Below are 144179 nucleotides of genomic sequence, written 5' to 3'. Positions count from 1 at the left end.
TCTCCTCTTCCTTCATTTCTGAACTTTTCCGTATCAAAAACCAGCAGCGAAAATCGCTTAGCGTAAGTCTATAGTTCGAGAGTGTTTCGTAGATTTATAGTTCGGTAGGACGATTCATGGGTGAAGCGTGATCGTCTGCCATGTTTGTATCATGAGACTCAATATTCGTACAGTACCGTCTCACTAACGGAGCGAATATTTAGAGTTAAGGAAAGAGATTATATCTCGACTCCATGTTCATTTGCGAATACGATTTCTTATCGTTCTTGTATTCGCTCTTTACGATCGTTTATTTCCTTAACATATCGCTTTTATTATTTCGTTTATTCAGCCTGGTTATCCGGCTTCTACAAGAAGCACCAGTGGTCTAGTGGTAGAATAGTACGGTACAGACGCGGCCGGCTGGTGCATGAGCTGTGAAGAAAAATTGGTTCAGCGATGGTATATCTGATTTCCCGGATGAAATTGCCATTTACTTAGCTCTCTAAGCAAAAAAAGGGTATTACATTTTTTAAAACCTCAGGCTACTGAGCAAAAACGTGTAAAACTGTATAATGCTTATATAATAAAATCATATGTGAAACATTTTTTCAAGTTCCTTGTAATACGACCGAGTATTTATCTTATTATTATTACAAAAATCAACAGGTTCGTAGACTTTAAATTTTAAACAAAACTTAGATATATACTCCCTCCGTTTCATAATATAAGTAGTTTTAGATAAAAGCGCCAAGATTAAGAAAATTATTATGTTTTTAAAAAATATTTTATAATAAATAGGTTAGATATAATTTAACCAATAAAAAATAAATCTATTTAATTTGATTAGTCATACTGTATTCAATAAATATAAAAGTTATCTAAAAATACGAAAACTACTTATATTTTAAAACAAAAATATTTCTCTAAAACTACTTACAATATGAAACGGAGGGAGTATATTTTTTAATATCTATATATAACACCAAACTCATATTTTATGTTAGGTTACGTCATCACTTTTTATAGGAAAATAAAAATAGAATCGCTCGGTTGAGATTATTGCTGTTATTTAATCTAACGGATGGAATTTTAGTTTCATTAGAAGTCTGATGTCATCAATCATAATGCAAAGGGCATCTCTTTCGTTTCCTTTTTCTGAATCGTCATTTCTCAAAAGACACAACCTTTTAAAATAAAATATTTTGACAAATTTATATATTGTTTCTTTATGCCTTTCACTTCATCATCTATCTTCCAATCTTATTTTCCATTCAGACTTATCATCCTTTATTCATGTTTTCGGGGTCACTCTGTGGATTTTTTTCTTTATGGAATATTCTTATCCGATTTCACTACCAATAAATTTAATGGAGTACTTGTTTCTCTGTCGTTGATCTGCACGTGAATTTACCAATGCCCTTGATTTTTTTTTATATTCTCTTTTTTTTTGCTGATAACTTCCACTTTATTTTTGTCTCCCCAACCCACTGATTACTTAATTTATTGTTTGTGCGGCGTTACTCAATTTCAGACAATCTTTCTCAAAAACTCATAATACTCCTCTGGTAACGTTTTCCTACCATAATTACAGAGTAAGTATAGGATCCATGATTCAAAACCACTTATTTGTTTCTATGTATCTCCAAATAAAAAATGTACCTTTCTAGACTGAATCGCTGTCAAAATACCAGTGAATAGAAGTATACATATAACTCCCTAAAATTGTTTCATTTACTAAACGTTTCCAAATGAAGAGTTATTATTTTCGGTTCAGATAATTATGAATCTCCGAAGCTGATTGTCGTCGCTTGTCTGTTTAATTTCCTGAATTAGTTTTTAACCGAAAGGTAACTTTTACTACATTTGTTGGTTGTCCATGCATGTAAGATAGACATGTCGTTAAACGGCTTGCATAAACGTTTCCAAATGAAGAGTTATGATTTTCGGTTCAGATAATTATGAATCTCCAAAGCTGATTGTCGTCGCTTGTATTTTTAATTTCCTGAATTAGTTTTTAACCGAAAGGTAACTTTTACTACATTTGTTGGTTGTCCATGCATGTAAGATAGACATGTCGTTAAACGGATTGCATAGATTATAGATATGATTTGTCTAACGAGAGTAAATAGATTGTAGATTTAGGTCTGTTTCTTGTTACTCTAATAACAAAACACAGTGGATGTTTTTAGTCAAAAAAAACACTGTGGTTAAAATGTTCATTTCGTTTTCTGTTTGCGGCCGGACAAGAGGAGGAGATACATTGATCGATGTGTTTCCTTCTCACTGAACAATTACTGTCTCGACTCGCCTTGGGGACCAGATTCAATCGGGTAAGTCTACCTTTCTTTTCGCATCAACTGTACATGTAAGAAAATCAGTCACAGTGATATTTAATTAGGTAGAAGAATTTTGTTCTGGTGTAATGGATTCTCTCTTAAATTTTCAGTAAGTCGTTTGTTTTATCATCATAAATGCCAGTTTGGAAGATAAACTTCCAGGCATGGGAGGTCCCTTTTTGTTCGTCTGCATTCTCTTGACAATAGCGCTATCTTTTTTTCAAATCCTATGTTTTCTCTATTACTTCTTTTGTGTTATCTATTGTGATCTTTTGAACTTGAATGAACATGTTCACAAAAGTTGTTTAAACTCCAAGTCTACAGATAGGCTTTGGTGTGTGCATGAATATTTACGAGGCTATTTGAACTTGCAGGAGTCTTTGTTTGACAAGAATCTGATTGTCTGCAATCACACTTTTGGAAAGTACATGCCGAACCATCCTGACAGAAAACAACTTGCAGTCGGCAGCCGCCTTAATCGACCGTTCTTTTAAATCTGCCGATGTAGTCTCATGACACTAATTCAAAGATTACTATACCAAGCTTATTTTGATATGATGAAGTTATGATTATATTAACCTGTCCAAATTGTAATTTTAGGAGAAAGTTACATATATGAGATATACATAGGCATGTTGAAAACTTAATATTATTATTATTTTTTGCTATCGAGAGTTAAAAGTTAAAACTAACCGATAGGAAAAGAAAGACATGCAGATTTTAGAAGGAAACATAGAAAGCGCGAACAATTTAGATTGACTTCACTGCACAAAACAATTAAATCTATAGTAGCATTTATTTAGCATTAATGCTAAAACAATTTCAGCGTCCTCGTTACTTATTCTAATTGTATAAAATACCTTTTATACATCTTTCATAACCATATAATCTTAACAAAAAGCTTATACGAATATGACTTTCCATTAAAATTTATTTTATTGTGTTATACAAGATTTTGTATATTATTATACATTATATATTTTAAGCTTATACGAATATGACTTTTCATTACTCTTAACTCAAGTTATTTCAATTTGGAAACTTCTGAACTACTGATCATAATTTTTGAATATTTTCAAATAAAAATTTAGATAAACAATACTAACTAACACAGTGTGTTTAATTCCAAACAATTATAAACATTTTTTGAAAAATTAAGAAATTATAGTTGAATATGTAAAATAAATATTTTCTTGAAGATTTATGTGAATCACTACAACCATTTAAATAAATTACTGTAATATATATATAGATGAAGTTTTTTTTTGAACATCATATATTGATGAATATTTGTAACAATTTAAGTGTACCATCGCAAGTTTTTGTAACCAATGTAATATTTCGTGTCCAGTCATTGCATAGTTAGTAACTGATCACTGTTGGTAACCAACCATTGTAACCCAATTAACCATTGAAATCTTTGAAGTTTAACGTTTGGTTTATATATGAAAAAGTTGTGTGCATTGTCTCAACTCAATATTCCTGATAAAAATATTTATATATTTACTAGGGCCGGGCCCGCCCTTCGGGCGGGAAGTTTGAATAAAACAATTTCATATGATTTATATTTATTTATGAATAATTTATAATTATGATATAGATGATATCATATACAAACAACACAGATGAGAACTTTTAAGTTATAATATACTGGTTATGAGTTCGATTTTAGTGTCATATATTACTATGAGAGTAATATTCGCTATTATTTCAAAAATTTAGTTTAGCTATCCTCCATTATACTACCTTATAAAATAATTTACGTGAGTACGACCCAAACCCCCAAAGCATCCTTTTATTATTCGAGGCCTTTTGTTTTTTTTTCATGATGCATATATACACATGTGAATGTTGTACGGAAGAATAATGTATAAATTGGAGAAATCTTATTATTTGTTATTAAGCTTGATGCAAAAGTTTAATTTAAATAATGTTTCAATAAATTTGGCGGGTTTGTTTACGGTTTCTTTGTGCGTATGTAGTCAATAAATTCGTTCATCTTCTTAAAATAATAACAATCTTCGCATGCGCTGTCCATATCATGCTGGTGACATTCTGCTTCGGGCTCCATCCTGGCTGTATTTGCTAAATACCTTATCTTCAAAATAACTTTGATCGATCTAAGTGAAGTTTTAATCGTGGTCAAGCACTGTGGGGATCTATCCTGATTAGTTTTCCAAGATAGTTTATCGATGTACTCTTTACCCTCAGCAAAATCGCCTCTGCACAACATTAATATACCATAAATATATATACCGTTGTCATAGCCTCCATCTGCAGATTGACGAAGATGGGTGAGTCCTTTGATAGATTTGTGACACTGGAAATATTGAAGCAAGCCTTCAATATAGTGAGCTCTGGGATTGTCGTAATCCAAACATTCATTCTTTAATTGACTGTGCCTATATAGCATATCAAGTGGCGCTTCCAAAAAATATTCGAGGCCAAGGTTCTTGAAATAGTTTGCGGGGTCTGTGAACGGGGGGTTTCCTTCACAGCTACCGATACTCTCGTCGGAATCATAATCGTTTTCTGACATGACTGATACCAGTATTTGGGATTTTTATTCTCTAATATAATGAGAGATCAGGTTGTATTCGTATGATCCCGTGTATTAGATGTTAATATAATGTGTAAAATAAGTTTTTTTTTTGTATGAACATTTGTGTGTAATTGAGGTTACATAGAAGAATGTTTGTTTTAATTTACATTTCAGTTATAATGAGACATTACGTGACCTAAATTTAATACCTTTTATTAAGATTACGTTGTATTGTTGAACGGTTAAATGATGTTTTTTTTTGGCGTATATTCGTTTAATACAGTGTAAAAAAAAATTTAAATGCATTTAGATGTTTTTTTTTGAATCAGTTACGTGAATTCTGAATTCTAAGATTGTGCGGATGTGAAAACGATTAATTAATTTTTATTTTTTTGTTCATACATCCGAGTATTCCAAAACGGCTAAATTCCAATTGAATTGATGCGACTATGAAGATTTAATTTACGGTGTTGTATATAGTAAAAGATAACACATTTGTTTGTTTTTATCTTCGTTAAGTCATGTAACTCTCGATAAATGACTATATTACAGTTATAAGTATTAGATTTTATCATTTTTGTATTATTCCTAAAGAAGTGATAGTTTGTAATCGCAATTGGTGAATCTAAGTTACATTGAATACTTAACTTTTCTATAATATATTATCGCTAAGTTGCTTGATTATAATTTAGAAGCTTATAAGCTAATTATTAACTTATGAACACAAATTGTTTAGTTGGATTTGTATTAAATACATTTGAAGTTTGACCCGAATTGTTAATATTCGTTTTTTACGTATAACTAACACTTCCTTTTTTACGAATTGCCAATTCCTTTTTTAATTTGTTTTTTCTGTATATGAAATGTATTTATGTAAACTGATACGTAAATCTTAAATGAATTAAGATGGATGAACCTAATCTTTCGACTTTGGTGCATGTTTTAATATATTTTTTCATGGATAGGTCATCGACAACTCGTGCACCAAAAGGTAAACAAAAACAAAACATAGATGTCGCCTGACTGGAAATTAAGAAAGCAGTTTTCCGAAAAAATATCTGAATCAAAGCTCAAATGCATTTGATGTCCGAAAACCGATGTTATTGAAACGAAAGAGTTGCAGTAAGTCTTTTTAGGAAGTGAAAAAGATAGAAGCACGTGTCCAGTTCGATGATAATATTTGCGTCCCAGCCGCCCTGTAATATACGCTTTTGATTCACTGTGTATTCGTGAGGTAGTCGGAGCGAGCAATGCAAAACAATGGTGTAGTTAGTTTCTGAAAACGAAATCAATGCGATATTGTTTTTTTAAGTAAAATTTGTTAGTTCTAACCTGAGTCACTCGAACATCCCTGAAAATTTCCTTGTATACGATATTGGTAACTCCATCTTCACCGTCTTTGTCGGAAGTCTCGTCTAATATCTTCAGACCAGCTGGAGTTGTCACTCTGGACATAGCAACGTACAACTGTCCGTGAGTAAAAACAGGGCGAGGAAGGTATAAAGCAACTTGTCTTAAGCTCTGGCCTTGACTCTTGTTTATTGTCATGGCGTAACATAGCCTGATTGGGAACTGGCGTCGACGAAAGACGAAAGGATGAATCGTGTCGGTGGGACTCAGCTGTATCCTAGGAATCAAAACCTCTTCTCCAACATCCGTCCCAGTCATTATTTCGGCTGCAACAACCCTGTTACCTAGTCGCTTGACCATCATTCTTGTACCATTACACAAACCTTTATCCTGGTTAAGATTGCGTAGCATCATCACTGGAGCTCCAACTTTCAAACACAATCTGTGGTTGGGCAGGCCAGGAAACTCTAGAGAATTTAGATACTCTTGAGGGTAATGGCTGGTCCAGTCATCTTCCGGTGTGGCCTCTAATTCTATGGAATCAGAACTCAAATACTCTCTAGCCTGAGATGGGACCTTGGAGAGGAGATAAGTGTTTACCTCATGTACAGTATTATTTGTAGGGGTCAGAACAGCTCTCTCTTTAAGATACTCCTTGCTTCGATAGTTCTGGAGGAAGTTAGGATATGCAGCATCTGCCAATGCCTCATGGGGAGCGTTTGAGCTAGGTATCAAGAAGCCTTTGTCCACATAAATTTGATTACCTTCCTCATGCTTTGATCTATAAGAACCCAACGTGTCAGCTTCCCCATCTCCTACTTCCAATATCCATTTCGCAAAATCTTTATCTTCTTGTCTCAGACGCATGTTTATAGACAGTGTAAACACTCGTGCCATTTTCCATAGATAAGATTTGCTAATGGATGCGAGTACCGTGTCTGGTCTTTTTCCATGTGGGATTACAGGCAAGATCTGTCTAAAATCACCGCCGAGAAGAACCGTTTTGCCACCGAATGGCTTGGTCGCAGCCAACGGGTTATCATGAGACAACAAATCTCTAAGAGAACGGTCTAGTGTTTCAAACGCGTGTCTGTGTGCCATCGGAGCCTCATCCCATATTATTAGGTCCGCCTTAGATATCAACGCAGCTAGACTGGACCCTTTGTGAATCTCACACATTGAACGATCATCTAAGTTCAGTGGCAACTTAAACCTTGAGTGAGCGGTCCTCCCACCTGGAAGAAGAAGTGCAGCAATACCAGCAGTGGCAACTGGTATTACTATTTTGCTAGTCGACCTAAGCAGAGCGATAATTGTTCTGTATAGGTACGTCTTACCAGTCCCTCCTGCACCGTATACAAAGATCAATTGTCCAGAATGTTCTTTGACAGACTTCAAAACAGCATCATATACATTCCGCTGATCCTGATTCAATGCGCTAAACAACTGATTATGAGTCTCAGCCTCTTTCCTAACATCATAGATCAGTTCTTGCCGCAAATCTGGGTTGTCTATCTCTGATAAAATTGATTTATCTGGCTGAGGCATATCATCGTAGTCTGATAATGACTGATTATGTTCTTTCAAGTGCTTCTCCACTTCAAGTAGAGTATACTGCTTCAACTGCTCATCTTGTAAGTCAAGAGATGGGAACCGAAATTCTTTTCTTTTCAAGTAAAGTATGTCCTCAGCTAATAACCTCCAGGTATGATCCCATAACTTAAGTGGGTGTATAACCTGACAGTATACCAAGATAAGCACAAATAACTTTCTTAGCTGCCTACCAGTAGCCCATACGGATGGTTCTTCTATTGCTTCATGCCACTCCCTATCATCATCAAGTAACCCTCGTGCATAACACGCTTGCTTAAACTTTTCAAAAACCAGATCACCAACAGTATATAAATTATCATAACCTCTAGGACCCCTCACAACATTTAACAGAATCCTCAAGAAGTATGAATCACCAGATGCTGGACTGATATACACGACCCTGCCAATCGCTTCTCCTTGCTGCCTAGGCGTCCATTCTCTACTGGACGAATGGTAAACGAACCGTGAAGGAAACTCAACATATGTCAACTCTCTCGCTTCTTCATAGATGTTGCACGCCTCAAAAAATGCCGTCAGCATCGTCTTATCTGTATTTTCACGTAAGACCACTTCTGCTAAATCATCGTCCTCATCAAAGACCATCACATGCTGCCCTGGTAGATGTACTGGGAGTTTCACAATATTAGGCTGATTATAGTGAATGGGAAATGCAAACAGCCTCCATGAACCTTCGCAAGCTGAGATATAACGACACTCCAAGAACCGGTCGATCTCATTAAGCGTATCGGTTTTCTTCTTTTTACCCCCTTCGACATTGGCACTTGGATCATTCATCTCTAGAAGAGCAGTTGCTCGATCAACGCCTTTAGTGATATACTTGAACAGATATTTTATTGCGCTAGTTCTGCAGCACCACTCAACGTTTATATGTGCTTGATATTTCTTCAGCAGGCCAAGGTTATGAGGCACAACAAATCGATTGTCCACTTGTATGTCGTTCTTAACGACAAAAGACGTATCATCAGACCTCCTTCTATAAACGACAAACCCAGATTTATCAATTTTTGTATGCTCAGATAAAGGTTTAGGGAAGTTTTTTGTGCACTCTCCCTTGTCCATGCACGGTGACTTGGGGCGCATCCTGCCACACGGACCATGGATCATATGACGCTCAACCAGTTCAAATCCTTCTCTATCAACTTCCTTATCGGGAAACTCTGCTGAGATGTATTCGTCAATCATCGCGGCTGTAACGTCTTTTTTGATCCCTTTCAACCACAATAAGATATGGGCATGCGGCAAACCTCGCTTTTGAAATTCGATTGTGTAGACAGCTACAATGATATGAGAAATAACTATATTAAGGTCAAATAAAAAAATAAATTAATGAAACTTCTATGGAATTAGATATTAAACTGTTTTTAAATATTTCATATAACTTTAAGGAAAAAATTTTAAAAATATATTTTCGGCATGAGTTACTTATAAGTCAAAGACAACATATCAGAAAGTATAATTAGAAATTGAAACGTAGTTTAGTTATGACTGGACACCAAAAGTAATAATAATAATAATAGTTTTAAAGATATGTCTAATATCATTTTAATGATCATAATAATTTTAAATTGATTATATTTTAAGCTTAAATATAATAAATGTTGTAAAGATGGTATTATAAAAGTATGCATTTGTATTTATAATGTAACAATTAATATATCCTTTATATTTATCACATAAACTAAGACTTATTTTACGTGTGACTTTATTTTAATTCATATCGTATATATAAAACATCAGTCTACTTATATTAACGCTTGTGTACTCTTTTACATTAAAATATACTTGGTTTATTTTTTAAACAACTCTACATAATTGATTTAACTAATCACTATAATCAAGATTATATATTATGTGTGTTCAAATTAATTTTAACTTCGTAAAACATATGATGCAGATTATGATGTTTTTGTACAATTAATTTATTTAGATCGTATACATAAATTTGAGTCTACTACTTTTTAGCGTTTATATATTCTAATGAACTAAGAATTTATTCAGTTTATTGTCTAAACAACTTTTCTTAATTGATGTAAATAATCACTAAATATCATATTCTATAGTATGATGGTTCATCTCATTTGAATTTATACATATATTTCAATTATATAATTAAAACTAAAAAGTATGTAAATTTTCAAAATAAATTCTTATATGAAAACATAAAATTTATCATAAAATATCGTAGTAATATTTTAAAACATAAAATTTATCATAAAATTTAACACTGATAAGCGAAAACATATAATAATAGTTTAGTATATAGTAGTATTTTTTACCTGCGTCGGGTTTCGGGAAGTATACTCCCTTTTTAAAATCTGCCATCATCTCATCAAGCTTAAGTTTGAAAATCCGACACTCCAGATCAGGTCGATTATTAGCGGAATCACCCCCATATGCATCAAGATGATCGGTGAGCTCTACCCAATTTGGATTTGCGGTGACAGTGATAAACAGATGAGGATTCCCATACCAACGACAGATAGCCATGGCGTCTTGATATTTTTCAGACATATACCGAGGGCTAGCAGTGAAGGACGAAGGCAGGATGACTTTTTTTCCAAGCTGCGTTGCATCTGCATCGCCTATTTCAACTGCGTCGCATACGTTATTATATAGATCTGCTCTCAGTTTCTTCTGATTTAGACTAATAAACCGCAGCCTTTCCGTCTCGGTAGCTACGTACGCGTCAACAATATACTGATGGAACAGTTTTCCACCCTTAATTATTGTCATTCCTTCTGAAGGCCTAGTCTGGATTTGGTAAGCATAGAACTCACGCATTGTCATGTGTTCTCTTCTCACAGTGGATGCCTCTGGTCCACAGTATGGTAATCTCTCGTGGTAACCGGTATCCCCATAAGGAAATAACAATGGATATTGAAGACTCATCAGCAGTGGGTGAAGATCACTTATCCTCTGAAGTGCTGATGACTTCAGCTCAACCACTATATCTTTTCCTACTGACGTTGCAGATAAGTCCCCAACGATTAGTCCACCGATTTCATTCGCAGTAGGAAGATCATATTGACGACCTCGGTTTGGCTGTCTGACCAATGTGATACTGAATTCGATTGATCCAGTGGCTTTGTACCGGTCGCGTGCGTGTCTGAAAGTCCTCGCTAGATGATTGTGGATGTCTAGCATCTCAATCAAGCGGACGATGATACTATCGTCAAGTGCCAGTGAAGAAGGATCTTCCGTGATCGCCCTCTTTCTGTTTTGAAGCTCGTTCTCAGTGTCAAAGATATATAGCTGCAGATACACTGGATCGTTACCATCTTCGGGAAGCATAGAACCAATCCTATGGATGATCTGACCATGAACTCTGAAAGTAAATGGCCCAGGTGTCCCAGTGACGCTCTTATCAATTTTGGCACCCATAGATGTGAAAGAAAGTAAACTGTTAGCAACTCTGATGTGGGGCTTGAAACTTGGCGTATCTAAAAGCTCTAGCAATGGAGACGGTGGTTCCCGAACTGGTGGAAGTCTCACACGACCTCTCTGACAGCAAATACTGAAATGCTTGCTATCTTGGTTTGCCTGAGCTCGAGGTGCTTCCGCATCCCATAGCAACGCTTTACAGGATGGGCATGAGACCAATTTCCATTTGTCATATGTCTTGCGATCATTTTTACCTAGATATAACAAACGCATAATTGGTTAAGTACGAAAGTATAACCGGATCTGGGAACGGTCGTAACGTGCGAGTGACATACGTGGTCTTTTTGAACTGCCGGAAGTAGTTGCTGCTGTGTAATGTCCAATTCAGCTTATCAGTAAACAGAAATATATTTTTAAATAATATGAAAAACAGAATAAGACACTGATTCTTTTTTTTTTTTACCAGATGCTGATGAAGATCCAGCTGACTGTGCCCTTTTTTTCTCCTTACGAATCGCCATTCGTAGCTGTCTGGCACTTCGAGCAGAACCTGCAGTTGTTATTTTGTTGATTGGCTGATATCTTAAATTTATTATTAGATCGGGTAAAACAATGTGATGATACCTGTAGCCATAAGGCGGTCTTGATTTATAGTTGTCAGGGTGTCTGATTCGGACGTGTTACGATGGGAGAGGACCGGTATGCGAGTATCATATGAATGAGTGCTGCACGGAACAGATGATGCTGCAGGAGGCACTGTTTTAAACAACGAAATCAGTTAGATATATATATATATATATATATATATATATATATATATATATTTATATAAATATATATATATGTCTATATATACGTATACATACATTTACTCCGTACCTGTAAGAGTAATTGGTTTTTCCATTTTGCGTTTTTTCGTAGATTGCTTGCTAGCTAAGAAACATCACAATTCAGAGTTCCGGCATAGGAGACGAAGGACAATAATCTAATTATGACTACAAAAGGAGGACGACTAACCTCTTAATGACGAAGGGGTTGCTTTACTCGATCGGATGAGCATTCGTTCTTGCCGACGTAAGCGAGATTCGATCACTGAGTTACCATCTGTTGTAAAAGGTATGGTCATCACGGTTATAGTTCGTGATATTCTTGTATATTAACCAGGAAAAAATATTATTGGCAATTGATTACTCAAAAAAGATGTAAGATTAAGCATATTAACCAGAAGTTGAGATGGGCGGGTGTCCTAGAACGGTTGGTGTGTTCCCGTCAGTGCCCCGGCTCATTGCTGTGTTGCTACCTAACTCTCTGGATACAGAACATGGGTCTAGTCGAGGTTTTTTTTTAGTCATCTCTCAGAGAACGTCTCACAACGTTAAGGCTACTGCAATAAAAGGTTCTGATGCAATATGCCTTATCAGTATCTTTGAGGCTAAATCATACATATGGAAATACGAACAGTTAAAGTCGAATATTATTTTATTTCGGTATATATATTTAGCATCAGAAACAGCCAAAGTATATCATAACGGTCTTGGTTTGGAATACAATCGGTATTTAAGATTGTGCAATTCTCAATGAGCCTAAATTATTTCATTCATAATAAAAACGTGGATAAATAAAATTAAAAATGTGTAATAATAATTATAATTTTGTTAATCTGTAAGACGATATAATACGATGGGTTATTTTAAGCAGATAAGTGAATTTTATGTTGTAAAAACACTATTCGATAACATAATTAACAAAATTGAAGTCTGTTTTATTTTTTATTATTGGAATTGCAAGGGAAATTATTAATAGAAAACATGGGAATTACGAAACAAAAAGGAAATTGCATAATCAGAGGCGACATCGTATTACGATAGCTTTGACACTTCGCCTAAAATATTGTGTCCCGGCATGTAGGGCACCTTATATTCATTCGGATCCAGTCAATAATGCACTGGTGGTGATAGACATGGTTACAATGCAATGCATTTATAATCTCGCCGGTTTCAACCTTGTTCATGCATATATTGCACAATTCACCTTCTTCCGTTGCATAGGGTGCTCTCTTATTAGTCTGGAGATTGTCCGTAGCTACGTCAACGTCCAGTCGGTGGATTGAATGGGGGTTGAAATCCGTTAAATGTAGTACGATATGCACACTGGTCTCATCATAATTAGCGAGGGAAGAAACAGTATTGTATACGTACGTGGATGTCTGTTCCGTAATTCTTGAGGCAGAGTATATGCCCATGTCATGGTAAGTAAGCATATGTTGCATGACATCAACAGTTGTATCAGAAAGATACCTAAAAGGAGTAGTAGAGAATTCAAGGGGGATGGATATGTCGGTCTGATTTGTATTCCAACGATTTATATTGATGGTGAGATCCCTCCTTGCTTCCAAAGATCCTGGATACAGTTTGGATTCAAAAAAAAGAGCATAATCTTGTTGTGGTTCCATGACGACTGGGAGAGAGGTGTGTTAGTATATGTTCTATCTTGATGTATTTATGCTGTCAGGCAAATGGAGTTTCACAGGGAGCAATGTCGTTTTTTTTTTTATTAACATACAGATATTATGATGCAGGAGAGTTTTACGTTTGAAGCATTAAGTGTTTTGGTGAATGAGTAACACTGTAACGAAATGCAGTTATTTTTAAGAGTCCAATATTTAAAATATAATGTTATATCATAGATTAGTAACCGCAATATTATATTATTTTTAAAAATATCATTGATTATTATGTTTTGATTATAAAAATATATAACATGTTATATCTATAACACGATTATAAGTTAAAGCAATCCATTATAATGGGAAATAGATAGGTTGTCTGACTTAAACGTAGAGTTTCTAACAATGCAAAAAAAAAAAAAAAACAAAATAGTTTATCGAATACGTAAACGGGATAGATCATGCCTAACCACTATTCAAAACATAATACGCTTATTATATATATATTCATCAACTAAGTCTTTCGCGCCTTCTTGACGGCTGGCGAAGCTGGGTCGCTCAGCTCGGTTGCAGAAATCAACGATGCTTCACCACTGACCATATCATAGTCCACATCTGCATGAATCTGATGATTAACACACATGCTCCCGCCAATGCCCTCATCTCCTCCCTGATACATAAAGATTATCTAGACAATTAAAATATAGACAAAATAATGCAACATCTATTAAATATGTAAGACTTACATGGTCGACGAACTCTGGAAGCGGCAGACGTTCGTTCATATTGATAATACGTGTGACAGTAAAGCTTTGACGGCCTGCTGTAAAATCATACGTGGCTAACTTGACATGGAATCTGTAAGTCTTCCCTTGCATGTCTGTAACGAACGGAGGCATCTGGGAGTCCTCAGGGTTCACACCGTCCTTAGCCTATTAAGAATTATAATAAGTATTTTAGTAATTTCCATACTATTAAGTATAACATGAAAATATCTAAACTTACCGTAATTAGACCAGCTTCATATGCCTCGAGACCATGCAACTTTGCCATTGTGCCATCATAACAAACAAAAATACCCTCATCAGTGTCATCAGCGATTGCAAGCTCCACCCGATAGCTGTAAAATAAGCATAGATGGGTATAATAGTATCGTCTCATAAAGATAGAACGATTGTATGTAGTTAAATGATATATACCGTGGAACACCAACAGCATGGTAATTCTCGCAATGCATACACACGAAAACAGATTCGGTGCGCTTAAGCTTCCTGCCACATTTGACGCAAGCAATGTAACACCATCCTTTCTCTGAATCGAGCCGGAGAACCGTACCGGTGCACATATACTCAATATCCTATTCATCATATACCAGATTCATACTCAAAACTACACCAATTATAAATATGAAAATCATCAGGGATGTAAGTTTACATCGGAGACGGCAGCGGCGACAAAACTATTGAGTTCAGCCATTGTTACGGGCTCGACTTTTGCAACCTTTCTAATGAGTGGTGCTACCGGCGTGTGACCAGTGCATCTGTTGACCAAGCTATACACATACACATATACACAGTTCACATTCATGATAAGTATATGAAGACAAAATTACATCTAACAACCGTTAGACATACCGAGATAGACACGCCTGACCAGTACTGGTTTCTTTGTCAAAATAAATGTGAGTTCCTGATGTGGCATAGAGAAACAAATGGCCTGCATACATGCAGTTTATAAATATATTAAAAAACTCACTATTATTTATATAGGCATATATTTTAATGTTTGTTAATGATCTAATAGTCTCCAGTACCTCCAATCTTTCTTGGCTTGACGTTTGTGGCAACAACCACCTTTGGATCGACACGCATGGAATCAAGACGTCTGTGGAAGGCGATGGCCTGACAGTCGAACAGACTCAGTATCACAGAACCACCCCTACAATTAGCATAAGCGAGATGAGCGATTTATTCATATTGAATTACATGGGAATAGACATTTTTTAAACATATGAGAAAGGAGAATACTTATCCATCTTGATGGTGGCCATAACATGATTCTTTCCTTTTGGAGGATCATTCACAGTACTCTTCACAGCAGACAGCTCCGCTACAATGTCTGAGAAATAGTTAAATTAGTAATATTTTAGAATATAACGTAGGACCAAAACTAACACGGTTACCTGGGAGTTCAGTGCTTGCGTTAGCTAATCCGAGCAATTCAGCTTCATTTCTGAATCTGAACCCTTCCACCGGTAGTTCTAAACCCGTGACAGATAACATGTCGAAAGAAGTCAAATCATTGAACATAATCATCAAGGGGGAATCAGTAAGACGGAGGGTTGGAGCACACTCCGCCACAAAGAACCCAGAGACAGAGTATACTGCTCCGGCGATGAGCCTAGACCGGAATATTATAAGACGTTTAGCACTGATGGATGCAACCATAATAGTACCCTGAAAAATAATTTTAATACATGTCAGATTTGAAAATTTAAAACAAAGAAGAACAAATATAAACTCGTTGACCTAGAAGCTAATAATCAGGTTCAAACGAATATAACAGTGTTCATCTACTAACAGACATACCATAAAGATATACAGATTTTTTTTTTTTAACAAAAACAATCAGAATAAAAACACACTAATCAAAATATAAACATATCTACCGCAAAAATGAAACCAATCGATCATATATAGAGAAATAATAGGCTTACATTCAAATCCACTATGAGCATGCTAAGCCGCCGGAGTTCACCACCTTGCTTCATATTCTTGACCTCCCAGAAACGCAATAACCTACACTCAACAGTGGAGAAACATGGGCCGCATTTCAGATCTGATAAGTAAACCTTTGAGTTAGCCATAGCAAAAAGATTAAGCAAGTTGTTAAACGTTTGGAAGTGAGCGAAGAGAAATGAAGATGTAAACATACATATTTATACTGTTTAAGCTCAAAACGCATCTAATGAATATGAGCTGAGAGATTTATGACGATGTTTTAATGCGATAGTTTCGGATAATCACGATCCGATCGTCAGAAAGAAGGGGAAAGGTCATGATCACAATCAACAATCACAATGGATTCAATGTGGATTAACGGCTGATTGTATGGACCCTAAAAGACGCCTAATAATCGATACAGACGACTAATAATCAGATACACTGATCAGCAAAACGCAGCAGTCTGATACTGTAGAGGCTTTTTGTGCCGTGCGACTTTAGGGCCCACACCGCCGAGACAAATTGAAAGCTCATTCCAGGATTTGTCTTGACGAAACGAATATAGATAACACAATCTATAATTAACGATTATCCTTAAATTTATTTATACTTATAAAGTTCTAATATATCTTAATTTTCTCTCATCTTATTAAGTATAATGAATGCAAACTGAGTCATGAACATGATTATTTTTCAGAAATCTTAACGATAACTACATCTGACAAAAACTGGTTATATTATTATAAACTATTATTTTATTATATAGAATAAAGTTTACAAATTCCACTATCTTAGCCGATGGCCTGATCTCTATATATATTTGAGAATATGACATAGTATGCAGCTATAGGTTCAAGAATTCGTAAACCATATAAAGTTTCCGAAGTTCCAGGACTGAAATTTTTTATTTTATTTTATGGTAAGGCCCAATTCTAATATATTATTTACGAACACTTGTTCAATGCGAATAGTCGATTCATGACCACAAAAAAGTAAAAATCCAAATTTAAAATCATGCGACTAACCAATCTTCTCACCACAGACATAGTAATTAATGCAGGAGGTCAATATGCGACAACACTAAGTTTTAAAAAAAAAAGAAAAAAGAAAAACTTTCGTAAATACATGGAGAATAATAATTATATTAGCTTGTGGACAACAGACGTACACTCATGCACGTAACCAAAGGTTTGTAATACATAATATGATTATGGACGTCAGTTTATGCACACAATTTGAAGAACACTAAATATTTTCATACTCATATACATAATTATATTAGACCGTGGACTGTATACGTACACTCATACTAACGTACCAAAAGTTTTTGAAGTCCATAATAAAATTATGGACGTCCACTTACGTACATAATTAAATAAAACTCTAAATCTTTTAATAAAATAATCACTAATATTTATTAACTCATCTGAATCAAATAAAGCATCAACTTGTTCCTTTTTTAAACTTACGTCAACTCAATATAAAAAGCATCCATAACAACCATAAAGTAGAGAGTTTGAAAAAAAAAAAAAAAAAACAACGTGAATGTAGAAAATCCATAACATAGATAGAGTAGAGATGAGAATAAAGTAGAATGCAGAAACATTATTAAGCTGCAGAATATTGAGAGATGATTATCGAAGATCCATCTTAAGCAATACGCGCCCTCTTACGCACATTACCGACTGGCTCCTTTCCAGCCCTCTTTGATGACTCACAATTGCCCTTGCCGGAACCAGACTCCTCACGGTTGTTAGGCCCGTCTGGCGCATCATCATCATCATTGTCATCACCTTCCTGTTACATTCAAATTGTTATACGCTGCATATGCTAATGGCGAAATATCAAAATAAGTATTGCACTTACATCATCGACAAATTCTGGAGCTGGTGCACGTTCAACCTCATTGATGATACGCGACACGGTGAACGTCTGGTGGTTGACGGTGAAGTTGTAGGGCGTGACACGGACTTGGAAAGTGTAGGTCTTGCCTTCCATTCCTGCAACGAACGGAGGCATCACGGAATCCTCAGGGTTCACTCCTTCTTCAGCCTTGTCATTAAATGGAAGCATCGAGAGTGTCAACAACATTATATAATAACCACATAAGTAATCAAATTATATATTACCAGTAACTGGACCGCCTCACTTGCCCTGAGATTATGCAACTTAGTCATAACACCATCAAAGCAAACAAATGTCCCTTCCGCAGTATCATCAGTTACAACCATCTCAACGCGATAACTAAAAGAGAACAAATAAACCGAAGTGGAATCAGTGTGACGCAAGTGATCAAGAAGGCGACCAACTATCATATTATAACAAATCGATACATACCGTAAAGATCCGACAACATGAGGGTTATTACAGCGTGCACATTCGTAAGAAGTGGCAGTGCGTTGCAATTTCTTGCTGCACTTAGAACACGCAACATAGCACCACCCTTTGTCCGCTTCAACTCGAGAAACTCTCGCAGTGCATAAGAAATCTATTTCCTGCTGCTTAAACATCAACATTGCGTGCAGTCAAAAAACAATCTTTATATATAAACACACGAATGAGCTAATTGCATATACATAACTCATTACCTGAGGCGGATCTGTAGTGATAAAATGGTTAAGCTCTGCAATTGTCACAGGCTCAACCTTCGCATAAGACTTCAAGAGAGGTGCGGCAGACGGAAGACCAGTGTCTCTAGCCACCAATCTGAACAAAAGTTCCCGAAGTTAACATCACAAACTCTCAACGTCTGATTACATACTCAAAACAGACCAAGCTTACCGGTAAAATAAAGACTCTCCTGCATGTGTCTCCTTATCATAATAAATATGTGTTCCTGACGTCGCGTTGAGGAATAAACGACCTACACAAAATAGTAAAAAATTCTGAAAAAGGAATTACACATATTAATTTATACCACATACAAAATAAGCAACGAAGTACCTCCAACCATCTTCGGGTTGATGCTTGTGGCAACAATCACTTTAGGATCATCACGCATGCCTCCAAGCTTCTGGTGGAATAAAACGGCTTGAGCATCAAACAGACTAAGAGTGACAGACACATCACTGCACATATATAACAAAAGTTAGTGCAGCTAAAATGATTAAGCAAATATGAAAGTTGTTAAAGAAACAAATAAATTACTTTTCTAATTTGACGGTGACCATGACACGGTTCTTGTCCTCAGGAGGGTCAGACACGGTGCTCTTCACCGCCACGATTTCACCAATAATATCTACAGGTTCAATATTGAGATCAGAGAGCTCAGTGGCTTAATACATAAAGCACAAAACCCATACAGATAAATATACATATGTACGATACGATCACATCTGTACCTGGAAGCTGAGTGTTTGTATTGGCTAAACCAACCAACTCGGTCTGGTTACGGAACCGGAATCCCTCTGCCGGTATTGGCGAGACCGGATCAGATAACACGTCAAACTCGGTGGAATCGTTAAACCGGATCATCAAAGAAGAATCCGCAAGCTTGAAGTTCTGAGCACAGCAAGCCACGTCAAAGCCAGAGACAGAGTACATCGTCCCGGCGGCGAGCCTATCTCGGAACCTTGGAAGCCGATTCGCATTGATAGTAGCTTGGATCAAAGTCGACTGAAACAGAGAAGATTTAGAAATCAGAAAATGACATAAACAGATCTAAGGAGATCAGGAAGAATCAGACTTACATTCACGTCCATAAGTAGCATGTCGACCCACATCAGCTCGCCACCGCGTTTGACGTTCCTCGCCTCCCAGAACCGTAAGAGCCGGGCCTCGACGACGGAAGAGCATTTGCCGGACTTTAGGTCAGAGAAGAAGACTCTCGAAATAGACATAGCAAAAGGAATCAGAAAGTCTCAAGAGAAAGAAAGAGATGATGCGCTGGAGATCTATAGATCTTACCTATTTATACAGGTCCGCTCGGGATCAAAGGGCGCATCGAAGAGTCTGAGAGAAGGGTTGAATGAGCGAGGGATTGAATGCAATTGGAATAAAGACGACGACATAACTCCGGCCGTTTCATCGAAGAAGAAGGAATCGAAGACGTCACGCGTCGACGGCGCAGAAAATAGTTACGCGAGAGCAATGTGTCTTAGGGCTGGAGACGTCGTGACATCGTTTGGGATGTGAGTGTAAAAGGCCCAACAAAGAAAGATTGAGCGAGGCCCAGAATATAACGCGTTTGGTTTAATGAAACGCAACACTTCGTCGTCAGTGACACGTGTCGGCGAGAGAGGAGGCGAACGTGGATGGCCTAAGAAGAGATTAAACTGTCTTTTATATATAAAGATCTCTACATTAAACAACCAATTTGTGGTTAATTTTGTTACATACATCTCCTACATTCTCATTCTTCAGTTATTAAATTTTTTTATTTTAAACTTTTATATTCACTACTTAAATGAAACCAAAATTAAAAAGTAGAAAATAAAGATATATATATATATATATATATATTCTATTAATATTCAATAATTTATTTTTAGTAAAGAATTTAATGAACATGCTTTTGATTGTACCATTTCATATTAGAAAGTTGTATAGTTTTTAAAAGCTTAAACATTGGACTCTTTGATATTAGAAACTTTTAAGAAATTTATATAAGGTCCCTTTATCTTTTCCTTCACCATTTAAAAAAAAATAATTGTTCATTGGAGTATGTCATCATTTTAATAGAATAATCAATGGTGGTATAAGTGTTGAGGATTCATCCTGTAATCTTGGCTTAACTCAATAATCATCTCAAGCCTAAACGAATCTAATCAATCAAGAATCAAGCAAGAAAGAAATAAGAACACACGAGATTTTGTTTACCCGGTGTTCACCGCACTTCTCCCATGTGGAGAAGCCGCTATACATCACCGGGGAGAGAAACGGTTTCTCAGCCAATCCACTATAATCAATGTGATTACAGAGTACATCACCGGAGGTTCACTCGTCTTCTTCCTCTCTCGATTACACCTAATCCGAGTTACAAGATTGAGGAAGAAGATTAAGCTCTGAGCTTAGATAAACCGAGAATCACATCTCTCTCTATCTCACTCTCACCAACCCAATCGCTCTCACTCTCTCATCTCATCTTGAGCTCTCTCGCTCTCTTCTGATTCTGTTACGGACTCCCCGTTAAGGAAGAAGATGACGATGAGATACACAGAAGATAATGATTCTTTTTTTGCCCCAACTCACGTGCTCCTCACGTGTACGTTATTAGCTTCGGCAAAACCTTTCTTTGACTTAGAGACTTAGAAGATTGATGGCACAATTCTACAATCTCCACCTTGGCATCGATCTTCTTGATGTCTTATCTTCTCTTGAGCTTTTCTCCGGTGATTAAGCAAACCTGCTCAACTTCTGCAACTCCTTGCACCTTCCTGCAACCTCTGCATCTTCTTGCAATATCCTGAGAAATCACCTTCTCAGCTTCATACTCCTATGAATAAAACTTCATCCAGCTTTATCTCACTTCGAGCTTCACCACTCAGCTTCAACGCTTCCTGAAACTTGTTTCCTTCCAGCATCTTATCCAGTATCTATCTCGATATACCTGAAGACTCTCTTGCCGCTGCTCCTTAGAACCTTGTAAACCCAGCTCTAGCCTTGACAACTCCCAGTCTTCAATCACTTTTATCAGCATCAATGAACCACACACGTAATTCTGTTGTGATGTGAATCACAATACCATTCATGCGCCACTAACACACACACGTCTTCTTAAGTGCCTTTCTCAGCACTTCACAACCTTTTGTCATGCCAAACTTCTTCATTGATCTTCCTTTGGCACTTTCCATAACCTGGAAACTTGAGAAAACCACTCACCAGCAACTTAACATACACTCCATAAGCTTCTCTTTTGACTAGTATAGATCAGCTTATGATACTTCACTTGTTACTGCAGCTAAGGTCTTCAAATAATCTGCCAAAACCTAAAACGATGCTTTCTTGAAACTCTTGTAGAAACTGAATCATCACTGCCTCACACCAGAAGCACTTTGACTCAAGAAACCTTGTAGACAACCTCAATAGCTAATAGAAAACTCACTGCTTATCCTGAATTTTTCCTCTACACCAATTTGTATGAACTTTCAATCTGAACATCACTCTGCACCGCTGCTTTGACCAGCAGAACACGCCGCCTAACTCAACCTGGTTAAGAAGACTTTCGATGTAGAGATCTCTGCTCAAACCCTGCTCAAACAAATCTGCCTCAACAGAACTTCAGACAACAATCTGACCACCTGCTGACTTCTTTATCCCTGCCTCAAACTCACAAAACCTGTGACAATCCCTGAGACACTTTCTGTAGTAGAAACCTGCAATTCTCTGACCTGCATAACTCCACCACAGCCTGGTATACAAATCCCCTGCATGTTCCAGACTTTACCGAGAACTCTGTTTTCCCCGTAGCTCAATCCTTCTTGTACTCTCTTGTGACAGTACCAGCAACACTTGCTATTTATCTCCTTGTAGCTACTCTTAGAGAACTCTCTAAATTTGTTCAGCTTGGTTATTGACTCAAACAGCTCCACCTTGAACTGTTCTTCCTGGTCCATGTGAATACCTGCAAAAGCACACCTTACAAGTATTTTATATATTGATTTATCATACCTGTAGTGACTCTGCCTTGACGTCGTTTTACTCCATGCTTCCTGTGGAGAACCCATACTAACACTGCCGACATCCTCTTCACATCTGTGACCACAAGCTGAACCCCTTTACTCTATTTGCTTATACCCTGTTGAGCTTCGAACCTGCTGACACTGACTGGCTCTCTTTTACTCTTCTTGCTGCACAAAACCAAACTGAATCTCTGTTTCTCTTGAAAGCTCATCCACAGGACCTCTGAAATCTTTTCACACTGAAGTAGACCTGAGATATATGACTGGAAAGATAACATTGCTCCACCTGAAGTCAAAAAATATCTAGCGATGTGCACTACAACACTTGTAGAGGCAAGACTCCATCTGAAACAATAACCTTTCAAAACCCCAACGTGTTCCTCTTCACACGAAGATTCACTTCTCAGACTTATAACCATCATGCACTTTCTTCTTTGATTCACTTAACCCCTTTGTGTAGCTGACTGTAAACATGGCTTCTTGCTTCTGAATTTTGTTTCAGACCTTATCAAAATTATATTAATTTGCAGCCATTCAACCATAGTCGCTAATATCATAACCACCAAGTGTCGCAGCTTCTTCCAAGCTCCCCAATCTGATTTCACTACCACCAAACTGACCGTGCTCCAACCTGTTATAGTCTGTGCCAACAAAACATCTTCACAGAACACTTCAAACCCTGTGAGACCCTTCTTACTTTAACCCATCAGAACCTGTAGCAGATAAACCCGAAACCAGATTCTCTCAAACTGATTTTACTCCATTGATTTTACTATCAGTAACGCCATGCTTCTTGCCTTTATATCTTGGCATACAACTTCTTCTCATAGCCTCTGAAACCTACATCCTTGAGTGACTGCTGCCTGCTGTGCTTTAGTCCTGTTGTCGCATACACACTAACATTTCCTCACAATCATTCTTTGAAGTTTCTCTCAGATTTCTCCATCTCCTGAAACTTCTCATGTGTCTTAAAAAAAATACAGAACAAAAATGCCAATGACCTGAGACATCCTACACAGACTTGAACTTGTAGACTCCATGTTCAAAAGAACTGCAACCGGCAAAACAAACTCCTTGCTTTCCTTTCCTTGAGCCATAAAACCAGAAACTTGTTTCTTCTCCTTGGCTCCTTATCACTGATATTTTATCAGCATTCTTTCTCTTTAAGAAATCATCGCTTTTAAACCTCTGCAGAAACGCCTTGAGCGAGACAGTTAAACCTATACCACGAGCTGCCTCTTCCACTCATACTTCTCCAAAGCTATCAACTTTGATTCCACAAAGAAACTTTGTTCCAGCAGATACTTGTACTGTTTTCATCTGCTTTGCCTTTGCTCATTGGCTTCTTCTTTCTGGAGATATAACATGTTCCCGCTTCTGCTTTTTTCTTGATGACTCCACGCATTCTTCTAATAAGCCGTGACGTTTGTTTATGTGAAAAAATGTCATGTGACATACCACAGAATCCCATCTGTTTTATCACTTTACTACCACTGAAGAATAACATCAAACATAACAGCCTTGATCCATTTATGTAGAAGCAATCCTTGCTGCTACAAGCTCCATTATGATCCTTTTTCTGACCTTGATCACTACCACCTGAGCTTCTTAGTTTCACCAGAACCTGACCCATAATCTCTGTGACGGAACCTGCAACTCAAACTTCTGAAACCTGAACCAGCTCCTCAAAATACCATATCTGTCTTGTTCCAAAACCTGTAGAAACTCATCATGAACCATTCTTCTCTGCAACTTAACTTCAAACTTGAATCTTGAAAGCTTTAACATTATCGAATAGCCTTTGACACACATACAAACTCACTTTTAAAGCGTCCCTTAAACCTGAAATTCATAAGTGCCGCCATTCTTCAAAACATCCTGAAACCACAGCTGCATCTTCCTTCCACAAACAAGCTGACCCATACACAATTTGACACCAAACCTGAGTCTTGATCATTCTTTGCAAAGATAACATACAGCCCTTGTGATTTAGAGAGCTTCCATTCTTTATACACTGCAGTAGATGAGTATCCAGCCATCACAACAAAGCTTTGTGACTGAGACGAAATTAGACATGTTGTCTACAAGACTTGAACCTGAGGAAACTATGAACTGACTTTGATTCTGTAGCCTTAAGTCTGATCTTGACTTAACATTTTAACCTGAGATCCTCCACCTCAAACAGCCAGCATCAAACCAATTCCAGAACTGCAGAACAACATCACATATCTGATTCTGTACACTTCAGTCTATGGTTCTTCATACTCTTGTGAACGCCACACCATATCTTGCAAGTCTCTTTGATCCAGAGCAACTCACACCAGCTTATAACTCTAGAGATGAGAGAGCTTAACTTACTGAAGCACTTGATTTAACAAACCAGAAACCATCCGCTCCGATTGCATCTTCGTCCGTGAACTTTTTTCATGCGTCTCTGACGTCGTCGTCTGAGCCAATGTCTTCATCTTCTTTCTTTTGCTCTTGACATTGCAAATCTTGCAACATCTACTGATTCTTCACTCTCGCAACATCGATGCGATCGAAACTTCAATTCCTCTGATCCTTCTTCGATTCTTCTTCAGAACCGATCTTGATCCGTTTCCGATGAATCCTTGAATCGCCTAAACTGAGGCTCTGATACCACTTGTTGAGGATTCATCCTGTAATCTTGGCTTAACTCAATAATCATCTCAAGCCTAAACAAATCTAATCAATCAAGAATCAAGCAAGAAAGAAATAAGAACACACGAGATTTTGTTTACCCGGTGTTCACCGCACTTCTCCCATGTGGAGAAGCCGCTATACATCACCGGGGAGAGAAACGGTTTCTCAGCCAATCCACTATAATCAATGTGATTACAGAGTACATCACCGGAGGTTCACTCGTCTTCTTCCTCTCTCGATTACACCTAATCCGAGTTACAAGATTGAGGAAGAAGATTAAGCTCTGAGCTTAGATAAACCGAGAATCACATCTCTCTCTAGCTCACTCTCACCAACCCAATCGCTCTCACTCTCTCATCTCATCTTGAGCTCTCTCGCTCTCTTCTGATTCTGTTACGGACCCCCCGTTAAGGAAGAAGATGACGATGAGATACACAGAAGATAATGATTCTTTTTTTGCCCCAACTCACGTGCTCCTCACGTGTACGTTATTAGCTTCGGCAAAACCTTTCTTTGACTTAGAGACTTAGAAGATTGATGGCACAATTCTACAATAAGTGTTATAAAAAAATAATGATTGTATTTGTTCCTAATCTCTAATCTCTAATTTCATTTAGAATCTACAATATGACATTGTAGATTCACTTAGGCAAAAGTCTACATACTACGAAAAGTTGCATATTTTAAAAAGCTTAACAACAGACACCTTTCGTAATAGAAAAGATGTATCTTCTCACAAGAATAACCATTGAATCTTTCCATAATAGATTGACAAATTGTACATGGTTTCTTCATACTTTCTCTCACCATCCTTCCTTTTTAATTTAACTTTTTATGGAGTTATTTACAAGAGAATTCGGCCAAAAAAAACCTCAACTTTGTACGAATTGCCAAAAGAAACATGAACTTTTGAGCTGACCAAAAAAACACTAAACTTTCATTGACTTTAGAATTAATTAACAATGTTTTCGCTGACTTGCCAATTTAGCACGCCGTCAACAAATTTAACAGAAATATTTGACATAGTTTATTGTTGGCGTTAAGTGAAACGACGTCGTTTTCAAATGAGATGAAACGACGTCGTTTTATATGATTTGAAATGAAAAATATGTAGACCCCTGGATTCGAACCCAGGTTGGTTGGTCAAATGGCAAGGTATTTTACTACTAGGCTACTCACACTTTCAATGTACTTACTAGCATGTTTACTTTTATTTGGTACATATTAAATATAAAAAATTCTCTAAAAACTTAATAAGATCTTTAAAATTCCAAAAAAATAAAAAATAAAGAAGATTTTTATAAAATCAATTTTGAAATTAAAATTGAAAATAAATTTTATTTCTCATATAAGTACATTGATAGTTCCACTAGCCTAGTGGTAAAAGACATTGTCATTTGACCAAACAACCTGTGTTCGAATCCAGGGGTCTACATATTTTTAATTTCAAATCATGTAAAACGACGTCGTTTCATCTCATTTGAAAACGACGTCGTTTCACTTAACGCCAACAATAAACTATGTCAAATATTTCTGTTAAATTTGTTGACGGCGTGCTAAATTGGCAAGTCAGCGAAAACATTGTTAATTAATTCTAAAGTCAATGAAAGTTTGGTGTTTTTTTGGTCAGCCCAAAAATTCATGTTTCTTTTGGCAATTCGTGCAAAGTTAAGGTTTTTTTTGGCCGAATTCTCTTATTTACAATCAGAAATATCATCTTTTTCAGAAACTCAATGTCTTCACGAAGTCGTTGACAAAATTGAAAGGAATAGCAGAACTGTTAATAATTTCTATGATTATTTCATTTAACAAAAGTTAATAGTAAAGAGTTCCATGTTCTGTTAATATGAATCTTTAAAGGGGAATGTTTGTTTGACAGTATGTATTACTAAATCAGATTAGCTATCCATGGTAGATAGAGATTGCATTTAACTGATTGCATAGATTGTAGATAGTTTTTTAACTGTTTTGTGACACCTAAGTTCTTGATTATCGTATGAGGCGTTTATTAACCATATTTCTTGGCTGATTATTATGCAGAGGTTATAAATGTTTTCTGTTGAAGTTATTTACATAATCTCAGAAAGACCATATATCGTCTACATATATATTATAATACCAAACTTGTTTTTGTTTTCCACTAACATCATTAGTTTTATAGAAAATGAAAATTTATTTTACGGTTAATTTATCACAGTTTGTAAAAAGTATATAAACAATAATTAATTAACGGTATCCTGAGAAGAACAATCATTAAATTTGCTTAGTTCTCTTCACTTGGCCATGCATGTGTCCTTTGTACTAAATGTTAATGTACCCCCATAAAATTAATCATCCTTTTACACGCCTCTTTTAATTTCTGATCGATGCACTCTTTCTTTTTTTTGAACACCACTTGCATTAAAATTCAAACCAAAATTAGGTGGGAGCAGTAAAAGCCCCAACCATACAAAGTGCTTCCTTTGATAAGGAATCAGCAACAAAGTTTTGGTCCCTAGGGATCCAAGAGAAGGAAATCAACATTGCAGGAGAGCAGCATAGATTAAGGATATCTGAGAGGATTCCATGAATTTTGGTTAGAGGTTCTTTGCGGTTTATGGCGCTGATCAGCTGGGAAGAGTCCGATTGTAGGTGGATGGAGTTCAGACCTTGGCGTCTGCAGCATAGCAGAGCTTCTCTGATAGCGAGTCCCTCAGCCATCAAAGCAGAGGAGACATGTTCCACTTGTTTCTTTTGGCGAAGCTCATGTGATGTAACAGATCTCACTGTCCAGCCAAAACCAGCTTTCTTATCTTCTTTTCGCCAAGCTGCGTCTGTTCGGACAACTGTTGAAGCTGAGCTTTGTTGAACATCAACCGGAGGGGCTTTGGATAAGTCACCTTCTTTACGTTGAGTCCTAAATTCCATTCTTTTTCTGATTTGATAGCTAAAGTTAGACAATCCGCGGCGGAAGCCGAGCAGCCTTTGAAAACGAAATTGTTACGTTCTTTCCATATGATCCAGAGAATCCATGGGACCAGATGGCTGCTTACTACCCCTGAAGGTGGCAGAGAAGGGGTTGCACAAAGGGCTGTTTAGCTAGCTTCCAAATCTACTATTCCTCTAGGATCAAAGCCTCTAGCCAAGGGGGCATCATGCCATACCTGTTGGGCATAGGGACAATGGAATAACAGATGAATAATAGATTCAGATTCTCCACAGCGCTTACAGCGAGGGTCAACGTCTATATGCCGCTCTACCAAACGCGCACCTACTGGTAAGGCTCTCTTAAGTGTTTTCCAAGCAAACATTTTGACTTTAGGCGCCACTTTTAGATTCCACACATTCTTGTAAAAAAGGAATGAAAAAGATACGGCGTTCAGATGCATCATTTTACATGTATCTTTTAACTTCCAAACGCCGTATCTTTTTCATTCCTTTTTTATTTTCTTAAAGACACTCCATTTTATTAGATTATAAATCCTCCACTTGAAAAAGAGTGTTTCAGAAACAAAACAAAAAAGAAAATAGAAAAGCGCTTCAGAGAGGTGAGAGAGAACATGGAGGTTGATTGTTTCTAGTTTTTGGAATAGTTTTTGGTTTTTGTTTTTCCAAAAACCATTTTTCATCCAATCAAGCTTTTTGAAAAATAGATTTCCTAAAATCTAGGGAAACTAGTTTTTAGAATAACAGTCAATTTGTAAACAAAACCCAAAAACCAGTTTTTTCAAGTTTTTGGTTAGAATTTTTGTTACATTTATTTATTATTACAAAATGTACCACGTACGATGCATTTGTTTTGGTAAACGCACGTGAGCCAAATAGATAAATCACTAGGCTAATACTTAAGGCACTTTCATGCTTGATTACTAATAATAATTCTTGAGCACATCTATATAAACCTAAGGCATATTTCATATATTTTAATTATAACCCAGCATAGTTTTACTAAAGTTATGACGCTATTTAAATATTTGATCAAATAATAAACTGATGGTCACATTTTTTTTATTTAATAGAGTAAATTACATCTATGCTAATTATAACAAAACTTAATTTTGATAAAACTATCATAAAATATCTGAATGTTAATAGAGTAAAATTCTGCATCTTTGTGGGATTCAAGATAGTTTTTATTTTATGTTTGATATTGTTGTTTTACAATAATTTTTTAATAAGTTTGGAGAGTGTTTTGATAATAGTATCTTCTTTCTTATTTTTCCATAATAAACTTATTATTATTATTAATATTTTATTATTTTATTATTTTTAAAAGCAAAAACCAAAAACTAAAAACCAAAATCTAAAATTACCAATCAAGTTTTTCAAAAAACTAAAATCTACTGCAAAATCAAAAACCAAAAACTAAAAACCAAAAACTAAAATCCAAAAACCAAAAACTAAAAACCAAAAACCAAACACTAAAAACCAACAAAACAATCATCACCCAAATTGTTTTAACAAATGATGTGTCCTTCTCTAACACACCCTTTACATGCTTTTTTTTAATTTTTGAATGATGCATCCTTTCACATGTCTCTTTTAATTCTGAACGAGTCACCTTTTTGTAGATTATAAACCCCCACTTGAGAACAAGTGTTTCAGAAAAAAATAAAAATAAAGAAGCGTTTGAGAGAGATAGATAGATTATCAAACTGTTTTAGCAAAAGACGTGTCCTACTCCGACACACCTTTTTACGCGTCTCTTTTAATTTTTCAATGACACGCTTAGGAATGTCAAACAGGTTGATCCATCCCGTCCCGTCCCATCCCGTCCTATACCGCAGCAGACTCGTCTTTGAGCGAGTCACGGCGGGTCAGGCCCGCGCGGGTCAGGCCCGCGCGGGCTGCGGTCCTCAAAATGGCTGACCAAACCCGTACCGCAAAACATGTAGGCCTTTGCGGATCGGCCCGCGGGACATAGAATTACAAACAGCTCCTGAACGCTTCAAGACATGATTCATGACGCATCAGTAAGTGAGTTTAGTCGAGGATTGAACTGGATAAGGCAATACCCTTGTTAGTTAAAGATTTTAGTTGGATCAAAACACTAGTTTATTTATTTTTGTTATACTCCAAATATTTTTAAAATAAACAATACTTTAGTTGTTGAATCCAAATATTATAACTCATAAGTTCATAACAAATGCTTTAGTTTTCTGAATCCAAAATTAAATAAAACCAACACCAAATCAAAGATGTGAATCCCAAAAATAGATAGAAAAAAAACGCCAATCACACTTCTTGTTCTTCATCTTTATCACCAACAAGCGATAAAAAGATGGAAATTTCTCTTCTTCACCATCAACTTCATCTTCTGCAAATAAGAATAATAGAAGTCAGTTAAGGATATATTGAAACCTAAAACTCCAAAATGTATGATAATGTGAACAAATACATATAGGCAAAACTATGAAGAACTCATGGCGGAAACTAGATCTTCTTTTTCGGTGGAAAGTGAGTTTTCAAACTTCTTATAATGACTTGAAGAAGCTCCATCGGTGCAGATTGAAGGCGCTTGGGAGACCGGAAGCATCATCGACCCTAAAACCACCATCACCGGAGCTACATAACGTCAAATCATCTTCTCTCTCTCTCTCTCTCTCTCAATGTTTTAGGCGAAAACAGAAATAGGGACTTAGGGCTGCGGGTCTTCAAAATCCCGCAGGTTAAGCCCATCCCGCTTTCGACCCATCCCGCTTTCGACAGTCCCGCTTTGAACCCGTCCCGCGAGGCCCGCAATTTTGCGGGCTTACCAAATGGAGGCCCAATCCCACCCCGCAACAAGCCTTTACGGGCCAGGCCCGCGGTCCAAGTCCTTGATTGCTAGGGATGGCAATCAAGGACTTGGACCGCGGGCCTGGCCCGTAAAGGCTTGCTGCGGGGCGGGATTGGGCCTCCATTTGGTAAGCCCGCAAAATTGCGGGCCTCGCGGGACGGGTTCAAAGAGGTACGGGTCGAAAGCGGGATGGGCTTAACCTGCGGGATTTTGAAGACCCGCAGCCCTAAGTCCCTATTTATGCTTTCGCCTAAAACATTGAGAGAGAGAAAGAGAGAGAGAGAGAGAGAGAGAGAGAGAGAGAGAGAGAGAGAGAGAGAGAGAGAGAGAGAGAGAGTGATTCGACGTTATGTAGCTCCGGTGATGGTGGTTTTAGGGTCGATGATGCTTCCGGTCTCCCAAGCGCTTTCAATCTGCACCGATGGAGCTTCTTCGAGTCATTATAAGAAGTTTGAAAACTCACTTTCCACCGAAGAAGAAGATCTAGTTTCCGCCATGAGTTCTTCATAGTTTTGCCTATATGTATTTGTTCACATTATCATACATTTTGGAGTTTTAGGTTTCAATATATATTTAACTGACTTCTATTATTCTTATTTGCAGAAGATGAAGTTGATGGTGAAGAAGAGACATTTCCATCTTTTTATCGCTTGTTGGTGATAAAGATGAAGAACAAGAAGTGTGATTGGCGTTTTTTTTCTATCTATTTTTGGATTAACATCTTTGATTTGGTGTTGGTTTTATTTAATTTTGGATTCAGAAAACTAAAGCATTTGTTATGAACTTATGAGTTATAATATTTGGATTCAACAACTAAAGTATTATTTATTTTAAAAATGTTTGGAGTCTAACAAAAATAAATAAACTAGTGTTTTGATCAAACTAAAATCTTCAACTAACAAGGGTATTTCCTTATCCAGTTCAATCCTCGACTAAACTCACTTACTGATGCGTCATGAAACTGATAAAGCGTCATGAATCATGTCTTGAAGCGTCCAGGAGCTGTTTGTAATTATATGTCCTGCGGGCCGATCCGCAAAGGCCTACATGTTTTGCGGTACGGGTTTGGTCAGCCATTTTGAAAACCGCAGCCCGCGCGGGCGTGACCCGCCGTGACCCGCTCAAAGACGAGCCTGCTGCGGTACGGGACGAGACGGGACGGATCAACCTGTTTGACATTCCTATTGATTGCCATCCCTAGACACGCTCTTTCACATGCTTCTTTTAGTTTCTGAACGTTGTACCTTTCACACTTCTTCTTTAATCTCTGAAGAACATACCTTTTTTGAAGATTCTAAACCCTCTACTTGAGAAAAATGTTTCAGAAACAAAAGAAACAAAAAAAAAGCTCTAGAGAGAGAAGGAGCGAGAAATGAAGATTTTATCTTATTCTTTTGCTTATTTTACAATAACATTTCTCTTTTAAAATAATATTTTGAGAAATTTTCAGTTTATTTGGCATTCTATTTTCATCACATAATATGTACATATCTCTCAAATTTTATATATGATAAAAGTTAATAAATGTTTGAGATTAATAATATAAAATAAAAAGTTAAATAAGTAAAAAAGTATAAATATTAGGTATAGACACATTATTAATATTGTTAAAATAATTTAAATTTTTATTAAAGAATCTACAAGGTTCCTTTGCGAATGTGCAGGTTTGTTTCCGAGTTTTTTTTAATTACTATTAAGAAAAATAAGTTAAAATTTTTGAAAAATGACAGGGATCAGATGATATGAAAACTGGAGCGCCCAATTGTCGTAAAAGGTTTGAGCGGAACACTCTTCACGCATTTATGCGAGAATAAACCCGATCCTCATTTCCCCCTTTAAACCTGAAGGATCATGTTTTCCGAATGTCGCACTTCTTTTTCTTTTATAGACCCACTCATTATCACATGTCTCTCTACAGAATCGATGCGGGACGAATTAAAGGCTTATACTCGCTCACTTTTAGAATGAAAGTCGCTTGTCTTGTTCGGAGGGTTCAAGCCCACAACATCCCATTTGATCAGAACGTGTCAGTAGCCCAGTCGTGGATATGCAATCCTAAATTAGCAAATGATTAAAATATAATTCGAGGTAGCTTTTTCTTTACTCCATTCACAGAGCGTTCAGTTCTCCTTTTTTACTTTAGTAGCATATTCTACTTCAGTAGCATCTTCCCCCCATGCCCCATGAAACACCATCAGCCATAGATGCTTGCTGTCTTGACGCCAAAGTGAAGCTTCTCGTTTCGGCATCTACTCACCAACATACAAATCCACGTAAAACCCTTTCGTCAAAGTGCAATAATCATAAACACATTTTTAGAACTTAGAACAATGCCATAAGTCCATAACTAAGTTAAAACAAGCTTAAGCAATATTTGGACATTGAGATCATACAAAGAAAGTTGGTTCTTTAAGCCTCACTTATTACAGAGATGTACAGCTTCTCTTCTCAAACGTCACTGTCTTCAAGAAGTAGAGCGTGGCTGAATTCTTTAAGAGAGTAAATAGGAGGTAAAGATAAAGGTAGCGGCGGTAGTGACAGCAAGTGCCTCTACCGTTTGATGGCTTGTGACAAGAGCCTAAGGTTATGTATGATAGAGTATGCTTTGGTTATATTTTGATGATTTCCACTATTCGAGTTCTTACAAAAGCTATGGCTGACAAGAGACTGAAACCGTTCTGTTGAACATATATCTAACAAAACAACATTTGGGTAAAGCTAATATCTAATGTCAGCAAAAATTACAATCAGATATGCCCAAGAAAAGGCAACATTAAAGAAGTTGAGACTCTGACCTTCTATCCTAACAAAGCTCTTTTCTTCATTGGCTCATCAGTCCTCATTGTCCGCATTGCACCGTGGCTTGGAATAATTGTTTGAGTCAACTAAACACAAGTCAACGCTGAAAGCCACCTTCTGTACAGACGATCAAATTTACAGAAGGTGAAAGAAGATCTGTTTCAATCCTCAAGGGTTTAGATTCGGGTTATCAGGTTGGGTTATCTTGGTTTATCCTTTTTTATCGGGTCATTTAGGTTTAATATGGTTAACCATTGGTTATGTTTAAATTGAGAAACAGTAAACATATCTAAATTAGCTTAGCGTCGGTTTTAGTTCCCACCTAAAACATTATGTGGATCCAGGTTTCGATTTTTTTTTTTGAATTCGGGAATAATAAGTAAAAGGATTTCTTATATGTAGAATTAAGACGATGTTAAAAGTTCGTGTGTAATTGGTCTTATACGATACTTCCGGTGGAGAAATATGTCGTCTTCCATAGTTTTTGTCTTTGTAGTTTTCACTCTTTCTCTATAAATCATTTTGTTCTTGCTATTAATAAGTTTTTCTGCATCTTGGTTTTAATTGTTTTTTTTTTCCTTGTGTTTAGTTTGGTTTATGTTTCCCCTGCATATTATTTATTTTATTTTAATTTTGGGACTTAAACTTTCCCCAAGAGTTCATTTTTGTAAGAACATTTTATTACAAAGAATTTTGATTGCTTTTCAATATTATACATGACATTGCAACTTTCACTCTAAAACTGTTGTGAAATCTAAGGAAGTAACTGGTACTCAAGTTTTGGAATATTATGAATGAAAGGAATTAAAGAAAATGAAATACCAACTAATGGAATGATAGAAGTGTAAAATAAATGGAAGGAATAATTGCAGAAAAATATTTTTGTAACACAAATGATAACTTTTTAGAGGAATGGAATGAAATGAAATGAAATTTAAATTTAAATTAGCATATTTTATAGTTAGTTCGTTTCAAATATAAAGCTATATACACATATGTAACAGAAAATTAAGGTTTGATAATGAATTTACTCGGATGTGTTTTAATTTATATAGCTTATAAATAATTATTATGTCGAAACCAATACAATTTTTATTATTAACATTAGTTAAAGGCATCTTTATCAATGAGTGTTTCCAAAATTTCCAATATTAATTATTAACAAAACGGGTACAAGAATTTAAACTTCAAGAATCTTAGAAAATGTTATGAATCATGAAGTGGATGGTCCATAACTTAGACCATACAAGTTCAAGACTAGAGGCCATTGGGGGTTTACATCCAGTCACATGGAAGACCCATTCAACCTTACTCTTTATGAGTTTGACCATGTCATTATGTAGAGTATCTTTGTAATCAATTCTCCCTTTGACTCCACCTTGTATGAACCACTATATATAGTGGTGTAAGCAATAAGAAATATACAACACATTCTCACAAATCTTCTCTCAAATCTTAACACGTTATCAGCACGAGACTCTCTCCACCTGAGCAATCCCATCCGCCGGCGATCATCTCTTTTCCGGCCATCTCTTCCGGCCCTCAGCCTTGCTCCGTCGGCCAAGTCTATCCCTCTCACGGTTTTTCCGGCCAGCTCCTCCACCTCTCTCTCAACCAGCTCATCCGCGGATCAGCTCTCTTTCACGGTGGTCATAAAATCTAAGAACACCACGTATCTGAATCCTGATTATTAGATCTATTTGAATCATAAAACTTATAAAAATCTATAGATCTAAAATTATCACAAATATTAATCTTGAATCTAAGATCTATATGAATCTTGATTCTAAAATTATTTGAATCTCTAAAGATCTAAGAATCTCTAAAAACTTATAAAACTTATTAATAATCTAAGATCTATATGAATCTTGTTTCTAAGAACTATTTGAAATTATAAAAGATATAGAGAAAATCATAAACTCCTTTTAGCTAGCACCCTTAAAATCGGTTCCCCTTTCTCCTATTTTGATCCGGCCTTAAATCTGGATTGACTAAAGGACTGAAACTCATAATCTTTGTTTGACCGTATTACCGGCTGTATAGCCGGATGAATAAGCTGGCCATCAAAATCTTAATCCCATTCGATGTGCTTACCGATCCAAATCGGCCCTTATCCACATCAAAATCTCAAATCCCCTTGTTTGTTTTATAACCGGATATATATCTTGATGGCCATTATACATATCAATTCCCTAAATCCTTTTTGCTTGATTTTTATCAATCCCCTAAACTCTAAGCAATAATCGGCTGAACCCCTAAATCCAAATCCGGCCATGATTTTTTCCGGCCATGACCTTTTCCGGCCGCAATCTTTACAGCCATAATCTTTTAGTCAAACCCAAAGATATCAAAACTTAAATCCTAATCAATGCATATCTTTGACCATTGATGTTTTATATTGTAACTGATCAAAATTTAAAACTTTTATGATTGTTTTAAATGCATATCTTTGACTAGGTAGTATTTATCAAAATATTATAACCTATAGTCTTGATTTAAATAGTTATGACATAGGCTAAAATAAATACTAAGTTGAAATCATTTGATCACATAGTTGTTTGTCAAAATTTATCTAAATCTAAACCGGCCTTGAAATCGGTTCATTATAGTTTGAACAAATGATATAAATTTATCTTGATCTAAAAACCAACCTTGAAAACTGATTTTGTGATGATTGAATTATATACTGATCATATATACATACCTGATAGCATCTATTAGATCAAACATGGATTAGTAAATTGTTAGATCATACACATATCATGAACTGATCATTTCCATGCATCCGCTTGTCATATAGTTTTATTAAAACTGAGCATGCATACATATAATAGATCATTCTAATCATGGGGCATTTAAAATAAAATCTAAATTGGTTCATATTGCTTGCATCTAATTAGATTAAATCGGTTATTTTTAAAGTTAAGCATGTTTGTTTAATTGAAAACATAAACCAGCTTTGAAACCGATTGATTGAAAATCTAATTGAATTTGTTCTAGACATATCCTGAAAATTATAAAATTTTCTTGTCTTGGTTTACCCTGTAAAAGGGGGAAGGAATCGGTTTTTGCTTTATGATCTTTGAAAACCAAATATCCTCATGCATTAGGAATCACATATAGATTGTTTAAGTCCAATGCTTAGTTCTGAACATGCATTCAGCTATTTCTTGATCCATGCATTTGCTTGATTTCATCCATCTTGCTTGATCTCATTTAATAAAATGATGATTGATCCTTATTCAAATTCTAAAGGGCCTTAATACCCTATATATATAATCAATCCAATTTGAATTATAATTAAAAGGATTACTAGATGCAATGATCAATTGATCATTCTCATACTAAGATTGCTTAAGCAAATAGATTATATGATTTGAAGGAAAGCCTTATTGAAATCATATACATTGATTTATTCTATTGCTTACATAGAATTCTGAGTGCTTGAATTACTCGTTAAATATTCAGATGTCGAGATTTGAACCCTCAGATTACTCTGCCCTAAATCTCTCTGGAGATAATTACCTAGAATGGGTAAAGAATACTCTTGTTGCCCTGAGATCCAGAGGACTCGGACAATGCATCAATGAGTACAATGATATCATTGACAGTGAAAGGCATAGAGCTATAACGATTATTCGTTATCATCTCACTGAGGAACTAAGAGACCTGTATCTCCATGTTGAGGATCCTTGTGACCTTTGGTTACAGTTAAGGAAAAGGTTCAAACCGGTATCGTGGCAAAAGGCCAACCATGAATGGGAGATCCTCAGATTCCAGGATTTTGAATCCGTGGACAAATATAATTCTGCTCTGATGGATATTGCTTATAGTCTTGAACTATGTGGTGAAAGGATAACACATTATTCTTTATTATATAAGACCTACTCCACATTCCATCCAAAGGATGTGCTGTTGTTACACACGGCTAAGAAGTTCACCACTTATAATGACCTTTTGTCATATCTTTTGGCTTCTGAACAAAGAAAGCAGAAAATCAAAGATACCATCAACAGATTTGACAAGCTTCAGAAAAGATACATTGAGCTAAAGAATAATGAGATGAGGCCTCCTATAGCTGATGAAGCTGAAGTTGAGCGCCATATGGCAACACATGCATTGTGAAGGCCATATTATATAATTGTCTTTTGACATTCTCATTTTCATGTTTCCTGAGTTTATGTTTCATGAATTGCTTTGATACTTTGCTTTATACACGACTTCATTAATAAAATGAATTGCTTTGAGTTCATGATCATTATCTTATTCAAACTGTTGTTTGATAAGAAACTATATCTATATGCTTTTATTGTGCCAAGATAAATATGATTGAGGATTAATACCCCAACTCACTTTTCCAAAGAGTTCAAAGAAGCCTTTGACAAATGGCACGACATGCTCTGCCATCCAGGCTCAGTTATAAAATACTCTTGAACTCAACTGGACATTCCTTGAAAGAAAGGAAAAGAAGCTCGACCAAGGCTTTGCCTAAATGGCATTATATTCACCTTATAAGGTCCATTGAATTAAGAAGAAAAAATGGTTTCCAACAATGGACAAAAGGGAATAAGAGTACCTAAATTAAAATCGCCTAAGTGGTCGAGACTACATTCTCTATTGATCTAGTGATCAATATGATATTAGGCAAATAGCCAGGGCAATCATGTTTGATTAACCCACGAAATTTATCACTTAGATGGCATTACCATACTTAGCCATTCGGATTATGATGCAAATATTTAAAAGGGCACAAATGTTATCCCATAAGATCTCACGTGTGTGCAATATATCTATGCACAAGGGAATTTATTGTCCCAAGCACCACGAATTAGAGTATGTTCATGAGGGGGAGTGAGGACAAATCCCATGATACATGACCATACTAAAATCCGTGAAACATGGTCCACAACCATATTACATATTGGTTGAATTTGATATAAAGACCATTACCTATAAGGTTCAAATTCTAAAAGTCCATATGCTTGGGGACACCATGAGTTATAAAAGAATGAACCTGCATCAGGCCATAGTAATTATATCAGGCCATATAAGTGATCATAGATATTCCCACCTCAGACTGATACGGGTCATGAGTCCAGACATATATCATCTTAAGATATTATGAAAGAATCCACCACAAATATATGTGCCATCTAAGATCATGTGATCTTATAATCTCATAAAGAGGATTGGGAATATATGTTGGATATATATTATGAATATACTTTCTCCATAAGTTTAAAAGAAACCTTGAGCCAAAATGGTTGATCTAATTATAGGCCAAGGAACAAGGATTACATAAGGTTTATGAATCCGAATATCCAACAATGAAAGGAGAAAAGTAATAAGCTGGTATAAAGAATGATAAAGAATGGTACCTACCATCTGGTATCAACCATCAATGTCTTGGCAAAGATCCTCGGACTAGAAATTTAGAGACGTCCATATGCTACAATGATAGCAAAATAAAATGCCAGACACATTGACCCGAGAGAAAGAATGACTATGTCATCCCAGCTTAGCACCACACGGTTTTGATGTCTTAAAGACACAACCAAGTTGCTACAAAGTCTATATAAGATAGACCAAATAAATGTTCCAAATAAAGTTCCATAAATTCTAAGGAACCTCGGAAAGAAAGAAAGGTGCATGAGATAAAATTCGAGTTTTATTAAAGGAAACCATTCCAGACATTGAGATATAAGGCTGGCCAGCTGAACAACTAGGTACCATACCATATAGCTTGGGACGCCAAGTTATAAGGTTATTAAGGTCCTAGATAATGAAATCTCAAATTGATTTATACCATGTCTGGAACTAAAAGGAACTATATATATATATATATATATATATATAAGTGTGTCGACACATACATTCATAGAAAATGCGCAAGTATGTAGCACATGAATACAAAGATATGTATCGAGGATCATAAACCCACACAAGAGTACTCATAATGAATAATGAAAGAAACGTGGGGTTTAAAGTGATATATAAAAGGCGTATTGTATTGGCCATGAATATGTAAACGCCATATGATGCCCAGTGAATATATAAATCCTGAAAGAAGGATAAATCGTGAGACAGACCGGGAAAGGTCTATATAATCCAATGTGGTGGATACTACTACATATTTCACTACATATGATGTCTGGAAGAAATTCAAAAGATGTAGTATGCTATATATGACTCACTGGATGATGATGATAATATTATTGGTACCAAAAGGTTTACCAAACGGTATTGAGCTCAGAATCAAAAGATGAGAAAAGAAGTTCTCTTGAACAGCATTTTCCTAAAGTTGTTCATGGACTGAATTAAATTACTACATGTAAGCAAGTGAAGAGTTCTATAAGAACAATTCAAATCAGTCCATAGAGGAATTTTAAATTCCTTGTGTTTTATACTAACCAGCCTAAGATAGGTTAAATGGTTATTCATTAAACCTTAGAAAAGGTTATAGACCATCACCACAAATTAGCCAAATTTTGGTAATACTTATGGTTGGTCGAATTCTCAGCATGAACCAACCAAGCTGTGGTATGAATGAATAAGCTATCATAAAGATAAGCTATAAGATCGAAGTTCATCTTTGAACAAAAGGTATATGACCACATTATGCGTCCATATGCGACCCAACGGGTCCGACCATCATATATGAAGATAATGCAGCTTGCATTGCTCAACTCAAAGACGGGTATATCAAAGGTGACCGAACCAAACATATTCTACCCAAGTTCTTCTTTACCCATGAGTTGCAGAAAGCTGGAGAGGTCAACGTCCTTCAGATCCGGTCTAGTGAAAACTCAGCCGACCTCTTCACCAAATCATTGCCCTCTTGCACATTCAGGAAGTTCACGCAACAAGATTGGCACGCGTAGACTCAAGAACATTCAGTGATGTCCAAATCAGGGAGAGTAATGTGTGTTGTACTTTTTTTTCTTTCTCTGGTTTCTCTTTTTACCACATTGGGTTTTGGGTTTTCCGGAGGAGGTTTTAATGAGGCAACATTAGCATGTTACAAACCCTATATGGTTATGGCATCCAAGGGGGAGTGTTGTGAATCATGAAGTGGATGGTCCATAACCTAGACCATACAAGTTCAAGACTAGAGTCCATTGGGGGTTTACATCCAGCCACATGGAAGACCCATTCAACCTTAGTCTTTATGAATTTGACCATGTCATTATATATGTAGAGTATCTTTGTAATCAATTCTCCCTTTGACTCTACCTTGTATGAACCACTATATATAGTGGTGTAAGCAATAAGAAATATACAACACATTCTCACAAATCTTCTCTCAAATCTCAACAGAAAATCTATTATTTGAATACAATAAACACGTTACATAATATCTAACTTAATTAAAAACATTTTCTTAATTAATTTGATTTCATTTCATCTCATCTACATACTTTTTTTTTCTATCATGAATGAATTATAACTACATTCCTTTTGATTCCATTTATTCCACATGAATTTTTGGAATGCGATTTATTTTGTATTCAAAGTAAATGGTAAAAAAAAATTGGAATCCAAAGGAATAAGCCATTCTTTACAATTCCATTCCAAAAATGTAAATACAGTTGCACCCTAAGTACTTAGATGTGTGTTTCATATGTGTGTTATACAAGAAACGAGGAACCTTAATTACCTCTCTCAAGTGACCTCTATGCCAGAACGTGAATTAGCTTGTCCTATGGTTTCCTAGTCACTGAGCTATAAATATTTGCCTCGTCCTCGAGGTAATCTTACCTCTTCGAAATTTCCAAATGAACTTGTCCCACGGTTTATAATCGTTGAGCTATAAACAAATGCCTTGTTCTAGAGGTAATCTCAGTTACCTCTTTGTAGTGTTCCTGATGCTAAAACGAAACTTGTCCCACGGTTTCAAATCGTTGAGCTATAAACAAATGCCTCTTAATCTTTATTACCTCTCTGGAATGTCCCAGATGACATAATGCAAATGAGCTTATCCGCGGTTTTTAGTAATTGAACTATAAACAAATGCCTCATCCTAGAGGTAATATTAAAGTGTCCCTGATGCCGTAATGCCCCTGATAACAAACACAAGTAAGCTTGTCTGTCAATAGAATCGAGAATGTCCCTTGAATAACTGGGTTCCCTAGTCACCCGAGCTATAAACAAATGCCTTGTAATGAGCCAATCTTAATTACATTTCTGATTGTTTCCTGACACAGAACGCAAATGAGGTTGTCCCGCCTCTTTATATAACTTGTTTCCTAGTCTTAGAGCTATGTAACAATATTCATATAACTCGTCAATATCAATATAGTTGGTAGAATCTTGATACCGTTATACTAAGATCAAAAGTAGCATATGTTTTAGACTTACCATGTTTGAGTTACGAAATTTTGATTAGAAACCACTGTCATTCACATGAACTGAATAGTGTAAATGTTTCTTAGATGGAAGTCTCACATGTTCGGAGGGTTACAAACTCACAACGACCCATGTGTCATGCACGTGTCAATTTTTACAAGATTGCTTAAATTTCAGGATTAATGCAACAATTATCAGCTATTAAGCTAAAAAATGCACGAACCAGCCAGCCACATAAATAATGTATGAAAAGAGTGAACTATGTGGAACGTTGATGCTGTGCATACCCTCTTAGTATTGAGGAACCAAAGATATTAGGAAATTCGTTCGAAACAGCCAAAATATTAAAAAATTGAAAGTGTTTATTCTCTTAAAACATTATTATTAACCACAATACTATAACAGAACAGAAGATATTAGAAACCACACAATCCTTATTTCTTCCATTTAAAGAACAGACTTTGAGTTTTGATGATAATATTCAAAATCAGTAAGAAGAACTCGGTCATGTTGTTCAATAGCTTCAGATAGCTTGCAATTACATGGCCAATGATAGGCGCCAAAAACAGACCATACATTCTTAATGTTAATTGGATTATCTCATAAGGCTTCCCCAAAAACCCTGAAACATTCAAAAATATCTGTAAGAAACATCACAGATTTACAGCTACAAATTTTAAATTAGTATTTATAACTAACGAAAATATAAAAACAGGAAACATACAGTCAGCAACTTGTGGGAACTCGTCGAACAAGAACGTTATGTTCTTTAGCAAAGTCTGGAAAAATAATTCAAGATAACAAAATAATAAAGGAATGTAAAAAATCATCAGACTATTAATGATTGTCTTCCATTTTTTTATGTAAAAATTGAGAGCTAATATTTTTACCAATGCAATTCCTCCTGGTTTAATTGGCGATTCAATTAGAATCCTCGCGTTTCTGAAATAGTTTGTCAAATAGTTTGTGAGATTATTTGTTTACTGAGTTTGAACTTTTGATAAATACATTTTTCCAAAAATTAAGATAATAATAGGTTACAAAAGTAAATAATTCTAAGAATATTAAAATTTCCAAAAGAAAACGATTTACCTTATAACCAGTATTCCTCCTTCGTCTGTAAATTCATAGAAGCTACATCCTCTCGTAAATGGAATTTTACGTCCTTTCCATTCTTTTATTACAGCAATAGAAAACAAATTTGGAAAGTACATATATAACTTAAATAATGTATTATTTAATTAAAGTATAATTAGGCTTAGTGATGTAGTAAACGTACGTACGTACCTATATGCCAATTAACAGCAGCATTATATCCATCTCCTTCACAAACATTTTCAACACAAAACTTTACGTTTTGTCCCATACTGTTCACCAGTTCTTCAAAGAACTTCATGGCTTCCTGCAAAAGAATATTAACATCCATTGTTCTTAATTCATTAACAAAACCAAGTTTTGAAATGTAAGACTTACATACACACAGAAGAGTTCCCATTTAAAAACGAAACTTACCTTTTTCCCATGAAAAGGTTTAGAGAAGGAAAAGTCATCAACAAAGCAATCGTTGGAGATGCAATTTCTTAGTTGATCTTGATTCTTCTCGTTGATAGACGAATAAAACTTCATAACAGCGTCGTATCCCGAGAGCTGATTTGGCATAGAAATAGGTTGATCTAAACACGAAACCACAATACTTCTCCGTGAGCCATACTTCATCATCATTTTTATTGGACCATTCTTGATTGCATTGACCCTAGTGTGTTGTAGAGAAGGTAGATCGGGTTTGAGACGAAAAGCTTTGAAATTGGTAATGAGGTTTTTAGAAACCATTGGATTCATAATATTGACCATAGAGGCCATTGGTTGGTATATACTATAAAATCTTGAGAAGTTTTTGGTGAAGATAATTGGTAATGCTTAGAAAACTGACTTGTAAAATGTACTACGCTAAAAATGAAGATTGATGTTTGTTATAATCATGTGTTTAATATGATTTGTTATTGCAAAGTTCTTTACTTGTTCTAACCGTTTAATGTTCTAGGTTACCTTGTGTTACAAGGAATCTTATAGCATCTCTTACTCTTCCGTATCAAGAAATCCAAAGCATCTCGTTCCGAACTTTCTGATTGTGTATTCCTTTTTTTTTTTTGAACAAAGATTGTGTATTCCTTAATGAGAATTCGGCCCCAAAAAACCTCAACTTTTCATGAATTGCCAAAAGAAACATGAACTTTTGGGCTGACCAAAAAAACACCAAACTTTCATTGACTTTAGATTTAATTAACAATGTTTTCGCTGACTTGCCAATTTAGCACGCCGTCAACAAATTTAACAGAAATATTTGACGTCGTTTATTGTTAGCGTTAAGTGAAACGACGTCGTTTTCATCGTTTTACATGATTTGAAATTAAAAATATGTAGACCCCTGGATTCGAACCCAGGTTGGTTGGTCAAATGGCAGAGTATTTTACCACTGGGCTACTGGCACTTTCAATGTACTTACTAACATGTTTATTTTTATTTGGTACATATTAAATATAAAAAATTCTCTAAAAACTTAATAAGATCTTTAAAATTCCAAAAAAAATTAAAAAAATAAAGAAGATTTTTATAAAATTAATTTAGAAATTAAAATTAAAAATAAAATTTTATTTTTCTTTTTAAAAAATAAAAACTCTTCCAAAATTTTCTAAAAACTTAAAAAGATCTTTAAAATTCCAAAAAATTGAAAAAATAAAGAAATTTATTATAAAATTAATTTTGAAATTAAAATAGAAAATAAAAATTTATTTTTTCTTTTCCAAAAAACACGAACTTTTCACGAATTGAAAAGAAAAAATAAAATTTTATTTTCTATTTTAATTTAAAAATTAATTTTATAAAAAATTTCTTTATTTTTTCAATTTTTTTGAATTTTAAAGATCTTTTTAAGTTTTTAGAAAATTGGAAGAGTTTTTATTTTTTAAAAAGAAAAATAAAATTTTATTTTTAATTTTAATTTCTAAATTAATTTTATAAAAATATTCTTTAATTTTTTATTTTTTTGGAATTTTAAAGATCTTATTAAGTTCTTAAAGAATTTTTTATATTTAATATGTACCAAATAAAAGTAAACATGTTAGTAAGTACATTGAAAGTGCTAGTAGCCTAGTGGTAAAATACCTTGTCATTTGACCAACCAACCTGGGTTCGAATCCAGGGATCTACATATTTTTAATTTCAAATCATGTAAAACGACGTCGTTTCATCTCATTTGAAAAACGACGTCGTTTCACTAAACGCCAACAATAAACGACGTCAAATATTTCTGTTAAATTTATTGACGGCGTGCTGAATTGGCAAGTCAGCGAAAACATTGTTAATTAATTCTAAAGTCAATGAAAGTTTGGTGTTTTTTTGGTCTGCCCAAAAGTTCATGTTTCTTTTGGCAATTCGTGAAAAGTTGAGGTATTTTTTGGTAGAATTCTCATTCCTTAATTACAAAAGTTAATGTTTAACATCTCGGGTATTAGACATTGATTCCATTTTGAATTATGAAATCTTGGTTGGGTTTGGTTTTGTGCTCAACTATATGCATTTTCTCATTTCATTTCATTAGGTTTTTATCTAGACACATATATATATATATATATATATATATGTATGTGTTTTAAAGAAGCATATATGGTTGCTGAGTCCATCCCTCCAACTTCTTTTTTTTTGTAGACTCTTCCTCCACTTCTCCTTAATAGTTCTTCCAGTCACTTATTGCTGGCCCAGCTCTCTGCCTTACGTATCCATCAGTCCATCCCATGAGGTCCACCGGACTTTGGTCCGACAGCTTTTACAGTATTATAAACGGTTTTGTTATGTACATATCTGTGGCCTCAGTATTTAACTCAAACTCCTTGTTTTCTTTCTATCAAAGTAGGCCAAAACAAAGCTACAAATCCTGAAACTATCTTATAAAGTCAGAGGGTCCTTGTGAGTAGTAATCATTGTAGGAGGTAGGAGGTGGATTGCATCCCTCCACGAGGCCTATCAGATAATAAGTTTGAGTATCATCTCGGTTCCATGAGCTGAGCGACAAAGCACCAGCTCGGCTCGTGACTACTTTTAGCTGATTCAAGCAGGAGACTAAAAGTGATCGCCTTAGCGACTGGGCACATCAGCCCGATCATATGACCCGACGGGCCCATTAAACCAGGCAACTTAGAGTAAGGAAAAGTGAGAACCAGCTATAAAAAGAAACATAGAAATATTAAAAAAGGGATCCGAAAATCAACACACTTGGCAGCTAGAATTAGGGTTTTGCTTACTTTATTCTTGCCGACTTGTACTTTTCCGGTGAACTTTATTTCACCGGCTTGTTTCACCGTCTGTTTCCTTATTTGTAACCGGCAAACCTCTTCTCATTGATCTAATAAAACGCCTTTGTTACTAATTTACCGACGAGTTTCGTCTCTCACTTGTTTTCGACCAAATCCGGTTCAAACAATCATGGATGTTGTACATCCCCTATATTGAGAAGTGATTTTTCCACATGTCTTCTCTACAATCATTTTCACAAAAAAAATATGACATGACTACTAAAATTGATAACATGGCTTATAGCTTAATATGACATGGACAATTACATTTAATGTTAATTTATATTTTTGGTAAACTTTTTAAAATATGGTAATAACTCATATAATACATTTAATGTCGATTTATATTTTTGATTTTTTTTTTAATATGGTAATAACTCATAAATCATCATTAAAATAAATATATTCAAATATGACAATAAAAATTTCGAAATATCATTTAATTATACATATTTAAATTATATAATTTTATTACTAAAAATTTCAAAAATGTATACAATATTTTTTAAGAAAATTATAAAAATTTAATCGTAAAATCATTAGTTTCTTATATATCTACAAATTTTATAAATATTGTTTAATTTATTTTTTGATAATTATACAATTTTTTATAAATTTATTTAATATATTTAATTAAAATGAATAGATAGAAAAATCTATCTAAGATTATAATTTTAAATATATACACGCATATTCTTAAATATAATTAAAAATAAACAAAATTATCCTTATCTTAATTTTTATGTTTAATTAAATCAAATTTATATTAAAATATTGATAAGAAAAAAAAAATTTACAATATTAATAAAAAATTATTTTAAAATATAATTTATATTAATCTGTTAAAAAATCTTTTAAAATTTTCACTGCACGTGGTGCAGGAAAACACCTAGTTGTTAATAACCTGCAACGATGGTATCACCCACCATTCCCTGCAATTTTTTTACATCAAGAAGCACTTTATCACTTTTCAATTACATCCAAAGCCACAATGTACTTGCAAGACACTTTCTCATGGGACATACAGAGAGAATATACAGATTTGCCCTTAATGAGAAAAAAAAATAGATCTTTTTAGACTACTGGAAATAGAAAGTGTGTTTCTTTATTATTATTTAATGTATTTCTTAATATTTTGTTTTTGTTTATTTTTAAATTAAAAATATATATAACAAATTTTGCTGATATAATAAATTATGTTTTTTATTCTCTATAATTTGATATCCACTTTGATATATTTTTTTGTTATATTTTAAAATATATACTTGTACACGTATTCAATGATTGTGTTATGGGCGAGTGATATGTGGATGTTTGAAGACCGCGGATAACTACATGTAGAATATAAGCATGGAAAGACACATGTGGATGAGTGTGGGAAGATAGCGTGGACGGGTAAGTATGGATGGGTAAACATGGACGGCTATTTGTGGATGAGTAAAATTATGATTAAAATTCAAAATTTAGCATACTACATATCTCATGGTGGAGGATTGTGACGAGCTCGAACCACCGCAGCTTCAATGAGCTCATCAACGACGATGTTGAGCTCGGAATCCATGGTGTGGCTCACCGGGAAGAGGAGCTGACTCGTTTTGACCGATGGTTTTGGAGAAGGAGCTGATTCGTTTTAACTTTTTGGTTTGTTTAGCTTTGTTTTCATCACTCAAGCTTGTTTTTTTTCCTAGACATGTATGTGGTCGTAATTGGTTTGAAGTTATTAATATGTTCATCCTTGATATTGTGGACACATTTGCATCCATATTATCACTACAAGAAAACACAGTTTTAGCAAGGAAATTTAACGAGGAAAACTATTCCTCGTGAAATTACGATGACTTAACGATGAAATTGCGAGGAAATAAAGTTTCGTCGTAATGGCCTTGTAAAATACCGAGTAAAGCTTTTCCTCGTAAAATCGTCGTAAGTTAACGTGGTTTTTCCGAGAAAAATGTGTTTCGTCGCAAATTCGTCGTAATTTTAGCATGATTTTTACGAGGAAATAACTTACGAGGAAAGAACGAGAAATCCACCAACTTAACACGTTTTTTTGCCACCAACCTAATTTTTCGTCGTAAATTCCTAGCAAAATTCAACTACCAGATTCGAAAATTTTCTATATATATGGAGGTTTGAACATAATTTTAAGCACACCAACAAAAAAAAAAGTGAAAAAAATGTCGGGCTTGGGAAATATTTTCGAGTTGCGGAGGTGGATGTATATGCATAGAGATGCTAACGGGAGAGTGACGAAAGACTATCTTGCTGGGTTGGAGCGTTTTATGCATCAAGCAGATTCTACACCGCTCGCCCAAGAAAGCGGTAAAATATTATGTCCTTGTAGAAAATGTAACAATTCAAAGTTGGCAAATCGTGAAAATGTTTGGAAGCATTTAGTAAATAGAGGTTTCACGCCAAATTATTATATCTGGTTTCAACATGGAGAAGGTTATAGTTATGATCAGAATGAAGCTAGTAGTAGTAATAACAACTTTCAAGAAGAACCGGTTGATCATCAATTGCATAATGCACATAGTTACCATCAGGAGGATCAGCCGATGGTAGATTATGATAGGGTTCATGATATGGTAACTGATGCATTCGTAGCTCATGATGATGAAGATGAAGAACCTAACATAGATTCAAAAAAGTTTTATGAAATGTTAGATGCGGCAAATCAACCACGTTACAGTGGTTGTAGAGAAGGTCTCTCTAAATTGTCATTGGCTGCTAGAATGATGAATATTAAAACTGATCACAATCTACCTGAAAGTTGCATGAACGAATGGGCAGATTTATTTAAAGAGTATTTGCCGTAAGACAATGAGTCTGCTGATTCTTATTATGAGATTCAGAAACTGGTTTATAGTCTTGGGTTGCCTTCGGAGATGATAGATGTTTGCATCGACAACTGCATGATCTACTGGGGAGATGATGAGAAGTTGGAAGAATGTCGATTCTGCAAGAAACCACGATTCAAGCCGCAAGGAAGGGGACATAATAGGGTACCGTACCAAAGGATGTGGTACCTACCAATTACAGATAGATTGAAAAGATTGTACCAATCGGAGCAGACTGCTGGAAAGATGAGGTGGCATGCCGAGCATACTCAGACGGATGGTGAGATGACTCATCCATCAGATGCAAGAGCCTGGAAACATTTTAACAAAGTACATCCGAATTTCGCTAGCAATAGCCGGAATGTGTACCTCGGATTATGCACAGATGGATTTAGTCCATTTGGAATGTCAGGGAGACAATATTCATTGTGGCCTGTCTTTCTTACGCCATACAACCTGCCACCGGAGATGTGCATGCAACGGGAGTGTTTATTCTTGACCATATTAATACCCGGTCCGAAGCATCCAAAAAGGTCACTTGATGTTTTCCTACAACCACTGATAAAAGAGTTGAAGGATTTGTGGTCAACAGGGGTGAGGACGTATGACTGCTCAACGAAGAAGAATTTTACGATGCGAGCTATGCTTTTGTGGACCATAAGTGACTTTCCTGCCTATGGGATGTTGTCTGGATGGACTACACATGGGAGATTGGCTTGTCCATATTGTAATGGAACGACAGATGCATTTCAACTGAAGAATGGTAGAAAGACAAGTTGGTTCGATTGTCACCGTCGATTTCTTCCAGTTGGCCATCCGTACCGAAGAAACAAGAATTTGTTTAGGCACAAAAAGGTTGTGAGAGACACTCCTCCTCCATATCTAACTGGAGAACAAATTGAAGCGCAAATCGACTACTACGGAGCTAACGAAACAGTTCGCTGGGGTGGTAATTGGCATGTCCCTCGTAATATGCCTGATTCTTACGGTGTTCATCACAACTGGCACAAGAAGAGTATATTTTGGGAGTTACCATATTGGAAGGATCTCCTTCTGCGCCACAACCTTGATGTGATGCATATAGAGAAGAATTTCTTTGAGAACATCATGAATACAATATTGAATGTCCCAGGGAAGACAAAAGACAACATAAAATCGAGGTTGGACTTGCCGGATATTTGCTCAAGAAGTGAGTTACATATAAAAAGCAATGGCCAAGTTCCCGTTCCAATTTTTAGATTGTCTTCAGAAAAAAAGTCGGTTTTGTTCAATTGGGTGGCATCAGAAGTGAAGTTCCCTGATGGGTATGTTTCAAATCTTTCAAGATGTGTTGAAAAGGGTCAAAAGTTCTCCGGGATGAAGAGTCATGATTGTCATGTCTTTATGCAACGACTTCTGCCATTTGCATTTGCGGAGCTACTTCCAACAAACGTACATGAAGCACTTGCAGGTAGTTTACAATAGGACAATAATATTAAATTGGTTTAGTTTACAATAATAGTATTTGACTAACAATGTGTTTAATTGTTTTTGGAATAGGCATTGGAGCATTTTTCAGGGATTTGAGCACACGCACTCTTAAAGAAGAAGTCGTAGAACAGCTTCAGGAGAACATTCCTATCTTATTGTGCAACTTGGAGAAGATATTTCCTCCAGGCTTTTTTGACGTGATGGAGCATCTAGCTATCCACCTCCCATATGAGGCATTGCTTCGTGGACCGGTACATTACGGATGGATGTATCAGTACGAGCGAGCCATGAAATATTTGAAGGGAAAAGCAAAGAACCTCGCCAAAGTTGAAGGTTCTATAATTGCTGGAAGTTTGACAGAAGAAGTTTCTCACTTCACATCGTACTACTTTGCGTCAAAAGTACGTACACGAAGAAGAGCTCCAAGAAGATATGATGATGGTGGCGTTGCGCCCACATATGCAGTTGTTGGTGTTCCAGAAATCTTTAGCCAGATTGGACGACTTGGTGGGAAATCAAAACAGGTTTGGTGGTCGAGTGAAGAAGACGCTCATAGTGCACACACCTATATTCTACTCAATTGCGAGGATCCATTGATGCGTTATTTTGAAAGGTAACTTAAATTGAGTATACATTATATAATTGAGAGAGATTAATTCATGTAAAATGTGAATTTAAAGCATGTTTGTTTCACAAGTCGAAGAAACATTTCCTGGTATATCCACAAGTGACGTAGACAAAAGAAAAGATCAACACTTTGTTAAGTGGTTGAAGAATCAGGTATTAATCAAATACTTTTAAAATTTTCATACATGAATGATTTGTATTTCAACGTTCTTTTTATTTTTAAATAGGTTGATTATGACGACGATGCAGATTATCCTAAGTGGTTACACGAAGTAATTCAATCTCCACTTGTAAAGGTCACCACATCACAGATGTATTTCACACGAGGCTATACTTTTCACACATATGAGTATGGTAAACAGCGGGCAACCAGTAACTATGGAATTTGTGTGAAAGGAGAAACAGATTTCTACGGAATCTTGACGGAGATTATTGAAGTCGAATTCCCAGGGATATTGAAGCTAAAATGCGTCCTCTTCAAGTGTGAATGGTTGGACCCCGTCGTCAATAGAGGTGTTCGGTTGAACAAATTCGGTGTAGTAGATGTCAACGGTGGCCGGAGGTACAACAAATTCGAGTCCTTCATCTTAGCTTCACAAGCAGACCAAGTTAGCTTCCTTCCATACCCACGGATGAGAGAGTCGGGTATAAATTGGTTAGCCATGATCAAAGTTACACCTCGAGGACGAATCATCGTAGGAGAAGAACCACCATTGCAAGAAGAACAAATAAATGAAGTTCATGAACCTGAACAAGAAATTGATGACATCCTTCTCATTGATCCGCATAATCACGAGTATGAAGATCTTACCGAAGATCCCACGGAGGAAGCTGTTGAAGACGAGTTTCATGTAAATGATGATGTTTCAAGTGATGACGAGAATGTCGATGAATCCGATTAATGTATTTCATATTTGTATGAGTTTGATTTATTATATATAATTAAAGATAATGGGAGTTTATTTATAAATAAGATATCGACATTAATTATAAGTAAAGGAATTGTGTTTTTATAATTTTCGGTTTGGATTAGAATGAATTGCTTGAGGTTAAAGGATAGAAGTGTTTGATATATGAAGTAGAAGATAAAGAAGATGTGGTTTGGGATTTGGGGTTTCGTTTTAGGGGTTTAGAGACAGTCGTTGTACTTTACACGTTATCTCACGAGAATTTTACGACGATTTATAATACATTACCTCGCATATTCCACGGTAACAGTAAACGTCGTAAGAGCCTTGATATTGTGGACACATTTGCATCCATATTATATATAGCCTTTCAATATGTTACATTTTTTTAATCAATGTTTAGTGTTTGAGTTACTAATGTATCCACCACATCAAGCTTCAATTTTCTATCCACAGATTTAAGAGATATCTCTTGTTCTTTATTCATTGTTATGTTAGTGTTCATATCCACAATATAATCAAAATCTTCTCGTTCCCGTCCACAGACAAACATTGTTGTTGGGGTTGTGTCATTAAGATCAGCTATTGTGGAGTTTGCTCTGATGAAACTTCTGGAATTTTTACACTCATCTCTGTCCACGCATCTCCGTCCACGCATCACTCGTCCACACAACATCCGTCCACGCATCGAATGTCTATTAAGGGCAAAGTTGTCCACAGTTTATTGCTGGTTTACAACAAAGTATCTCACATGTAAGAAGTGGCTCTGAATGTAAAAATAAGTCAAAAAGTGACATAGAAAGTAATCAACTCCATTATTTATTCCCTTCTTAAATTCCCCCAAAATCTATAATTTATTTATATGATTAGTGTAATAAAGGAAAAGTTAATAGTAACTAGCTCCCTTCTATAAAGTTCTGCTACTACCGACACATGCTTTTCACTACGGTTTACACACGTGTCAATGTTAAAGTATTACAATCTCCTATATATTATTCGAAAAACATTACAACTTCTTTTTTTAACCACGTGTCATCACTAGAATGATTTTTAGAATCATTAGAGAAATATGTTGGTCCATCTAATTATATAATAAATTTTTTATTAAGTTAACAATAAATTCATTATTAATATACTTTATTATTTCCTTACGGAATTGCCTAATGTGGCTAAAGTATATATGGTAATTAATGATTTTGAATAATAAAGATTTGATAAAAATTATTGTATCTTCTATCATATTTGTTTAATATTAAACTATTAAATAAATTAAACAACCACAATAACCATATAATAAAAAAATTAGATTTTTCTGTGTATGTTATATTTTGAATTTTTAAAAACGACTATAAATTACTAAAACTGTTAAAAGTCTCACATTCAAATGATTACAAAATTATATAAGTAAAAAATATAATTTAATTAATTATTAAAATTAATATATATATATATATATATATATATATCGTTTTAAATTAAAATATAAACCATATAAAATACATAAATCTTTTAGTTTCAAAATTTATTTGAACAATTTTTTGGTAAAAGTTTTGAACGAACATTGACAACTTATTTTTAAAAAATTATAAATTATTAAAACTATTAATCCCACAATGAAAATTTTGTTATTAGTAATTTATTTTTTTTCTATAAAAGATACAAATGATCAAAAAACTATATGAGTAGAAATCATCATTTAATAGACATTAATATTAAAAATATACTAAAATATACTATGTATGTTAGTATCATTTAAATTTAATTACATATCCTATCAAATATTAAAAAATATATTTTTAGATTAAAAAATTAATTTATATGTTCACATCAATTTAATTATATATTTAATAGTTGCTGACTTTTAATACATTAAATAACTTTTATATATAATGTTTATTCCGTGCAAGACGCGGATCTTAACCTAGTCCAATAGTAATACAGAAAATATTATTTTTTAAGTATAGACTTCCCCCAATATGATTTGAGTGTAAATTTTGTCGTCGGTTACGGTAAATTACGAAAAACAATAAATCGATGTTATTTATATAACTAAGTATCATAAATATCATATAACTTTTTTTTTAATTACTTGACAGATAGTTACAGAAGCAATCTAATACTAGCAATTAACCGTTAACTAGCTTTTGATCCGTGCGTCCGCGCGGATGTTTGTTCGTATTGTTAACTTTTAACAATCTCGTAAACATAATTGTTTATGTTTGTGTTTTTGTTATATATTTATAATTTTTGACAACGTTGTGCCATGTTCGATGTGTTTACCTTCCATTTATATACTATGAAATTGTGTTTATATTTTATTGTGTTTGTATTCATTCTACTTGGTAAAGTAAAAATTGAAGTGCGAAGTATAAAAAGTATGTTTAGGTTTTATAAAATTATAATATTAATATTCAGATTTAAAGTTGAACATGCTTAATAAAATTTTACATTGATATATTTTTAAAACAAATACATTATTTATAGAGAATCATTAATAATAGTGATTGCAAGTTACAAAAAACAACATACAAAAATAAATACACATTTTTGCTAATTTTATTAAGTAAGCCTAATTTAAATTAAACAATTGGGCCATTTTGTTATCATGAAAAATTAGGTACTTGATAACTTTACAATAGTAAATCATCGTGGACATTAAACATGAATCAAAGCCCATGAATGTTTTTCGGGAAACAAAACAGAAAAATAAAATTTCAACGGCTAATAAGAAAAATAGAGTTTTGAGGTTTGGAATGAAAAAAAAGCATAATTAGTTTAGATTTTGTACTCAGATAAAATCTAATGGTATCTTTATTATACTAACTTACATAACAAAGTATTTTACAGAAATTATATATCGGCTAAACCATAAAATCGCTATTATTGTATCTTAGATTAATATACACTGTGTTCGTATGCATAATCAAAACCGATGTAAAAAATGTTAATTTGACTATATTATCTGACCTTTGTGTACATACTAGGCCTGTTCAATATGGTAAAACCGAACCGTACCGAACCGAACCAAACCGAAATAGACAATATGGTTTGGTTTTGGTATATACCATATAAACCGAATGGATATAATTTTATAAAAACCGTAGGATTTGGATATGGTTTGGTATATAACCGATTAAACCGAATAATCCGAACAAAACCGATTAAAAGTAGAAACATGTAAATATGTATCTATTTTATAACAATACATGAAAATCTATTTGTAATATAAGTTAAATTTGTGTTAATAACTATTACCATAATGTTATAGTAATAAATAACCTTATATAATTTGTAAAACACTTGAACTATAATTAAATAACAATACATCGCAATTCAGACATCTTATTTTCTAAGTTTTTTTTTATCTTTTTGCTTTATTTTAGTATTCACTAAATTAATATGAAGATGAAAAATTTGATGAAAAATAATTAATGGAAAATTTTCACAACTTTTTTCTTATCTATAAACAAACAGAGTTTCGTGTTCAATCGAAAAAACATGACTTTAATGAACACCAAATATGAAAGAGTGAAAAAACTTTTCTTTCATGTTTCTGTTTTGTTTCATACTTTTATTTTCAAAATTTCAGACTCTGATTTTAATTATAGATTTGATGATTTTATTTGATGGTAGAAGCATTTTTACGTTTTTGTTCATTTATTTGAACATATAATATATTTTTAATAAATGATTGTGTTGACAATATGACTCTAAAATTCATTTTATATGATCTCAAACTAAATAATTATGTTTTTTGGTATAAAACCGAATAAACCGAAAACCGACGGTATATAAACCGAACCGAACCGAAGTAAATATGGATTTAGAATGGTAGTTATATTTTACTAACCGAAATACCAAAAACCGAAAAAAACCGAACCGAAACCGAACCGATATCCGGATTGAACACCCCTAGTACATATTATTGATCATATCATTGTTTTGGTATGAAGAAATACTATCAAATCTAAGTTACAAATTTCATTTTTTTTTAAACTTATCATTAATCATTTGATTTGTAATGGGTTAGCTAATTTATAAAACTATTGGTCATAGGTTTTCTCGGTTTTGGTTTTGGAATAATATAAATAGTGATAAGTGATTATGATATAGGCCACGTATAGTAAACCCACAAATATATAATACTATTCGAAACCAAACCTACAACTTTTACAGTGATGTGACTTTTACGGTAATGTCGTCAACGGAATGGGTTAGCGAATTTTTAGGTTAGAGAATGTATAAAGCTACCGCGTTTTGTTCGGTGGCTTAAGAGCATGGAGTACTTATGATTATTAAACTATTTTTTTTTTTTTAGAATAGTTAAGGACTCTAATCAAAATAGAGTGTCCAATGTTGTTTTTCAATTTGAAATCCTTAGGAATAAAAAAAAAAAATTAAAACATGTAATATGATCAAATGTGTATAGAAGATTTCTCAATCTTTTTCAAAGTTTGTTGTTATGAATGAGCGTTACCAATTTCCCCATCAAAACTAAAGTTTCCAACTTGACGATCATAAACATTGCCTCGCTGCATACCATAAAATCTCCTTTGATTCTACTCCATCTCACATATAATCCCCAGATTTCAGATGTACTTTCTGCTCGGACAATCTATAAAAAGAGATTATCACAAGCATACAAACTCAGACAATGAGAATAATTTTTCCAAGCAACTCCAAGTGCCGCTGTGTTTCAGCACACGGTTTTGTTTCCGTTGATTCATCAGGAAAAAGCTTCAGTTTCAACCGATAAAGATGATGAACTCCTATTTTCTAACTCTGTCGGTCCAGTAAAACAACATCAACCCTCTTGTTTTTGCTCATGCTCAGTATCTTTTGTATAGCTTCAAAGGCCTGAAAGAAAAAAAACAGTACAGATAAAACCAAATCGTCTAACTCCTAGCACCTGGCTCTAGCTTTCTATCCAAAGCAATTGAAGAGAAAGTAGGCATGGCTCTCTGCATATCATCAAACGAAACAATGAGGAGAAGATGCGCCATTTTTGCTTCTTCTTGTCTTCTTCTTTTTCACATGCAAAACTTCTGTTTCTTCTTGTCTTCTTCTTGTCTTCCTGTCAAGACATTAGACCAAACCAGCTTGTATAACTTCTGCAACATGTATATTAAATATTTCTACCAAAAAATAAGAACATGTATAGCATTAGATAGACCGATCTTTAACATTAACACTCCAGCAAACAAAACGTACATTCTCATTCTGAGAGATTCAAACTTCAGATGAGCACTAAATTTCAGAGCATGTGTGATCCTTGTGAGCATGCCAGAACATTCAAATTCATCATACACATGCATCTATCTATCAAATCACACAATTTCTCATCTCAATTCAAGTGAAGCTTCAATGCATCTATCTACTTCATTAACAAGTTTGAACCAGAACAACGCCATTCTCCGATGTCATATGTGAAACGAAATCGACTCAGCAGTAACAAAAAATGGAAATCTAAAGGGGGATACACAAACTCAGATTCTTTTGATGGCTTCGTCGACAACAAGTCGATTAGGAGACTTCTTCCTCTCAAACATAGTTGTTCTGAAATCATTCTTCGATTTCCTGAATCAAAAACCAGAGCTTAGAGAAGAGATCAAATTAAAAGATCAAAACTTTGTGATCGGAATCACCGAACGAACCTTCTCGTTCTTGGCTGGGCAGATTTGGAAGAGTACGAAGCAGCAATCGAGCACCATCAACAACACGATTTCTCTTGAAACAAAGGAGAGGGATTTATTGAGAAAATCAACACACAATCTCAACACAAAAAAATTCAATTGTGAGAGAGTGACGAAGAAAGAGAGACCAGAGAGAGAGAGAGACTACAGAAAATGCGAAAACGAATAAGGCCACGTCAACAAGGATTCATTCATTTTAATCCTTAATTAGGGACTGCTCCTTAGCTTATTTAGGTTTTATATTATTATTGTATTGGTATTTGCTTAGGATTATGTGCTAAGGATTCATTTAAATCCTCCGTTGCGGATGGTCTAAGGTTGTAATTTTAAAGGAAAACTTAGGGTTATTTCCTATTATCTAACCTTTATCATATCAAAACAAAAAACTTTTCACGATCTAAGTAAAAGTTTTCTAAACATTTTTTAAAAAATAGTCATTTACACTGCAAGGCAGTTTCCAAGTTTTATTTACACAATAAGACTGTTTCAGCTACTGGAACAGTTTATTGTGACTAGAAACCAAACCATTATAAGTAAAGTCATTTATCTAACTAAAGTGGTCCTACCATGTTCTTAAGTTAATTATTTTTTTTCTTTTTTTTTCTTTGGAACGGACAAGCAAAATTTTAAAACTAAAAAGCTTCTTCTTCCCATTTCAATCTTTGGTATCTCAATCTTTGGTGCATCATATCATCTATGTTGCAGTTCCTCTTCACCGTACTTCCTGGTCCTCCTCCGTCATCGCCGACGAATTCGAGCGCAAGCCATCGCGGTTTGTCTTCTCCTTCGCCGCGAAATCATCTTTCCTCCTCCACGTCGTTCTCTCTGCAACTCATCTCCGTTGCACTCTGACAGTAGCGCGTGGTGGTCGTGATGCTCGGACTCAGCTGCGGTGGTCGTCGCTTCAGTGACATGATGAAGCTCGAGCAACAATGGCCAAATCTCACAAAAATTTCAAAATCTAAAGTTGGAAATCAGTTTAGAAGTGATAAAGCAGCAATCTTGAAGTGTAATCTACACTTAAAATGCAAAAGAATGAAAAATAAATGAAAGAAATCAATGGCGGCCGCAATAATTATTGCAGGAAACCCTAAAAAATCTAGGAAATACGAAGATATATTTACTAAAAGGCCACTCCTTAAATAAAATTGAAAAAAGTACAACATGATTTTATATGTACATGTGTACATGTTTACAACACGTGTACATCTTTACATGTGTACATGATTACATGTGTATAAAGATAACATGTGTACATCTTTACATGTGTACATGATTACATGTGTACAAAGACAACATGTGTACATTGTATATTACTAAAGCAATGTATCGTAAAATTGTGTATTCTCTTTAAAATCTTAAACTCATGTTTTAATTCTTAAATGCATTGGAAAATTAATTAAATGAACTAAAATCAAAGCTAATATGAGTAAAACACAAAATCATGTGTGCACATATTGTCATGTACACCATTTTCAGTTTGACTTGTTCTATTTATTATGTATTTTGGTATTGTTTTAGTAAGCAACCACAAATCCACCTATATGTGTACAACTTGTTCACATATATTGGTTCATTTTTTATGTACACGTGTACTCGTCACAAAGTGTACACAAAATAACTTGTTCAATTTGTCTCAAACTTCTAATATGTTCAAGTTTCTTCACGAATTTTCCCCGAAACTTTTAAATATGCAATCTAGATCAAGCAAATATTTTGTTTTTGCATCTCTTTTGTGTCCCGTCCTTCTTTCGATTCACAGCCACAACCAAGCTTAATTCTCAACTGTTCATTCTCTGCTGTGAAGCTTCTTCGTCGACATGAATCCGCCGTGGTAGCCGTTGAGAATGGATTTGGGTGAATGAAGCGATAAGAAGCGTAAGAGTGTATACATATGGCTACAATTACACTTCAAAGAAGAATAATTTTTACCTCTTTAAGCCAAACAACGCTACACATTTTGAATCATGTCATATATTACTCAAATCTTATATAGATGAGATGTTATTCATTTTAATTTGGTTGGTGCGGAGATGAAAAGATTATAGGCTAGTAAAAGTACAAATCTCATTTAAAATTTCCACATGTATAATGTTTTAGTGCTATATATTTGTACATCGCTTTACATATCCACATGTACAATAGGGTGTATACCATAACCATACAAGCACCTATATACCAAAATATTTGGGTTCAGTCGGATTTGTACAAGCAGGGTCAGATATCTTTTAAATAAAGAGGTGTACATGTGTACGCTAAATATGATAGTGTACATATGTAAAACAACCAGAAATTAATCAAGCTAAGACCGACCATGAAGCTACCATGAAAACACACACACTAATCAGAAGCTCTTGAACAAAATGTGGGATGATATTTGGGTTCAGTCAGATTTCAAAGATGTCTGACCCTGCGTGTACATAGGAAGAAGGAAAAAAATTCACATGTACATTGTGTTAACGTTATCGTGAGTTCATGAAGTCGTAGATGCTTAGTTATTGAGATAGAAAACCTACAAAAAGAGAAAATTGTATACACAATCCCTTTGAAGTATAACATAAAATTAGGTGTACACATGTACAGTTTGAAAGTAATGTGCACACAAACTTTTTATTTTGATTTTTTTTCATTAATGATGGAAAATCACGAAAATAACCTCGTCTTCTTTCTTGGTCACTGTTGACCAGAAACCCTAATCTCCGCCTCTCTCACTTATTTTCAGGTTCTTTATGAATTTCTCCACTTTTTTATGTATTTTGTCTAGATCTGATAGATTTCAATTATAATTCATTGTTTTACATTCAAAAGGTCGAACATAACTTTTTTTTTTGTTTCTGATTTGTTTAACATTTTGTTCTAAATCTTCACGGCTGAGTGCGACATTCTTGATGAAGCTGCCCGACTCCTGCGTATCACGACGTCCAAGGACCTCACGATGATCTGTTGAAAAAGAATTAAAAAAGAGAATGATGAAAACTTCAAAACGATAAAAAAGAAGAAGATAAAAGTTAATCATTAAAAAAATAGAGAGAATTCAGAACGAAGAAAATAAGAGAGAGATGATAGTGGGTCCTACTGATTAGTATATAGTTATGTTATAACTTGAAAAAATAAACAAAATGTGATGAAATTAAAAAAAAATACCTCAGTAGCTGAAACTGCTTTATTTTGTTTTAAATAACTCAAAACTGAGTAATTCTTAAAAAAAAAAAAAAAAAAAAAGACAAGTAAATGCGTCTCGTCTCTTTCACTCTCACGATAAGAGTCTTTGTTTCCTTTTGGACTGCATGTTCATCTCTTACATCTCACTTTCTCCTTAAACCCATAAAAAATAAAATGTCGCCCGAATTATTTTTTTTTTCAAATTTCTGATCAAAAAGTAACAAATTTGATTGAGATGAAGTCGAATAATCATAAAGATTCACCCGAGAAGCTAATGCTTGACCGGATTATAACCGGTTCCGGTTCATCGACCCGACCCGGATCCAAACTCATGGTATTGCTCCTCCTTCTCGTCTCCGCCACTTACGTCGTCTACACTCTTCAGCTCATCTCCAACTCACGTGCCTGTCACGTGGAGCCTTTCTCCGCGGTCGTTCGCCGCTTAAACGACATAGTGAACTCTTCCCAGCCGTTGATTATCTTACAGTCAAATCAAACAGCCGTAATCGAATCTCACAGCTCTGCACCACCTCCTCCGCCGCCGGAAACCGAGCTCCATCACGTGGTTTTCGGAATAGCCGCGTCGGCGAGGCTGTGGAAGCAGAGGAAAGAGTATATCAAGATCTGGTACAAACCAGATAAAATGCGTGGTTACGTCTGGTTAGAAAAGCCGGTTAAGAGACTCGACGACGAAACTAACCTCCCGCCGGTGAGAATCTCCACCGACACTTCGAAGTTTCCGTACAAAAACATACAGGGACACCGATCGGCGATTCGAATTTCGCGTATCGTGACGGAGACGTTCGTGATGAGAGACGACGATACAGTCTTCGTCGCGGAGAATCTCATCAGATTGTTGAGGAAATACGATCACAGTCAGATGTATTACATCGGGAGTTTATCGGAAAGTCATCTTCAGAACATTTACTTCTCCTACTGAATGGCTTACGGCGGTGGAGGATTCGCCGTGAGCTATCCTTTGGCGGTGGCGCTGAGCAAAATGCAGGATCGCTGTATAAAGAGATATCCGGCGTTGTACGGTTCAGATGATCGGATGCAAGCTTGCATGGCTGAACTCGGTGTTCCACTCACTAAAGAACTCGGTTTTCACCAGGTCTGTAATTATCTCTTTAATTAGATTCAGTAATAAATATTCGGATAGATTATTATTAATCTAGCTAAGTTGTTAGTTAAACAGCAGTTAGTTTAACTCCAAAACATGTCTAAATTATAAATATTAAAATACTATTTAAAATATATAAATATACATTTCTGTTATATCATAAATTAAAACTTACACAAACAAGCGTAAGTTTATTTGAAATAGACGTTTGAAAGTTTTTACTTAAAAAACCTACTCCATACAATAAGACTTGACTTTACGTATTAAAATAAGATTAAACTTCAACTACAAGTTTACAACCATTTCTTGATCATCACCATATGGATTATTTGGCTTCATCTTAGTGAAATTCAGAAGTCGTTATAAGAATGTGTGGTTAATGAACTTTAAATAGGTAATCGGTTAGGGTTAAAAATTAAATGTCTTAGGACTTTTTTCATGCTATTGGTTTTACATATGTAGATAAATTCATTGCTTTTTTTTAAGAAAATTTGTACCCTCTACACCCCAAATCTATCCTATTTAACTACATACCCTATTTCCCCTCCTTTTCCCACCCCCAATCATAAACATTTCCCTCCCTTCCATGGTATTCCCCTTCTTTTAGGGTATTCACCTAATTTGCTCTTTTTTAAATTTGATTATGATACAAGTGCCATATCACTGGACCCAAATTTGTCTGTACGCTATTGTTACACGTCGTCACGGTGTCGGGCGGTTTCTTGTAAAAGCTGTCACGCATTTAAATCCGCGTGTAACTCACGTGACATTTCTTTTGTTTATTAGTTATGGTTACCTACCAATAACCGGTCGGTTCGGTAACTACTAAAACTCTAAAAGTCTTAGTTCAATTTTGAAACCGTTCGGTTTATTTGATAATCTATTTGTATGTGTTTTCAGTACGATGTGTATGGCAATCTATTCGGTCTACTAGCGGCGCACCCGGTGGCTCCATTGGTAACACTTCACCATCTCGATGTGGTCGAACCGATATTTCCAAACATGACTCGTGTAGATGCCTTGAAGCGTCTACAAGGGCCGGCAATGCTAGACTCTGCCGGACTTATGCAACAGTCGATATGCTACGACAAACGTCGGAAGTGGACCGTTTCAGTTTCTTGGGGATACGCGGCTCAGATCTTCCGCGGAATCTTTTCCGCTAGAGAGATGGAAATGCCTTCAAGAACCTTCTTAAATTGGTAATCTATATAAATTTTAATTTACACTAGAATATTCACGTAGTAGCATGGTAGCTTTTGCCTTTATGGGCAAAAACATAAACTCGTTACATTGCTCAAACCATAAATCTAGATATATTCATTTGACAAGGTTTTTGGCAGGTATCGGCGGGCAGATTATACGGCGTACGCTTTTAATACACGACCGGTGAGTCGTCATCCATGCAAGAAACCATTTGTGTTCTATATGACAACGACGGGAGTTCATCCGATAACAAATATGACGGTGAGCCGTTACGAAAGCCACCGTGTCGCTCAGCCGGAGTGTCGGTGGAAGATGGCTAATCCTGGCGATCTTAGGACGGTCATTGTATACAAGAAACCGGACCCTTACCTTTGGGACAGAGTAAGTCAACGTCTGTTTTTTTTTTTTGGTCGTAGCCAACATCTGTTAAAGTAGTTGTTACGCAGTCATACTATTATTATTAATGCTTGATATAATATATTATAAAAACTTTTTATATTTGCAGTCTCCGAGAAGAAATTGTTGCAGGGTAAAATCAAAGAAGAATAATACTTTAGAGATCAGTGTTGCAGTTTGCAAGGAAGGCGAAGTGGTTGAAGTTATGTAATAATGTTTCATTTTTAACAACTCAAATTTTGCACTTATTCAGTTATACATATTAGTTGATTACCTAATTAAACATGTTGGAGCATTTTGAAAATTTTAGTTAAATAAGAGCATTTCCAAACTGTTGTTATTTATTTTTATGATAGTATTTAGAGGTAGTTTTACTCTAACCTATTGTTTTGTTTCTTTAAAATAAAAACTGTTATTTTTCTGTATATTTAAAGAGGAAATAGCAATTTCTATTTTTTTTTTTTTACATTGTATTTAGAACAATGCTAATACATTGAAACAAATTTTATTTTTATTACAGAAATTCTCTATTTTAGAGAAAATAACAAGGAAAAGAACTTACGATATAACCAAATTTGAAGGAGAAATGAAGAATATAGCGTTAATTTTGACTGAATTCATTTCTTAACAATTAACACAATTATGACCCGGTTTTACCCCCACAACTTGTAAGTGGCCGGTTACATAGAAAGAAAGATATGACATGGTTGATTTTTAAGGGAATGGACACGAGTTATTTATCACTATTTACCATCACATCAGGTAGGATGCAATATCACTAATTTATTTATTAAGATTTTTCCAAAAAAAATAGTATAAACTCTCTATAAATAGAACAAAATACTATTAAGATTTGATAGAAAATGCTATTAGGATTTGATAGTACGAATGTTTAACTTTCTTTTAGTATAAATTACTAATGTTTAAAACATGAAATGATGTTCAAAACATAAAAAAAATTACAAACTATACTTCAAAACAAAATAGAACATTCTTAATAAATTATCAAATAAAATGGAACATAATAAATTAGTATATTAATAGAATATATATTATACTAGGGGTATTTCGGCGCTACGCGCCAGGTTCGTACGTTTGGTTTCGTATGTTTTGTTGTCTAACAAGTTGTAAAAGATTTGTTTTTTTTTTGTAAAAGAACGATTTGTTGATCCATTTTGTATTGGTTAGTGATAATAATATATTTGTCTGTTTTGTAGTTGTTCATGCAAAATGAATATCGTAAATTGTTTCCCATATATTAATGAAGTAAGAATATAATATATAAGTAACAGTCGCACCAAAGTAATATAATTTGGATAATAAAATGAGTTTGTATCTTTACATATATCAAGGGCTTTATATACCGACTCAAGGATACCTCTAATCGACACATACTTCTTAGAGATATATTTCCCAACCAACACATATCAAGCTGTTCTTTTTTCGTGATCTAATTTGATTTATTTAAATATAACTTTAACAATACCACTCATAGGCGTTGTGTGGAAGGGAGTGTTTGTTTAGGTTGGATTTTCCGGAGCTTGGGCTGCAAGTTATTTTTGTAAAAGGATGTGAGATTAGAGGAGAATGCATGGGAACATGAATAGTAGAGTTTATAAATATATGATAAAAAATTTTAAATAGAATTTTGGTGTCAAACTTTTACCTATTGTTAAGGTTAAATTTGTTAGAGCTTGGGTTGAAAGTTATTGTTGTATAAGGACGTGGGATTAGAGGAGATTGCATGGGAACAAAAAGAGAAGTATATAATATTATTGATAAATTAATAAGTATATAATATTATTGATAAATTGAAGTTTTTTTTTAGCACTTTAGAAGGGACGGCTTTTAAAAAAAAAAAAGAAACCATGAAATAAAGCATAGAGCTATAAAGTCAAGATCAATATAAATCTAGAAATTTGTAATGGTGAGAAAGAAAAATATCTAAATGGTGAGAAAGAATAAGAAAAATATCAAAAAGAAAAATATCTAAATGAGGACAAAAGTGACAGAAGTGATAATGGAAATTAGATTAAGCTGGCATCATAGATTACTTTATCTACGTACCGGATAACTTATTTTTATACGGAGCCACTGATCAATGCAAGGAAAATGGAAATATTAAAATTTAAAAGTATGTATGTGTCGTTTTTTTTTTGACGTCGAACGACCATTCTATTACTCAAGCTTGAGGTGGTCTGGGTAACCAGACCGGAATAGAACAACCAATGAAAAGTAACTCCCTACGAAATGTCCTAGCAGTCTTAGCTAAAAAATCAGAATACTGGTTGCGCACTCGTGACACATGAGTGATTTTGAAGTCCGAGAAACAAATCTGCAGCGTCTCTATCTTCTCAAATTCTGTCGTGAAGCTTGGCTACTCCTGGGGTTCCTTTATCATTGCAATCAGCTCCTTGCAGTCTGTTCCAAAGCTCTGGCATGACGAATGTTGAAGCATATTCTCCATCGCCCATCGCAGTTCTTCTACCTCCGAATGCAATGCTGATTCACATCGAGTGAAATTCCGTGTTCCCATAAGTTGTATGTTCTCCCCACTATCCATCTAGACCCATCCACATCCACTAAATCGATCAGAAGCTATCCAAGATCCATCTAACAAGCAAATATTACCCAAGCTTAAGACTTGGTTTTTCTCATTATTGCTGGCCTGTACTACTGGTGGTATCATCTCATTTGCATTAAATCATGCTTGACACTCACTTTCTGCGTACCGAACTAGTTCCAAAAGGGTCTCTGTATATTCCCCTGAAAAGTTTATCATTACGAGCCTTCCAAATATACCATATTATCCAGGGATAAGGATCCCTGTCTTGGTCCGGTTCTAAGATGTCATTCTTCCTCAAAAAGAGATAGTCCATGTTTGTGTAGACGCTTGACACCGGAAATGTACATGGGCTTGTAGGAGTTTCTGATAAGGACCATACTTGGAGAGCTGGAGGGCATTCAAATATTGCATGAGTTACTGATTCTTCTATTTCTCCACACCTTGGGCAATAATTATCGCACCTCATATTCCGCCTTACTAGATTCCTCGTTACTGCCACCTGACCCGTTATCAATTGCCATATAAGATGGCACATCTTCCTTGGGGCTTTCAACTTCCAAGAAAAGGCTTGAAGTTTAGTGATACTTGGTTCCAGTATTTCCTTTTCCTCTTCTGGCTTCAACAGATTTTGAGCAACCCAGTATCCAGAATTAACTGTGTATTGGCTTTTCCTCGTGTAGTTCCAGCAGAAAGTATCACGGCGATGAGTAGAGCTTATGGCCATACTACGTATGAGTGGTATGTCATCGGGATGGACATAATCCTCTAGTAGCCCTACGTCCCATTCCTTCGATTCCAGATTAATGAGGTCACTAACTCTCATATTCGGGTGCATCACAGGCGCTACAGGTGTAGCTGGTCTAGCAGGTGTCGTTGAAATCCACGGATCCTCCCACACCTTGACTTCATAACCAGAATGAATCTTCTTTCTAATCCCCAGAAGCAAAAGCTTCCTTGCGGCGAAAATGCTTGCCCACACATATGATGGACTACTTGTAGAGTTTGCTCTTAATGGCGAGGTCAATCTATAATATATGCCCCTCAAGACTCGGGCAACCAGTGAATCAGGGTACTGAACCAAACTCCACAATTTCTTTGCCAATAGTGCTAGATTAAGCTCATGAATTAAACTGAAGCCAATCCCGCCCTCTTCTTTTGGTAGACAAACCTTTTCCCATTTCGCCCAGTGTATTCAACTTGTTGGTGGATTCAAACTCCACCAAAATTGTGCAATGGCACTAGCGAGGTTTTCACAAATCTCCAATGGGAGCAGAAACGTCAACATAACATATGTCGGAAGAGCGAGTAAAATGGATTTGATCATTACCTCCTTTCTCCCTTTTGAGAGCCATCTACCTGTCCATCCATTTACTCTATGCATCATGTTATCCTTAAGAAATGCAAAGAGTTTGCATTTGGAGCCACTAATATCCTCTGGGATTCCCAAGTACTTTCCCATCCCACCATCATTATGTATTCCAAGTGCATCTTTAATCTCTTATCTAGTAGCTGCATTAATCCTCTTACCAAAGAGTAAGAAAGATTTTTCAAAGTTAATGCATTGGCCAGATGCTTTACCATATGTCCTAACTACTTTCATTACTTCTTCACATTCACGGGGCTCCGCCTTACAGAAGAAAAGGCTATCATCTTCAAAGAGAAGGTGGGATACCGAAGGACATGCGCGTGTGACACGCATCCCCGTTATCTTCCCTTGGTTCTCTGCATGATTGAGAAGGATAACGAGCACTTCCGTGCATAGAAAAAAAATGAAAGGAGACAAATGATCTCCTTGACGCAGGCCTCTACCTGGAACAATATTTCCTCTTGGCTGCCCATTCATAAGAACTTTATATTTTACCGACGTAATGCACCTCATAATCCAGGTGATCCATGTTTTAGAGAAGCCCATCTTTCGCATCACAGCTTCAATAAACGACCATTCCATCCTATCATATGCGTTACTCATATCTGTCTTGATGGTCATCCTTTTATTACGTCCACTCGGTTTAGTTCGCAGGGCATGAAACATTTCTTGAGCAATCGTGATATTATCTGAAATCTGTCTTCCAGCAACAAAGGCTGATTGGGTTTCTGATATCAATCCTGACAAGACGTTCTTTAGTCTCTGGCATAAGACCTTAGAGACGATCTTGTAGCTGACATTGCACAAGATTATGGGTCTGAATTGAGCCATATCATTAGGCTTAGTTATCTTTGGGATAAGACATATATTTGTATGATTCAGACCATTGGCCACAGTCCCATCAAAAAAGAATTTATTAACCATAAGAGTTAAATCCTCCTTGACTATATCCCAAAGCTTCTGGTAAAAAAGTGCAGTCATCCCATCTGGTCCCGACGCCTTATCTGGATGCATGGCAAAGATAGCTAATTTGACTTCCCATTCGGAAATAGGAGCTGTGAGGCTGTCATTCATTGATCTCGTAATCGTCGTAGGAACTTCAGATAGCGCCTCTTCAATGTCTTCTGGAATAGTAGACTCAAAGATTTGCCGAAAATAGCTAGTAGCAATGGCTACCAGACCTTCCTCGTCCTCAACTATGTTACCATTTGCATCCAGTAGCTGCGTGATTTTGTTCCTTGCTCTCCTTTTCTTCGTTAAGGCATGGAAGAATTTTGTATTTTTATCTCCCTCTCTCAGCCAAAACACTCTACTCTTCTGTTTCCAGAACATTTTTTCTGCTTTAATAGCAACAGAGAGTTCCTTCAACGCTGCTGCAATTTCCTCAGTCGTCGCATTATCGCCTGCGTATAAACCCTCGACTTTCTCATTTAGCTCCTCCACTAGCTTCACTGAGTTAATATTGTGTTGTTTCCTCCACTCACTCAAGGATTTTCAGCAGCTGGAGATATGTTCCATTATAGTCGCATTGGGGGGAAGATCAGGAGATTTCCATCCCTCCAGAATGACTTGCCTTAGTTCCTCATTGTCTAGCCATCTTCTGTCGAATTTGAATTTTTTTGATCTTCTCGTTGGCTTTGTGAGTATGTCTGCGAGAATCGGCCGATGGTCCGATCCCCATAGCCTCATGTACTTTACATTAGAGTGTGGGAACTTCTCATGCCAATCAGTATTTTCTACTGCTTTGTCTAGACGACATCGAACAGTTACACGTCCTGCTCTCTTCCCTATCCATGAAAGCATGTCCCCCGTGAAAGGAAACTCTAATATCCCACAATCTGTAAGCATTTGTTTGAAGGGTAGGAACGAGCTATCAGGACGCTGTCTCCCTCCTTCCTTCTCATTATGACCCATGATTTCATTGAAGTCTCATATCATGAACCAAGGTCCAGTTCTAGTTGTTGAGAAACGCGTAAGACGTTCCCAAACTTGATTTCTTCGTTCCAAAACAGGGTCACCATAAACAAACGTCATAAAAACTTTTATTTCATCAATGACTGCCTCAATGTCAATCATTCTGTTATAATATGTATGTGTCGTTAATGTGGGGTTGTATGTGTCTTGATATTTTATGTAATGGCGATGAATGGTTATTGTTCAGACTAAAGTATAATAAGAACAACTCGAAACACTTAATTCTCCGTCTAAACATGGTGAGCAGAGTCATAATAGTGAGGCCCTAATTATTGGGTGTAAAACTCTAAAAGTGTATTCATATTTTCTTAGATACTGATTACGATATCATGGCAAATTTAATTATGGGCATGAATACTTGTTAGAAAACACCACGTCTTAAACCCAAATCAGACAAAGGCTGCCTTCGTAAGTGTGTTAATCTGGGAGAATCCTCAACTATGAAATGTATATTCTATCCAGTCAGATTTTGTAATTTTAAACATTGTTAATGTTAGTTTAATATAGAAATATTAAAAATAAACAAACTTAAAAAAATGTTTTATACTATGAGTGAGTATGAGTACATTTGTAGTTTTTTTTGGAGTAATATATTTGTAGTTTTTTGGTCGTTTATACATTATGCTTTTGATTTTTTTTTCTGACCCCAATACAAAACATTTCTGGCTCCGCCACTGGTTGGCATAACAATAACTCGAAATATGCTTATATTAATAGTACGCTTAATTTAACCAACATACGTAATAGTTTGAAAAACAAAATAGAAATGCAATGACTGATAAATAAACCACAGCAACATGACAACATAACGCTTCCATATTCATCTAATCAGTACGGGCCTTCTTATAAGCAAGCTCATTTATCTTATAAGACCACAATATTTTTTATATAAATATTGTTCAGAACTAATTATTTAGGGTTGTAATGTTGTTCAGAATTAGTCATTTAGAGTTGTTGAAATTCGATATTGAAGAATATGTCAAGCATAAAATGTTTTTATCAGTAATTGATGTTCAAAGAGAAAAAAAAAAGAGAGAAAGAAACATCTGTCTAGGTTTTGATGCTGCCCTCTTGAACGGTTAAAAAGTTCCATGTGACCTGTTAGATAAAAACATGAGCAGCGTAAGTTGAGAGTCTGAAACTCCCTTCTCTTCCATTCTTCTTCAACCGTCGCCGAGTTTAAAGTTGAACATAACTCTTTTTCCTGATAGTTCTTTCTTCATCTTACTCTTCTTCTATTCCAATCTGAAACATAGATGGGAGGAAATGGTGTTCCTAGCTTCTTGAGGCGAGATTTCAGTGGAGCAGCTTTGGTTCAAGGAAGAAACTCACCACGTGAAATGTATTACAGCGATTCCCCTGCAAAAAAAAAAAAAACTTAATACTGGGAACATTTGCTTAAAACTTTATCACTTACTCTAATACTCATTTGCTATAAGACCATAATATGAACCATTTTGCACCACCAATTAATGTATACCAATGAATTTACTAAAGCAAACTATAAGTTCTCCTTAATCTTTTATAATATCATTTTGTACATCAATATCATTTGTTTCCAAAAGCTAACTATATAAATATTAAGGGGGTGTAGAAGACGGTGACGATGAATTGAAGAGGTCAATCGAAGACTTTGATGTAGTGTATCTGTAGATAGAAAAGGTGCCTTGAATGAGCTGCACAGATCATAGTGGGTTGCAAAATAAGTTCCACCTTTTTTGGTTAAGTTTTGTATATGCTTAAAGGTTAAAAACAGAGAGATACAGAATGTCCTATTGATTCGGTTTTGGGTATTTGGCTTGTTATTCGAACGCTTAGCTTCATGTATCTTTAGTAAAAATTGTCATTTAAGAGAACTTATTAAAAACGTTAAGAGACTCACTATTGTCATCTCCCGTAGACAATTGTGCCGAAGCTTCTTCACGGAGGTCAGTTCTCTTTTGGCTCCTGCTGGTTGATAGAAACATTCAGTATCATAGAACAACAGGAACTAAAGAAATATTCAGTTTACAAACTGAAAAGAACAAACCCAATCGAACAGATCAGCCAAGAACTTTTAAAACATAAACATAAGAGTATCTCCAACCCATACCTATTATTTCCTCTATAATTCAAACAAAAATAGAGTAACTCTATTATTATAGAGTAAATTTTGTTCCAATGGTTTACTCTATAATAGGGTAAATCTTTTATAGAGGAGAAAATAGAGGGATTTCATTTTTTCACTCTATATATAGAGTAAACCATTGGAGCAAAACTTACCTTATAATAGAGTTACTATCTTTTTGTGGGAATTATAGAAGAAAAAAATAGGTATGGGTTGGAGATGGTATAAGAAAAGTAAGTAAAAAAGGAAAAAAAAAAAGAAGACAAAGTTCTGGTTCAAGAAGAAGACGACGACAAAGTTTAAAAAAAAATTGAGACTTTGGATAAAGATCAAACTCTCATTATCAATCTTCTGTGTAGCCGTCGTCAAATTAGTTTAATTTTAAAATTAAAAATTCAGAAACAGAAGAAGCTAAGAACAAAAAATAAAATCGATCTCTCTTCTCATGAAGAACAATAACACTAAAAATGGAAAAAAAAGTACTTATAATTGAAAAGATTGAACATTTAGATAAAATTTGTATAATTTTTGTATTGACCCCATTTAAAAAATAAATTTGACCCCAAAAAAATAATTATAAAACATTAAAGAAAAAATTTAATTACAACTAATGTATTTTTATTTTTAAAACTTTGGATTTATATTAGTTTTAATCTTATTTTTTCTATAATTACAAAAATTTAGTAAATCACTAAACATATTTTGTAATTTTAAACATTGTTAATGTTAGTTTAATATAGAAACATTAAAAATAAACAAACTTAAAAAAAAAGTTTTAAACTATGAGTGAATATGAGTACATTTGTAGTTTTTTTTGGAGTAATACATTTGTAGTTTTTTGGTCGTTTATACATTATGCTTTTGATTTTTTTTTTCTGACCCCAATACAAAACATTTCTGGCTCCGCCACTGGTTGGCATAACAATAACTCGAAATATGCTTATATTAATAGTACGCTTAATTTAACCAACATACGTAATAGTTTGAAAAACAAAATAGAAATGCAATGACTGATAAATAAACCACAGCAACATGACAACATAACGCCTTCCATATTCATCTAATCAGTACGGGCCTTCTTATAAGCAAGCTCATTTATCTTATAAGACCACAATATTTTTTATATAAATATTGTTCAGAACTAATTATTTAGGGTTGTAATGTTGTTCAGAATTAGTCATTTAGAGTTGTTGAAATTCGATATTGAAGAATATGTCAAGCATAAAATGTTTTTATCAGTAATTGATGTTCAAAGAGAAAAAAAAAAAAAAAGAGAAAAAGAAACATCTGTCTAGGTTTTGATGCTGCCCTCTTGAACGGTTAAAAAGTTCCATGTGACCTGTTAGATAAAAACATGAGCAGCGTAAGTTGAGAGTCTGAAACTCCCTTCTCTTCCATTCTTCTTCAACCGTCGCCGAGTTTAAAGTTGAACATAACTCTTTTTCCTGATAGTTCTTTCTTCATCTTACTCTTCTTCTATTCCAATCTGAAACATAGATGGGAGGAAATGGTGTTCCTAGCTTCTTGAGGCGAGATTTCAGTGGAGCAGCTTTGGTTCAAGGAAGAAACTCACCACGTGAAATGTATTACAGCGATTCCCCTGCAAAAAAAAAAAAAACTTAATACTGGGAACATTTGCTTAAAACTTTATCACTTACTCTAATACTCATTTGCTATAAGACCATAATATGAACCATTTTGCACCACCAATTAATGTATACCAATGAATTTACTAAAGCAAACTATAAGTTCTCCTTAATCTTTTATAATATCATTTTGTACATCAATATCATTTGTTTCCAAAAGCTAACTATATAAATATTAAGGGGGTGTAGAAGACGGTGACGATGAATTGAAGAGGTCAATCGAAGACTTTGATGTAGTGTATCTGTAGATAGAAAAGGTGCCTTGAATGAGCTGCACAGATCATAGTGGGTTGCAAAATAAGTTCCACCTTTTTTGGTTAAGTTTTGTATATGCTTAAAGGTTAAAAACAGAGAGATACAGAATGTCCTATTGATTCGGTTTTGGGTATTTGGCTTGTTATTCGAACGCTTAGCTTCATGTATCTTTAGTAAAAATTGTCATTTAAGAGAACTTATTAAAAACGTTAAGAGACTCACTATTGTCATCTCCCGTAGACAATTGTGCCGAAGCTTCTTCACGGAGGTCAGTTCTCTTTTGGCTCCTGCTGGTTGATAGAAACATTCAGTATCATAGAACAACAGGAACTAAAGAAATATTCAGTTTACAAACTGAAAAGAACAAACCCAATCGAACAGATCAGCCAAGAACTTTTAAAACATAAACATAAGAGTATCTCCAACCCATACCTATTATTTCCTCTATAATTCAAACAAAAATAGAGTAACTCTATTATTATAGAGTAAATTTTGTTCCAATGGTTTACTCTATAATAGGGTAAATCTTTTATAGAGGAGAAAATAGAGGGATTTCATTTTTTCACTCTATATATAGAGTAAACCATTGGAGCAAAACTTACCTTATAATAGAGTTACTATCTTTTTGTGGGAATTATAGAAGAAAAAAATAGGTATGGGTTGGAGATGGTATAAGAAAAGTAAGTAAAAAAGGAAAAAAAAAAGAAGACAAAGTTCTGGTTCAAGAAGAAGACGACGACAAAGTTTAAAAAAAAATTGAGACTTTGGATAAAGATCAAACTCTCATTATCAATCTTCTGTGTAGCCGTCGTCAAATTAGTTTAATTTTAAAATTAAAAATTCAGAAACAGAAGAAGCTAAGAACAAAAAATAAAATCGATCTCTCTTCTCATGAAGAACAATAACACTAAAAATGGAAAAAAAAGTACTTATAATTGAAAAGATTGAACATTTAGATAAAATTTGTATAATTTTTGTATTGACCCCATTTAAAAAATAAATTTGACCCCAAAAAAATAATTATAAAACATTAAAAAAAAAATTTAATTACAACTAATGTATTTTTATTTTTAAAACTTTGGATTTATATTAGTTTTAATCTTATTTTTTCTATAATTACAAAAATTTAGTAAATCACTAAACATATTTTGTAATTTTAAACATTGTTAATGTTAGTTTAATATAGAAACATTAAAAATAAACAAACTTAAAAAAAAAGTTTTAAACTATGAGTGAATATGAGTACATTTGTAGTTTTTTTGGAGTAATACATTTGTAGTTTTTTGGTCGTTTATACATTATGCTTTTGATTTTTTTTTTCTGACCCCAATACAAAACATTTCTGGCTCCGCCACTGGTTGGCATAACAATAACTCGAAATATGCTTATATTAATAGTACGCTTAATTTAACCAACATACGTAATAGTTTGAAAAACAAAATAGAAATGCAATGACTGATAAATAAACCACAGCAACATGACAACATAACGCCTTCCATATTCATCTAATCAGTACGGGCCTTCTTATAAGCAAGCTCATTTATCTTATAAGACCACAATATTTTTTATATAAATATTGTTCAGAACTAATTATTTAGGGTTGTAATGTTGTTCAGAATTAGTCATTTAGAGTTGTTGAAATTCGATATTGAAGAATATGTCAAGCATAAAATGTTTTTATCAGTAATTGATGTTCAAAGAGAAAAAAAAAAAAAAAGAGAAAAAGAAACATCTGTCTAGGTTTTGATGCTGCCCTCTTGAACGGTTAAAAAGTTCCATGTGACCTGTTAGATAAAAACATGAGCAGCGTAAGTTGAGAGTCTGAAACTCCCTTCTCTTCCATTCTTCTTCAACCGTCGCCGAGTTTAAAGTTGAACATAACTCTTTTTCCTGATAGTTCTTTCTTCATCTTACTCTTCGTCTATTCCAATCTGAAACATAGATGGGAGGAAATGGTGTTCCTAGCTTCTTGAGGCGAGATTTCAGTGGAGCAGCTTTGGTTCAAGGAAGAAACTCACCACGTGAAATGTATTACAGCGATTCCCCTGCAAAAAAAAAAAAAAACTTAATACTGGGAACATTTGCTTAAAACTTTATCACTTACTCTAATACTCATTTGCTATAAGACCATAATATGAACCATTTTGCACCACCAATTAATGTATACCAATGAATTTACTAAAGCAAACTATAAGTTCTCCTTAATCTTTTCTAATATCATTTTGTACATCAATATCATTTGTTTCCAAAAGCTAACTATATAAATATTAAGGGGGCGTAGAAGACGGTGACGATGAATTGAAGAGGTCAATCGAAGACTTTTATGTAGTGTATCTGTAGATAGAAAAGGTGCCTTGAATGAGCTGCACAGATCATAGTGGGTTGCAAAATAAGTTCGACCTTTTTTGGTTAAGTTTTGTATATGCTTAAAGGTTAAAAACAGAGAGATACAGAATGTCCTATTGATTCGGTTTTGGGTATTTGGCTTGTTATTCGAACGCTTAGCTTCATGTATCTTTAGTAAAAATTGTCATTTAAGAGAACTTATTAAAAACGTTAAGAGACTCACTATTGTCATCTCCCGTAGACAATTGTGCCGAAGCTTCGTCACGGAGGTCAGTTCTCTTTTGGCTCCTGCTGGTTGATAGAAACATTCAGTATCATAGAACAACAGGAACTAAAGAAATATTCAGTTTACAAACTGAAAAGAACAAACCCAATCGAACAGATCAGCCAAGAACTTTTAAAACATAAACATAAGGGTATCTCCAACCCATACCTATTATTTCCTCTATAATTCAAACAAAAATAGAGTAACTCTATTATTATAGAGTAAATTTTGTTATAGAGTAAATTTTGTTCCAACGGTTTACTCTATCATAAGGTAACTCTATTATATAGGAGAAAATAGAGGGATTTCATTTTTAAACCATTGGAGCAAGATGGTCTAACAAAGCTAAGTAAAAAAGGAAAAAAAAAGAAGACAAAGTTCTGGTTCAAGAAGAAGAAGATGACAAAGTTTTAAAAAAATTGAGACTTTGGATAAAGATCAAACTCTCATTATCAATCTTCTGTGTAGCCGTCGTCAAATTAGTTTAATTTTAAAATTAAAAATTCAGAAACAGAAGAAGCTAAGAACAAAAAATAAAATCGATCTCTCTTCTCATGAAGAACAATAACACTAAAAATGGAAAAAAAGTACTTATAATTGAAAAGATTTAACATATAAATTTGACTGGATAGAATATACATTTCATAGTTGAGGATTCTCCCAGATTAACAAAAAGGAAGTAATGGTGGAGATATTGTTAATGACAGCATTTAAGACGTTGTTTCGATTGATCCTCGTTCCGTAGTCTCCAGTTTTGGTGGCCGATAAGATGAAAAAAAAACAGAGCTTTGACAGTGAGAAGTTTCGATCAAGGCTGCAGAGTTTTCAAGAAAAAGATTATGTGGGTCTATTTGTTTGCTTTTCGAGTTTGTGTGAGTTGGACTTTGCATCCTAGGAAGGTCCAATATTTATAGATGTAGATTCAGGGAGTTACCGTGGAAACGAAGAGGTAGATAGAAATCTTAATGTGGGAGTTGTGGACTAATGAAGGGAAAACCCAAATTAAATGACAGATTAAAGAATTTGCGAGACGTTACGGTTATCAAAGGGCGTCGTCTTAGTCGGGGCGTGGTTTCGTCGGCGACAACGAAGAAACAGACGCAAGAAGAAGAAGAAGGAAGAAGAACCTAATACATATGGGCCTCAAATAAGAAGCTGGCTCAATTCATAAAAATAGAAGCGAAGCCCAAAATTGAGCAAACATCACTAAACCGTAACAAACGCGACGCGCATGAGCGTAAGAGTTTAAAAAAAAAATAAACGCGTGAGAAACCCACATACCACAGCGTGTCGACATGTGCCAAGAAAACCACTCCTTTTCTTGAGGACGTGGAGGCATGAGGAAAGATCATGAGTTGACTTTATTATTATAAATACTAGGGTAGGCCCGGGAAGTTAAAAGAAACTAATATTTAATTTATTCTCAGCTTGAAAGTAATTTTAAAATATTTTTATTATTTAGTTTTGTTATTTTTATTAAAAATCATATGTTTATCTAACTAACAAAAAAATCATTTTTATTATGTCAATATCTTGCATTTTTAATACTGAAAATATTCAGAATTGCGGTTGAGATTCAACAAATAAGTTTTTTTCGATTTTATAATGTTAATATATATTTTATATTTTACAATCTCTTTTAAATCTACTGTTTTAAATTATGCAAAAGTAAACTTAACCTATCGTTTTTATCAACTTAAAACATAACAGATTACTGTTTAAAGATTTACATATTTTTAAAATTATCAAATAAACCATATCAACATCCAAAATAATCAAGACATTTTTAAAACAAATATTATTGTTTGGTTCTGAAGTTAAATGTTCTATTGAAGAGATCACGGTAAATGTATACGTTTTGGTATATGAAACCGATCAAACCAAATAGGCCAAAAACACTGATTTAATATAATATAGTGGTATATTTTATTATGTTAATAATATATTTTATACAATTTCTTTTTATATGATCGACATGAATAATTGAATTTTCGGTAAAAAATTCCTAGAGTTTTTTTTTATTAATTCAGTTTAAGCCAATTGCGTTTCCCATGGAACTATGTGAACGAATATTTTGTTATTTAATAATATGAATTGATAATTTCTTTATTTTATTTTTTCAAAACTATTACTATTATATTTATGTGTTTGTAATTATTTTAGACTACTTTTTTACTGGTTGGTTTTTATTTTATCAGGCTGTGATTCGCATTAGTTGTCTTGATTTATTTGATATTTTTAAATTTTCTTTGCTATATGCACATGGTAGTATAATATATTCTATGGATATCTTAAACCTATGAAACATAGTAAATATTTGTCGGGACTCTGTATATGAAACCAGAAATTTGACTAATGTTTTAGCGTTAATATGATGGTTTTCATAAAAGTAGAAAATGGAAAATTTGAAGAGAAGAGAGAGTCGAGGTTCTGAAAATATTATGATTAGTAATTTTGAAAACATATCTTCGTCGAAGCATAAAATTGTTCAAGAGCACATAGGCTGCTATCCCTGCGATGAAAGCGATAAAGTTAGTACTTAAAAACATAACGGATCAGAGATAGCATACTAACGAAACCAGTTCAGTGCTGACCTTTGCATCTCTGTGGCTTTGGAAGATCTCCTTGTAGACTATATTTGTTTCTCCATATGCACCGTCTGAATAAGTGGTGTCGTCTAATATCTTTAATCCTCCGGTGTTGTCACTCGAGATAACGCAACGTACAACTGGCCGTGAGTGAAGACCTTCCAAGGGAGATACAAAGCAACTTGTTTGAGACTTTGTCCTTGATTTTTATTGATGGTCATCGCATAGCAGAGCCGCAGTGGATATTGACGTCGGTTTACTATCATTCTTGTCCCATTGCATAACCCATAAGCCTGGTTGAGATTACGCAGCATCATGACTGGAAACATACGTGGAAGAAAAACAACAATCCATCAAACGTCGTAAAATGTCTCAGTGAAATATGTTTAACAACGACTTTAAAACTTAAAATAATTTGTAATGCCGATTCAAGACGGAGGAAACGTATAAAGAATTATACCAGAAAAATTAAGCTGATTATGAACAAAACTTATTAAAAAAAATCTGACTTTGAATATAGTTTCAGAACGGTGGAAATTCCTAAAGAACTCACAGGTGAAAGACTATGTTCATGAACAAAAGGCGGATGTAAATAAGATACCTGATAATCGAGAAGGAGCCTATCAACTCCCATTAGCTCTCCAGCACAACGGACATTCCGAGCCTCCCAGAAACAGAGCAAATGAACCTAAACAGTGGAGGAGGAGCGGCAAGCTTGCAAATGCAGAGAGGAAGACCGAAACGTAGCCATATTTCACAGACCTACTTCACTGGTTAGCTTTGAAGAATGAGAGGATGAGTATCTAAGGAGGAAATCATACCCTTTTATAGATGAGCCCCCACCGCCTTGAAATCCAGGAATCACATTGAATATAGATCTTGTATGAGAGATTAATGGAGCATTTTAAGATGATTATTCGTTACTGGTATCGTTTCGTACTCTGAGGAAGAAGGTGAAACAGCGATTGGGAAAAGCTAATCGATATGAATTCTGTAGAGGCGAAGAATAAGAACACGGGGTTAACAACCCTAATCAGAAAGCGGCTCTCATTGCGAAAATAACTAAAGGCCCAATACGTCAAAAGTCCAACCAAATTGCACAGGAGTCTGAATTAAAAACAAAGCCCAACAAAAAAGAAATACACGAAGCCCTCAAAGAAGAATAGCCCAACCGAAGTGCGCAGTCCTATTAATGAAACGCAGTGTACCGTCTTAAGGGGACACGTTTCAGCACGGTAGCTTCCGCCTTTGTGACCTGGCGCTGACGAGGCGCAACAGGAAAGAGACAAACATTTTTTTATATATATAAAAGATTGCGCTACATTAAGAATAAACCATCAAACAAAACAAACATAATGCATATTGTGTTATATTTCTATTCTATATGTATATTATAGAATAAAACACAATAAACAATAATGTTTATCTTCTCGAATCAATTTTCTTTCCGAAACAAAAATAGTATAATTATAAACCTACCTTTAATGTCACCCCACCCCTCCTTTCCTCTCTCTCCCCCCAAATACTAAACCCTAAACCCTAATCAATAAATCCTAAATCCAAATATAAAATATAATGTATTCTTATAATATTTTAAACAAAATTATAATCTGACTAGGTGATTTTTCCATGCTCATGCATGGGTATAAATATTTATAAAATAAATATATTATAATAATTGACTATTATTTATTTATAATTTTAAATTGTATAAATATTTATATTATAATAATTTATTATTATTTATTTTTAATTTTAAATTAATTTATAATTTGTATGCATAATTTATATTAATAATATTATATTACTTTAATTATACATATGAACTTAGATATGTTATATCTAGTCGGTTTTGTTGTTTCTATAGTCGATTAAATTATCATTTGGGTATATTATATTCCATCTATTTCTCTGATTTCAAGTATAATATTTTTATTTTTAAATATATTAAAAATATGATTAATTTTCTTATTGATTAATTTTCTTATTTGTTTTTATGTTGGTTGTTGTCATAGGTATGTAAATATATTTGAGTAAGATTATGTAAAACTTAAGATATATTGTGCTTAGAATGAAATATAAAATAAAATAAAGTGTCTGATTCCAAATTACGTAAATTAATATAACGATAATATTCTACAATGTCATGCATATATATAAATTTTACAAAAAAACTAAATTATAACAGTTGGTTAATATTTTATTTTCATTTGTTAATATTTTTTGAGTCATCCTATAATTTACATTTATAAAATAAATTATTATTGTTAAATTATATATTCTTATTAAAGTTATCATGATTTTAGATATAAGTTGAATTAGTCGAGTCATTATGTTGTGAGTATATTGAGTTACATATATTCTTTCAAATTCAAACTGCAGTGTAATTATTTTTATTATGATTAAGTAAAATCAAATTAATTTTATTTAACGTTTAAATGTGCATGTAGTTTCATAATATTTAATAAATTATATGTTGATTTTTCTAAAACAAAATATCATAAAATAAAGCGATGATCAATATGAAGTTACATGCATAAGTAACTGATACATTTTTGGAAGCTCATGAACACATATCAATATTTACAATAATTAAAATATTTTGTAAATTCTAAATAATTTTATGCTTAGATTTATTAAATGGTAAACTGAAATTTATTTTAAATAATCTTAAAACTAAGAATTCAAATTTGCTTTGGTATTTTAATTATGGTCATATTAAGTTCCACAAACATAAAAAACATAAAATTTAAAAGCAAATGTAATATTATGAAAACAAATAATTTAATAATGATTAAATATAATATATCAACCTCGTTAAAGTATATAGTGTTATGCTATTTTAAAATATTTTATAATTATTTGATCAAAAGATATTTATTGTTAATTCTTTTTATTTTTTAATATATCTTAGAAATAAGCAGTTTAAAAAAATTGGTTGATTGTATTTTAAAAATCATATTATATAAGTAAAATATAATTTATGGATTTTTTTACTGTAATTGAAAGATATTATAGTCACTTAAATATATGAAAAATAAATAAAACATTTCAATAATACTATTTTTAGTCAATTAAACATATACCAGTTTATGTAATCATTTAAGAGAATAGATAGATATATAAAAATTATTTCTATTACTTTGAAAATATAGATTTTTTGTATTGTTTAAAATTATGTTTTAAAAGAAATAATATTTATTTTTCTAATATCAAGATTATGTGTGTGAATGTTGTTTCTATTACTAAGAAAATATAGATATAAAGAAATATTTTATTACTTCAAAAGTATATTTTATGTTATTTAAAAATATTTTTTAAACGAAATATTTCTATTTTGTGAAATTTCCTTTTTAATGAAATCATATTATATATACATATCTTTTCGTTTTTTTAAAAAAACTTTATAAATGTTTCCTTTTTATTATATATGTTATTTGGAAATTTTTAAAAAGAAAACTCAATAAAAATTCAATAATAGTATTTAAATGTAATATATTTAATTCATTAAGGGTATCAGTGTAATCAACTATCGTGAGAGTTAACGTAAGCGCGACACATAAAAAATTGACTTCTGAGATAATATTTTAGAAATATGAGTAATAGAATATACTTGTGAACTAAATTATACTATATTAAATTTTTAATATGAAATAATAGAATAGACTTGCGAATAAAAAGAGTTTAAACATAAAAAGATACGGAGTGTTATAAATCATGGAGTGGATTGCCATTAATCAGGCCCAGTCGAAGACCGGCCCATAACCTAGAAGATGGAGAGATGGCCGAAGCCTAGAGAGAGGAGAGAGAGAGCCGACTTCAGGAGAGAGAAAGGCGGCCACAAAGCTTGGAGAAAAGGAAACCCTTTCCTTTTCCTAGTAGATGTAATATTTCCATTATTATGTATTAGTAGTTTTCTTAATCCTAGTGAGTTTAGGTTTTGGATACTTTCCATTTATCTTCATCTTGTAATCCTTATATAAAGGAATCTCCTTGATCATTAATAATAACACAGAAATATTCAGTCTCTAAACTCTCTATTTACAACACGTTATCAGCACGATAGACTCCAAAACCCTGAGACAAAACCTAACCTAAAATCCGTCACACATAAACCCTAAATCAGGCGCAACTTAAAATCGATCTATCTCTCAAACTCTGAGGAACCAGACGACGAGCCACATATCAAATTGAAGCCCTTGACGAGACAAATCCATCAGCGCAAACCGTTCGTCGATCTGATCTCAGACGCGCCCACACTCTCAGAAACAATACGCGGCGCCGTCTTGATCTTTTGGAACCCTAATCCGAAGCAACAAGATTTTCTAGCCAAATTCAAATCCCGTGAAAGATAAGTTTATCATACCTTAGTTGTTTGATGATATCTTGTTCAAATTATGGTGTTCATGTAATCTAATACTCCTTGTTTTTATTTTATGAGCTGAGAGGAGTTGGTGCAAAGATCTCAACACAAAGATGTTCGCGATCCATAACATGACCATGAACTGACGATCTCAAGCTTGACCAGCTCACGGTTCTTCTCATATTGGTGGTCCATTCAACCCTACTTAAGGTTGAGGTAATTCGAAATCCTTTAGAGAACCCATACCGAATTTGGATTGCTTGAAACTAATTGAAACCATAAAATCCTAATCGAAAACCTAGGATAATAGATCAATCCCTAATGAGTAAATCGAAGCTCATTATCTTAAGTTCGATATCCGCATTGAGATTGATTAAATCAATTAAAATCGAACCTTAATAGGTTTTGAATCTCAAAATCCTAATGATCTAATGATCAAATAGAACACCCTAGAAACCCTAAAAGCTTAAATCAGTTTTGACTTCATCTGATCTATTGATCATTGAGGTTTCTAAATTGTTTGATTGTTTGATTGATTGATCTGAGATTTTAAGATTGATAGATCTATTCTCAAAATTCGAAATCCTCAAGGCCTTGAAACCCTTAATCTCGTTTGAAATTCCTAAAGGCCTTGAAAACCTTAAATCTCACATTGCTTGAAACATTGATTTAAAGATTAGGAATATTTACATATTGAATGTGAGTTAGGTTGCTAGATTACTTGATTCTAAAATCTAGCTGAAACATTACCAACCTTGAAATTGGTAAACTTAATTGATATGGATTGTGTGACATTGTGTTATGAAACATACCAAACGGCCGTGTAGCCTAATGCATTGCTCACACTTGCGGCCTTGTGCCCTTGATTGATTAAAAGCCGTGTGGCTTAGTGAATATCAAAGTGACCGTGTGGCCTATTATCCGGATGGTTATATAAACCAGATTGCATCATGATCCGATCCTTAAGATCGTTGAATCTTATAATGGCCGTGAGGTATAAGCATCACAATGCAAAGCCGTATGGCCTAAAGCATTATAGAGAGACTTATGAAATCATGTGCACTGATTATTTAAATTGGTTGCAAGAATTCTAAATCAATGAATTGATTGATAATATGATTTCAGATGCCGAGATTTGATCCCAAGGATTATGCCATTCTAAATCTCTTTGGAGATAATTATCTAGAATGGGCAATGAACACTTCTGTTACCCTGAAATCAAGAGGACTCGGAAGGAGTATCATTCAGGGTGATTATGCAACTGAAAGTGAAAAGTTAAGAGTCATTACAATAATGCGCCATCATCTCACTAAGGAACTGAGAAATCAATATCTACATATTGAGAATCCTCGTGACCTTTGGACATAATTAAAGTCCAGATACGCTATGGTATTATTACCAAAGGTCAAACATGAATGGATGAGTCTTAGATTCCGAGACTTTGATACAGTGGCCGAGTTTCACTTTGCTTTGTCCAGGGTCGTGTACCAACTGAGATTATGTGGAGAAGAGGTAACAAATAATGATTGTCTATTCAAGACATACTCCACATTCCATCCAGAAGATTTGTTGTCAAAAACATATCTACATAGAAAGAGGTTCTACCACTTACAATGACCTGATCTCTTGCCTAATGGTGATTGAGAATGACAAGGTACTAAAGAGGAGCAGTGAGATGAGATACCCTGATACAAATAAGACTGATATGGATCAGGATGAATCCAAGGGAGCCGTGTCCAATATAACTCAAGGAGTGGCCAGCATGTCTATTGACTAAGAGGGATCTCGACATTTTATTTTAAAGTCCTTGATTTGTGATTTGCTTTAACCCAATTGTCATTCACGATTTTACATATACAATGGAAATGGTTTTGAATTCATTATCTTGCCTGATCTTACTTGAACATATGAATGATTCTATTTTTGCCTAAAGAGCATAATACCAAGTAAGAAATCATGAAAGGGGTATAGTAAGCATAGTAAAGAAACTATGGCTAAGGCATTGCCTATAAGGCATTATACACACCCAATAATATGTGACCCATTGAGTTATGATAATATGGTTTCCAAGTAGAAACAATGGGAAAGGAAGGAAACAAATTCCTTTAGATTTTAATAAAAATGCCTAAAACCTTGAAAGAAAGTGGTCGAGACTATACCCATGATCTCTACTGATCAAAACTATGCTACAAATCAGTATGATAAAGAGGCAAGAGATGTGGTAACCATATTGAGATACACCACGAAATTTTACACTCTATGGCATGATAGGATTAGCCATCCTAAAGTCTAAACTTGATGCAAATATTGAAAAGGCACAGAGTTATCCCGTAAAAGATCTCATGTTGTGAAACATGTACACAAAGGGAAACTCATTAGGCTTAATTATCCCAAGCACCACGACCTTATAGTATGGTCATGAGGGGGAGAGAGGATAAACCCATGAACAATACTACAAGTTCGTGTACTACTATAACGGCCAAACAATAAAGGCCATGAGAGACAACGGCCGAGGCCGCAAAGGCAATAACCAGCCTCGTGTACTACTATGGCCTAAAACCATGTTTAGGACAGCCAAACCATAAGGCCATTACTCGGCCAAAGAGACCATGTTATGAACAGGTCGGCCGCAAGGGCCATAACCGACCAGAGGGGCCATTATCTATAAGACTAAGATTCTAAAGTCTATAAGCTTGGAGACATTATGTTTTACATGTATAGAATGATAATATTCATCAGGACATATATGTGAGCATAGATATTCCCATCTCAGATTGAATACGGGTCATAAAACCAGACATACACCATCTTAAGAGATTTTGAATAAACCACCACATACATACATGTGCCGTCTAAGATGGAACCTCAGAAGAGGATTGGGAATATATAAGAATAAGATCTTCTCCACGAAATAAAAAGGACTGAGAGCCAAAACATGGGTGATCAAAATAGTGGCCAGGTAAGGATTGCATGATCAAATGAATCCGAATATTAAAGGAGAAAGATTATAAGCTGGATAAAGAATGTTAAAAGTACGAATGGTTTTAACCATCATTGTCTTGGCAAAGATCCTCGGACTAGAGATTATGATTTAAGACATCCAAAGAAAGATTATATAAATCTAGCTAATTGAGAAGCTAATCGAAATGCCAGACACTGACCCGAGAAATGACTAACCAGCTTAGCACCAAATGAATGTCCTAGAAGAGACATAATCAAGTCGCTATAGAGTCTATACAAGATAGACCAAGTGTTCCATAAGATAAAGGAAACTCGGATAGAAAAATGGTGCATAGAATACAAATCCGAGATTATAAGAGAAACCATACCAGACATTGAGAAAAGGCTGCGCATCTACACATCTAAGGTACCAAACCATGTAGTCTTGGGACGCCAAGCTACTAGGTAACAAAGGTCCTGGATAATGAAATCTCAATGTGATCAGATCATGTCTGGAACATAATAGAACCACATGAAAGTGTCGACACACACACACATTTGTATAATAGATACATAAAGTTATAGCACTTGAACACAAAGAGATAAGCGAGGATCATGAACCCACAAATGAGTACTCATACAATCATAAAAGATCATAGAGATTAGAAAAGATAAAACGTGGAGGTTCAAAGTATCTAAAAGAAAGATGGGCGTATTGGCCATATACATATACAGAAACGCCATCTGATAAACCAGTGAAATAGATGGATCTTGTGAGATAAAGAAACCGTGAGAGAAGGCACATGATCACGAGGTCTAAGAGTGTTCATGTCTTCCTACTTAACAACATTAGATTATAGCTTGTTACACAAGGTACTCACAGAGATCAAAGGAACATATTATAAGGAGATAAACTCCTATGTGGTGGATGCTGCTACAGATTTTCGAAATTGAAAATGGTCTGCTTATAAGAAAAGAAATTAGATACAAATGATGTAGTAAGCAGCATATGGATCACTGGATAAATTGAAAGAACATCTTTGTTCCTAAGCTGATTCATGGACTGAAAAGCAGCTGCATATAGTATGTAAAAGAAAGTGATCACGCATGATCTTGGAGTTGTATAAGAGACAATCCAATAACAGTCCATATACATTTCAAATCCCTTGTGTTTGTACTAAACTTAAAAGAGGTTAGTAGACTGATACAGAACGTATCTGTAGGCGTCCGGTCCTTCGACTAAAGATGTCCAGCCCTTAAGCTAAAAGGCATCCGTCTTTCAGATAAAGGCGCCTGGCCCCTTCTGCTAAAAGGCGTCCGGCTCTTATCATTTGATCACGGGCTAGTAGAAAAGATCAACCATCAGGTTGCAATCCGACAATCAGATCCCTTAAGGATCCGGCATAGCAGAACGGTCTGCTGCTGTATAAACTCCACAAAGTTTTGTCGTAAGGATAAGAGGAGATGTTTAATCTATCCTTACCTGTCGGATATAAAGTATTGTAGTCCATAAGCTCGTGAAAGCCGAAGTCCATGACTTAATAATGTATACTTAGCATGTGATATGATCCACAGCAACTGAGGTCATGAGACGCCATCATCATCATTAAGATAGGAATGCAAAGAATAATGAATACGACATTACCTAAGGCAAAGAAATCGATGTCCACATCCATAAGAGTGTTCGGCCGCAGAGCCATAATAAGAGATTATAAACTCACAGTAATGATCATTGATCTTGAACACCCATGAGACAAGTAGTGGACACGTATGGACGAGGTCTATGACCCGAACATAGATCGACCAGATTGATACATGATCGATGGTAATTATAATGGCCAAAGTAAAGAGTTTGACAGTAGACAAACACGTCTAGACCATGGATACATGCAAATACGATTTGCAAAGACCCAATAAGTGATCTCCGAGGACAATGTGATTCACATTGCTTAGCACATATGCTTTACCGGGACACTCGATGTCAAATGACATGAGAAACAACCTAAGAAGTCGAAGTGGTCTAATTACGGTTCAGTAATGAAACTGGCCGATTACTCCCATCCTATACATACAGGAAATATCACGCACCAAGATGCGTAGAATGTAGAACCTACACTGAGGTTCACATCAGGGGGAGTAGTGCGTGTTGTACTCTTTTTTCTTCATCATGGTTTTGTCCCACTGGGTTTTCCTGATAAGGTTTTAATGAGGCAACATGAAGCGTACTACAAATCCTGTATTGTTATGGCATCCAAGGGAGAGTGTTATAAATCATGGAGTGGATTGCCATTAACCAGGCCCAGTCCAAGACCGGCCCATAACCTAGAAGATGGGGAGATGGCCGAAGCCTAGAGAGAGGAGAGAGAGAGCCGACTTCAGGAGAGAGAGAGGCGGCCACAAAGCTTGGAGAAAAAGAAACCCTTTCCTTTTCCTAGTAGATGTAATCTTTCCATTATTATGTATTAGTAGTTTTCCTAATCCTAGTGAGTTTAGGTTTTGGATACTTTCAATTTATCTTCATCTTGTAATCCTTATATAAAGGAACCTCCTTGATCATTAATAATAACACAGAAATATTCAGTCTCTAAACTCTCTATTTACAACACGGAGAAGACTATACGGAAGCGGTACCAATTGGTGGTTAAAAAAAAGCGGTACCAATTGATTCGACAAATATGATGGTGGCAGCAGCAAATATGGTGGCGGAATAAAGAAACAGTGGTGATAGTGGTGTTGATTCTATAGGTGGAAGTGAGTGAAACATGATGACCTCTGATTTGTGTTCATCGATATTAAGAGAAGAGAAGCAGAGATTAGGTGGCCACACCGGTTGATTGTACGGGTAGTTTGGCAAATATTATAGAAAATACATTGAATATCGTGGTAAAAATTTTTTTGGTTAGATTATGAATTATAATATTTTTGGGGGATAATTAGGAAAATACTCTGTTTATGTTATCAAATTTGAAAAATGCATTGATTTAATTTGTTTTTGAAAATTACACTTGTCCTATATGTAAAAAGACATTTTGATCAGATTTCAGTTAAATATTATCTTATAAAAATTTAAATTTCGAAATTATTGAGGTAAAATATATTAATAATTTAATAATTTAAATATAGAATTGGACAAATAATTTAAAAATTCAATGTTTATCATTTAGAAAACTATTAATCTTATATAAACAGAAATTAGTATGGAAAAAAATTATCACTTTCTTAATGCATTATGTAATTAAAACTCATCATCACACTGAACTTGTCACAATAAAAATGAAATTTCTCCACTAAGTGATAAAATTCATGAGGCCATAAATTGTTGCATTAGTCATGAATATGTTCAAAAAATTTAAAAGAGTGGAAATATTCAAAACTTATAAAGCACAATAACACTAGATCAAAATTTGGTAAGTTCCAAACTACATGAATTTTTTTGGTTCACACAAAAGATTTTGAAGACATTTTTTTGGTTCACACAAAAGATTGTGTCTTCAAGTTAAAGACTTCAACTATGATTGTTTTCATTTTTTTCTTACTATTTATCATTTAAATTATTATTTTTTAAAATATTAAATTTAAATTCTTAATGTAATTATACATTTTTAGTTAGGATAATTTAGTCATTTAACTTAACAAAAAATTTAGTTTAAGAAGAATTAAAACACAGTGTATTTTTCAAAATAAAATCTATTTGCAGAATATTTTTCCAAATTTTTCCTTTTTTTTTTGGTTATTGCATCCAATTCCCCAAATAACAAAACACATTTTAGATTAGTTTCCGGCCAGTGACCATTCTGAAAAAAAGAGGAACGAATAGGAAATGAATGTAGATGAATAAAATTGCAGGAATGAAAACGAATGGTTTCATCCCATATTTAACAAGGAATAACTTTGATCTTTATTTCTCTACAAAAAAAAGAAATGGTAGGGAATGAGAAGAAAAAATCATTCCATGTGAATAGTGATTTTTTTATAGAAATGTTAGAGAATGCATTATTCATCGTCGTTCCTTGGTCACCATTCATACCCTAAATGATTATAAAATAGTATTTAGAACTTTATCTTGGGTATGAACATCAAAGGAACTAAAACATTTTTTGGTATAATAAACTACAAAACTTATCTACTATGTGATGGCGGGTAAGAACAAGAATCGAGCTCAATCTAGGATTTCAAAGAAGTAACTAGAGACCTGCAATTTGAAAAAGATGAATTTATCAAATCTTGTTTTAGTTTTTTCGAAGAAGATGAATTTAATCAAATCTCGCTCAAGAAGACCATCACAGGTGGTGATATCGAGAATGCTTGGATAACTATCCCAGTGTGCCTGATTTGCCGCAAGAGAACCCTTTTGAAGATGACACAAACCGATTTTACTTGGTAAATTGATTGTTTTTTAATTAAAAAATTGGATTATTATAATCAACAATTATTAATTAGTGATATACTACCTTCTTTTTTATTTTCAGCTCAAGGATTCGGAGCTTCAAGACAATGACTGGATCCATTTGTACTTGGAACTTGCAGCTGCCACGACCAACATGAACAATGGCAGTGATAAACACAGTCTGACCAATTTGAAGATTCTGAAAGTGGCTATGGAAAGTACCCAGGGACTTGGCAACTATGATGCATTTTTCTACATAAGGTGTAGATGCAAAGATCAGATGGACGTTCTGATACAGACGCAAGTATAGCAGCGAAGGGAGCAGAGTCTGCAACAGAGAAGTGTACGTGCGAATGAACAAGTCAAGATGAAGATTGCGACTTGAAGAATGGATTGCAGATCAAGGCTAAGTTGATACGAAGATATCTTGGGGAACAAGCTTGAAGAGATTCACCTTGGAGAAGGGAGATCTCACGATGGAAGTTTTCTAAAAGGCCTTGGAGAGGTTTTAGGGAACTTTCCTTATTTGGGTAGATAGGCGTGGATAGCCGACTTAGATGAATTGTATATATAGTCATACTCGACCTGTGGATTAGGGTCGTCGAGAGAATTGTATTCTTAGCATAAGAGTGGAGTTCGCTAAGCTTGTAAGTGAGTGAATAACACTAAGGGCTAAGAGGTAGAGGTTCTAGAGATCTTGTATTCGATCTTAGGACGTGTAAGGCTAGGGGAGCAAGTGAAGAAGGGTCTTGATCTTGTTCGAATTCTGTTTAAAAAGATACTTGTAAGTTCGCTTTAAACAAATACTAGTAATAACACATATCTTTGTAGAGATATTCTCTGGTGTACTCTGTGCTTTACTCTGTGAGGTAGTTCTTGCATTTACAAGTGGTATCAGAGCAGTCACCCGTTCGATTATATAACAGGTGAGATCCTGCGGAAGAAATAGAGAACTATCATGAGGTGGTGTCAAGCACAAGGGTGATGTTGGATGGATCCAACTATGGACTTTGGAAGTCACGAATGAGGTCTATCATTTGAGGGATTGATGCCATGGCGTGGAAATCTGTGACAACTGGATGGTCAGAACCAAAGGCTACAGACGAGAATGGTGTTGAATCCAACAAAGAAGAAGAACTTTGGACCGAAACAGAACTCAAGATGGCGAAGTTCAACTCCAGAGCACTTTCAGCTATACACGCCAGTGTTACAAAGAAACACTTTGAGCTGATTCAAGGATTTGAGACCGCCAAGGAAGCGTGGGAAATACTGCAAAATCACTTCGAAGGAACGTCAAAAGTGAAGAGCTCACAACTGGATTATCTAGCATCCAAGTTTAAGAATATCAAAATGGGAGAAAGTGAATCAGTTGAAGAATTCAGCTCACAACTCAGTGGCATAGCTCAGGAATCGTTGGTATTGGGAAAGAAATACAAGGATAAGAAGCTGTTCAAGAAGTTTCTAAGGTGTCTACCATCTAAGTATACCGCATACAAGGCAACTATGTCAGTTTCACTGAATACAGATGAGATAAGCTTTGATGAAATTGTAGGGATGCTGAGAGCACATGAAATGGAGATTGACGGAGGAAAGAAAGGAAAGGGAGTTGCACTGGTATCACAAGATTTATATGACAAAGAAGATGACAATGATCCAGTAAGTACGCTTGTTAGGCTGTTTGACAGAGTCCTTCGTAGAGCCAAATCAGGTCAGAGAAGAGGAAGTACATCACAACGTGCTGCAGAAGGTGAGAAACGGAAATCTGAGTCAGAAAAGAACGATCATAAAGCGGAGGTTCAGTGTCATGAGTGCAAGGGGTATGGACATTACAAAACTGATTGTCCAACTGTTCGAAGGAGAGAAATCAAGTACTACAAGTGCAAAGGAATTGGACACACGCAACTGGAATGCGTCAACGATCAGAAGAGGAGACGTGAGAAATATATGATCGGAATTGATGAGATAGACTCAGAAGAAGACAGTGATGAAGAGGAGCTGGCTAACTTCGCAGCATTCATTGGCATCACAGAGTTTCTGGAAGGAGAAACTGATACTAATGATGACCAGTCAAGTGCAGATGGTGATGATGGAATTAGCTATCAAGAACTGTGTCAGATGGTAGTCCAGATTGGTAAGGAGAATCTATGTCTCAAAAAGGAGAAAAGCTGGCTGGAAGACACGGTGATAAACCTCAGGAAAAAACTTGATGATGAAAAAAAAGGAGGCAAATACCTCAGTTCTGAAAAAGAAGAATGTACGACTTGTTGTTCAAATTGAATTACTAGAGAAACAAGTGAAAAACGAGAAGGCTCGATCATCGGACTTAAATGCCAAGCTAGAACATCATTACAAGACTGTCAAAATGCTCACTGGGTCAAAGGAACTTGATAAAATCCTGGGTATGGAAAGAGTGATACAGAACCCATCAAATTTGTGTAAAGCTCCAACTCCAAAGGGAGAACAACAACTGAAGGTACTACCTCAAAGACTGGTGCTGAGAAAGTTAAGAATCTCCAGAAGGTGGGACGATCAAAGATTCAGAAGGAGAGAGGATGTTACTACTGTGGAAAACCGGGTTACATCAAGAAGAAATGCTATCACTTTCGGGGAAAAGTAAATCAGTTGTTGAGACAAGGAAAGTACTAGTGGAATGGCTCTCGAAATCAAGTCTGGATCAGGAAATCTGATTTAGGACGTACAACAGTGAAATCAACTCAACGATCTATTCACGGAGGTCCGAGATGAAGCATGGCACTTGTATCAGAAGCAGTGGCATTGATATCCAAAGATGAAAATCCATGGTATTTCGACTGTGGTCGCTCTCGTCATATGACAGGAACACACAAGAATCTCATAGAGATAAAGCCATTTAAAGGAGGTAGAGTCACATTTGGAGATGGAAGCCAAGGAGCGATCAAAGGCAAGGGAAAGACTGTTGAAACCAAACCACCTCTAAAGGATGTGTTCTTAGTCAAGGGATTAAAATCAAACCTAATCAGCATCAGTCAATTGTGTGATGAAGGGTTGATAGTTCACTTCACAAGCAGAGAGTGCAAAGCTGTGAATGAGGAAAACAGAGTCATTCTCTATGGAGTACGATCTGCTAACAATTGCTATGTATGGCAGAGTGTACAACAGTGCTTTGTTGCACATGATGAAATAAGTCTATGGCATCAAAGACTTGGTCACATGAACATGAGGCATATGACCAACATCATCAGAAAAGGTGCAGTCAGAGGCATTCCTCAGCTGGAGGAAACAGAGAAGACTGTATGCGGACCGTGCAATCAAGGAAAGCAGGTCAAAGTTTAACACAAGATGATTCCAGATATTCAGTCAACGATATGCTTGAAATGGTACACATGGATCTCATGGGTCCTATGCAGAAAGAGAGCATAGCAGGGAAGAGGTATGTTCTAGTTCTGGTTGATGACTACTCAAGGTTTACATAGGTCAGATTCATTCGTGAAAAGTCTGATACACTGGAAAGCTTCAAGATCTGGGCTCTTCAAGTTACAATTAGGAAGAGACGACTGAAGCAGATTCGCAGTGATCACGGGGGAGAATTCCAAAATGAAGCCATGAGTAATTTCTATGGACAGCACGGAATAGTTCAACAATTTGCTGCACCTAGAACTCCTCAACAAAATGGAGTAGTAGAAAGGAAAAATCGCACGCTTGAGGAGATGGCGCGAGCTATGATGCATGGTAACAATGTGAAGCAGAGGTTCTGGGCAGAGGCTATTAGCACTGCATGCTACATCATAAATCGTGTCTATGTCAAAAGAGGAACTATCAAGACTCCGTATGAACTATGGAAAGGAAAAACACCAAACCTCAGTTACTTTCATGTTTTTGGGTGTAAGTGCTACATCCTGAACGACAAAGAGCATCTTGGCAAGTTTGATGCAAGAAGCGATGAAGGCATGTTCCTAAAATACGTAGCAAACAACACAGCCTTCAGAGTCTACAACTTGAGGTCCCTGATGATCATGGAGTCAGTAAATGTTGTGTTCGATGATGTCACAGCACTGGAATGGGAAAACGATGAGGAACAGAAGAAAGCTATGCCATCGGATGCATCAAAGAACCCATCAACTGAATCAACGAATGACACAACAACTCCCTCATAATTGACTCAGGAGACGATCACTCCAAACATTCACAAAAATCACTCATCTAGAGATGTCATTGGGAACGGGAATGAAGGGAGAAGAACAAGAGGTGTGAAGATCAACTTCAGAGAAATGGTGCAGTCAGCATGCTTTGTCTCAAATATTGAACCAAAAGACTACACCGAAGCACTTTCGGATGAGTTCTGGATTCAAGCCATGCAGGAGGAACTAGAACAGTTCATCGGAAATGATGTATGGGAGATGGTGAAGAAGACATCTGATGGTCACATAGTTGGGACTAAGTGGATCTTCAAGAACAAGATTGATGAGAATGGAATTGTGGTCAGAAACAAAGCAAGATTAGTAGCTCAGGGGTATTCGCAAATCGAGGGAGCTGATTTTGAAGAAACATTTGCTCCAGTGGCTAGATTGCAGTCTATCAGACTGTTCATTAGAATGGCATGCATCATGAACTTCACAGTGTACCAAATGGATGTTAAGAGTGCATTTCTGAATGGGATACTGTCTGAAGAAGTATATGTACATCAGCCAAAGGGTTTTGAAGACGCAACTAATCCTGAGTATGTGTACAAACTCAACAAAGCTCTATACGGGTTGAAGCAAGCACCTCGAGCATGGTATGAAAGGTTGACAAACTTTCTGGTTGACAAAGGCTACATCAGAGGAAGTGTCGATAAAACTATGTTTGTGCTGAAGAATAAAACAGGGATTCTGGTGGTTCAGATCTATGTTGACGACATCATTTTTGGAGGAACATCTAAACAACTTGTAGATGGTTTCACTCGAGACATGACCAAAGAGTTTGAGATGAGCATGGTGGGAGAGTTGAAATATTTCCTCGGGCTACAAATACAGCAGACAGAGGAAGGTGTTTTCATCTCGCAAAGTACCTATGCAAAGGCACTACTGAAGAGGTTTCAACTGGATCACTGCAAGGAGGCAAAAACTCCAATGAGCTCGACAAATAAAAGTTGCAAAGATGAGGAGGGTGAACCAGTGGACACAAAGCTGTATAGAGGGATGATCGGAAGCCTACTTTATCTGACGGCTAGTCGACCAGATCTAAGTATATGTGCTAGGTACCAAGCAAAGCCAAAGAAGTCTCATCTGGAGGCAACTAAGAGAATCATTCGATATGTCAAAGGCACATTTAACCTTGGGATTTACTACTCAAAGGGATCGAATGGAAATCTTGTTGGATACTGTGATGCAGATTGGGCTGGAAGTGTAGACGATCGAAAGAGTACCAGTGGGGGGTGTTTCTTTCACGGAAACAACCTGGTTGCATGGTTGAGCAAGAAGCAGAACTCTGTTTCGTTGTCGACCTCATAAGCAGAATACATTGCTATGGGGAGTTGCTGCACACAGCTGATGTGGATGAAGCAAATGTCTGTTGACTATAGCATGGATACTGGATCATTTCTGGTCTACTGTGACAACAAGAGTGCAATCGACATATCAAAGAATCCGGTGCAACCCTCAAAGACCAAGCACATTGACATTCGACATCACTTCATCAGGGAACTAGTCGATGAACAACAAGTAGTGATTGAACATGTTGTCAAAGAATTACAACTAGCTGATGTTTTCACTAAACCTTTAGATCTTTTAACCGTTTTGTTACTCTTCGAAACTCCATTGGGGTTTGTGAGATGTAACAAGTTTGTGTAAATGTACAGGGGATGACAGAAGAGCTGATGCAGAGGCACCCAAAGTTCAGGTTTTGTCTTACATAAGAAGCGAGTAGTGGAAAAGAGCTGCCAAATATGCCGTCATGATCTCAAAAAGTACAGGTTTCGCATCGAGAGAGCAATCAAGTAACAAGGGGAAGAAGATGTCATGTGTCTCCCATCATCAAAAAGGGAGCACAAGAAAACTCTTGGAAAAGAAAAGAGAAAAAGAAAAAGAAAAAGACAAGAAAAAGAAAAGAAGTAACAAACCCCAGCTCTCTCATGACGAATAAATGTTGAAAACTGAGTCAGGACATGATAAAGGCATATTTGTGCGAAAGCTAGACATGAAATAAGCCTGATGATCATATGAGGATCTAGTAGAGAAGAAGGGTGCATCTGTAGCAGAAGCTATGTCAGCCTCTGGATCACTCGACGAACAGTTGCCAACGGGAAAGGTAAAACAAAAATTCTTTTTATGCTCAAAATTGAAAAATTATTCTGTGTGACACGTGTTCTCTCATTGGTTGTGTGTTTAATGTACTAAATGTTTTTTTGTCTAAGTGGTTGTGTCAGGAAAAGTCATTGAGTTAATATCACCAGTCTATGTCATCGAGTGTCACAGTGGAACAGTGAAGATTCAGTCCGATCAAGTCATAAGTGGGCAATACGTGTCGACATAAGAGAAAAAGGGAAGAGAGATCGTGTGAGCCTAAATGGAAGATTTCGAATTTTTGAAATTTAAAAACTTCCATTTTGGAGAGAGTGGGAAATATGGCGAATATCTAGGAGATCATGGGGTAATGTACCAAAAAAGAAATGATTACCCCTTGATAAACCCTACACGCCAACTTATCTCTCTGATAACTCTCTTTGCTCTCAAAACTCAAAAAACTTTCAAAAGAAAAACTCTCTCTTTATCTCTCCAGAAATCATGTTGATGAACAAAAGCACCTCCGCCGCCGGTAAATATTCAAATCCACCACCATTGAATCTCGTAGACTACTCTGATGATGAGGAGAAAACGACGCCACAACAGAGTCAGATGTCTCAACCCCTATCCGAAGATCTTCATACCGCAGCCGAACAACTGGATTCTGAGTCAGATGCTAAGTCAGAACCAGTGAGATTAACAAGGAAGAAGAAGAACGTGAAGGAGGGAAGGAGTAAAGAAACCTCTGAGACGATTCCACAGGGAGCTGATACAACTAAGGCCTCCAAAGAGAATCGAGGAAAAGCAATCAAAGTCTCCTCAGGTGAATCTGAGGAAGAAGATGACTCAGAGAACACTGACTCAGAAGAAGCTGAGGAAGTTGATGCTGAGAACATGGAACCACCAGTCAGTGTTAAGGAGAAAGAGAAAAAGAGGAAAGCTCCATCATCAGCAACCCAGAGCAATCCTGTGAGAAAATCAACCAGGAAAACCTCTGCCTCATGAATCAAATCTCAAAGAAAGGCCAAAACAACTTCAGGTGCAGAACGGCTCGCAGAGCAAAGGTATGCAAGTTTTGCCTCTAGAGAGATTATTCCATAACATTCTGTGGATCTGAGCTCGGAAGACACATGGGGCTATATGAGTATAATCAAGAAAGGGCAACTGGAGAAGACTGTCACAGGTCTAGGAGGTTACATTTCTGAGATCGTGAAGGAATTCTATGCAGCCTTGCCTGGTGAGATGACTAGAGGATCAGAAGTCATAGTGACAGTACGAGGGCAAAAGTATGAATTTTCTCCAGCTATGATTGATCAATACTTTGATGTTTCACCACTTCAGGGAGATGAGCTAGAAGTAGAGGAAACCATGGATGAAGTTAATAGTGATGAGCTCGCTGACTTCCTGACCGAGGGAACACGGGAGATGAAGAACCTCACGACAAGTTCTCTGTCTCTATGTAAAGCTGCGCTTCTAGTCCTTGCAGCATACAATTTGGGTACCTTCGTCTAACAAAAATGCCGTGTCCATTGATCGTGCAAAACTTGTCTATAAGATGTTTCATGGAGTCTGTGTTGACATAGGAGTGTTGGTCTACAATCAAGTTCTTAACCTCGGAGTTATTCAAAAAAGAGGGAGAAAAGAAGGACACGAGGTGGTTGATATTTCCTCGTACTATCTATGGTGTGCTTTAGATGCAGCACATGGTGCAGCGAAGACCAAGAGAGAAACTTGTGGCTGTGATTCCATATAAGAAGGACCCTCGTCAGGGCGAAAAGTATCTCAATAATAAAAAGGAAGCACGAGAGGCTGAGAAGAAGGCTCAGAAGCAGACCAAGAAGAAAGGGAAATCTGCATCAACATCAACTGCAGCACCTACTTCTGGACCACCTCCAAGCACTCCTCGATCTGAGAGGACTGATCCTTCTGGGTATGTGCCACCAAGACAGTCTCCGCGGGCTGCTGGAAAGTTCCAGATCATTCACCTCGGATTAGTTGCATCTCCAGGGCAACCGATAGATACGACCTCGGAAGCAATTCAACAACTTGCAACTGCGATGCAGACTCTGACGAGCGTCGTGGGACAGATTGCAAGCATGCTGTTCCCAAGTAAGTCTTCTATCTGGTTATTTATTTACTCTGATCTTTATGAATTTTAACTATGTATGCTCTCAAGCAGGGGGAGAAGAAGAGGCAGACGATCCGCAACAGTAGGATGACCAGGGGAACTAGATTATGGGGGAGAAAAATTTAATTTGTTTCTCGTTTTTTAATTATGGGGGAGTGAGAGATAAAACAATGTTATTGGTTTTTGGTGTTTTGGTTTTATGTTTATCTCTAACTCTTGAACTCGCATGTTTTGAACCTTCATGTCAATTTTAATGCACGTATTATTCATGATATATATGTTCGAATGTGTGTGGTTGTTTGAGCGGATCTGTGCAGGTACTTGAGAGACATCCAAAGCTAAAAGGGGGAGATTGTAGATGCAAAGATCAGATGGACGTTCTGATACAGACGCAAGTACAACATCGAAGGGAGCAGAGTCTGCAACAGAGAAGTGTACGTGCGGATGAACAAGTCAAGATGAAGATTGCGACTTGAAGAATGGATTGCGGATCAAGGCTAAGTTGATACGAAGATATCTTGGGGAACAAGCTTGTAGAGATTCACCTTGGAGAAGGGAGATCTCAGGATGGAAGTTTTCTAAAAAGCCTTGGAGAGGTTTTAGGGAACTTACCTTATTTGGGTAAATAGGGAATATTGGGTAGATAGGCGTGGATAGCCGACTTGATTGTATTGTATATATAGTCATACTCGACCTGTGGATTAGGGTCGTCGAGAGAATTGTATTCTTAGCATAAGAGTGGAGTTCGCTAAGCTTGTAAGCGAGTGAATAACACTAAGGGCTAAGAGGTAATGGTTCTAGAGATCTTGTATTCGATCTTAGGACGTGTAAGGCTAGGGGAGCAAGTCAAGAAGGGTCTTGATCTTGTTCGAGTTCTGTTTAAAGAGATACTTGTAAGTTCGTTTTAAAAGAATACTAGTAATAACACATATTTTTGTAGAGATATTTTTCTGGTGTACTCTGTGCTTTACTCTATGAAGCAGTTCTTGCATTTACATAAGGTACGAACTCTTGCGAGGCTCGAGTTCGTAAGGATGTCCATCGCGTTGCTATTGTCAGAAGAATCTTGGATGAGCAGTCGGAAGTCTTAAGTGCATAAACAGAAGTTCTGCCATGGAAGCGGGCTCGCCCTCTGCACAAGACTATATCCATTTGAATATATGTAGATCAGAATAGTAGACCCCATCGGTGGGTGGATTGTTCAGTGAAATGCTTTTTATGCTACAGTTATTCTGATTTTTAATTAGGTTGCTCTTTTTTTTTTTTTTTTTTTTGCAGTTTTGTGTGGTTTTTGTGTGTGTTATATAGTAAACTAACATATATGTGATCGTCTGCATCCCGTAATATGAATATACGAATATACTTTTAGTTCTACACAAAATGTAAAAGAGTTTTTTACACCTAAAGACACTTTTTCACTTTCCAATTACATTATAGGACACTTAGTGCTTGAGACACACTTTCTCATGTCAAAAAGACTCTTATGACCCTAAACTTTATTCTTTATCTCATTGCCTTTATGTTTTTAATATACAAGTTGTTTTCTTCTCATCACATGAATCTCTCTCCTCTTCTTATTCCACTTTATGTTTTCATTTACTTTTATCTCAGATTCTAAAATGTATTAAATAAAAATAATTATCAAATTAAATTATACATAAAATTCTCTATCTTTTAAGATCCATCTTCATATATATATATTAACGTGTAAACAAAATTAAGTGTGGACGTGGACACCAAAGCGTGGATAGTAGAGTTATATACTAGTTGTGGATATGAACATCTTACCACGAAAGTTGTTGGCTGATACCTTTAAGAGCTTATTCTTCGCTATAGTCTCTGGCAAGGAAAAACCCACATAACCACGTTTCCACCGTTACTCCCACCGTCACCGGCACCACCGAGGCCACCACCACCATCTAGCGGTTTAAAAATCTCATTTTTGGATGCTGAAGATTTACCATGTGACCACATCCAATCCAACACAACTAGTTAGCTCTCGATCTCTGATAAGACAACTCTGATCGAGCTCCAATGGATAAGACATCTCTGATCGAGCTGTCTTATCGAAGATCGAGAGCTAGTTGCGTTGTATTGGATGTGGTCACGAGGAAGTCTCTAGCAGATCGATGTACGTCAGATCGAAAGATGAGACCTTTAACGAGTTAGAACCAAATCTCGATCGTGGTGATGGTATCGGCGGTGCCGGTGACGGTGTGAGTAACGGTGGAAACATGGTTATCTAAGTTTCTTATTACCGGAGACTATAGCGAAGAACAATCTCTTAAAGGTATAAGCAATGACCTCTGAGTTAAGGTGTTCATGTCCACAACTAGTGTATATCTCTACTATCCACGCTTTGGAATCCACGTCCACAATTAATTTTGTTTACAAGTTACCATACATATATGAAAATAGAACTTAAAAGATAGATAATTTTAAATATAGTTTATTATGACAATTATTTTTATTTAATATATTTTAGATTTTGAGATAAAAGCAAATGAAATCATGAAGCACAATAAGAAAAATAATAAAAAAAACTAACTTTCTCCTTCCCTTGAGGGTATAGTTGTCCAAATATCTAATGGACCCCACAAAAAAAGTGTGTCACAAGTGGAATGTGTCTATAAGTGTAAGAGAAACTCAAAATGTGTCCTAAAGAGTAATCAACTCAATGTAAAAAGGAATGAAAATAAATTCTAATCGTAATGATTAATGAAAGACTGAAAGTTGTTAAAAGATTCTCATTATGGTTGATATGATTTAATTGCTTCTAAATAAAAATCCGAAGTTGAAATCTCTCTGATATTTTTTTTTTGGGCAAATCCGAAGTTTAAATCTCTCTGATATAAAAGTGAAAGAATGATTCAATAGTTTTCAAAATTTGTTAGAGATTGATTTGCGTGTCCACGTGGATGTTATTTAAAAAAAAGAATTAATGATATTTATAAATACATAAATTTTTTGTTCATTTTTAGATTTTTACACATTACACATCAGGTGTTCAAAAAAAAAAAACACATTACACATCAAAATCGAATCCATCCGAATCTTGAAAGAACTAACTCGACTCAGATACCACTTAAAAATTTATAACACCCGAACGGAGCCTAATTTCAAAATCCAAAAAAATTGATACTTGAAAGAACATATCCGTATCCGAACGGATATATGAATACTCATATCTAACTGATTATGTAAACAAATAAAAAGTTTTTTGTTAACTGATTTGAATTATTGTTGTGTATGAAGAAAATTCATTCAAACATGTAAATATTATGGTTAACATGTAAAATAAATGATATCAAATTATTAGGGTAAAAACAATTAATGAAATATTTTAGAAGTGTGAAAAGAGAATGTTAAAAATATACCAAAACACCAAAAATAGATAAATTATATTTTGTACTTTTATAATGAACGCTGTTAAATTATTTAGAAAATTAAAATTAATAAATTAGTTAAGATGAGTGAAAATTAAGAAAGAAAATATGTAGTAAATCTGTTGAAAATAAAGTTAGTTCTATTTTTACTTCAATTTTAATAAGATAGATAAGTAATTAAACAAGAAGAATTTACCAAATATGACTCAAAATTTGATTTTAACCCTAAAAGTATCTCAAACTTGAAACAAATGCAAAGTAACCCAAAAGGCTAGTGAAATTACAAATAGCCCCATATGACCAAACAAAAAACCATAATTCCTTTTTATGAATATAACCCCGTAAAGTCTTCTGAGATTTTCTAAGTCCTCTAGGGTTCTGTAAGTCTTCTCATATAGTAGATCTTAAAAGTAATTTATAAATTTTGTAACAAATATTTTGATAGGGAAAAAATTGAAATCATGTAATTATAAACAGTTGTAAGTGATATAAATGAAAATATAATAAAATTGAATTATTTTCAACATAGATGAGTGAAAGTAATGAGTCATGATATTCTTTGGTTTAGGGGTTGACAACATATGTTGTAGTATTGTATTCATTCTTAGGGTTAGATTTTGAAAACTTAACATTTTTTTGAAAAATTAAATTTTGACATAAATGTTTAGCTTTGTGTATATTAAACACTTTTTAAGTTTAATAAACTGTTTGTTTCTATTTAATTAGTTATTTAAGTTTATGATTTATATTTAGGGTCTAGACAACTTTCAGGAAGTCTTTCTGGTGATTAGTATTTTATTAGTTAGAAGACTTCTCTAAAAGTCTACTCATTCCCGCTAAAATATTTTTGAGTTTCCCGCAAAGTATTTTAGTTTCTAAAAGACTTACTTGAAAGTCTTCTGAATTGAAAAAATTTAACTTTATTGGAATATTTGTCTCCCTTTATAGAGAAAATTTACACATTCTCTCTCTTTCTCTCAAATGGATGCAACAAAAATGCAATGTTTCTCATTCTTAAACTCTGCAACCTCTCTCTAATCTTCTTAAACTTAAAAACATCAAATTTTATATCAATTATAGTTATTTCATATTTTCTCACTGATTTATTTTATTTTTGAAGTTTTTCTATGTTTTGAAGCCATTTGAAGTCTGCTCGGAAGTCTTCTAAGATTTAATGCGCTAGAAGACTTCTGGCAGAGTCTTCTCCCATGTTTCCTTTTTCATTTCAGAGCGGAGTGTTTTTGTAAGTTTATATGTCTGATTTTTCTTCATTTGGTAAACCTCTGATTGCTTAAAACTCTTATATTTTTCACAATTTATCAATTTTTGCAAACACCAAACTTTATATCAATTTATCATTTTTTGTATCATGTTATTCTCACTAATTCATCTTGTTTTGTAGGTTTTTCATTACATGGTTCTCATCTTCCACTCCTTAAAAGTAGATCTATAAATTAAATTTTCTTATTTGGTAACATCTTGTTGCTTAAAGCTCTTACTTTTTGAAAATTCTTTTGGTTGTTTTAAGCTCTTACCTTATTTTTGAAGTTATTCTATATTTTGAAGCCATTTGAATGCTTTTTGATATGCATGTTTTTTAGATCTGAGAGACTTGGAAGACTTTCAGGGAAGTCTTCTCGAAAGTCTTCTAACATTTAATGCACTAGAAGACTTTTTCTGGAAGTCTTCTCCCATGTCAAGTGGAGTCTAAGCTTATCTTTGTGGAGTAATGAGCTATAATAGTTTTATTTATGGTCTGTTTGTAATTTCTATGTGAACTCTTTTAATTATGAATTCTTTTGTAAATTTGAATAGATATAAATAAAAAAATTTGGTAAATATGTTAATATCTACAATATTATCTTGCCAAAAAAAATACTTGACATTATTGATCACTAACTTCAATAACAAAACACAATAATACAAAAAATTAGTCAAATTTACTACAACTAAAAGAGAAAACTTATCAAGAAAACTTAGTCAAATTCACAAAAGATCAAATATTACATTAGTTCAAACCTATAACAGTTTCACTAGAAGTCTTCTAGGAAGTCTTCTAGAAGACTTCTTCTCGGCAGATTTTTCTGAAGACTTAAATTTCAAGCGAGAATTTTAAATATAAGGGGGAAATTAAAGAGAGACATTAAAATTTAAGCGGAAAACTCGAATTCTAAGTGAAAATTAAAATTTCAAATTTCGTGAAAGTTAAAAAATATATCTTATGATCTAAGAAGACACATTAAACCATATGACTTGATATTCTTGAAGTTACTTAACACTTTTGAAAGTTAAAAAATATATATATCTTAAAGTTGAAAATACAAGTTTAACAAAAACTAACATAAAAGACTTATGGAAAAGTCTTCTCTCATTAGTTAGAAAAAATAATAAACATGAATGTTGTTAACCTCATAATTATCACCAATTAAGTTATGAATTTCATTCAGGAGTCCCAATATTGAATAATATTCATGAATTAACAAGAAAATGAAATTTTATTAAACGTTGACGTAGACGACTTCCACGGAAGTTTTTTGGTCAATGCATAGGTTAGTTTTGCAATTGACTTTATGTGTCAGAAATTTGACTTTTCCTAGACTACTAACATGGTAGTCGTCTATGATAAACATGTTAGTTTTGCATTTGACCGGATTGTGTCAGAAATTTGATTTTTCCTAGACGACTAACACAGAAGTCGTCCAACAGAAAAATAAAATTTAAATATATTTTTTTTCTAGAAGACTTCTATTTAAATCGTTTCATGTTACTTTTGCAATTAAAAAATAAAACTTAAATATTTTATTTTATCTGTACTTCCATGTAAGTCTTCTGGCATACGACTTACACATAAGTCTTCTGTAATAACCAAGGTTTGATCAGAATTGGTATAAAATTCTGAAAGACTTCCTCGTCTACCGGAAGACAAACCAAATATTAATGTTTCGAGTCATATTTGCAAAAAGTTCATTAAACAAAACAAATATTATTAATGTTTTGATTTTCTTGAGAGACTCACACAGGTTTTACTGGTAATGATGCTCTAATATTATGATAATGGAATCTCTACCATCGCATGATCGGTGATCCCGTTTTCTTTACATAACCCACCGCTGTTTCTGTTGATTACAGTTATCTGTTTATTAATCTTCGTCATAATTAACGTATTCAACCTCCTAAGGAATTTACTCTTGAGACTCACGAAAATTCTCATCCACAAGAGATTGAAACCGGACATCTATATAACCAACTGAAAGAAAACAAAAGATAGAATAATCTCGCATTTAAGAAACTGTAAAGTGTCTACCATCCAATTTTATAGAGTATGTTGATAGACCATATATATATTCATGTGTTATCGACCAAGTTGGTCCATGAATTTGTTCTTTATTCATTATTTTTGTCGGCGACTTGATTCAATTAGGTTTTGTCATTAATCATGCCAAGACCGACCATAAGCTATATTATATAACCGATTTACTAAATATACCAAAACAAAAATATTGAGATTAGAATAATACCAGTGTTTTCAAAACCAGACCGGAAGCTGAACCGGATAATTTATGGGTCACGGTTCAATATGGTTCGACCGGGGCAAACCTGGTTCAATAATCTGATTTAATATATTTTTGTGTATACATTTAAAAGTAATATTAGTAAATATGATAGATAATTAAAATATAAATGAATTTAAAACATAAAATATTATAAATATAAATATATGGATGTTTTATATATTTTTGATAGTTTTAATAGTTTTTATCAGTTTAATAACTGTGAGATCCAATTCGACTACGTGAACCAATTATTAGATCTAATCTGACTATGTAACCAGTTCATGGTGTAATCTAGTTCAACCATCGGGTCAGTCCGGTTTTAAAAACATTGAATTCGATTTTTTTTTGTCATCAACCAAACTTTCATTAATAAATCACTTTTATTCATTGAGGCATGCTGCATGAACTTGCCTCTTTTGGACTAATAATTCCAATTTCCAAAAAAAACCAATTTTTATTTATTTTTGGAATGGAATATTTACGGATTTCCATGAATAGGCTACACTTGAGAAACATTGAGCACGTGATCGTCCCCCTTTTTCTAAGACTGCACGGAGGCTTCGAGATTGAAGGAGATAAGAGAAAACAATATCATGAAAAATCAACACTATTAGCTTTGATATCATCCAGTTCAAGTGCTAACACCAGCCAATCTTCTTCCTTGTTAATGATGTTGAGCACTTGTTGGCAATCTAATTCAAACATGACCTGATGATAACCTCTGCTGCATACTTCTTTTATTTCCCAAATAAGTTCCTCCGTTTTATGTTAACTGGTGTCTACCAACGTGGACAACACTTCTGTCCCTGCAGAATCACCTCTGCATCTTCCAGTAGAATGAAGACTCATCCATTCGTCTCAATCCATCTATTTGAAATTTTGATGCAGCATCATAGTACCTTCACCGCCACATTATCAAACTATGTCGGCTTTTCTTAAAGTTTCCTTTTTCTTGTTTAAGTCATGTTTCCTTTTAAGTTATTAGATTTCTTGTTTTAGGAAGGGTTAGGAGTTTATAACCGACCCTTAAGACTTATATAAGTGGTGATGCTTTGGCTTTTATATGATAGTTTTTGAAAAGTTATTAATCAAGAGATTTCTCTTAAGCGTTGTGTTGATTCGATTAAATTCATTAATCCGAAAGCCTTGCATCGAATTTGATTCAATTCTTCGATTCAAGAAGTCAGGTCTCTAAAGGTTTAACCTAAATCTTTAGATTTGAGCTGAGTTACCGTTGATACGCTGCGCCAGGTTGGTATCAGAGCTTTGCTACGTTCCTTGTTAATCATATCTGATGGCTCGAACTCGTAGAGCACCGTTACGTACCGAGGCAGAAATTACCCGCGACGCCATTGCTGAGCTTCAAGCCCAGATGGCCACAATCACCACCGCCCCCAAGCCCTTAATGTTCAACGACCACCACCACCCCTAGCTCGCGATAACGTTGAACGTGATAACGACGAGGAAGAAGATGAAGACGACAAAGCAGACCCGTTCGTCGCAGCAGTTGATGCTAACCCCTTTGCTCCTCTTCGCAACAACCGAGCTATTGCTCAAGACAATGCTCAAGTTGCAGCAGCCGATACTCAGTGGACACTATGATTCAAAACCGAGATACCAGAGTTCCATGGAAATACATCAGCCGAAGAACTACTTGATTGGATAGTTACGGTTGAGGAAATTCTCGAGTTTAAAAGAGCCCCATTGGAGTGATGTGTTCCTCTTCTAACCATGCGCTTTCGTGGACATGCCGCAGCATGGTGGACCTAATTAAAGACAGCTCGAGCTCGTCTCGGTAAACCTAAAATTCTAGTGTGGGATAAACTCAGGGCGAAACTCAAGAAGACGTTCCTTCCATATAACTATGACCAGATGATGTTCCAACGTCTCCATACCATACGCCAAGGAACCCGTTCTGTGGCTGAGTACTCTACAGAATTTTTCTTGCTTCTCAATCGTGTGGATTTGCAAGACTCCGAACGACAACTAGTAGCACGTTTCACAGCAGGACTCCGAAAACAAATTCAACACACAATCAATCTCTTCCATCCGTTGACATTGTCTGAAGCCCATCAACATGCACTAACCATTGAATCTCAAACTAAAACGTCGTTCTCCTCCTAGACTAGCGCCTGTCCGTCACGATCGACTCAACCTCAAACACCAGCAACAGACGATGCAGAACCTGTCAAACCAGAAACAGCCATCGTTTCTGTTCTTGACAATCGTCCACTACGTCCGAACTCACTTCGTTGTTTCTCTTATGTTGAAATTGGTCATCGCCAGTCTAACTGCCCAACACGAAACCGTCGCGGCCTTCTCCTTGATACATCTGGCAATGACGTTGAAGTGAACTATGATGAAGAGCCCACAAATGAGCAAGAAGATACTGAGATTCTTCATGCAGACACCGGCACAGCTTTAATGCTTCGCCGTGTTTGTCTTGCACCCCGAGTTCCTGATGATAATCCACAACGCCATAACCTTTTTCACTCCAAGTGTACGATTGACGGAAAGGTTTGCAAATTTATCATTGACTCTGGGAGTAGTGAGAATGCGATCGCAGAGGAGGTTGTTACTAAACTACATCTTCCAACAGAGCTTCATCCTTATCCATACAAGTTAGCTTGGCTTGATACAAACACAGATTTGTTAATCACTCGCCGTGCGTTGATTTCCTTCTCGGTGGGTGATGTGTACAGAGATCAAGTCCAGTGTGATGTGGCTCCTATGGATATTTGTCATCTCCTTTTAGGATGCCCATTGATCTTTGACCGCAGAATTCTACAAGATGGCTTCAAGAACACTTATAGTTTTCGGTTCCAAAACCGTAACTTTACTCTTCAACCTTCAGCACCAGAACTTCAAATCTCTAAGGCAGCGCCGGTTCTGATCCTTCAGTGTAAACAGTTTGAAGAGACATTCCGACTGGAAGGATTCATGTTAGCAATTCTCAACACAAATTCACTGTCCTTATCGCCATCACTTCCATCTGAGTTCTCCACTCTTCTTCAAGAATTCAGCGATGTCTTTCCCGCTGATTTACCAACCGGACTTCCACCTCTACGCGACATACAACATCGTATTGATTTGGTTCCAGATGCAGTTCTCACAAACATAGCCCACTATCGCATGAGTCCAACCGAACATGAAGAACTGCGACGTCAGGTCGAAGAACTCGTGGCTAAAGGATTTCTACGTGAAAGCTTAAGTCTGTGTGCTGTCCCTGCTTTACTCATCCCAAAAAAAGACGGCTCGTGGCGTATGTGTGTCGATAGTCGCGCCATCAACAAAATCACAGTCCGCTACCATTTTCCCATTCCACGTCTCGACGATCTTCTTGACCAGATTGGTACTGCTACCTTGTTCTCTAAACTCGATCTCAAGAGCGGTTACCATCAGATTCGTATCAGACCTGGTGATGAATGGAAGACAGCGTTTAAAACTCATGAAGGACTTTTTGAGTGGCTTGTCATGCCTTTTGGATTGTCTAATGCGCCTAGTACTTTTATACGCGTCATGAATCAGTCATTACGTCCGTTCATTGGCAAATTCGTGGTAGTATACTTTGACGATATTCTCATCTTTAGTATGACCATGGCCGAACATCTGGTTCATCTCCGAGAAGTTCTCTTGGTTTTACGACGTGACCAGCTATTCGAACACAAAAAAATGTGAGTTTGGATCAATCAAAGTGTACTTTCTTGGCTACATTATTTTTGCTGATGGTTTGTCTGTTGATCCGGGCAAAGTCGAAGCTATCTGGTCTTGGCCGCGACCTACAACACTGTCTGAGGCCAGAAGCTTTCATGGCTTAGCATCTTTCTACCGTCGTTTTGTACCGCAATTTAGTAGTCTCATGGCACCACTTACTGACTGTTTTTGCCGTGAGGGTTCATTTGTCTGGACCGACGAGGCGTCCCGCGCCTTTGACATCATCAAACACAAGCTTAGCTCGACTCCTATCTTAGATTTACCGGATTTTTCTTAAGTCTCCGAGTTACATTGTGACGCCTCTAAATCTGGCATAGGTACCGTCCTTAGCCAAAGAAATCGACCCATTGCATTCTTTAGCAAGAAGTTGGGTGGCGCACGGTCGCGTTACAGTACATATGACGTTGAGTTCTACGCTGTTGTTCAAGCCATCAAGCACTGGAGACACTACCTTTTTTCACAAGGAGTTTGTACTTTTTACTGATCATGATGCTCTTAAGCATCTTAGCAGTCAGGACAAAGTGTCTTCCCGACATGCGGCGTGGGTAGCTTATCTACAGCGGTTCACATTTGTTATCAAGCATACATCCGGCGTCTCCAATCGCGTTGCTGATGCTTTAAGCCGGCGTCGTAGTCTCCTCGCCGTTTTCCAAGTGAGTGTTCCTGGTTTCGCGTCATTTGCCGACTTATACCAGTCCGATGCGTTCTTTGGGAACGTTCTCACAGAAGTTCAGTCTGGTCTTTCTCAAGACTTTGTGCTCCACGATGGGTTTCTCTTTCGGGGTGATCGCCTTTGTGTTCCAGCCTGTAGTCTGCGTCTCCAGCTCATCTCTGAAATGCATAATGAGGGTCACATTGGTCGTGATCAGACGTTACATCTTGTTTCTTGTTCTTATTTTTGGCCAACTTTGCGCTGAGATGTTGAACGCTTTGTTGAACGTTGTGTTGTGTGTCAACAGCCCAAAGGTCATGCAACAAAAGCCGGTCTCTACCTACCGTTGCATATCCTTACTCAGCCATGGACCGACATCAGCATGGATTTCGTCATGGGTCTTCCTCGTACTCAGAAAGGCTTTGACTCAATATTTGTTGTTGTGGATCATTTTTCCTAGATGGTTCACTTTATCCCCTGCAAGAAAACCACCGACGCTGTTCAAGTGGCCACTTTATTCTTTCGCGAATCTATAGGTTGCATGGTTTACCTACATCCATTGTCTTTGATAGCGATTCTCGTTTCTTAGGACACTTTTGGTGTTCTCTTTGGAAGATATTAGGGACTAGTCTCGATATGAGTTCCGCTTATCATCCTCAAACGAACGGCCAGACCGAAGTTACAAATCGTTCTTTAGGCAATCTACTTCGTTGCCTTGTCGGAGACTCCATCAAATCATGGGACTCTAAGCTCCCTCAAGCCGAGTTCGCACATAAACCATGCGTTGAACAGAAGTTCGGGGTACAGTCCTTTTCAGGTCATTTATGGAATGGTTCCTCGCGGACCTCTTGACCTCACCACCTTGCCCGATCTCACAAGACATCATGGTGTTGCAGCTGATTTCATCGACACCATTCATCAAGTTCACGATCGCGTTGTGACTAACTTGCAGTCTTCGGCCGACCGTTATAAGAATACAACTGACCTCCATCGTCGACGCCTTGTGTTCGAAGTAGGCGATCTTGTGTTGGCATTTTTTACAAAGGATAGGATCGATGCCAGCACGTGACTATAACAAATTGAAAGCCAAGAAGATAGGTCCCCTTCAAGTTCTTGAACGTATCAACGATAATGCTTATCGTCTTCATCTCCCTGCTCATATCAACACTTCTGACGTGTTCAATGTCCGTTATTTGTCTCGTTACATTCCTCCAGATACGGTTCACGATTCGGGGTCAAATCTTCCTAACCCCGGGGGACCTGATGCAGCATCATAGTACCTTCACCGCCACGTTATCAAACTATGTCAGCTTTTCGTAAAGTTTCCTAGTTTCCTTTTTCTTGTTTAAGTCATGTTTCCTTTTAAGTTATTAGATTTCTTGTTTTAGGAAGGGTTAGGAGTTTATAACCGACCCTTAAGACTTATATAAGTCGTGATGCTTTGGCTTTTATATGATAGTTTTTGAAAAGTTATAAATCAAAAGATTTCTCTTAAGCCTTGTGTTGATTCGATTAAATTCATCAATCCGAGAGCCTTGCATCGAATTTGATTCAATTCTTCGATTCAAGAAGTCAGGTCTCTAAAGGTTTAATCTAAATCTTTAGATTTGAGCTGAGTTACCGTTGATACGCTGCGCCACATTTAAACCGGAGCTTTGAGTTCCCCTGCTCTAGGATGGCACCTCTATGCTCTGGCACTACAAGAAAACATCAAGGATTCTGAGGGAAAAAATCGTCGGAATTTCGTCGGAATATCGTTATTCCGACGAAATTCCGACGAAACACGTCGTCGGAAATAATTCCTCGGAATTTCTTTTTTCCTCTGAAATCCCTCGGAATTTTCCGACGGAATTCCGAGGAAATAAATTTCCGAGGAAATTCCGAGGATCCCTTGTTTGTCGGAAAAGTCCTCGGAATATACCGAGGTAGAACTTCGTCGGGATAATTCCTCGGAAGTTCATCGATCGATGCGTGTTTGGACATATATACATCGATCGATAGGAGTATACCGACGGACTTTTCCCTCGGTTTATTCCGAGGAACTGTTCCCTCGGTATATTCCGAGGGATCCGTTCCTCGGAATTTTCCGAGGGAGTTGTCCCTCGGAAAATTCCGAGGGAAATGTCCCTCGCTATATTTAAAAAAAAAAACAGATCGATCGATGCCTTTTTGTTCAAAAACGCATCGATCGATCTAGTGAAAAATATAATTAATTTCCTCGGAATGTAAAAAATATTAATTTTTTTGAAAAAATAAAATTTCTGAAATTTAAATTCGAAAATATGAAATTAAAAGTAAAATTGAAATCACACTAATTAATATTCAAAGTTTCACAAATAAAAATAAAACATTCCGAGATTGGGGAAAAAAAAAACTACGGGTCTGGCACGTCCGGGAACACCTCGTTCGGGTACATCCTCTGCATCATCTCCATCATTTTCTGGTTCAGCCTCCTCTGTGCCTCATAGCCCGCCTGTTGAGCCGCCATCTGGGTCTCCAACAAAGATATTCGATCATCTTTGTCCTTCAACTGAGCCGTAAGTACTTCTGGATCAACAAAGGGCTTTGGTGCAGAAGAAGGAGGAACCGACCGGGTGTGACGACCCAAACCGAACAAACGTCCCTTCTTCTTTGGAACCGACTGAATAGAAAAAAACCAAATTTAGAAATTTAAACCAAGAAATAAATGAATTGAACTTTAAAAAAAAAAGAACTTACGGATTCAACGATTTCGTTGATTCGAAACCGGGACAAGTTGGTCGAAGCCGTCGAAGCGTCATCCTCGGTTTGAAGCTGAGACACTTCGTCTACCACCTGAGTTTGGACCAGGTCGACCACGTCCCTCACAAGACCGTCATCAATCTGGCCGGTCTTCTTGTTGGTATACGCCCTCCTCATTAGGGCGAGATCATCGACCGACTCGCCATCATTTTCTTCCACCTTGAAAAAAACATAAAATTAAAGAAACATTAGAAATTAGAAGAAATGCACAATAAATTTAAATTCTGAAACTCAAATAATTGAAGAAAAAGCGGTTGAACTTACCATGCGATCTCCGAGAGTGGCAATAGATTGAGCACCCAAGTTATGCTTGTAGATGCCCTTCCTTTTACGGTCGCTCATGCGGTTGGTGGAGTTGGTGGAAGAAGTTTCTTTCGTCTCCTCCTTATCCCAATGCGCACACAACTCCTTCCAGACCGTGTCGTTCATCGACTTTGGGACCTTTTAATTAAAAAAAAAAAGAAAAAGTTTAATAAATTAAAAAATAGTTTAATAAATTAAAAAATTGTTTAATAAATTAAATCGAACCTTATTGATTTCCCACTTCTTCTTCCACTCGTGGATCTGCTTCCCATAGTTGTCCATTACTTTATGGACAAAGTGGTGATAGATAAAGAGCGTCTCATCGGAATTCCAGTTGAACTCTTGCTGAAAAAAACACAATTAGTAGAAAATTTATATTAAAAATTAAAAATATAAGTAAAAAATTAGAATACTTACCGCAAACTGACGAAACCACAGAACCTGCTTGTCGGTTGGGAAGTGAGTGAAAGTCGGATGTCCACTGTCGAGGGCCGAGTACATCATACGGTTGATCCATGCGCTGATCCCGTTCCCGGATCGGTTGAACCTTATTAAAAGAACAAACGGTTAATAATGAATCCAAATTTAAAGAAAAAAAATGTTTAATTACCAAGTTTGACCCCGTCCATGTGGATAAGGAGTGAGATACGGAAGATGGTCACGACCGGGCTGTTGAACCAACTCCGCAACCCTCATCACTCCCGGAGGACCCGGAGGAACAGGAGCGGATGCAGCAGCGGGAGCGAGAGGAGCATGAGCGGGTGCAGCAGAGGGAGATGTATGGTTGGAGCTGTGGGGCGAAGGGGAATCCTGAAAATGGCTGGAATCCCGAGACTGGCTCCCCGTACCACCACGACCACGACGCTGTCGAGGCCGGGTCTGATCATCATGAGACCTGTAAATTAAAAAAATATATTTAATAAATACAGAAATAGATAAATTATTTTTTTTATTAAAAAAAAATCCCAAATAATTTAATCACAGAAAAAGATTTATATATATTAAATTTTTTTAATAAATATATAAAAATAGTTCTAATAAACAAAAAATAGTTTTAATAAATAAAAATTGTTTAATAATTAAAATGTTTTGTAAAATCCAAAAAATCGAATTTATATAGAAATTTTTTTTTGTAAAATCCAAAAAATCGAATTTATATAGAAAAATCGTTTTGTAAAATACAAAAATTGATTTTATATACAAAAATCGATTTTATAAATACAAAAATAAAAAAATTATAAAAAAATTCTAAATCAATTCAACAAAACAAATTATTCAACCAAATCACAATTCTAAACCTATTATACAACCAAATCACAATCCTAACCAATCACCCTAACAAAAATCTATCAAAACTACACAAAAACCTAACAAATAGAACCTAAGAGAGTGGGATAGGGTCCTTACATGATTTGTGTAAGAGAAGAGGGAGATCGCCGGAGATATCGTCGGATTTCAGGGGGAAATCGCCGGAGAGAAAGAGAGGAGTCGCGCAGAGGAAGAAGAGAGAAATGGGGAAGAAGAACGGGCTCGTGGTTATAAAACCTAGGGTCCGACGGACATTATCCGTCGGAATTCCGTCGGAATTCTAATTTCAATTTTCGTATTTCTTTTACATGGTTTCTTTGTTTTATTTGGTTGTGTTTTGTGTAGCTTTTAATTCGTATTCAGCTTTGCCTTCCTAGATAAACCAAATAACTATTATCCGAGGAAAGAGGTTATATCAAGTGTTCCTCGGAATTTCCTCGGTATTTCTTAAAAATAAAAATAAAATAAGTTCAATGGTAGTCTGTTTCCGAGTCATCATCACCAGATGAATCTGAATCTGGATCTTGGTGAAACTCTCCAATTACTGGTTCATCCTCTACGTGAACGACGGCTTCCTCTCCAAAGTCGGTTAAATCGACTACAAGGCCAACTCCAGCTAAATCTTCTGCTGCACTACAGTTGCCGGATGTGCTTGGTTGTAGTGGGTCTTCCAACTCAGAACTTCCCTGAACTCGGCCTCTCGGGTTGAGTCTTGTAACAGTAACCCATGGATCATCTCTGTTCCTTACCCGGGGGTACTTGATATAACAAACCTGTAACATTTAGAAAAATTATAAATTAATACACATGATGATGAATCATTCTGAATAATTAACATTTAATTACCTGATCGGCCTGGGAAGCAAGAATGAAAGGATCATAATATTGCAGCTTTCGCCTCGAATTTACTGATGTAACACCAAATGCATCTGTTCTCACACCTCGATCTGGGGTGTTGTCGTGCCAATCACAATAGAAAACAGTACAGCGCAATCCAACCATGCCCAAATACTTGATTTCCAAAATCTCATGTATGTGTCCGTAGTATACATCATCTCCTGATGCAGAACAAACGCCAGCATCATAAGTCGTACTCGAACGTCTCCTCTTCTGAGTTGTGAATGCATATCCTCGAGTACAAAATCTCGGATATGACTTCACAACAAAGTTTGGTCCAACGACCATCTCACGTATCCAATCGTCAAATGTTTCACCTCTGGCCAAACCAGCAGACACCTATTAATAGCACATATATATATATATATATATATATATATATATATATATCAATAAATGTGAATTAGTATAAATATGTGATAAAATATATTTTAATTTGTTTAAAGCACTCACATAAGTAAACATCCATCCAGTAAATTCTCTCTGCTTCATTTCTTCTAGTTCGTCCTCTGTGGCGTATCTATACTCGAACCGCTTTTCTGCCATGAAAATCCTGTATATGATGACAATAATGTAATTAATTAAGATTTAAATTTCAACTTGTTAAAATAAAAATTTGTAAGCTCATTTATTTACCTCTCATATTGAAGAACGTCTTCGCAGTTGGTGAGCAAATATGTTTGCAAATGACTGCGCTCCTGCTCAGTAAGTCGACGGTCCTTTGGTTTTCCGCTAAGTCGTCCAACGTCTGTGAAAATGTCTGGAACCGTAACATGATATGTTGCCCGTTCGCCTCTATCATCATGCCGAGCAGGTCTTCTGTTTTTGGTCTGAACTTCTGCTGGAAAGTAGTACTCGGCAAAGTTTGAAGTTTCTTCATTGATCATCTGTGCGACTATAGAACCTTCCACCCTACTTAAATTTTTCACCATCTTCTTCAAATGGAACATATACCGCTCATACAGATACATCAATCTATACTGCACAGGACCACCAAGTTCCAATTCTCTTGCCAGGTGAATAACAAGATGCTCCATAACATCAAAAAATGAGGGAGGAAATATCTTCTCAAGGTTGCACTGAATCACGGCTATGTTAGTCTTCAAATTTTCAATACCTTCAAGAGTCACTGATCTCGTGCATAAATCGCGGAAGAAACCACTTATCCCTGCAATTGCTTCATGAACATTTCGTGGTAATATTTCCTTGAAGGCGAACGGAAGGAGGCGCTGCATCATTACATGGCAATCGTGGCTTTTCAAGCCAGTAAACTTTCCTTCCTTTCTGTCGATACAGTTACGCAAATTTGATGCGTAACCGTCTGGAAATTCCACATCGTTTGAAATCCAATCAAAGAACGCATCTTTTCCCGCTGCATCAAGTCGGTATATGGGAAAAGGAGCCCTACCATTCTCATCAACATGAAGTTCTGAACGAGCACATATATCGACTAAATCCAGTCTTGACTTCAAATTATCCTTTGTTTTACCTTGAACATTAAGGATCGTGTTCATGAGATTGTCAAAAAATTTCTTCTCAATATGCATGACATCTAAATTATGCCTTAGCAGATGATCCTCCCAGTATGGCAGATCCCAGAAAATACTTTTTTTGTGCCAGTTATGTAGTTCTCCAACAGCATCTACCGGAAAACGCTCATGTCCACCGACTTCTGGCGTCCTTTCTGCACCAAAATCTCTTAGTTGTATCTTCAAATCTTTCCCACAAATTTCCGGAGGTGGACTGTCAAACACCCTCTTGTTCTTCGTAAACAAATTCCTACTCCTACGATATGGATGATCAGGTGGTAGGAATCTCCTGTGATAGTCAAACCAACACGTTTTCCTTCCGTGCTTTAGTTGGAAAGCATCAGTGTTATCTTGACAATATGGACATGATAGCCTTCCATGCGTTGTCCATCCAGACAACATACCATATGCTGGAAAATCACTTATTGTCCACATTAGTACTGCCCGCATTTGAAAGTTTTCTTTACACAAAACATCGTATGTTTCAGCACCTTGAGCCCATAGTTGTTGCAACTCATATATTAGTGGCTGAAGAAACACATCAAGTGATCTCTTAGGATGCTCTGGTCCGGGAACGAGAATCGAGAGAAACAAAAACTCTCGTCGCAAGCACAAGTTTGGGGGGAGGTTGTATGGTGTAAGAATGACGGGCCATAGAGAATACTGTCTTCCACTCTTGCCAAACGGACTGAAACCATCAGTACATAATCCAAGGTAGACATTTCTTCTCTCATACGCAAAGTCGGGATACTTTGATTGGAAATGCTTCCACGATTTTGCATCTGAAGGATCTCTGATCTCACCATCTGTTGAGTGCTCCGCATGCCATCTCATTGGTTGCGCTGTGCGTTCAGACAGATACAACCTCTGCAACCTTTCCGTCAAAGGTAAATACCACATCCTTTTATATGGCACTGGAACTCTTCCAATTGTATCTTTATAACAAGGCTTTCCACAAAATTTGCATGTAACCCGCTGTTCATCCACCCTCCAATAAATCATGCAGTTGTCGCTGCATACATCTATTACCTGATACGATAAACCAAGACCAGGTACGAGTTTCTGAACCTCGTAGTATGAACCATGAGCTACATTATCCTCGGGTAGAATACCTTTTACAAAATCAGCAATCGCATCCACACAGTCTTCAGCCAAATTATAATCTGTTTTAATGCCCATCAATCTTGTAGCAGATGATAAAGCTGAATGACCATCTCTGCAACCTTCGTACAATGGTTGCTTTCCAGCATCCAACATATCATAAAATCTCCTAGCTTCTGCATTGGGTAAATCTTCCCCTCTAAAATGATCATTTACCATCTGCTCAGTACCTACACCATAATCTACATCCGTTCTAATTGGTTCTTCTAATCTAACCGCTGGCTGAGGTTCACTAGTACTACCATGTTCATAATCAGTTTCCCCATGATGATACCAAATTTTGTAACTTCGTGTAAACCCACTCAAATATAGATGAGTCCAAACATCCCACTCTTTAATAACCTTTCTATTTTTACAATTAGAGCAAGGACATCTTAACATACCTGTTTTTGCTTCCGGTTGTCGGTGAACTAACCCCATGAATTCAGTTATACCTCGTTGGTATTCTTCCGTAAGCAATCTCGTGTTCGGATCCAAATGAGGTCGATCGATCCAAGAACGAAAATAATTTGAAGAAGACATATTTTTTATGAATCAAATTCGTGTGTAAATAGAGTAAGAGGGAGGATGAAGATATGAAGTGAATGAAGAGGAAGAGGAGTGCTTGTATTTATAGTTTAAATCCTGCCGACATACCGAAAAAATTCCGACGGAATTCCGACGGACAAAACTAGTTCGTCGGAATTTCCTCGGAATTTTGTAAAATCCCCCAACGGCTCTCCAACGGCTATAATATTTCCTCGGAATTCATCGGTTTTTTCCGAGGAACAGAGTTTTCCTCGGAATTTCCTCGGAATATTCCGACGGACTGTAGTTTCCTCGGAATTCCGTCGGTATATTCCGAAGATTTCATTTTCCGTCGGAATGTCCGTCAGAATATCGCTGTTTTCTTGTAGTGTGGTCTTGGTTCCTCTGCTGAGTTCATCTCTTCTCTTATTTGTGCTCTACGCCATGATTCAGCTTCTTGAGTGGCTAGTTGCAGGGGCGGAGCTAGAAATTACTTTTATCCGGGGCAAAACTATTAAGCACTACTAAATTCTTTATAAAATTGATTTTTTAACAGGGACATTCATAATAATCTTGACAAATTTACATTAGCTTAAAAAGTTTATGGTGGGTAAGTGCCCCACCCAAGCTCTATGTACATCTGCCACTGGCTAGTTGTAGCATGTCCGGAGATACGTCTTTCTCGTTGAAACACTTCTCGATCCTCGCTTTCCATACGTACCAAATCAACCACGGGAACAACGAGAATTCTTCTCCTACTCTGTTTGTTGTCAGTACTTGATGAAATAGAAAGTCGAATTTTGCGAATAATGACTTACACGGGAATAATCCTGGGGGTGATGGGATCGTGGGAAAGCCCAACACTGAAATGCCGGTGGGCACTCAAACACAATGTGGTTTATGTCTTCTACAACAGCTCCACACAGTTGACAAGTTGAATATGTTCCGCAATGTCTCTCGACCAATTTACTTGCCGATGAAACAAAACCAGATAAAGCCTGCCATAGGAAATATTTAATTTTCCTTGCCGTCTTTGGCTTCTAGACTTTTTATCTCAAAGCTGTTATGCTTGGTTCTGTCATCGCAGTGGGAACCTGATTTTGCTTGCTTATAGACTTTTTTATCTCAAGGCTGTTATCCAAAAGATGGCGTATAAGCTTTCCCAGTTCTAAGAGGGTTTGAGTATCGATGATATCGAACTTTAAGAACGCGAGCCAGGAGCTAGTTAGGATACACCAGCATGTGCCACACCTGTTTGGCTAGAAGAGCAAGGTTAATCTCGAAAAGCTTTAAAACCTAAGCCTCCTTTCTACACCGGTACACATATCTTATCTCATGTTACCCAATTGATTCCTCGACTATTATCTTTCGTACTCCACCAAAACCTAGCCACCGCAGTTGATAGTTTTTAACATACTCCTTTTGGCATTAAGTAGCAGGACATCACATACGTTGGAGTCGCTTGCGCTACTGATTTTATTTGCACTTCTTTGCCTCTACGAGATAGTAATTTACCCGACCAGTTGTTAATCCTTCCATTCATACGTTTTTGTACGAAGGAGAAGAGCTGAGTCTTAGAGCCATAAATTCTTCCAGGCATTCCCAAATACATTCTCATACTTCCATTCTCTTGTGATTCAAGGTGATCTTTTCAGATCTTGTTTAATAGATGTTACGACCTTAGAACCTGAAAATAGTACCCTCAACTTGAATATTATATTTTTTAGATAAATAAAAATATATCCAAAAAGTGTATATTGACGAACCAACTAACGGCATATTTCAAATATCTATTTTTATCTTAACTAAACCGTTACATAACCGAATCGATTTGAAAAGAGCATTCGAATCCCATTTTCGTTTTAAAATGTTCTTCAAACCATATCGTGAAGTGATTGAGCTCCCATAATATTCTTGTAAGGCAAAGTCTGAGCTTGCTCATCATCCAACATCGACGGTGTATATTGAACCGATCCTTCCAATGTGGTCTCTACCGTAATAAAGTGGACCCCCTTGAGCCGTCACTGGAGATAAAGCTAAACTCATACCACCAGTCTGTAACCCAAGCGTCAACGACACGTCATGTGCCCCTCCTTCGGCAGTGTGTGTGACAGCTTGGTTACCGTATGATGAGAAGTCAAACGTTGACCCACATGAGGCTGTTCCTTGGTTGGAGTTGTCATTGTGGCCGGTCTTTGTAACTATGGAGGACAAAGATTCCGGTTCGACTTGAATTATCTGGTCCGGGTCCGGTTTAGTATCGACGAACATCGGGTTTATAATCTCCATTTGTTGTTCTTCTCCTCCTCTTGTTTCCTCGCAATACATCTCTTCAATCATTGGTTTCCATAGCCTAACTGTTGCATTAATGAACCAATTTGATACCTAACAACAATATGGTGGTCGTTGCTTATAATTACTTTAATAAAATTGTATTTCTGTGTATGATAGCTAAATAGATATTTTGGAATATATCAAGAATTATTGAAGTTATTCTTTACCTGGCTTCTTGATAAACCACTTTGTCGGGCCAAGATATGCTTATCAACATCGCTTGGATATCTGAAAATATAAGAAAAAGTTACTTTAGGGAAATGGTTTGTCTTGTAAATAATTATATTTTAGTTAAAATGGATATACATGATTGAAGAATGCTGCAAAGAAATGGAAGCAAAGGTAAAAAAGTTTGGTGAAAATGGATATAAACGAACATGTTGTTTCATTATTTGATCAGCGTTTGGGAATTTAATGGAGAGAAGTCTTACATATGATAAAATATATATTTCATGAATAAATAAATAAAAGGAAAAGAAGAAAAAAAACATGGGGAGAAAAAGCAAGGAGTTATGCATGTTTCTCTCTTTTGTTAGTTTTAGGTAAATAAAGAACATTGATTCTCTCTCTCAATCCACTTTGTACCTTTCTCTATTTCTGTCTTTCATCCACCAGTTAAATTTTTTTTATTTATTACACATTATCTGAGAGATATGTATACATATTACAAGAATGTATATGTTTGTACACTCACTTTCACACCAATGATGCAAGCGAAAGAAAGCAATACCATGCAATTAACAGAATAAGGAAGATCGGGTCCTCAGCTTGTCAAGTCAATCTCTCTATGTAAAATATGAATATCGCTTACATGTTCACATATATATTCTGGCAAGCCCTATAACTATATAATATCACCAATGATCAATGCTTTCTTTTTACAAATAAAATTCTCAGATACATCATTTCTCTATTCTATCGATGTATGCAATTCCGTTAAAACTAGGGCCGTTCAATATGGTAAAACCGAACCGTACCGAACCGAACCGAACCGAAATAGATAATATGGTTTGGTTTTGGTATATACCATGCATACAAACCGAATGGATGTGATTTTATAAAAACCGTAGGATTTGGATATGGTTTGGTTTATAATCGATTAAACAAAATAAACCCAACAAAACCGATAATAAGTAGAAACATGTAAATATATATTTCATAACGACGCATGAAAACCTATTTGTTATATACGTTTTTTTTTGTTAATAACCACTACCATATTTTTTACAGTAATAAATAAGCCCTAATTTATAAAACACTTGAACTATAATTAAGCAACAATTCATCGCAGCCGAGGCTTCTTACTTTTTTAGTCTTCTTTTTGATCTTTTTGTTTTATTTTAGCATTAACTAAATTGAAATAAAGATTATAAATTTTATGGACAACAATAAATGAAAATTCCTTACAACTTTTTATTATCTATAAACAAACAGAGTTTTGTGTTCAATCGAAGAAACATGACTCTGATAGAAAAACTTTTCTTTCGTGCTTCATGCTTCTGTTTTATTTTTTATTTTTATTTTCAAAATTTCGAGGTTTGATTTTATTTCTAGAGTTGATTATTTTATTAGATACTAAAAGCCTTTTTTTGTTATTTTATTTAAGCATTTAATATTTGTTTAATAAATGATTGCGTTGACAACATGAATCTAAAATTCATATAATATGATGGCAAACTAAATAATTATGTTTTTTTGGTATAAAGCCGAATAAACCAAAAACCAATGATATATAAACCGAACCGAAGTAAATATGGATTTAGAATGGTAGTTCTATTTTACTAACCGAAATACCGAAAAACCAAAAAAACCGAACCGAAACTGAACCGATATCCGGATTGAACACCCATTTAAAACTTTCAAACTAGGTTATGCTGACTTTGTTTAAAACTCTTTGACTCCACAATGACTAATTAATTAAAAAGACACTTAACTTCTGATTATTTGGTAAATAGTAAAACATGATTAAATTCATACCTATAGTTCGCATTTTCGTTGAGTAATAGTTATATATATATAATGCAAGAGTGTGTGTAACTTACGGGTGAAGAAAGTGCTCAAAGAGCCAGGCTCTTAACGTCGTGACCGCGCGTTCAGGCAAACCACGTTGTGGACGCCAAGGATGAGCTTCCATAAGACTCATTTGTCTATATGATTTCTGTTGCCTTAAAGCTTGATCGAGCAATCTCAGCCGTGGAGTTTCCCCTCGTGCCGCATTTGAGACCCAACGATTATCCTCGTCTCTTTCTCCTAAAGCTTGATTAGTTGCTTGAATCTGCCCCACAAGTCCGTCTTTTAAACACCGGAAATGCCTAGACATTGCCCTCGACGCTAACGCCGTGTACATCTCCGCCGCTCCTAGCCCAACCGTCGCCTCAAACCCTGCTACTGCAAGTCTCATTTTCTCTCGGTAATGTCCATATCTTCTTTTAAGCTTTTCCAAATAAAGAGATTTCAACCACACCGTATAAATGTTATTCATAGAATTGAGTATTCATGTAAAAGAAACAACTCGTTATGGCTTATGATGATGGAATTGATTGCTATTAATATTGAGGACCACTAGAGTCTCCATATTAGATCAAAAGCAAAGAAAATAAATTTATTTTGGCTCTATATAAAAAGGATATAATGCGTAAAGGAATTAAAAGGGTTAATCTTTTCGTAGTGTAACGATCGAACTTGTTTTCGAAGAGAATTCATGAAGGAATGAAGACAAAAAGGAATCTTTTTATCTTTTAAATAAAATTATTTTGTGTCTTTAAGAAAATATATATGGACCATAATTAAGAATCGAAAGTAGAAACTTTATGATTATTTTACATTTTTAGGAAGGAGCTGAAACAAATTTTTTTAAAAAGATTACCTTTGTAACAAACCCATGAAATGTATTGATTCAAGATTTAGGATAATTTACATTTTGGGCATAAGTTGAAACCAAATAAAAATATATTAGTTTTCTAAGAAGACCATGAATCGTTTTAATGTTAAAACATTAGACGGGTATTAAACGTTTTTATCTTTAAACTAAGATGATAACAAATTAAAAATATTAGATTTTTTACCAAGCCCATGAATAGTTTTGATAGTAAAGTGAATAGATACCTCTTCAAGCATGGCGAGCAATTTGGCTTTTCTTTTTTGAAGCTCCATGAACTCGAGAGAGTGAAGTGGTGGAACATGCATGTTTCTTTAAAGAAGTTGTGGCAGATTGGTCGTGTTGATCATTGTTGTTGTTACTTCTATCCCAATCTTCTTGTTGTTTGCCTTTCTGCTTCCTCTTATGTTTCATCATCATCACTTGATCATCACTTTCCTTTACTCCAAGACTGCAAAACTCAGTCAGTAGCTCTTGAGCTGCACCCAAATACATGGAAATCCCAATCTGAAACTGATGATGATTACTGTTGTTGTTTTGGTGGTGACTATTCATCATCATCATCTGGCTGTGTGGGAGATTCTGATGATGCCTTAATTTTCCAGGATACTCTTGTTGTTGTTGGGGTTGGATGTTGAACGACTGGAGACTGATGCTCGTAGGATTTGAGGAGGAGAGAGAAAAAGAAAGACCTTGACTTGGTCTTTGTGGTGCTCTCTCTTCATTTACTTCACTTGAGAAACTATTATTAACATTACATAGTCTCATGGAGGAAGAAGAGTCTTCTAAAACATTATTCTGATCAGTACCACCACTTGGCTGGTGATGATAATGATCCATCCCACTCTTCATCCTAATCTGATGCTGCTTAGAAAAGTCAATCATCATCCCCCTGTTGGGGTTTGAGTCAAAGATCTGATGATTATAATGATGTTGTTGATGATTGGTTGGATTATGACTTCTCTCATCAAACCCATGGATCTGATTTACAACTTGATGCTGGTGTTGTTGATGATGATTATGACCATGGAGCTGATCACTTGCCATGTCGTCTCAAGAATGAGAAACTCAAAAAGAAGAGAAGAAAAAAGGAAACTCATTTTGGGATAGAAACAAGAATTTCATCAAGATCTAGATAAACCCATCTCCAAGAAAGTTGAAAAGAACCAATAAACAAAATGAAAAGCAAACAAGAAAGATAGCCAAAGGACCAAAGTTTGTATCATAGCCGAAACAACATAGATAGCTCGAAGCTCTACAACAAAGTTTGCATAAAGATATGAATTATTTCTTCTTATTAGTTCTCCGGTGAAGATTGAGAGAGACTTGGTCAAAAAAAAAAAAAAGATTGAGAGACACAGGAAGAAAGAGATTAGGAGAAGATAGAGGAAGAAGTCGAATAAAAGAATTAAGCAGAATATATAGAGAGAGGAAAAAGAGATTGTGTGGCTTTACCTGTTTCTTGTTTTGTACTTTGCAAAAGTTAAAATTTTAGTATGGGTCAGTTAATTTGTACGACAGGCAAAATAAATAAATAATTACAAAATGGTAAAATAAAGTTAGAAATAAAACCTAGGAAGAGAAAATATCAGATGGGCAAATCAGCTGAGTTCAGAAGATAGGTGATCATGACCCTCCCATAGACTATAGCTAGTTAAGATTTTCCTCTTTCTATACCACAAGGTGGGTCAAAAAAGGTTCACTATTTTCAAAATTATGCATGTATAATTAATTGTTTTTTGTCGTCAATTTTACGAAAAACCATCGTTTCATATTCAATATATCGTGATATGTGCAATTCATACCGAACTTATATGACCGTGTAAAAACATACATGGAATTTCGGAAATTTCAAATAACATACCTGATATTTATTTTTGGTGAAATCATACACCAGTCGCCACATCAGTTGTCATGTCATCTAATTTTTTATGACGTGGATGCTACATATGTCACCTAATTTTGCTATGAAGATGCCACGTATACAACTTTTTTTTTGAAAAATAAATTAGTCGTTTTATAAAGATAATTTTTTTAGAAAATTTAAATTTTATAAATTTTTAATTTTTATTATATCGTAAAATTAACAAAATTAATTAAATAATTAAATTTTAATCTTATATTAGAGATATATTCGTAAATGTTTTGCTCTTATCACAATATCATCCTTATAAGAGTTATATATGTGTTGTAATGATTCAAATTCAATGTTATGATTGCAGTCGTGTTACTCTCGATTAATCATGGTTGCGTTTACGTTTAAAGAATTAATGATATGTTAATTTAAATTCTTTAAATGTAAATAATATACTCATGATTAAGCAATATTAATACGACGGTAACACTAGCATTGAATTTGACTAATTACAGCACATTTATAACTCTTATAAAGACGGTATTATGATATGATCGAAACATTTACTAATATATCTCATATAAGATTAAATTTTACCTATTTAGTTAATTTTTGTTAATTTTATTAAATAAAAAAAAAAATATTAAAAAATATTAAAAATATTAAAAAAAATATTAAAAAAAAAATATTTTCTAAAAAAATATTTTTATAAAACAACTATTTTGTTTTTATTAAATTTCTTTTGTACATGTGGCATCTTTATCAGCAAAATTAGCTGACGTAGAATCCACATCATCAAAATTAGATGACGTGGCTGTTAATGTGGCAACTGGTATATGATTTCACCAAAAAAATAAACATCAGGTATGTTATTTGAAATTTTCGAAAATTCAGATATATTTTTGCACGATCATATAAGCCGGGTATAAATTGAACATATCGCGATTTGTTGGGTACGGAGTGGCCGTTTAGCTAATTGTTTTTCAGGTATGAAAGTTCAGGTATGTTTCTTTGGTATTAAACACTAAGAAAGTTGCATATTGTTTTTCCAACTTAAAACATAACTTGAGTTGTAATCTTACGTTCTTTAGCTAATTTGTCTGCTATAGCATTACAAGATCTTTTAATCTTTTGAAAGTGAAAGTTGTATTCATCCCCTCTTGCTAGATTTGCAATATCCTCCAAATAAGTTGGGCACTGAGATCCCTTTGAAATGCTGTTACGTCCTGTATAATTAATTGTTGCAGTCTCTCCACAATTTTCTTACATATAATTAATTTTCTTCAGTTATACATAATTTGTGGTTTATTCTGTGTACAATTTATATATTGAAATCTAAGTTTTTATGATATTAATGGTTTTTCTTTTTATTCTTCTTTGACGTGTATCACTAGTCTGACCATGAAAAATACTACAGGTGTCTCCATCTATTCTTTATTTTTCTTCCTTCAATTATTAAGAACCTACTAATTTGAAAATTAGAAGAAAAAGATATGATGGATGATACGGTATGGTATACGTACATTGGTCAGTGTTTTTAAAACAAAGTAATTGAATTAAATCTATACTATTAAAAGTGAACTTTTGAGGCTTCATAAGACGTCCACATCAGCAGAAAAAACTTATTGTAAAAAATGACACGTGGCATAAAATATAGTTTTACATTTTAATATTACTAATTTTTGAAAATTATAAATAATATGTAAACATACAGCATAAAAAAAAGGAAAATCTACATTAAACATATGTAAAATTACAATTTTTCACTTTAAAAAAAAGACGGTTTATCTCCATAATGTAACATTACCGTTTTATAAAAAAAAAAAAACATTATATATAATTTCGAAAATAATAAATATATGTAAACATACAACATAAAAATGGAAATACTACATTAAACATATGTAAGATTACAATTTTACATTTTTATTTTTTAAAAATAATATGTAAACATACAACATAAAAAATAGAAAAACTCTTACTAATAAAATGGACCTTTTGAGGCTCCATAGAGCGTCCACATCAGCAAAAAAACTTCTCCCGAAAGATGACACGTGGCATAAAATATAGTTTTACATTTTAATATTACTAATTTTCGAAAATTATGAATAATATGTAAACATACAGCATAAAAATGGAAAATCTACATTAAACATACGTAAAATTACAATTTTTCACTTAAAAAAAGACGGCTTATCTCTATAATGTAACATTACCGTTTTATAAAAAAACAAAAAACATTATATATAATTTCGAAAATAGTAAATATATGTAAACATACAACATAAAAAATGGAAATAATACATTAAACATATGTAAGATTACCATTTTACATTTTTATTTTTAAAAAATAATATGTAAACATACAACATAAAAAATAGAAAAACTACATTAAACATATGTAAGATTACCATTTTTCACTAAAAAAAAGACGGCTTATCTCCATAATATACATTACTATTTTGTAAAAAAAAAATTATATATAATTTAAATAATAAATAATATGTAAATATACAACATAAAAAATGGAAATATACTACATTAAACATATGTAAGATTACCATTTTATAAAATCCTTACTAATAAAAGAGACCTTTTGAGGCTCCATAGAGCGTCCAAATCAGCAAAAAAACTTCTCCCGAAAGATGCCACGTGGCATAAAATATAGTTTTACATTTTAATATTACTAATTTTTTTAAAGTGAAAAACGGTAATTTTACATATGTTTAATGTATATTTTCCATTTTTTATGCTGTATGTTTACATATTATTTAGGGGTTTTTGCAAAAGTGACTCAAAACTTGGAGTCAAACAGAAAACTAACCTTTTCTTTTGACTCTTTTTTTTTGAGATTTTAACCCTACACCTGCATTTTATCTACGAAAATGCCATTAACATTTTTTTTTTTTTTCGAAAATGGCTTCTTTACTGTCTCAACCTCATCTTCTTCAAGTATTTACAATATTGCCACTGCAATGAATAGTGGCAACAACCTTGTACGAACTGTTTGGAGCTTTTAATGCCCTTTAATGCACGTAAATCTCTTTACACTCTCTCTGTTTCAATTGTTATGAACTAAAAACAACATTTCTTTCACTTTCTCTCTATATTCATCCAAAAAACTCAAGCTTTTGATTCAAAATATGGGCTATGGTTGACAGAGCCATATTTCTTTCGTTTTGACTAACGGTTGCTTTCGTTTGAGGTTCTGGGTGGTTGGAGAAGACCCTGTGTGCAAACGAAGTCATCTCACCTAGTTTAAGGTACGAATTTGAATTTTTTTTCAAGATCTGTTCGCGTAGAAGACTTACTAGTAAGTCATCTGTATGTAGAAGACTTACTGATGAGTCTTCTGGTCAAACGGACGACTTAAATTAAGTCGTCCAGCTTTGTTTGTTAAAAAAAACACTCCAGACGACTTATATATAAGTCGTCTACGAGAAACGGGCTAGTTTTGCATTTGACCGAATCGTGTCAGATCTTTGACTATTTCTGGACGACTTATAATTCAGTCGTCTCTGGGAAAGTTAAAATTTCAATATTTTATGAAAACTTGACGACTTACGTGTAAGTCGTCCTAGGTTAGTTTTGTAATTGAAAAATAAAACTTCATAATTTAACTTTAACCAGACGACTTAATATAAAGTCGTCCCTCCAGAAGACTTAATTTAAAGTCGTCCGGGGAAAGCAAAGTCGTCCAGAATTTTTCCCAATTTTCTGGTCAAACCTTGCTTATCCCGGACGACCTTAAATTAAGTCGTTTAGCTGGACGACTTTCATCTAAGTCGTCTGGAGAAAGTTAAATTTCAAGTTTTATTTTCAATTACAAAACTAACCTAGGACGACTTACACGTAAGTCGTCAAGTTTTCATAAAATATTGAAATTTTAACTTTCCCAGAGACGACTGAATTATAAGTCGTCCAGAAATAGTCAAAGATCTGACACGATTCGGTCAAATGCAAAACTAGCCCGTTTCTCGTAGACGACTTATATATAAGTCGTCTGAAGTTTTTTTTTTAACAAACAAAGCCGGACGACTTAGAATTAAGTCGTCCCTTTTAATTTTCAATTGCAAAAGTGACCTCTTTAGACGACTTACCTTTAAGTCTTCTGGACGACTTCATTTTCTCTATGTTTACTAATGTGTTTTATTTTGAATATTTGCAGATGATTTTTCAGTTACATGCAGTGTATGGAGAATGGTTGTTGAGAGATTTCCGTTGGGATTTTGTGGTTGATGATCTCAAAGGAGCAAGATTGTTTTTATTGAATGAAGATTCAACACATGCTGAACTTGTTGCAATGGCTCAAGAAGATTATAACCTGGACATGAGAACAGTGAGTGTGGAGATTAGCTACTCATTACCAGCAGAAATGATGATGGCTCCAGGCAGTCTTCCCATTCATGTTACAAGTGATAGACAAGTTCGAAACTTGCTGGAGATACTCAAAACCCATAGAGTATGTCTTTGTGTATCAAGCCGCAGCAAGGTCGAAACGGTTTCAGAGAAAAGGGATATTGATGAAGCTGGTGAATGGGAAAAAGATGTTGGTGATAATGATGAAGCTGGTGAATGGGAAGAAGATGTTGGTGATGATGATGAAGATGTTGGTGATAATGAGTTTGTTGAAGATGAAAATCAAGATGGGGAGGAGGAAAATGGGGAGGAGGATGCTGATAATTCTATTGTTGGTGAAACGGATCAGAATGGTGGGGATTACAGTCTTTATGGAAAGGTTCCAGATGAGGACGAGGAAGATGATGATAATATTTGTTTTGAAGAAATCCAAAAGACATATGCTAAGACAAATGCTATTGAAGGAGGAAAATCGAATGGTACCAGTATCTATGTCAACCAGAGTTTTGTTAGCAAGGGTGCACTGCTTTCAGAGCTGCGGTTGGCAGCAGTGAGGGGTAAGTTTTCTTTCAGATTATACAAATCAACGAAAACTCTCGTTGTGGCAACATGTCGGGTTAGCTATTGTGGATGGAAGGTCAGAGCGAGTGTCAAACATGGGACAAACACGTTTTGGGTAACAAAGTATGTGGAAAAACATTTATGCTCAGCGGGAGACCGAATCGCTCAGCGGAGACACTGTACTCCGAAGTATGTAGGTAGTCTTTTCATTGATCGTGTTGGAATCATTGATGGGATAACTCCGCAGCATATCACTGATGCAATGAGGAACATGTTTGGCATGGCGCTTGATTACACCACTTCATACAGAGCACTGTTATATGCACAAAGATTGGTGAGAGGATCAGCAGAAGAAGGGTATTCGCGTCTGGCATCATATCTCGAGCAAATCTCCATTGCAAATCCTGATTCTATCACGGCGATAGAACTTGATTCTATGAAAAGATTTAAGTATCTATTTCTCTCTTTTGGAGCTTCTATCAAAGGTTTTAAGTATCAGAGAAGGGTCATTGTGGTGGATGGAACTCACCTAAGTGGAAAGTATGGAGGAACTATGTTAGTTGCAGCCGCACAAGATGGCAATTTTCAGATATTCCCATTGGCTTTTGGGATCGTGGATGAGGAAGATGTACCTTCTTGGGAATGGTTTTTCACAAAATTGGCTAGTTGTATATCTCATGACAAGCCTCTGGTGATAGTCTCCGACCGGCACAAGGCCATTAAAAGTGCGTGTGATAAGGTGTTTCCTTGGGCAACCCGAGGAATATGTTATTATCACCTTCAAGATAACATTGTCAAAAAGTTTAAAGGGAAACATCTCATGTACTTGGTGAAAGGGGCTGCTTATGCTCACACGGTTTACGATTTTGACCGGTACATGGCTGAGATACGGAGTGCAAACCCGGAACTTGCAACGTATTTGGAGAAAGCCGACGTCAGGCTATGGTCAAGGGTTTATTGTAAGGGGAACAGGTTCAACATAAAAACAAGCAACATTGCTGAATCTATTAATTCCGCACTGAAGCGAGCAAGAGGATTTCCGATTACGTTCCTGCTGGAGTTCATAAGGCAGAAGTTAGGAAAATGGTATTGGAAAAGGAGACAAGATGCTTTGAGTCTCACAACTGAACATAGCCGGGGTGTTGAATACTTGCTTGCTGTTCGAGAAGAGATAGCGGATACGATGACGGTCGAACCAATTGATGGATGGCATTTCTTTGTCAAAGGTGGCAAAATGGACTGTGTGGTTGATTTGGAACATGCAAAGTGTGATTGTGGTGTCTATGGAGTGGAGAAAATACCTTGCTCTCATGCTATAGCTGCTGGAACACATGCTGGTTTGCATATCTCCACACTTGTATGTCCACTGTACTCAAAGAATTATCTGTATGCAGGATACTCAGAGAATATATATCCTATCGTGTCACAACATATTGAGGAACGAGAATGCTTTCCTCCAGAACTAAAGCGTGGTCGGGGGAGACCGAAGAAATCAAGATGGCAATCTTGGTTGGAGCTATCTAGGATGAGAGGACACAAACCCAGGAAGAAACACAGGGCACGGAGATGCTCAAACTGCAAGGAAACTGGCCATACGAAACCACAATGTACACAACCAGTTGACTAGTTGTCCAGCGACCTTCCAGACGACTTATTTAAGTCGTCCAGTTGGAAAACCTACCAGACGACTTAATTATAAGTCGTCCAAGCCTTCCAGACAACTTATTTCTTCCTTCAATTGTATTTTATTTTTAGACGACCTTCTACTAAGTCGTCCAGTTATTTTATTTTTAGAAGTCCAGTGTAAGTCGTCCAGTGTATTTTATTTTTAGAAGTCCAGTGTAAGTCGTCCAGTTGGAAAACCTTCCAGACGACTTATAATAAGTCGTCCAAACCTTCTAGACGACTTATTTGTAAGTCGTCCAGTTGGAAAACCTTCCAGACGACTTATAATAAGTCGTCCAAACCTTCTAGACGACTTATTTGTAAGTCGTCCAGTTGGAAAACCTTCCAGACGACTTATAATAAGTCGTCCAAACCTTCTAGACGACTTATTTGTAAGTCGTCCAGTTGGAAAACCTTCCAGACGACTTATTTCTTCCAGACAACTTATATATTTACAAATCTATACAAAGACAAGTTGAAATACAAATACTTCGCTCGTTAAAAAATCATGTTCAAATACAAAGACATGTTCAAATACAAACACAAGTTCAAAAATCATACATGCCCACGAACTTATCACCATCCACATTTTCTTTCAGATGCTGATCAACAAGCTCCTTCCATATATCCACCGCCATATTATCCCTCATTTTCTTCGCGTTGCACCTAGCAAAGTCTTTAGGGTCAAAGGAGACCCCAAGAGCATGACATTCAATGTACTTTACAGCGTACACGCCACAATCACCATTGTTGGCCGTGGGTACACCTTTCAGCGGTCTCTCATATGTGTATGGCTCCAACCCGTATTTGACCCGTATTTCGTCGGTGGCTGCGCACTCAACAAGCAGATAAGGGACCATCTGGAGAAAAGGCTCCATTATCGCATCCCATGCGTCTGGTACACTAGATGAAGGTATGCTGTCCCAGACGACTATGTGCCTCTTAGGGATCGATATCCAAATAGCAACCCAATGCTTGTCGTTCAAGTTCACTGGCGCATAGATATCATCAATGTCCTCCCCCCACTTCTTGTTTGATTGGCAAAATGAAGGTATTGATCCGTCATAAAAATTCGACGCCCCACCAGGTAGAACTCTTCCTAAACCTTTGTGATCAGGTTCCGATGTTTTGAAGAGCTGATACTGCTCTCTCCAAGACTGGGAAAAGTTGTGATCCAGGAAGCACATTCGCTCGCTCCTGAAAGCTTGTGGGTTCTCCTGATACCTCTGCCTTAGCACATTAATCCAAGCATCTATATGCTGCATATTAAATATAACAAGTTAGAAGTTACCAGACGACTTAAATATAAGTCGTCTACGTGGTCGTCCAAGTAGACGACTTTCCAGACGATTTATCTTTAAGTCGTCTGGAAAGTAGTCTACTTGGACGACTTTGTAGACGACTTAAATCGTGTGCAGAAGACTTACGCAGTCTTCCAGCCATCCTCTGGCTGTCCGGAGGAAGTGGTACCACCTTGTTGGTGATGTACGTGGTTTGTCCTCGGTCTTAGTTAAATAATGACTGCAAACAAAAAAGCAATCAGTTTTGGACGACTAAATCAAGCTATTATGGGTAAAGCAATCACTTACGGATCAGTTTTCAACCAATCAGCGAGTTCCTTCAACTTATCTTTGTTTACTGGCGGAAATGGATTATAGGCTGCCACTTTATCTTTTTTTTTCTCTGCCGTATAAGGAGATCTCACAGTGGGAGCAGGTTTCTTCGCTCGTTTACTCTTTGCACGCTTGTCCAATACAACCAGGCTCGGTTCTGAAACTGGATCGCTTGGCTCGGTGGAAGCGAGGCTCGGTTGTTGATCGGTGGAAGCGAGGCTCGGTTGGTGATCGGTGGAAGTGACAGCAACAATCTCTTTGGAGGTGACACCATCTGCTTTATCCTCCGGCAAGATCTTATTTACCGAGTTCGCCTCGGTTGCTGTATCCTCCGGCAACCATCTCTGCAATAAAAGTTGCACACAAGTTAACCCTGGACGACTTAAATAAAAGTTGTCTGGACGACTAGTTGACCCTGGACGACTTAAAATTAAGTCTTCCGTGGTCAACTAGTCGTCCAGACAACTTACGTTTAAGTCGTCCAGGGTCAACTAGTCGTCCAGACAACTTTTACAGTCGTCTGGACAACTAGTTAACCCTGGATTTGATACTAACCTCTTTGATTTGAGGAGGCTGTTTCTTTTGAGGAGGAGGCTGTTTCTTTTGAGGAGGAGGAGGCTGCTGCTGTTTCTTTTGAGGAGGAGGAGGCTGCTGTTTGGTTTGATGAGGAGGAGGCTGGTTACTAACCACGGTTTCATTGGCATGAGGGGTAGCCTGTTTGTTTCTACCCCCGGTTTCTTTGGCAAGAGGGGTAGGCTGTTTATCTTGAGGGGTAGCCTGATTGGTTAGAGGTGGAGGGGTAGCCTGATTGGTGACACCAACCTTCTTCTCCACAGCTTCCAATCTATCGGACAACTTCCTAAACTCCCTCATGCACTTATTAAACCCTTTTTTCATGCAGTCAGCTACGCCCTTGAACATAATTTCCAACTCCTCTCTGGTCACCCCTCTAGCCTCTTCTCTAGCCTCTTCACTAGCCACTTTAGGAGCCTCTTTACGAGCTTTCTTCCGAGGTCTTGGATTGTCTTCCTCCTCCTCCTCCTCCTCCTCCAACACAACCATCTCTTTGGCCTTCTTCGATGGAGTCACAACCTTAGGTTTTGTATTGACCTTAGTACCAGTGACTTCCCAGCAATCCATGGTCCACTTCCACGGTCTCCGCTCATACATGACTTTAATGATGTTCTCCGCGGGCAGGTCCTCAACCTCAGAGTCCCATTTTGGCCACATTTCACTAATGTCCTTCTCAACAAAGTTGATCACGCGGGTCTGCAGTAAATAGAAGAATCGAGTTAGATATTTGAAAAAAATACTAAATAGACGACTTAATTATAAGTCGTCTACTAAGTCGTCCAGCTGGAAGACCTTCCAGACGACTTATAATAAGTCGTCTAATAAGTCGTCCAGATGGAAGACTTTCCAGACGACTTAATTAAGTCGTCCGATAAGTCGTCCAGCTGGGAAGACTTTCCAGACGACTTAATTAAGTCGTCCGATAAGTCGTCCAGCTGGACGACCTTCCAGACGACTTATTATAAGTCGTCTGCGCAGTCTTTTGGATTGAAGTAAATACCTGACTCAAGATAGCAGCTTTCATTGATCTGCGGCCTCTGCTGCCCTCGTAAGCCAGTATCGGTGGAGACGGACTGTCTGCTCTGGGACCACCAATACTAGCACCCAATTCCGGCATAGCTGTGTACGTCCAGACCTGAAGAACTTGTATAAACCCATCCACGGTGTAACAGCCAGCAATTTCTTTGTTCCACAAAGAGTCCATCAGCACCTTAAACGCGACTCTCCCCCATGGATAATTCTCAAACCGTTCTAAATCCATCACTAGCCTTGCCAGAGTAGATCGTGTAGCGGTTGAAAACTTTCTCCCTTCAATGAATCCAGTGAAGATGGAGAGGTACGCGAGCCGCTTGCGATCTTCCCTGGACCAATCCCCGCATCTCTTCAGTGCTGCTATTATCTGATCAGTAGTTGGCCCAGCTTCCAGATGAACTCCCAGCATCCCCCAGAAAGAAACCATCTCTGGGGTAACGTCACATTTTGGTGTCTCAAGGTCCTCGATGTACTCGCAGTTTAGACCAGTGAGGTTTTCAAACTCTAACAGTGAAAACCTCAAAGGTTCTGGACCAACGAGAGACCACATCTCATACTTCTTCTTAATGTCCAGCTTGAAACTGAGCATGTAGTGAACCAGCCTTGAAGCCCAACCAAATCCCTGCTCCTTGAACTTGATGAAAACTCCCAAACTCGACTCCTTGAGCTCTTCAAATTCGTCATCAGTAAGAGCTTTCCTAAGAGCAGTATGCAACTTGCTGTTATCCGTATGATACGAAATGCTATTGTGGGCTTCTGGCTCTTCCCCTGATGTGTATAACCTACGGGGGAGTTCTGGAATATCCATCCTTTTTGTCTGCAAAATAATCAAAGACAACAATATAAGTCCAGACGACTTAGTAGACGACTTAAATTTACTTACAAGTCTTCCAGTCGCAGAAGGAGTTGGAGTACTCGTCATTGCGGTTATAGATCTGAAAAAATAAACGTGAAACGGTGAGAATGAGTAAATTGATAGAGACAACGTTTTATGTTCATCTTTTTCTCGAGATTGATGACTTAGCGGCGTTAGGGTTTACAGAGAAGAAGCGGCGGCGCTAGGGTTTAGAAGAAGCGGCGGCGCTAGTGTTTAGAGGAAGCGGCGGTGAGAACGTTGGTGACCACGGTGGCGAGGGCGACGGTTTGTTTGGAAATAGTGGAAGCGGCGGCGCTAGGGTTTAGAGGAATCGGCGGCGCTAGGGTTTAGAGGAATCGGCGGCGCTAGGGTTAGAAGAAGCTGCGGTGACAACGGTGAGAATGAAGTGAGATAGATAGCTGACGTTGAGAACGATGGTTTGTTCAGAAATCGTGGGAATTCGAAATCGCCTTTGAGAGAGAACTGTTAGGGTTTATGAATTTCGCGAAAAATGAAACAAAAAAAAAAAAATCACCTTATATATTGGGTAAATAATCCGGTTAGCTTTAAAAGTACATTGGTAAACTTTAAGGTTTGGTCCGGTTTAGACGACTTATTCTGGCTGATAATGTACAACAGACGACTTAATATTTAGTCGTCTGTTTTCAGACGACAAAATATTAAGTCGTCCTAGACCTTAAAATGAACCCCTAAACTAAAATGACTAGATTAACTAACTAACCACATTATAAAATCAAATTATACTTAAATAGTGTTTACTATACACAGAAATGAACACGCATAAGTAATTTTAAAAATTTTCAAAAACGGTTTTAATGCTTTCCAAAATCTAACCCTAAGAACACATACAATACTACAACATATGTTGATGAAACATAAACTAAAGAATATCATGACTCACTACTTTCACTCATCTATGCTGAAAACAATTGAAATTTGTTATATCTTAATTTATACCTCCTAAGACATATGTTAATTACATAATTCCCATTTTTCACTTATCAAAATATTTTTTACAAAATTTTTAAATTATGTTTAAGACTAACTGTCCAGACGACTTTCAGTTAAGTCGTCTGGACGACTTATTTTCAAGTCGTCTAAACAGACGACTTGCGAGGGGTAGAAACGTAAAAAAAATTCCATTTTTTTGTTTGGTCACAAGGGGATAGTTGTAATTTCAATAGCCTTTTAGGTTACTTTTGCATTTGACCCAAATTGGGGTATTGTTTTGGGTTTGACTCCAAGTTTTGAGTCACACTTGGCAATTCTCCCTATTATTTATGGTAATCTTAAACACTTTATAAATAATAATATGCTTACATATTATTTATAAGCTGTTTAAGATTACCATTTTATAAAAGAGACCTTTTGAGGCTCCATACAGCGTCCACATCAGCAAAAAAACTTCTCCCGAAAGATGACACGTGACATAAAATATAGTTTTACATTTTAATATTACTAATTTTCGAAAATTATAAATAATATTTAAACATACAACATAAAAAATGGAAAAACTACATTAAACATATGTAAAATTACCATTTTTCACTTAAAAAAAAGACGGCTTATTTTCATAATGTAACATTACCGTTCTATAAAAAAACAAAAAAACATTATATATAATTTCGAAAATAATAAATATATGTAAACATACAACATAAAAAATGGAAATCCTACATTAAACATATGTAAGATTAGCATTTTACATTTTTATTTTTAAAAAATCATATGTAAACATACAACATAAAAAATAGAAAAACTACATTAAACATATGTAAGATTACCATTTTTTCACTAAAAAAAAAGACGGCTTATCTCCATAATGTACATTACTATTTTGTAAAAAAACCATTATATATAATTTCGAAAATAATAAATAATATGTAAATATACAACATAAACAATGGAAATACTACATTAAACATATGTAAGATTACCATTTTACATTTAAAAATAACAAAAATATGTAAACATACAACATAAAAAAAAATGGAAAAACTACATTAAACATATGTAAGGTTACCATTTTTCACTAAAAAAATGGCTCATCTCCATAATGTAACATTACCATTTTATAAATAAAAAAAAACCTAAATATAACTATTTGACTATTTGTCCAAGTTCTTCTATTAAACATTGCCATTTTACATTAAAAATGGAAAAAAACATTAAGATTTAAACATCTATATTAAAATATAAAATATAGATATTAACAAAATATAAAGTATAAGAAAGAAAAATACTCAATATATAGAAAAATAAATAATAAGTAAATATTATAAATATATAAATATATGAATTATATATACAATAATAAGTAAATGCACAATTTTTAAAATATGAAAAGAGTACATTAATATTAAACATCTATCTTAAAATTTAAAATATAGATATTAAGTAAATAGAAAGTATAAGAAAAAGAAATACACAACTTAAAAACAAAGGAAAAAGTATATTACTATTTAAACATATATCTTAAAATGTAAAATATAGATATTACGCAAATAGAAAGTATAAGAATAGGAAATACACAATTTAAAAAAAATGGAAAAGTACATTAGTATTTAAACATCTATCTTAAAATGTAAATCTATCTTAAAATATAAAATTATTAGTAAATAGAAAGTATAAGAAATAGCAATACAAAATATAAAGAAAAATAAATAATAAGTAAATACATAATATAAGTAAATACGCAATTTAAAAATAGAAAATTACATTAAGATTTAAAAATATATCTTAAAATTTAAAATATAGATATTACGTAAATAGAAAGTATAACAAATGGAAATATACAATTTAAAGAAAATGAAAAATTTACTTTAAGATTTAAACATCTATCTTAAAATGTAAAATGAAGATATTAAGTAAATAAAAAGTACAAGAAATGGAAATACATATACAGGAAAATAAATAATAAGTAAAATAATGTAAATATATAATATATGAATTATATATATAATAATAAGTAAATACACAATTTGTTTTAAAAAATGGAAAAAGTTCACTAAGCATTAAACATCTATCTTAAAATGTAAAATATATAATATAAATAAATACATAATTAAAAAAAATGAAAAAAGTACATTAAGATTTAAATATCTATTTTAAAATATAAAATATAAATATAGAGATTACGTAAATAAAAAATATAAGAAATGGAAATAAACATTTTAAAAAATGGAAAAAATACATTAAGATTTAAACACCTATCTTAAAATGTACATCTATCTTAAAATGGTAGTAAATTATATAAAAATGGAAATACCACATTAAACTAAAAAAAATAAAAATGTATAGTTTTACATCAAGAAGTCCCTATAAAATTTATTATTCCATCAACATCAACCTCACACTATTAAGGAAAAATTCAAAGCACTCGAACAAAAAAATGGTTCCACCATCAACTCTTGCCTTCCCAAAAACCTTTAATGACCTTGAACGAGATTTTTTATAACAACAAACTTTTTGTTAAGTAGATTCATTGTTGGGAAACCCGCGACTTCCAAAAGCCAAACTTATTCATGGGAATTGAATTGCTTTTCATAGACTCAAATGTATTCTTACAAATTTAAATTAATCTAATCCATAATTTTATTGTTAATATTCATATTACTCTTTCATGATCAAACCATTACAGTTAATAACCATTCAAGCGTTTATCCCGAAACACTTCTTTCCTCGCCGAATCAGATATTGGTTCATGTTAGTTTAGTATTGTTTTTGGTTTATTAACCGGTTTAGGATGGTCCTATTGTAAATATAATTTAAGTTGGTTTAGCTTATATTATGCTTAAAATAAATTAAATTAAATAATAGTAATATTATGCTTAAAATATAATTTTAGAGAATTTTCAAATATAGTTTTCAGAACATTATAGGTGATGAATTTAATTTATTAAATTCGTTTATTACTTAAGACTAAGTTTTTTTTAAAAACATACTGAGTTATAAATATCAATGCTCGATTGGTGAGTATAACATGAAGACAAAAATATAAATATTTCATTTTCAAGATAAGAAATTCAGCTTTTATTCAGTTACTCAATATATAATATCTTAAATTATTTTTTAAAAAATATACATAATTTATATATATAGATTAATCTACCAAACTTAAACTATTATATTATATATGAATAATGTTTTTAAATAAAAATAATTTCTGATTTAAAAAAAAAAATAAAAACATCAAATGGTTATTTTCAAATAATGGATGTAATTTACATTATACTATCATTTAACAAGTATTAGATACGTTTTGATATATCATTATTTTCTATTTCCAGAAAAAAAAAAATTGTTAAACATCAATATCATCTAGGTTAAGTATACTAACATCACAAATTCAAACATCACAAAAAATATTTACATAAACATTATAATACAATAATTTAATCAAAAAATACAATTCAAAAAAAATATTCACAAGAATAGTTATATACTTAATATTTGAAAATCAAAGATATTTTTGCTAAAATTGTACTTACCTGGCCAAGGAGATCGACCATCTTTTTACGGATCGATCGATTGTTGAGCATATGGTCGATCCGAAAATACTTTGCAGTTTAATTAAATATCTAAAACATTTATTCCAACACTCAACAGATAGTTTTGCTAAATATGATAACTAGATAGCCAACAAAATAACAAAAAAATATTTAAATAGTAAAAAATATGTTAATTTAACGTGTTAAAATTTAAAAATAAATTTTAATTATGACATGCATCTTAACATTTATATAAATATATATCATAACCTAAATATAAATAATTTAAAAACTTAAATTAGAAAAAAATAAAAAATCCCGGGTGTAGCCCGGGTTAATCCCTAATCTTTATAAATAAAGTAGAGTTTGGTCCCTCCACAGACATCCACGTCGACAAAGAGGGATGGGCGTTTTTTGACACGTGTAGCTTCCTAATTCTTCAACAAACAATTTCCGTGAACAAAAGCTATTTGGCATGTGGGCTTATCGATACTTCTTGTCCTTTTGTTCAGGCCCACTGTAATGTCCGTTTCACCACCTTACGAAGATCAACCTAGAGAACAACCCCGTCCGATGAATTTCCTGTATCCGAGCATTTTCCTTTCGATATCTAGGGTTCATATTCATCGTCTTTTTCGATCTCTAACATCCTCTTCTTTATCTTCTTCACTTCATCAGTTTACGCTTGATTCGTCACCGTACGTCCATCTACTACCGATCTCATCTCCGATGGAATTGACTGTGGAAGTCTCGGCTCTGGATCTGTTATCAAGACGGTGGTCTCGGATGAAGAGAAAGAGGAAGCTTGGTAACGTGTTTTTAATTTGGTTTATGGATTTCTCATGTTCACGGCAGCTATGTATCTATCTGCCGAAAGTGAGATCCTGCCCTTGAATCGTCGGTGGTTTGTTTTTTTCCATGCTCGGAGCACAGCCTGAAGCTATACTTATTATGGGTAGGTGAAAATGTAGATTCTTTATTGAACTTTGAGTTATAAAAAGTGAATCGTTGTTTGGTTCTGCGAATCAAATAGTGAGTAGCGAAGATACTTTGATGTGTAACTTTATATGTGAGAGATTGAAAGTGAATCTTTGTTTAGTCAATGAGTCAATTTTTTCTCTGTCAATATAACTTTTTCCTGTAAAGTTTGAGATTTGCTCTTTTGGGTTTTGAATCTTTTGGTGTTTGTTTAAATGTCTGGACTTTCTGGAGATGTAGCAACTGCGCAAAGCCAAGCCTCTGTGGGAATGGGTTTACTCGCTGGGCTCAACCTTTATGGTTCTCACTGTTATTTAGGGAACTTGCACAGTTTTTAGCAAGTGTGACATTCGTTATGCTATTGTTGTAAACAACCAAGACACTAAAAGGCTTCCATATAAGTAAGGTAAGGAGAAAGTGTTTATTATGTCTTATGGCTTGGATTCTTCATTTTTTTTCTCTTACTTATATAACTGTGATCATTGTTGCCTCTGTAGATTCTGGTGTTAGTGTTGATATTTGGACCAGCTATGCTGTGAGAATAATGGCTATATCGGTTTTCCCGTTTGTCATTGTCTAGCTTCCTTTAGTGTTGAACTCAACTTCTGGAAGACACTTGGCCCTGTTGGTTGCTTTAATCGCTCAGCTCTAATGTAAAGCTCGCGGATCCACACTTATAAATAAGCGACTTCTATTCTGTGCAGTTCATCACTTTCTTCTTCTACATCATTGTAATCTTCACAAACCCATCAATCCGGAATGACGAACTCTTCTAATCTGCTCGCCGACTTGAAGGCAGGACATTGTAGCACAACCGTCGAAGTCCGGTTGCTGAGAATTTGGGAAGCCCATAATTGAAAAAGGAGGCAAAGTTCAAGCTCATATTTCATCTACGCTGTTGTTGTTACGCGAAGCAATAACAATTTCAAGCTCTCTACTTCTCCTCTTTCGATATGATCCAATGATCAGATCGCGTTTGCTGAGAGCTAACCGATCTGGATAATCCAATACCAACGGACGTGCTCAGATTCCGCAATCATAATCATTTAATACATTTGACAAAAAAAAATTATTTAATACGATTATTAAATTATAACTAATATCAGGATGAGCTTACTTTGCTTTTTCGTGTATTGTATTTGTACCTATGAGATTCCTTTTTTGTCAGTATCTTTAATCTTTTTTCTTCTTCCAAGTATCTATAACCTATTAGCTCAGTTTGCATACATACACTCATGTTATGATAATAGAATTTCAAATTCTCTTAACTTATACAACTAAACCTCGCTACATACTATTCCATTCCTAAAATTATTAAAATCTCAAATTTAAAAAGAAGAACGCTAAATATCATCATAAGTTTGAAATTATGAAATCTACTACATCTTTCGAGCTCTTATGAAATCCCCTACATCTTTATATTTGGACTAATTATATTAACACTACATTAAATTGTTCTTAATGTTTTTCTTATAATAAATCATGTCTTTAACACAAATCAGGTATGATTTTTATAAACATAAATAAATATTCATACACATTTTTTTATTAAATAACAAAATTAATAAATTTAGTTATACTGATATATTTATATTTTTATTATTTTAAAATTATGGAAGATACATAAAGTTGTTTAGAAGTCATGCGATCATCACCAATCCTTGACAAAG

At 35.3% G+C, this 144179-nt stretch overlaps 5 protein-coding genes, 2 long non-coding RNA genes, 1 other non-coding gene and 2 pseudogenes across 11 annotated transcripts; 4 read left to right on the top strand and 6 right to left on the bottom strand.

Annotated features, from left to right (window-relative positions):
• The first annotated feature begins 952 nt into the window (after window positions 1-952).
• Window positions 953-2960, top strand: LOC125588972. Its single transcript, XR_007325159.1, has 2 exons — window positions 953-2312; window positions 2693-2960. It is a non-coding gene; the product is annotated as an uncharacterized LOC125588972 (long non-coding RNA).
• Window positions 2961-6076: 3116 nt separating this feature from the next.
• On the bottom strand, window positions 6077-11726 carry LOC125588411. Its single transcript, XM_048759742.1, has 4 exons — window positions 11669-11726; window positions 10101-11459; window positions 6193-9098; window positions 6077-6136 (listed from the first exon to the last, which is right to left on the bottom strand). The coding sequence occupies exons 1-4, from the start codon at window positions 11724-11726 to the stop codon at window positions 6077-6079; spliced, it is 4383 nt and encodes a 1460-aa protein (XP_048615699.1).
• Window positions 11727-17849: 6123 nt separating this feature from the next.
• Window positions 17850-20653, bottom strand: LOC111210438. Of its 3 annotated transcripts, none has more exons than XM_048760998.1 (10): window positions 20064-20653; window positions 19716-19989; window positions 19522-19612; window positions 19318-19442; window positions 19156-19237; window positions 18963-19080; window positions 18712-18869; window positions 18504-18618; window positions 18241-18426; window positions 17850-18171 (listed from the first exon to the last, which is right to left on the bottom strand). In XM_048760998.1, exons 1-10 carry the CDS (start codon window positions 20211-20213, stop codon window positions 18025-18027), a joined length of 1446 nt encoding a protein of 481 aa, XP_048616955.1. In that variant the 5' UTR covers window positions 20214-20653; the 3' UTR covers window positions 17850-18024. The 3 variants fall into 3 exon arrangements, with proteins under 3 accessions (XP_048616955.1, XP_048616953.1, XP_048616954.1); XM_048760996.1 differs by having other exon boundaries at window positions 18712-18875; window positions 20064-20652; XM_048760997.1 differs by having other exon boundaries at window positions 18712-18872; window positions 20064-20651.
• A 7423-nt stretch (window positions 20654-28076) lies between these two features.
• Window positions 28077-28565, bottom strand: LOC106448153. Its single transcript, XM_013890076.1, has one exon. The coding sequence runs from the start codon at window positions 28563-28565 to the stop codon at window positions 28077-28079; it is 489 nt and encodes a 162-aa protein (XP_013745530.1).
• A 4580-nt stretch (window positions 28566-33145) lies between these two features.
• Window positions 33146-33248, bottom strand: LOC125589480. Its single transcript, XR_007325668.1, has one exon. It is a non-coding gene; the product is annotated as a small nucleolar RNA Z279/snoR105/snoR108 (small nucleolar RNA).
• A 9655-nt stretch (window positions 33249-42903) lies between these two features.
• Window positions 42904-44556, bottom strand: LOC106356680. The gene is made up of 6 exons (XM_013796416.3): window positions 44074-44556; window positions 43849-43963; window positions 43654-43735; window positions 43452-43503; window positions 43286-43340; window positions 42904-43183 (listed from the first exon to the last, which is right to left on the bottom strand). Exons 1-6 carry the CDS (start codon window positions 44419-44421, stop codon window positions 42996-42998), a joined length of 840 nt encoding a protein of 279 aa, XP_013651870.2. The 5' UTR covers window positions 44422-44556; the 3' UTR covers window positions 42904-42995.
• Window positions 44557-61701: 17145 nt separating this feature from the next.
• On the top strand, window positions 61702-64663 carry LOC111212268 (annotated as a pseudogene).
• A 33212-nt stretch (window positions 64664-97875) lies between these two features.
• LOC106369911 (protein FAM133-like) lies at window positions 97876-98379 on the top strand. Its single transcript, XM_013810001.1, has one exon. The coding sequence runs from the start codon at window positions 97876-97878 to the stop codon at window positions 98377-98379; it is 504 nt and encodes a 167-aa protein (XP_013665455.1).
• Window positions 98380-120988: 22609 nt separating this feature from the next.
• Window positions 120989-126109, bottom strand: LOC106372232 (annotated as a pseudogene).
• Window positions 126110-141800: 15691 nt separating this feature from the next.
• On the top strand, window positions 141801-143697 carry LOC106372231. Of its 2 annotated transcripts, XR_001274704.3 has the most exons (3): window positions 142022-142486; window positions 142750-142915; window positions 143007-143697. It is a non-coding gene; the product is annotated as an uncharacterized LOC106372231 (long non-coding RNA). The 2 variants fall into 2 exon arrangements; XR_001274703.3 differs by having other exon boundaries at window positions 141801-142915.
• The last annotated feature ends 482 nt before the right edge of the window (window positions 143698-144179 follow it).

This window comes from Brassica napus, chromosome C6 (genome assembly GCF_020379485.1).
Source record: "Brassica napus cultivar Da-Ae chromosome C6, Da-Ae, whole genome shotgun sequence".
NCBI lineage: Eukaryota > Viridiplantae > Streptophyta > Magnoliopsida > Brassicales > Brassicaceae > Brassica > Brassica napus.
This window is presented reverse-complemented; position numbering and strand designations above follow the sequence as displayed.

Excerpts from the sequence above, each read along its gene's own strand:
- LOC125588411 (XM_048759742.1), bottom strand. The coding sequence starts at position 11,726 with ATGGCGATTCGTAAGGAGAAAAAAAGGGCACAGTCAGCTGGATCTTCA. Across the intron at positions 9,099-10,100 it reads CTTCCCGAAACCCGACGCAG|CTGTCTACACAATCGAATTT; the intron begins GTAAAAAATACT and ends ATATCATTGTAG. Across the intron at positions 6,137-6,192 it reads GGGATGTTCGAGTGACTCAG|AAACTAACTACACCATTGTT; the intron begins GTTAGAACTAAC and ends TTTCGTTTTCAG.
- LOC106356680 (XM_013796416.3), bottom strand. The coding sequence starts at position 44,421 with ATGGCCTCTATGGTCAATATTATGAATCCAATGGTTTCTAAAAACCTC. Across the intron at positions 43,736-43,848 it reads TGCTGTTAATTGGCATATAG|AATGGAAAGGACGTAAAATT; the intron begins GTACGTACGTAC and ends CTGTAATAAAAG. Across the intron at positions 43,184-43,285 it reads GTTCCCACAAGTTGCTGACT|GGTTTTTGGGGAAGCCTTAT; the intron begins GTATGTTTCCTG and ends TGAATGTTTCAG.
- LOC106369911 (XM_013810001.1), top strand. The coding sequence starts at position 97,876 with ATGTTGATGAACAAAAGCACCTCCGCCGCCGGTAAATATTCAAATCCA.
- LOC111210438 (XM_048760996.1), bottom strand. The coding sequence starts at position 20,213 with ATGTCTATTTCGAGAGTCTTCTTCTCTGACCTAAAGTCCGGCAAATGC. Across the intron at positions 19,238-19,317 it reads CAACCCGAAGATGGTTGGAG|GTCGTTTATTCCTCAACGCG; the intron begins GTACTTCGTTGC and ends TATTTTGTGTAG. Across the intron at positions 18,619-18,711 it reads CATGTTGTCGGATCTTTACG|TTATCGCGTTGAGATGGTTG; the intron begins GTATGTATCGAT and ends GTTCTCTTTTAG.
- LOC106448153 (XM_013890076.1), bottom strand. The coding sequence starts at position 28,565 with ATGGAATTTAGGACTCAACGTAAAGAAGGTGACTTATCCAAAGCCCCT.